This window comes from Ursus maritimus, unplaced genomic scaffold, assembly GCF_017311325.1.
Source record: "Ursus maritimus isolate PB19 unplaced genomic scaffold, ASM1731132v1 scaffold_19, whole genome shotgun sequence".
In the NCBI taxonomy this organism is placed as follows: Eukaryota; Metazoa; Chordata; class Mammalia; order Carnivora; family Ursidae; genus Ursus; species Ursus maritimus.
This window is the reverse complement of record NW_024424341.1, coordinates 49,831,061-49,963,043: the sequence shown is the minus strand read 5'-3', so window position 1 is coordinate 49,963,043 and position 131,983 is coordinate 49,831,061. Positions and strand designations below refer to the sequence as shown.

Sequence of the window (131,983 nt, the reverse complement as noted above, 5' to 3'; positions counted from 1 at the left end):
ATTTATTTATTTGACAGAGAGAGACAGCCAGCAAGAGAGGGAACACAAGCAGGGCGAGTGGGAGAGGAAGAAGCAGGCTCCCAGCGGAGGAGCCTGATGTGGGGCTCGATCCCAGAACGCCAGGATCACGCCCTGAGCCGAAGGCAGACGCTTAACAACTGAGCCACCCAGGCGCCCCCCCAAAACCCTTAATTAAAAAAAAAAGGGGATTAAGAGTACACATATCTAAGTACTGAGAAATGTATAGAATTGTTGAATCATTACGTTGTATACTTGAAACTAATATAACACTGTATGTTAATTATACTTGAATTTAAAAAAAAAAGTTCACACCAAAAACAAACAGAACAAAAACATCCCGGGTAGGAAAATATGCAAGGAATTATCAATAGTAATCTGAAAGAAGCAAATTAAAACAACACCGAGAGGGGTGTCTGGCTGGCTCAGTCAGTAGAATGGTGTGGTCAGTTCGAGCCCCATGTTGGGGGCAGAGATTACTTAAAAATAAAAATCTTAAAAAAATAAAAATAGAACAACAGTGAGATATCAGTTAACACTTATTCATGAGGCAAAAGTTAGAAAGCTGGATGATAACAAGTGTTGGCAGGAGTAGCAGTGGCATTGACCAACAGAAAGGACCAGAAAGCATGGATGAAGTATGTGGTAATGCATGGTAAGTGAACTGGATAAACTGGGTAGCCTAGGCCTGGGGAAATAGGGCCCCCATGCACCGCAGGTGGGAGTGGATCAGGGGCCAGGCTTCTGGAGAGTAATCCATTCATTCAGTCACAGAAATTTCTGAGCACCTGCTCTACGGCTGTCACTGTTCCAGGGACCAGGTTACATCAGGAGCTTAATCAGGGCAGAACAGGCAATAAACAATATCGTAAATAAGTGCATTATATATTAGAAGGTGATAAGGATAATGGGGAAATTTTTTTCAGATTTTTTTAAAGGATTTTTATTTTTAAGTAATCTCCACACCCAGCGTGGGGCTAGAACTCACAACCCCAAGATCAAGAGTCCCATGCTCTACTGACTGAGGCAGCCAGGCGCCCCAAGAATCATGGGAAAAATTAAACGGAGAAAAAATTAATCATAGCAAAGAGACTGGAAGTTCTAGGAAGGGGGAAGATTGCCATTTTCAATAGGGTACTGTGGTAGGCAGAAAAATGGCCCCCAAAATGTCTGTGTTCTAATCCCCAGAACCTGGGACTATGTTACCTTACATGGCAGAAGGGACTTTGCTAATGTGATTAAGTTAAGGGTCTTAAGGTGGGGAACACTCTGCTGGAGTGTCCAATGTAATTATAAGGGTCCTTATAAGAGAGAAGAAGAGAGGGCTCTTGGGTGGCTCAGTCAGTTGAGCAACTGCCTTCGGCTCAGGTCATGATCCCAGGGTCCTGGGATGGAGCCCCAAGTTGGGCTCCCTGCTCAGCGGGGAGGCTGCTTCTCCCTCTTCCTCTGCAGCTCCCCCTGCTTGTGTTCTCTCTCTCTCTCAAATGAATGAATAAAATCTTAAAAAAAAAATTTTTTAAAGAGAGAGAGAGAGGCAGAGGGAAATTTGACACAGACGACAAAGTGATGTGAAGACGAGCAGAGAAAGATTTGAAGATACCGGCCTTGAAGGCTGGAGAGTGGGCGGTCACAAGCCAAGGAAAGCGGTCAGCCACCAGATGCTGGGAAAGGTGCAGACCCGATGCTCTCCCAGCGCCTCCAGAAGGAGGGGGGCCCTATCCACACCTTGATTTCACCCCCAGTGATACTGATTTCAGACTTCTGGCCTCCAGGAGTGTAGGAGAAGACATTTCTGTCGTCTAAAGCTACTGAGTCTGTAGTCATCTGTCACAGTGGCCACGTTCTGTCACTTCTCATCCCCTCCTCACCCCTGCTCTGCCCCCTCCTTCCACTGGAGCCACCGTGCCCTCCCCATTCTCTGTGCTCCTGCCCCCCGAAACCGTGGGGATCTTTCTAGGACAGTGTTAGATCGTGCTTAGAATGTACCACTGGCTTCCTCACCCCAGGGTTTTAAGGTCCTACCTGATGTGGTCTGACCTTGTCCTCAGTCTCAGGATTGCTGTGAGGGTCACATGACTGGGCACCGGCAGGGGGAAGACTGCTCAGTGACCAGGACTCTCCCCCTAGCCAGCCCGTCCGGGCAGCACACAGGTTGCTTTGGGGTCGGCACCCAAGTTCAAGTCCAGGCTTTGGGATTTATTTGTGATCCCCCACCAGAGACCACCCCTCTGGGGGAGGGGGAGGGGATGGAATCATGCCCATCCCACTAGGCTGTTGGGATTATATATGTAAAACCACAGCCCGGGTGAGGTGCACGGTCAGTGTTCAGCCACAGGCATTTATGATGTAAGGATCACATTAACACGTGCTAAAGTGTGCCAGGCGCTGTTCTAAGTGCTTCACATGGACCCACAGCATCCTCCCCACACACCTGGGAAGTTGCAACTATTACACCTGTTTTGCAGATGAGAAAACAAAAGTTCCGGAAAGATGAAGGAGGTTCCTGCAGAGCTACAGGGAACACAGGACATTGGCCCACAGAGCCCACGCCATCCACTCTTGGCTGTGTGGCTTGTGATATGACCCCCGCTCCCCCACCCCACCGCACCCCAGTGCTTGGTAACTTTCCCTTCAACAGCATTTTGTTTCTTCTTTCTGTGTTTGTCCTCAAACACTAACCCAGTGGTTCTCATGCCTTGAGGTCATTAGAAAGATGTGGGGGCTTACTAAGGATAGATTCTGGGGTCTGTTTTCAGACACCCTGAATCTCTAGGACTGGGGTGTTTTGGGGGGGGTGGAATTTTCACAGAAGACCTGAGTGGATTCTGACCCGGGAAGTGAGTAAGCTCCCTCTCAGAGTAGCACAGGGTGGAAAGGCGAGGTTAGCTTCTCAGTCAGACCTGGGTTCAAATGCTAGCTCTCCCTGCCCTGATGGGGCTCTTGGTGAAGGTATTGTCCCTCTGAGCCTAAGTTGCTTGTCGTGCTGAGGACCAGTCCTGCCTCCTGAGGGTGGGCAGTATGATTCAGGGATATAGAACCTAAAAAGCCCAGTCCAGGTCCTGACACACAGGAAGAGCTAAACCACTGGTGTGACTCTTATTAATCATCATTGCTGTTGCCCTGGTGTTGCGTGATCCCCAACCTCACCCCCTTCGTACTTCAATATCCCCGTCTGGTCAGACTTCGGAAGGTCATGTGTGAACATCCCAAGGGAGGCTTAGGGGAGGGCTGTATACTCTGAAGATTAGTGGCGAAGAGAGGGATGTGGGGTGGGAGGTTAGCAAAGGTGTCTCCCTCAGAGGCCCAGGTGAAGCCCCCAGGGGTCTGGAACAGAGGATGTCCTAGCGATTCTACAGGGCTTCTGGGGTAGGGTGTCAAACACCAGTGACCAGGTGCCGGACAGGGTCTGAGGCCAGGGTGGGTGGACCAGTGTCTCCACTAGTGGCCCCACTGCCAGCAGGGAATCTGTCCAGGTCTGAGGATTCAGAACTGCCTGTGTGGACAAAGACTGGGGCCATAGCGCCCTCTACCGGCCATATCCTTGGGCTCCAGGGTTAGGAGAAGTGACCAAAGGCTGGGACTTCCAGGATCAGTGTTCGTTCCCAACACTTGCGTGACAGCAAGATCGGGCATCAGGCCCCCAAGATGTCAGAACAGACAATTGCCCCATGTCTAGAGAGGGCAAGGGGTCAGGACTCGAAAGGATTCCCGTGGAATCTCCTCCAAAAAGCCCCTCCCTGACTCACAGCCAGGGGCAGGAGCCTCCTCTGGGCTCCCACTGTTCCTGTGCTTCCCTGTCCCAGCCTTGGCCCCTCTGCTTGTGCTTCATCCACTCTTGGTTGTCATTGTGTGCGGATGGGTTTGTTATCCCACCGGGCTGTGCGCTTACGAGCCCAAGGCAGAGCCAGCACAACTGTGTCAAGCATGCCTGCACAGAGCTGGGGACCGTAATACTTGAGAAAGGAGTGAATGTGCCTGTGAACCTCTCCTTCTCTTTGTCTTTGGCTCCAGCCCTCTGCTGGGGTGGGGGGAGTCTCCTTAATACAGCATCCCCTTCAGGGTGTGCAAGTGTCTCTGTGTGGGAGGGCACAGTCTGGAGCCCACCTTACTCTCTGTTCTGCTGGTTGCATGGCTCAGAGCTAGACGGTGGGGAGAGACACGGAGCATAACGTCTGGTTGATCCACTCATTTGTTCAACAAATAATTACTGAGCACCTACCACTTTTCAGGCCCTGTTCTAGGCACTGGGAAGACAGCAGTGGACAGGGCAACAATGCCTGCCCTCACAGAGCTTATATTCTAATGGGTGGAAACAGACAATAAGTCAAACAACTAAATAGATCTATTACACGATAACAAACTGTGATACGTGTTGGAAGAAAAGGCATTTGAGAGGACAGGGTTATGGGGGATGCTATTTTAGCTGAGGCTGGATCTGAGGAGGTGACATTTAATCAGGAACCTGAATAAAGTGAGGGATGGAGCCATGTGGATATCTGGGGGAGGAACATTCTAGGCAAAGAGAAGAGTAAGTGCAAAGATCCTGTGGCTGACATGGGACTGGAATCTTGAACAGGGAGGAGGCCAGTGTGGCTGGAGCAAAGTCAGCCAAGGGAAGGAAAGAGGGAGATGAGTTCGGAAATCTGATGAGGGTTGGGGAGGGGATCAAGTAGGGCCTCGAGGGCTGAGGGAGGATTTTGCATTTTATTCCAATTGTGAAAGAAGCCACTGGAGGTTTTGAGCCAGAGAGCATTGTGATGCCATGTGTTTTCGATAGCCCACTCTGGAGGCTGTGGGCAGAACAGACCTGGAGCTGTCCAGGCAGGAGACAATGCGGACGGTACCAGGTAGAGGCTGTGAAGGGAGAAGACTAGATGCATCCTGGATCTGTTTTGTGAATGTAGAGATAATAGGATTTGCTGATGGGCTTGGTGTGTGTGTGTGTGTGTGTGTGTGTGTGTGTGTGTGTAAAAGAAGAGAGCCAATGATTGATTGCACTTAGAACAAAATCCATTTTCTTTCTAATGTCCTACAAGGCTCTACATGATCTGGGTCCTTGCTCTCTCCCCAACCTTGTCTCTCCCCTCACTCACTCTGCTCCAGTCATACCAGCTTTCTTGCTGATCTTTGCACTTGTCAAAGCTCGCTCCCTCTCCCCTCCTATTGCCTGGCTGGAACTTCTCAGGTCTCAGCTCAAATGCCACCTCCTCAGAGAAGCCACTTTGTAGCATTCATAATTCTCTAAAATGCTTTTGTCTATTTGCTTTCTTCTTTATCACCTATCAGCTTTTCTCCATGAAAAGGTCAGCTCCTTGAGGGCAGTGACTTTGTTGGTCTCTGCTGTATGCCACAGTATGTAGAAGAGTGCCTGGCACCTGGCAGGCACTGAATAAGTGAACAAAGGCAGTGATTAACCCCTGTGCTTGTTTACACGCTGGCTTACACAGAAGAGACACCCAGACCAGCAAGCATAGACAAGAATACACACAGATCCTGGGGTCATCCACATACCCTGGGGAGACCCAGAGGCCAGGGACCACCTGCTCCCACGCCCGCGGTTCCTGGAGGATGGAGAGCCCGAGATGGGAAAGGAGAACCCTCAGGGAGGAGGAAAGGATGCTCTGGGACGAGCCCAGCCCCGCCCTGTATCCTCAGCAGCCAATGGGCGCGTGGTCCTCCCGGCGCCCCCTGGGACGTGTAGTCCGGCCGGGGGCGCCCTCGGGCGCCGCCGCGCGCCCCTAGACTCCACGTCCCGTCGTGCGCCGGGAGGTGCGGGGATTGGCCGAGCCCCGCCCCCGGCCCGCCCCGCTCGGCTCGCGCCGCAGCCCCAAGAATGAATGAAATCGTAGCGCGCTGGGCGGCAGAGCGGGCGGCGCAGGCCGGGCTGGGCCCGCGCGCGGCGGCAGCAGCGCCCCGGGCCGGAGGCGGCCCAGCCGAGCGGGCCATGGCCACCGCCATTCAGAACCCGCTCAAGTCGTGAGTGTCCCCGCCGTCCACGTCCCTCCATCCCGCCCCCCACCCCCGGCCCTTCCCCCGCCCTCGCTGGGGAAGGGGATGCAGCGCGCGGAAGGTAGTTTAATGGGGGCCCCCAGAGCGCCCCCGCCATCCCTGGGGGACCCGCCGCCCCTTGTTGTTCCCTGGGGTTGGGGGCGGGAGCCCCTTCAGGGTCGCGGGGGCGTCTCTTCTTTGTCGCTGTCAGTGAAGGAATGTGGCGCGGGCTGGGGGGTGGCGGAGGCCGTTTCCCCACCCAGAGTGGGGGTAGGGGCTTCCCTCTCCTCCTCCTCCATCTCTCCTCCTCCGCGTCTCCGGGGGCGCCGGGCCTGCCCCGGCATAGAGCTGGGAGTACGGAAGCCTAAGTCCAGACCTCGGTCTCCGGGGTCTTCACCACCCTCTTTCCTCTCATCAGAACACCTTTCTCTTTCCCCTCTCTTTCTCCGGGGACCTCGGCCCGCGCGGCCGCAGGGTGGGAGCTGAGACGTCGGGGATCCTGTCTCCCCTTTTTCCTCCCCAGGTCTTCAGGACCTGGAAGCTCCGACGCCCAGGTCAGCTTAGACCGTGGGATCGCTCCCTCTCCCCGCCCATAGGCATCTATCGAGAGCATCTCTCATCCCCTTGGGGACCGGATGCCTCGGGAGAGGATGCTGGCAGCGCCCTCAATCTCGGGGGATTCCCTCCCTTTCTGCCTGTCCGCGTCCCTCCTCCGAGCGTTAGCTTCCTCCTGGGCCCGGTGGCTGGGAACCTGGACGCCTGGGTTCGAGCCCAGCCCTGTCCCATCCCTCCCCTCTCCTAGCCACCCCTCGCTCTGTCCACCTCTCTTCTTCTCTCTCTTTCCATCTCTCTCTCTCTCTCTCTCTCTCGCTCCCTCTTCGGGATCCCGGACTCCCGGGTCCCAGCGCTCCCCACCCCCTTTCCTCCAGCGGTGACAGCGGGCTCAGAGTGACAGGCGCGCGGCCGTTCCCGCCCTCCCTCCTAGGCTGGCGAGCGCGGCACTCCCCTCCCCCTCCTCCCGGGCCTGGGGGAGGAGGCGGAGGGCGAACGCCCGCGGCGCCGCACAAAGGGGCTGGGGCGACCTCCCCCCCAATCCCCCTTCCCCGAACCCCTTGCGCTCGCCGTCTTGACCTTGAGCAACCGGTGCTCGTGGGTGGGGAGGAGGAAGGGGCCGGGAGTGCCCCCCACCCTCCCAAGAGCTGTGTCTGTGGGCTGCACCCAAGGCCCCCAGTAGTTTCTGGTTTGGGCGAGGTGGCGGGGGCAGGCTGTTGGGAGAGGAGGGGGTCGGGGGTTAATAGGCACGCGCCTACACGTGTGGCTTTGCGGTGAGCCAGAGAGCTTACAGGGCGTGTGTGCCGAGCTGGGGTCAGTGTGAGGAGGTGTGTGATGGTGACACCCTTCTGCTTCCCTCCCACTCTGTCTTACACACAGACAGATGTGTCTCCTGGCTGGGACAGGGTTCCTATACAGGTTGGTGGTGTGTCTACTGGCATTCTGGCCCCCTCCCTCTGACCCTGGCCCAGACCTCGGAGGCCAGAGGCAGCGCTGGGGTGGGAGTGCCTGTGCCCTTATTTGCCCTTCTTAGCTCTCACTGTTGGAGAGGTCTGCAGGGTTGAGGGTTGAGGGTAGGAACTGGCTCCTGAAAGAATGTGAGAGCCAAATCCCCTTGGGAGTGGGAGAGTGGACTGAGCAGGCCTAGGGGTTCTGACTACCTGGTTTCAAACCTCACCTTGAGCAATTAATTCACACCCCCCATCCCCCTCCTCCAGAGCCTCAGTATTACCACCTGTGTAATGGGGAATCATAACAGTGCCTATGACCTCAAGAGGCTGTTGTAATCTTTGTAAAGCACTTGGTACAGAGCCTGACCCTCACTAAATGTACTAATTAGTAGTCATAGTATCAATATTGATTTCTCATGGGGCCCNGTAGGGAACTGCAGGGGCCTGAATAAGGTTGGGGTGGGAGTGCCGGTGTCCTTCTCTGCTCTCATCTTCTGAGGGTCTGCAGTGATGAGGCTAGGCAGTGAGGCTAGGAGGACTGCTTCGGCAGGGGAGTTCAGGTGTGGGAGAGGGATCTGTGAAGGCGACTAGGGGAGAGGGAAGGGAGGGAAGTGACAGCTTGTGTCTGCGGGTCAATCGTACTGCTGGACAAGGGCCTCCAGGGAGGTGATGGAGTATATTCTACACTCAGGCTCCAAACTGATCGAATTGCTGTAAGTGTTCTGGGGTGGGGCAGGAGTGAGCTGGGGTGTCTGAGGCTGGAGGTGTGGGGAGCAAGTGTAATGTGCTGGGGGACCTGTGAGGGTGGTGGGAGGTGTGAGAGGAAGGTGGCAAGGGCACTCTCAGAGCTGAGCGGATGGGCGGAGGGGCAGGGCTTTCTGCTGGTGAGGTATGGGGTGGCCAGTATAGGAGTGTGGACATGGGGGTACCGGCGTCCCTGACTTACTCCCCTTGCCACCTACTCTAGGCCAGATGTGAAGCCAAGACCCACTGTGTCCTGTTGAGAATGGGGGAGGGGTCAAGGCCTTACCTGGGGGAGATCAGGGAGAGTTTGTGGAAGGGGTCTAAGACTAGGAGTGAGTGAGTGAGTGTGTGTGTGTGTGTGTGTGTGTGTGTGTGTGTTTACAAGTGATAAGTATGGAAGACATTGAAGGTAGGTGGAGGCATCAAGTGACAAAAGAGGTGAAGCCTAGTCTGCTTCTCTGTCTGCTGGAGAGCCCCCTGGTGGACAAGGACATTTGTGGGCGTTTTTATCCATGCGGGGGCTCAAACTTGAACACAAACTTTGGAGGGGGTGTTCCAGGTGAGTGCTGGTGTGGCCTGGTGGGTCAGCTCGCTGTCTGTCTGGGGATCCCTTAGGGTACAGTATGTGTGGGTGACAGTGGGAGAAAGAAGGAGGTAAACCTCACTTGGGTACAGATACCTAGGTGAGTGGATAATCCTTAGTCCCACCTTCAAACAGTGGCCAGAGGGTGAGGGCATGTAATTTCACCTCCCTCTGTCACTGATTCCTTTTCTGGAAAATGGGGATAAAAATAGCATCGCCTCGGAGGGTCATTGTGAGGACTGTAGGAGTTAACTCCTGTCGAAGTACTTAGAACTTCTGGCACATGGCGGCCACTCAGTATGTTTATTTACTCATTCGGCAAAAACGGATTGAGCATCTATTATGTGCCAGGCATTATTCTTTCTAGTAATGGTTGGCTATCGCCATTTTACATCTTACTGCATATCAGATCCTCTTTGTGGAGTGAATTTACTGAACGTCTACTACCTGCCAGGTACCTTTTAAAAGGGTGCCTTTTACCTTTATGGGGGTGCCTCGGTGGCTGAGTCCCTTAAGCGTTGGATTCTTGATCTCAACTCAGGTCTGGATTTCACAGAGGGTGGGCTCCACGCTGGGCATGGGGGAAAAAAAATAAAAACACTTTATGCATATTTACTCATTTAGTCCTTACAACAATCCAGTGAGGTGTGATCCTCATTTTACAGATGAGGAAACTGAGGCCCAGAAAGTTAAGTCATTTGCCCAAGGCCACATGGCCAGCAAGTTGCAGAGCCAGGATTTGAACCCCCAAGGTGCGGCTCCTGCTCCTTGCCAGCATTGTGCTACCAGGCCTGCGGAAGGACGGGCTGGAGCAGGGCGGGGTCACTGTGAGAGTGACTGCCCTAGTGGGACAGCTAGGGTTCTCGGGAGCTGAGGGCTGGGGATGGGGGAGGGAGAGGTGTCAGCCTGTCAAGTGCAGGCACGCCGGTGGGGACGTTTGTGTGGGCACCTCTGAGGTATCTCTAAGTCTCATGGCATCGAAGTGTTTGTGTGAGTGTAAATGTATGTGAGTCTGTGAAGGTGTGGGAGGGAAGTGTGCGTGAGTCTGCGTGGGAGGCTGTGAGTATACGTGTGAATGTGTGTGTAAACTGCCGTACGGGGGTGTGTGCGAGTCCAGGTGTGCATATGTGAGTGGATGCCGGGGACACTGGATGCGCGTAAGAGCGGGCGCGTGTGAGTGACCGTGCGCGCTCCCTGGGCCGCACCTCTGCGCCCCCTTCCCCTCGGGGTCCCGCCGGCCCCCAGGCCCGGGACTACCACTCCCAGCATGGCCCGGGCGGGCCCGCCCTGCCGTCGTGATTGGCTGTGGCCCGGGTGCTCCCGCCCCGCGGGAATGAATGGATGGGCGGCCTCAGCGCCCGCCCGAGCGCTGGGAGGACCGACCCGGCGGGGACCTGCTGGGGGCAGGACCCGGGGAGCAAGATGGCCACGGTCATCCCCGGCCCCCTGAGGTGCTGCGGGCCAGCGGGAGGCGGGAGAGGGCGCGCGGGCGGGTCTGCGCGGGCGTGTGTGTGTGTGTGTGGCGGCCGGGGGTGGGGCCGATGGGGTGTCTGGGGGGCTGTCACCGTGGGCCGTGCTGCGCGGGGGTGCGAATGTGTGTGACTGTGGGTCTCTGGCAAGAACGGTGTCCGATGCGCTGCTCCTGGAGGAGCGGAGGGTGCGGGGAACTCGGAGTCCTCTTCGGGTCCTTTTCGGGGGAAGGGGGTCATGTCCCGCCCCGCGACCCCCTGGGTTGGGGAGAGAGTGAAATGGCCTGGGGGTGCGGGAGCCTTGGTAAACTTGAGTGAAGCCCACACTACCTTTGTCTTGGCATGTGGAGTGTGTGTCACTTGTTTGTTTGTTTGTTTGTTTTTAATGTGTGTGGATGTGTTTAATTTATTTTAGACTACGCTAGGTATCTTTGGATATTTGGGTCTTTGAGTGTGTGCACATGTCCTCTGAAACTGCATCATTTGTGTTCTGTGTTTGATTTGTAGGTATGGACGTATTTATGTGTAAAATTTTGTGTGACTATGGGTGGATTTGTCTGTTTCTATGTTGTCTGTGTGCATCTTTGTGTGAATATGTGGTGTTTTAGATGTTGGTTTCTATATTATGTATCTTTGTGATTGTGTGCGTGTGTGTCCTGTGTGAATCTGTGTGATTTCTTTGTATAGTGTGTCTGGATATTGTGTGTGCGCGTGTGTTTTGTTTGTGTTGTATCTTAGGGTATGTAAGTGCGTGTGTGGGTAGTTTAACATTCTTCTCATAATATTTGTGTATCTCTGTGTGTCTTTGGATGTGTGTGTGTGTGTGTGTGTGTGTGTGTATAGTGCTGTGTGTGTGATCTGTGCTCATGTTGTGTGTCTTTGTGCGGGTGCTTTGTTTATGTTGTGTGTCTTTGGATATGTGATGTGTATTGCATGGATATATGTATGATGTGTCTGTTCCTACACTAGGTGACCACGATGTTTGTGTTTTCTCAGTAGATACTTGTGTGTGCATATATGTGGGATTTGTCCGGTTTTCCTTTGTGAGTTTTGGGATATGTCTCTCTTTGTGCGAGAATCCTGTGTGGTTTGGTTGTGTTGTGTATTTTGATATGTGCATGTATGGATGGGTCCTGGAGCATTTTGGTCTGTTTCTATACTGTGTGTATCTTACTCGGTGGCTCCAGCCCTGCTTGGGCCCTCGGTTGGGGGCTCCCGAGTCCAGGAACGCCAGGAGGGGAGAGGTGAGGTTGGGGGAGTCGGCGCACCCATTCCTGAGGGGCGCGCTGAGGGAGGGGTGCTGGGCGAGCAGGCGCTCCTGCCCTTGCTGACAGCCACTCGCCCGCTCACTCGCCCCCTCGCAGCCTAGGCGAGGACTTCTACCGCGAGGCCATTGAGCACTGTCGCAGCTACAACGCGCGCCTGTGCGCCGAGCGCAGCCTGCGCCTGCCCTTCCTCGACTCGCAGACCGGCGTGGCTCAGAACAACTGCTACATCTGGATGGAAAAGACCCACCGCGGCCCTGGTACCGGCCGGGAGGACGGGGGCGGGGCGGCGGCTTTGCGGCCGTCTTCCGTGTTCTCACGGCCTTTTGCCCTTCTCACTCCAGGTTTGGCCCCCGGACAGATCTACACGTACCCCGCGCGCTGTTGGAGAAAGAAACGGAGACTCAACATCCTGGAGGACCCCAGACTCCGGCCCTGCGAGTACAAGATCGGTGGGTGGAGCTTCATCCTGTGCCTGGGGTGGCCCCGTCGGTGTCCCTAGCGCACGCTGATAAGCGTGTGATGACGCCAGTGTGGATCCGAGCGTTTGCCTTTATTTCCCTCCGAGCGAGTGTCTGCAGGTGTGTGTCTGGGTGTAGCTCAGACCTTCTGCGGTTTTCCCTGAGTGACTAGGCTTTGCACTTGGACTGGATCTTTTCCTACTTGGGCCCAGGTGTATCAGGGGCGCAGAGTGGTATCTGTTACGTGTGTTTAGGCGTATTTTCCCCGGTGAGCTGGGATGTGTCAGCGTCTGGCTGTATTTCTTCCTATGGGCGCCTGCATGTGTCTGGACGTGTCAGTGTCTTTCCATCTGTAGTGGAGTGTATCTAAGTGTCTGTGTCTCTTTCTAGGTGTTTCCAAGAGAACTTGAGGGTTTACTTAGTCTTGTGTGTGTCTGGTCAGAGTGTCCAGCTGTTGCTGAGTGTGTCTTGTGTCTGGGTGTATCAGGGTGTCTGGCTGTCTCTTCCTTTGAGTGTCCAGATGCCTTGGAACGGCTGGGAGAATCTCTTCCCCTAGTGGCTGGTGTATTAGGTGTATTTCTGCCCACGAGTGCTGGTGCAGCCAGAGCGTGGGGCTTCCTTACTTCTTGGATGTGACCAGGACTGTCAGAGTCACTGGCTCTTTCTCTTCCCCTGTCCAGGTGTATCCAAGGGTCTGTGTGGGTCCAGGTGTATTGAAGTGTCCATCTGGCTGTGTCTTTCTGGGTGTGTCTGTCTGCCTCAGAGGGACTGTGTGTCTCCCCTGTGTATGTCCACATGTATCCATTTGAGTGATCCTCTCTAGGAATGTCTGTCTCTCCCCGCTGTGCGTCCAGGTGTAGGGTAGGGTCTGGCTGTCTTCCTCATGGGGATCTAGGGACAGCTGATGGTTTAATGGCTCTTTCTGATTGTCTCCGGGTGTATCCAAGGGCTTGGATGTGTTTCCTCCACGCGTCTCGGTGTATCTCTTCCTTTGTGTGTCTGGCTGTCTCAAGATGATCGGTCTGTATCTCCCATGTGCATCCTGGTGGAGTATCTGTGCCTCTCCATCTGCACCCAGGTGTGAGTGAGGGTCTGGCCGTGTCTCCTTCTGCGTGGGTCTGAGCGGGTCTGAGGGTCTGGCTCGGTCTCTCCCAGGGTCTCAGCATTCTTCCCAGTATGTACGACTGCAGCTTTGGGTCTTGTTGCTGGTCGAGTGTGGGAAAGCCTCTTTCCTGAAGCGAAGGGCATGGTTCCCCGACTTGGGCTGTTTGAAGAATCCTCCAGGGGCAATTTCCCCACTTGACCCCACCATGGCCTTGTCCCCAGATTGTGAGGCACCCCTGAAGAAGGAGGGCGGCCTCCCGGAAGGGCCAGTCCTTGAGGCGCTACTGTGTGCTGAGACAGGGGAGAAGAAGATTGAGTTGAAGGAGGAGGAGACCATTATGGACTGCCAGGTGGGACCGCCCCTCAGGCCCCGGCTGCCTTCTCACCCCCAGCCACCTGCCCCGGCCCACCCTGGCCCTGCTCTGCAATCGCCCCTGGCACCCTAGGGCTTGGGCATCCTAAGTCTCCATCCTTCCACACCGCATCTCTTTTTGGAAGACCTCCTGACTTGTCCTGCTCCCCCCAGTCTCCAGCTGTGTCCACAACCCCCACAAAGCAGGACAGCGTTCCTCATTTTCTTGACCTCAATCTCCCTTCTCCTGGTCCCCAGAAACAGCAACTGCTGGAGTTTCCACATGATCTCGAGGTGGAAGACTTGGAGGATGACATTCCCAGGAGGAAGAACAGGGCTAAAGGAAAGGTATTAACCGCCCCTCCCGTTTTTCTCCATCACCCCGCTCTTCAGTGACAGATCCCGTGTACTGAGCATGCACAGTGGTCAGGCCTTGCCCCAGTTTGACCTCATTTAATCCCCAGAGCTGCCCAAGGTGTGTGTGTGTGTGTGTGTGTGTGTGTGTGTGTGTGTATGTGTGTGTGTAGGCTTGTATACCCATTTTACAGAGGAGCAAACTGAGGCCTGGATATTGTTAAGCCATTTGCAAAACAGAGGTTGTGCAGTGGGTTAGACCACCTTTATGCCCACGCTACAGATGAGGAAACAGAACCTCAGAAATGTCGGGGCTCATGGTTAGGAAGTGGTTCACCTTTCGGGCTCAAATGATGAAAGCTCTTTCAGTTCCCTCCCTTTCTTTGCCCCTGTCCCCAACTCTTCCCTCCAGGCATACGGCATCGGGGGTCTCCGGAAACGCCAGGACACCGCTTCCCTGGAGGACCGAGACAAGCCGTATGTCTGTGATAGTGAGTCCTTCTGAAGAGGGGGAAAGAGAGAGAGTGGGGCCTAGAGACCTCTCCCCTGCCGGCCCCCTCCCTCCCGTTCTAGAGCCCGGTGGGAGGGGATGCTTAGGCCTCTGGCAGAGGGGGGAGGCGTGATCCCCGAGGCCAGGGTGGAGGCCGCTTGGGCTGGGAGGGCTGACAGGCCCTCCCTGCTCGCTCTCCAGTCTGTGGGAAACGGTATAAGAACCGGCCAGGGCTCAGCTACCACTACACCCACACCCACCTGGCTGAGGAGGAGGGGGAGGAGAACGCCGAGCGCCACGCCCTGCCCTTCCACCGGAAAAACAACCATAAACGTGAGCAGGCAGGCGGGCTGTGGGGTAGTGAGGGACCCTGGGAGTGGGGGCTGAGGAGCCTGGGAGGGAGGGGGCACATTAGACATTTCTGGAAAATCTCCAGCTCAGCGGTCCCCTCCCCCCACCGACCATGGGGATGCTGGCTCTGGGGTTGCCATGGCAACCAACCATCTCTCCCTCGCTCCCGGCCGGGCATAATATTTCTGGGTCTGATTTATTGTTTCAATTAGAGCTTGGGGAGGGGGGTGATAGATGACTCCCCTCCCTCCCTGCCTCCCTTTCTCCCTTCTCCGCTAAGCTTTGGCTGAGGGGCAGGGTCTGTGGCCTGCAAGCCCTCGGCGCCCGCTCATGCCAATCCCATGCCAGCCCTGACAGCTGAGGGGTGGGGGAGGGCTCGGGGAAGCCTCTGCCAGTGGAGAGACTGTCTTCCCACCCATCTCCTGGTGGGAGAGGGCAGTCCCTTCATGCCGTCCCCACTCCACCCCAGGCACCTCTGTGTTCAGGATTTTTCTTGTGAATGTCCGTCAGTCTCCATGCCAGATCTTGGCCAGTGGTGTACCCACTTTTTATCTAGTTGGGGCTCAGGCAGCACTGGTTTGTCTGGTAGAACTGTGTGAATGGGGAAGCAGGGGGCTCTTCCGAAAGCTGATATTTGCACTTTTACCTAAGAAAGAGGATGCGTGAGTTGTCCTCAGAGAGTTCGGGGTTCCTGATGAGAACTGTTTGGGCCCCCGACTCTGTCCTGCTCCTGGCCACAGCTTGGGGGCAGCTACTCTCTCTCCTTACCTCCCCCATGCCTGGAAAAAGGGGTCCACCCCTGGGGCTGAGGCTGGGGGCAGGGTGGAGCCTTGCCTATGGTGAGAGCCCCTCTCTCTGTCCCCCCAACCCCAGAGTTTTACAAAGAATTGGCCTGGGTCCCTGAGGCACAGAGGAAACACACAGGTAGGGACGCCTCCCTCTGCCCCGACTTCCACAGCAGCCTTTGACTAGGTGCCCCTGCCTGTCTGCGTCAACCCCTGCCTGCTGCTGTCTTTCAGCCAAGAAGGCGCCTGACGGCACTGTCATCCCCAACGGCTACTGTGACTTCTGCCTGGGTGGCTCCAAGAAGACGGGGTGTCCCGAGGACCTCATCTCCTGTGCTGACTGTGGGCGATCAGGTGATACCCCTACCCGAGCTTGCTGGGGGCCGGGGTGGAGGGCACCCCAGGAATCCAGATCTGGAGGGTGGGAGGCAGAGAAATGTGGCTGGGGGTGGGGGGACAGGACTCAGAGCTGGTGGAGTGGACTCCATGGCTGAGGACTGTGGGAAACTGAGGGGGCCAGAGAGGCTCTGGGAATAACGGGAGGTGTTGGTCATGGCATTGCTAGTAGTGGTCTGTGCTTGTCATGGCACAAGGGGTAATGAAAGCTGGTCACCGAGGCATTGTGGGTAGTGGACTGTGATAGTGAGATGGATGGATGGATGGCCATCCAAGATGGATGGCCACTGTCTGGGTACTGTGGATAACCGACGGCACTGGCCATGGACTTGTGGTTCACAGAATGTGGTTTCCCAGGGTGGGCTTGTAGGTAATAGACTGTGGTTGCCTTAACACAGCGGGTAAAGACTTGGGGTTGTCATGGTATTACCGGGAGTGCGATACGGTTGTCATGGCGACTGGGTATACTGGGTATTGTGGCTTGTAAGTGTTGTGGCACCAGGGGTAGTGGCTGAGGGGGTCTCTGCACCAGGGCAGTGGGACGGCCAGTGGGCGGGCATCGCTAAGCAGTGTCAGAGAGAGTTTGGTTGCTGTGGTGTCCTGGGTAATGGGCTTGGGCTGCAGGGAACCCGGAGCGTGGGGACCCCACTGTGGCAGGCAGTTGCCATGGCACCGTGGCTGGGAGACTGTGGTTGCCACGTTACTGTGGTTCACAGAACCTGTTGGCCATTCTGCTGTGGGTAATGGAATGTGGCTGCCTCAGCACAGTGGTTAACAGAACGTGGCTGCCCGGGTGTTGTGGGTGGTAGAAAGTGGTTGCCACAGCACTGTGGGTAATGGAATGCGGTTGCCATGGTGTTCTGGGGAGCAGAATGTGGTTACCATGGTGGCTGGGTAGGAGCCTGGTGGCCACGGAAGCGGTAGCCTGTGGTCGCCCGGCACCGTGAGCGGGGCGGAGTCGGGGCAGTGCGCCTTCGGAGCCAAGGGGGGGGGGCGAGCCATCTCCTCCCCGGGGCTCAGCGGCCCCCAGGGGCATGATGGCCCCTAACCGCACCCCTGCCCCTCGGCCCCCAGGACACCCCTCATGTTTACAGTTTACGGTGAACATGACCGCGGCCGTGCGCACCTACCGCTGGCAGTGCATCGAGTGCAAGTCGTGCAGCCTGTGCGGCACCTCGGAGAACGACGTGAGTGCGCGCCGCCCCCGGCCGCGCCCCCAGGCGGCCCCCGACCCCGCGCCTCCGCCGCCTTTGCCAGCGGGGCCTAGAGCCTCTCCCCGGAGCCCCGCCCCGGGGAGCACTAGTAACCGGTACTATTGTTATTGGTAGTGTGCATTAACTGAGCCCGGCACTTAGCACTTATGCTCTTCAGCTCTCTGACTCCTCCCAACCACCCTCGGAGGTAGGTGCTCCTGCCCCCGCTTCACAGAGGACCCGAGCTCAGAGAGGGGAACTGACTTGCCCGAGGTCACCCAGCTAGGCAAATAGTAGAGCTGGGACCCGAGCCCACATGCGCGGCTTCCAGAGCCGGTATCAGACCATCTGGGTGTCCTTTTAAGTGTTCCACGGAATCTATAAAACCCAGACTAGGAGCTGCAAATGGGCAGACCACAGGGGTGTTCTGCTGGGCCAAGCTGGGTTCTTCAAAGACCTTCTCGGAGCCCCTTCTCGTGGGAGGGCTCACCTTCCCCAGCCCCTGGGACCTACCCCTGCCCCAGCCCCCCCACCCCGGTTTCTGGTGCCCGTGCCCCCAGGGTGCCAGCTGGGCGGGTCTCACCCCCCAGGACCAGCTGCTGTTTTGTGACGACTGCGATCGGGGTTACCACATGTACTGCCTGAGTCCCCCCATGGCGGAGCCCCCGGAAGGTGAGAGAAGAGGTGGGCACCGCATGGGGTGGGGTGGGGGGTGGGTTGAAAATTGTCCTCCTGCTGGTGAAGACCAAGGACTGTGGGACTGTATCTGCTGGTTGGGAGGGAGGTGGGCCAGCCCTTCTGGGACCTGGGCCTAACTCCCTGTCTCTATCCCCCCCCCGCCCCCAGGGAGCTGGAGTTGTCACCTCTGTCTTCGGCACCTGAAAGAGAAGGCCTCTGCCTACATCACCCTCACCTAGGCCTGGCTCTGGCGCACCTGGACCTCTGGGGTGGTGCTTCCCGAGCTCCTCCATGCTCTCCCCGCCCTCAGTGCTCCACAGTGGGAGGGGGAGAGGGGGAGCCCGAGAGCGGGCTGGGGCACCCCCTTCCCTCTGTGCAAGTGGAATATTTGCCCTGTGGGTTGGTGGGCCCAGCAGGGCCCCTCTCCCTTCCTCTCCTTCCCCATCCCTTGGCAAATGGGCACCAGGGGGTTCTGCTCCCCTCAAAGCCATACCCCGCCTCTGGGCGGGCATGAGGGGTGGTAGATGCCAGCCCGAGGCACGGACACAGCGTTTTTCTAAAGAAAAAGTCAAAAAGTAAAAAAAAAAAAAGAAGAAAAAAAAAAGAAAAAAGAAATTAATATATACAAAGAGTCCTATAAGGCCTGGCTGGGCGGAGGGGGCACTGCTGAGCACATCCACTGGGCACCAGTCTAAGCCAGCTTCCTGCCTAGCAGCCCCCCCACCCAGTTTCTGGAGTTGCAGCTGTCCCACCTCCTCACCCCAAGTGGGCACCATTCCCCCCTTGTGCCCAGGGCAGGTGGGTGTGGTGTCCACCCTCGCCCCCTCTTGGTGCCCACCGTGGATACTGCATGACGTGAACCATGGTTTTGAACTCCGCTCCTGCTCCCTCCCTGAGAGCCCCGCCCTGCCGCTCTGTGCCTGCCTTGGCTGGGGCCTGCCGTGGCTGGTGGGCATCGGCTGGGGGGGCCAGGCGGGCCCCTGCCCAGCGCCTGCTGGAATGAGAAGCACAGACTCTGCAACAGACTAGTTTTTCCTCCTTCCCCTGCTCCAGTTCCCCACCGGCCAGGCCGGGCTGCCCCCTGCCACCCTCGCTGGCCATTTTGGGGGTAGCGAGGGGGCGTGGTTGTTTCTTGTGGTTGTGTGTGTTTGTTGTTCGGGTTTTAAAAAAAAAGGGAAATTGAGACTGCAAGTGGGGGAGGTGGTGGGCTTGGGGGGGGTCTCCCCCAATCCAGGCATGCCCCCCCCTTGTAAACGAGTCTCCTTTATTGCCTGCCTCTGCTGTGAATTAACTTGTTCTGTGTATTAAACTGGGCCTGACCCCTCTGCCCACGACTGCCTTGTTCTCCGGGCTGGATTGGGGGGCAATCGCCATGAAGGGGAGATGAGGGCCTTGTTGAGGGAGAATTGACCGAGGTTAACAGCTGGAGCCAGCCCGACCTTCTTCTCCCTCCATCTCCCCCACCCCTGCACCCCGCCTTTCTCTGGCTTTGTCCCAGCTCCTCCCAGCCTCGCCGGAAAGGAGAGAGGGGGGATGGGGTGGAGGGGGCTCCCGCCCAGCCAGCTGTGGTTGCCCTGGCAACGGGCTGCTGCAGCTGCAGCGAGCAGCAGTGAGGGGGGAGGCGGGAGCTGGGGCCTGGGGGAAGGGATGGAAAGATGAAGAGGCTGCCTTTCTGGGCTAGGGTAGGGGGCAGGGGTGCCAGGAGCACCTCCTCCTAATCGCTTGACCTCACCTGGGGTTCCCCATCCCAGGGATGTTGGGAGGGAGGCAGATTTGGGTGAGGTGGGATGTGGAGAGAACCAGGACACCGACAGATCAGGAGGAAGACACAGAGCCACACATTTATAGAGAATGGGAACAAGAGCAGGAGAGGGAAGAAATAGATCTGGGGAGAGAGGTAGATGAGCGAGCCATAGGAGTGATGGGGGGGGAGAGAAGAGAAGAGAGATGGAGATTCAGTGGGAGAGGAAATAATAGTAAGAAAAAATAGCAGACACATCAGGGAGAGACAGAAGGAGGAAGTCGAGAGTGATCTGGAGAAGCAGGAGAGATTCTATGAGGGGAGGCAGAGAACCCGGGCACATAAATTAGGAGAGAGACAGAAGAATCAGAGAGAAGCACATGTGGGGAGAGAGACAGGATCCAGGGACAGGTAAAGTCCCAGGACAATGACACAGAGATGAGCCTTCAGGGGAGAGGACAAAGAATTTAGGGAACAATAAAATGTGGAGACAGCCAAAGGTATGAAGGGCTTCAGAAGTTGGCTGGGGACAGAGCCAGGGGTGACTGTGNAGTTGCGGGGCATTGGACGTTGGTGTGTGTCACAGGCGCCAGGAGAGGATGTGAGAACAGCCTGTTCCACCGTTCCCATGCTGGTGGGGGTAGGGCGGCACGGGGAGAGGATGGGGCCTCAAGGAGGGTGGAGACTGGGAGAGTGTCTGGAACACTCTAGAATTTTTAGGAGATGTGGAAATAGCTGGTCCACCTCCTCTGGAAAAAGGATATATACCCGTTTTGGAAAAAGATATTTTTTCGGGGGGGGGCAGGGGAGAGGCTGAGTCAGAGAAGCATCAGGTTTTAGCTCAGGGATGGAAAACTCAATGACAGGTAAGGGGGTGAGGCGGGTCAGGAAGACTTAGCCACCTGGCCAGTCCTGCCAGGAGGTTGGGCTGCTTCTCGGATCCGGACTTCCCACAAGAGGCCAGACCTTGGATTTTCACGTGGAATTCTGAGATTCAGAAAATCAGTTGGGCCCTGATCCCCAGGTCAAACTGCGAGTGTTTCATCAGGGCTGCTGCGTAGCCGGGCCAGGAGAGCCCCTGGAGGGAGGGGGTAATGGGACACCCCCGCTTCACTGTGTTCCCCCCTGGCCTGGAAGCAGGGGCTGATTTGCACCCGAAACCACCAACCAGACGACTGACAGTGGGAGGCCTACTCCCACCGATGAGGGCGGGGGCATGCAAATAAGCCAGCGCCGGGAGGGTGTGGCCTGGAGAGGCCGCAGCCAAAGGAGGCAGGGGCCCCTTGGCTCTGAGTCCCGCTGCAAAGGACAAATTTACCAGGCTGGAAATCCGGCTGTCTGTACAACCTCCAGATTTTTAAGTTTGACCACTAAATCTGAAACCGGCCCGCTCCGCTGGCTTTCTGGCCGATAGAAATGACTTCTTCGGTGCAATCTCTTCCTCTTTTCAACTTAAGGACTTTCTCACCTTCTGAGGGCTGGATTCCTGTCATTTGGGTTCCAAAGAAAGGAAATTAGCAAGGCTGGTGCTTAGGGAAGAGTGTGTGTGTGTGTGTGTGTGTGTGTGTGTGAGAGAGAGAGAGAGAGAGAGAGAGAGAGAGAGAGATGGCGTTTGGGACAAGGGGGACAGGAGGAGGGGGCTGACGCTGGACCACACCCTCATCAGTGACTCCAGGCAGCTGCCCAGCTAGTGAACACACAAGCCATTTCTATGAAACATTTATTTCCTTTGAAACTTCCAGAAACATGCCAAAAAATCTCAAGACAGGGATGGGGGGGGGGAGACAATAAAGAATAAAAAATCCAAATGAAACAAATCAACATAATGAAAAAAACCCCCTGCTATTTTCAAGCCTTCAGATAGAACACCAACCTCAAATTAAATAGATTTCTTTTTCAGAGATCCTTAAAAAATAACAGAAAACAAAACCAAAAAAATCATAATTTACACTTGTCAATGTACATGATTAGGTCCCCAAAATGATTTGAATGATCTGAAGAGATGAAGAGAACTTAAAAAAAGAGCGGGGGTGGGGGTGGGCAGCCTCCAGGTTAGGGTCTGAGGAAAGGGTGGTGGGGCGGTCCTGGAGAACCCTTCCAAAAACGGGGTGGGGAAGAGGGGCAGAGATATCACAGTAGTTGGCCAGGGCGGAGGACCAAGCTAGCCCCACACCTGCGGCCCTCCTCTCACTCCGAGGGCTTCTTCGGGACTGCAGCGCTGCTGGGGTCAGAGGTTGATCGCAGGGAGACAAGAGTGTCCTTTTCTGCTGCCCCTGCTGGCCCAGCCTGGCCCCTCCCCATCTCGCCTGGCACCTCTCTGAATGCCTGTGTCCCGTGTGGTCCCCACAGCCCCCTTCCCTGAGGTTTCTGGACCCAAAGAGAAAGCGGTGGGGTCTCTGGACCAGGGCTGGGCCACCTGGTGCTGGCTTCCAGCCCAGAGAGTGCTGCCTGGAGCGGGGCCAACTCCCCCTGCCTGGGGCCTCCCCAAATGGGAAAGCCCACCAGCCTGCTCCCCCGACTATATCCCTCGGGAGTCCTCCCACTGAGTCCCAGCCTGTGGGGGACACACCTTGATCCTCAGCTTGAGGTTGGGGGGAATCCACAGATTGTGGCCATACAGACTTGTTCTGGCGCAACTCTACATGAAAAAATAAATATATATATATATATATCTTTTTTGTTTTTAAAGGAAAAAAAAGAAACTCTGTTTCCTGGGTGAACAGCGTAGTACCGCTCTGGCTTGGCTGACTGGCAAGCTGCCCCTTATTGCCTTTAGAGAACCAGCATCCCGTGGGGGTTCACACAGCAAAGCACCCCCCCGGGGAGCACAGTGAGGGTGTCCGGATGTCGGCTTGTTCGCGAAGGGAAAACAAAACCAGAGAGGAGATGAAGACTGTTTTCTCATCAGCCCTGACCTGAGGGCTTCGTGGAGCCCCTCTTGGTGCCCGGAAGAGGCCCCGGCCGTGTGGTCAGAGCTGGTGGGGCTGGGGAGGAGAGATCGGGCTTTGCGGTCTGGGCAGAAGCTGGAAGGTGGCCTCTGGCGGTTGAGGGGCTGACCGAAAAAAGACTGTAGAAATGGTCCCAAGTGTGCAAATAGAGTTTCCCCTCAGAGAAGCTGACTCTGGATGCTGGGGCTTCCTCTCTCCAGCCTGCGGTCCCAAGAAAAGAATCGAAACTCTAAGAAAGTGCTCCGGGCGGCTTTTTGGAACAATACGGTTGGAAGGGGGTTATGTCCGTGCTTTCTGGAGTGAGCACACCAGTACTGAGAGCCCTGCCCAGTGTCCACACAGGCCCTCCTCTCTCTGGGGCCTGGGGGAGGCTTGGGCCAGTCTCACACTGATTTCTCATGCAGGGGGCTTGGCCCCACAAGCCCAAACTCTGTTGTACGCAGTGAAGAAACCTGGTTTGTGGACTCCTGGAGCTGTGGGGTTTGGAGACACACTCTGGCCCTCCCTTCTCCCCTTCCTACAGCTTCCGATGGCTTGGTCCTAGGAAGAGGCTAGGGCCCCCGGGGGCCAGGGTGGGCATGGTCCAGTGTCACGGACCAGAGCTGGGCAGTTCAGAGGAGGGGCCTGAGACCGGATCACCTTGTGGGACCGGAGGACCGCGAGCAGACAGCGGCCCAGCTCTGGTGAGGCCTACTGCCGTCCAGGGTCTCCATGTCCATGAGGAGGGTAGTGGGGCCCTGGCTGGGTCATCTCGGTCACACTCGCAACCGGGGAGCGAGCTGAGGGAGATGGGAGAGCGGGAGCCCACAGGTGGCCCGGCCAGGGGGCCTCGTCAGAGCTCCTTCTTCTCCCTGCAGAAGATCTCGGCGAACTTGCGCAGCTGCTCGCTGGCGGCCTGTGACTCCTCCTGCAAGCGCTGGTTGTTCTGTCGCAGGCTGGCCACCTCCGACTGCAGCACTGCCTTGTCCTGCTTCTCCTGTGGGGCGGAGCTGGCGTCAGCTGGTGGGAACAGCGGCGGCCTCCAGAGCGCCGGGCAGCCAGGGTTCAAATCCCAGCTGGGCTTGCTTGCTGGCTGCTAAGCGACCCTGGGCAAATCGCCTCATCTCTCTGGACCCGTCCCCCTCAACTCTTAGAACAGAGACCTCATGGCAATGATTATCACCTCAGTTTACCCTCACAGCCACCCACGGACTTGGGGGACTGCTGTTAGGCTCAGGTTCCCAGAAGAGGAAACCCAGCCTCGCACAGCAGGTGGGGAGCTGGGATGCGGACAAGGGCTGCCTGTACGGGCTCCGCTGGCCCTTCTGAGATGCCCTTCCAGTCTCTGTGACATCCCAAGGCAGCCGACTTGTCCAACGTCACACAGTATTACATGGTGGCATTGGAACCGGGGCCCCTAGGATTCCTGGGCTTGAGACTCGCACAATATATTCTGCCACCTTTTTGTCTTTTCCCCCAAAGTGTATAAAGCAACAAGCAGACGTTCTCTGCCCTTACTTCTCTCCCCCTGCTTCTACATCCTGGAGATAAGTATAACGAACAATTCGGAATGCTGCCTTCCAGATAACCCTCTGACCACGGACGTTACGCATTGTTTTTTCTTAAGTATGACGATGTTCTAGGCAATAGTTCTGTAGCTCGCTTAGTTCCTACTTGAGTGACTCGACTTCTTTTGTATGTCAGTAAATACACAGATTCCTGCTAGTGTTTTAACTGGCTGCAGAATATTCCACTGCTCGGGTGTCCTGTCCTTTATATAACCACGCTCCTGTGGAGGGACAGCTGCACTGGAGCCAAGTTTTTATTGCCAACGGAGCAGCAGTGAACAACCCTGCTCACGGATCTCTGTCCCCATGCTCGAAATTCTGCTGGACAAATGCCCACAAGCAGAACTGCGGGATCGACAAGATGCAGAATCCCATTTGTTTTTAAATAAATATTGTCCAACTGCCCTCTGAAAACGTGGGGCCAATTTGTTCTTCCTCTAGGAATTTAGTTTTCTCCATGTGCTTACCAAACTTCGGTGGTGTCACTTTCTACTCTTTGCTCATGACTGCATTCCTTCAAAGCTGGGTGGCGCCCCTAGGATGGGTGGGGTGGGGTGGGGACAGGTGCTTCAGCCTCGCGGCCCCCCGCCGCCCGAGCGTCGGGGAAACGAACAGGGCGGCGCACACCGCGAGGGCTGGCTGCCCGGCGGCCTTACCTTCTGGAGGTCTGTGTGTAGCTGCTTCAGCATCACCTCCAGCTGGTACACCTTGCCTGTCAGGTCCAGGGGAGGCTCCTCGCTGGAAACACAGGGGGCAGGGTGAGACTCAAGGCCCCCAGGCCCCGGGGAGGGTTCCAGACCCACGGGGCCCAGGACCCTCTTGTCCCTGAAGTTCTGGGGATCCCTATCCTTGCTGGGGTCCTGAGGGATGCCTGGAGGAGGGGCTCCGGGGGAAGCCTGAAGCCAGCCCTCCTCCCTGCTGCGCTCCACCCAGAGGGAGTATGTCTGTGGGTGTACGTGGGGGCTGTGGATCTGTGGATGTGGACGGGGCTTGCGGGTGCCTGTGGAAGGCTGGGTGTGTGCCTGCCCTGAAGAGTGCCCTCCCCCCAGGCACAGACCATGCCTGGACTTCAGGGAGAAACTCCTCCCAGGTGTGAGCACCTCACGTGGCACAATACAAAGAGACCGCCTGCGGACATCCACCGAGCACCCCGCAGACCTGGGCCCTGCGTCTGCAATGGGCAATGAACGGGAAGGCCTGCCCTTGGGGACTATAATAAAGGACACCGACAAAGATGATGGCAGCGTTGCCCTTCCAGAGAGCCTACCCTGTGCTGGGCACAGTCTCAGTTTAACACAGCTCCTGGCCCAACGTGGTCTGGGAGGGCACCGTGTCCTTATCCCCTAGAGAGGGCAACCCAGCCTATGGCTCCTCCTCTGTGCAGCCCAGCAGAGGAAGGAAATAATAAAGATTAAAGCAGAAATAAATGATATAGAAACTAAAACAAAACAAAGCAAAACAAAACAAAACAAAAGAAACAAAAGACAATAGAACAGATCAATGAGATCAGGAACTCATTCTTTTTTTTTAAAAAAGATTTTATTTATCTATTTTATTTAAGAAAGAGAGAAAGAGGAGTGTGAAGAAGAGTCAAAAAAAAAGAAGAGTCAGAAAAACCCAGAAGAGTCAAAATTTCCGTCGAAAATCCCTCCATTTGCCCATAAAGTGCAGCGCCCCGCTGATGTACACGTCAGCCTGCACGGCGAGGTGCGCCGGTGAGAGTGACGCGAACTCCTGAAATCCACGGACGTGCGAACATGCCCTTTCCACTCTGTCTCCCTCTTTTTAATTGTATTTCCGGCCAAGCGAGTGCAGTCAGATATGCTGCACTAGATGTGAGAAGACAGATGTGAGCGGTCTGTCTCCCCGTCCTCCTCCGTCCCTGCCGGGTCCATGGACAGCCCAGCTCCTGGGTCCATGGACAGTCCAGCTCGGGCTGCCAGGGGAGAGGTGACCGTCTGCATAATTCAGGCATGTATAGAGGGGACCCAGGAGCAGATGGAGGGGAAATGAAACGCAGGAAGGGACCAGGGTGGGGGGTACCATGGGGGGCACTCCTTAGCGCTTCACAACTTAGAAGTGAACTGACTGTACGGCTTATAGTGCTGTCTCCATCCATGGGGATGGGGCTAACCTGGACTCGGCCACCACTGGGTCCCCGTGCGTGGATTACTCCACAGTCTGTTGGGGAGAAGAGTAGATGTCTCCCCCAACTAGTGTGGAGGGGGTGGTGGGGGATGCCGAGCAGCAGCTGCCTCTCACCCCCCACCCCCGTGGCCCCTCTTTCACTGGCCGTGGATCTGGGTTGTAGGGACTCAGGCTGCCGGCCTCCAGGTGTTCCCAGGGAAACCTCACCTCATGGTTGGGGTGGTCCTGGGAGTGGGGGGCCCCCTCTCCAGGCTCAGGTGGCTGTGGACAGGACTGTGTGCAGGTGGGACCTCCGGGCTCAGAGCTGGGTCGTTGAGGGAGAAAAGCGAGACGGCTCTTTGCACTGCCCAGGAGAGAGAGGGGAGAGGGGTCAGCCGGGCTCCCCGTCCCTCCACCCCCCTGTACCTCTGCCCCACTGACTAACCACCTTTCCCGCACACCTCCCAGCCAAACCACCCCGACATTCCCAATCACTTTTGCTCGATAACACAGGCATTTAGGATGGGTTCCTGCCCCAAACCCAAACCAGGTGACACACAAAAATCCCATCCTGATTCTGAGCAAGATTCTGGACCCAATGAACGGTTTAAACAAAATTCAAGGGATAGAAACAAGTGAAATGACATTGTGAGAGTAACCACCCAAATTCGGCATAAATGACCTGGTTTCATCAACAAGGAATGATATGCAAAACATGGCCACAAGTGGATGAGGTTGAAGCTGGGTGAGGAGTTCATGGGGATTCATTTGCACTATGGTTTTGAGAATGTCTGTGAAATTTCAAAAGTGAAAAGAGAAGCAAGACAGAGAATACTATCCTACTGAAGAGAGAAAAGACATCCCATGGTGGTTAAGGCTCCGATTCCTAGGTCCCACCCTAGACTCACCCTGGGGACGGGGCCTGAGCACTTGCATTTTTAAACGGGGACCAGGAGATGATCTGTCAGGGTAAGAACTGGTGGCAGCCGGACCCTCTCAGAGCCACTAGGTCAGTGAGCCCCGGGGACAGCTGGACAGTGGAATATGTGGGCACAGAAAACCGGGGGGGGGGGAGTCCCTGCGTGCCCGTTGGGCACAGGTGCCACCAGGAGCTCAGGGGCACAAGCTGGCCACCCAGCTAAGGCAGGCCCCCGATTCAAGTTTTGACATTTTTAAAGAAGTTTTTATTTTGTTTTTGAAGATTTTTTATTTATTTGAGAGAGACTGAGAGAGCGAGAAAGAGCACGAGTGGAGGGAGAGGCAGAGGCAGAGGGAGAAGAAGGCTCCTCGCTGAGCAGGGAGCCCAACACAGGGCTCGATCCCAGGACTCTTGGATCATGACCTGAGCCAAAGGCGGACACTTAACCCAATGAGTCACCCAGGTGTCCCAGATGTTGATGTGTCTTGTTACCAGCAATGGTGACCTTGCTCCCTTGGTTAAAGGGCTGTCCACTGGCTCTCTCCATTGTGAAGTGACTACTGTTCCCTTCCAATAGCCACTGAGTTAGGAGTGAGATGCTGAGTCTGGCCCGCTCCCAACAGCGAAAGGAAACGAAGCCCCACCTCCTGGAGGGACGAGTATGAAAGCACTTGGGGACTACGCAATCGTTCATTAAATATTTTGGGGTAGATACTTTGAGGCTATGTAAACACTTTGCTTCTGCTGAAAGTCTCCCCACTAATTTTAGAAATCATCAATCACTACTGTGTTATTTTAATGATGACTTTCCATTTTCCTCATTCCTTCTAGATGAACGGGGATCCTCTTATAAGGAAGAGCTGTCACAGAGCCACCGTCTGTCTATTCAGTTACTACTTACATGAGCACGGACTCAGGGACATTTATTCTCTTCTTTGGGTTAGAATCCAATACCGCTCTTATTTATTTTGTTGTTCAACTGCTCCAACTTCGGCCACTGGCAGCTCTTCAGGATGACTCCCGTGTGCCCCTGACTGCTCCATTCCCCCCACCCCCCTTTGCTAAAGCATTTCCTTACTTTCTAGCACCCCAAGATGTGATCTCCTTTACTTTTTTTTCTGGAATATTTTGAAGCAAACCCCATATTATTTTTGTGGTTCACCCACAGAAGCTTCCCTATGCCATAGCTATCACGCCGTGAATATACCTACCGAAATTAACAATAATTCCTTTAGTCTTTTCCATCCGTCTGAATCACACAGGATAACGCACATACAACATCCCGGAAACAAACCAACCAAGCTCACAGCTCTGCTGCCGGCCCGCGCCCTGCTCCACAGGGAAGTAACTGCCACTGTGGCACTGGTGTGTTTCCTTCCAGGCCTTTCTGCTACACAGTCCCACATCACCCATTACCTAACCTTCTGTGGTGTTGCGGGGGTTCATTTATTAATTTCATAGAGAAGGAGGAGAAACCCCCCTGGGGGACTCTGATGTGCCACCAACCTGCTCCCCCAGCTTTCTCACAGGTGGTGCTGGCTCCTTAGGCAAGGTGGGGGGGTGGAGCAGTGTAAATGGGGTGGCTGCGGGGAGGTGGGGCTCTGGCTGCCCCAGTCTCTCCCAGAAGCCCACAGCGGGGGCTCAGTGTCTGGACAGCTCTGCCTTCTGAAGACAATACCACAGGTGCTGGTGGCATCTGGTCTTCAGGGAGCAGCTTGGAACCTCCCCGCTGCTTCCCACAGACCAGTGGTCTTGGCCCCGGGATGCCTGGACACCCATGGGAAGAGAGAGGTGGGGAGAGAGGAGGTGGCCCCGCTGCCTGGCACCCCTCCCGGGACATGCCCCCACACTCCCCATGCATCCCCTCAGATGAAGAGCCAGCTGCTTGGGGAACCCAGGGAGTGAGACCCCCTGGGGACCCTGTGGAGACTTGGAGAGTCCAATTGATAAAGGCCCTCAGATTCTCTCCCTGGATCCTGAATCTGGGGTTAAAATCCCAAACGGCCTCAGGGACGCACAGGTGCTACAAATGCTGACGCGCGTTCGTTTGTAAGCGCGGGAAGTCTACGTAAACCCATCAGTGCTTACAGACACCTTGCAGTAGGAATGTCACCTTGACTTTACAGATGAGCAAACTGAGGCAGCAGAAGCCAACCCCTTGTCACCCAGCTCATCAGTGGAGAAGCTGGGGTTCAAACCCAGGCTGGAGGCTCTGCTTTCCTTTTTAACCACGCCTGACCTTTCCTCCCTCAGGAGACAAGGATGCCTTCACTTGTCACATCCTGCGCTGGCCCCACTCCTTCCCCTCCCTCCCAAAGTCCTGGACCCAAGTAATGTTCAGCCTGACACTGCCCGTGACTTGTAGGGGGACGTGAAGTCCTTGGGGCCGGCAGCATCGAGTTTGTGGCATCAACGAATAAACGGATAAAAAAAATGAACTTTTTGTCCCCCAAGTCACCACCGCCTTCCCTCAGTGGCCATTCAGATCATGGGTAAGAGGTGAGGTCTGCCCAAGTCCACGCCAGGATGGACACACCACGGGGTGATGGTCAACTGGGCCACATTTAGAGGAAAGGCTTCCCTGTGCCAAGACTCCCGAGATTTGTGGGGAGAAAGGGCTTGTGCACTGTCCATCTGGCAGTGCCAGGGCCTGCATCCAGCTTACACCGCACCTGCCACACACGAGGGGCCCCCTTCCCCTGCTCACCCACGGGGTCCTCCACCTCCGTCTCTGCAGCTCGGAGAGGTGAAGAACTGTAGCTCAGTGAGTTACAACCCGAATTCATCTCAATGAGGAGAGCGCCTGAGCGTATGTACAAAAGTGTAAGAGCATCTGAGTTTCTTTTTCTATAAGTGGTCTGTTTCCTATGCCCATCTTTCTGGAGGATCTTTAGGCCTGGTTTCGAATCCTGACCCCGTGTGCCCGTGGCCAGGTGGGGGATGCTGGCAGCTGAGCCTCAGTTTCCTCATCTGTAAACAGGAATCCTAACACATCCCTGAGACCAGAGGTTAGAAGTGATGTCTGTAAGGTGATAAAGTGCTGGCTCTGTGGAGATGCCCTGTAATGTCATGGTGGCCGTGTCACCTCCTCCCAGAAGTGCCGTGGAGCAACCCTCTCCTCCGCTGTGTGTCAGAGCTCTGAGGGTCCAGTTTACCTGCAGTACTGGGCCCCTGCTAGCAGCCATTCCCCTGCCGGTGGTTCCTGAGCATAAGGCGGGGGTAGACCAGAGGCCCAGCCTGGTGTTCTCCGACCGCTTTCCCTCCCACCCTGCCCACCCCCGGAGGCCTGACTGTCTTCATCCTGTGATGGGAGAGGCTGCAAGGTAGGATGGAAGAGACCAAAGGAGCAGACAAGGAGGGAAGCTTTCTCCAGGCCATGTGCCAGATGTGGACTGACCCAAACATGGAAACAGGAAGGCCACGTACCCTATGGGTCTGGTTTAAGGGATCCTGCTCTGAGCCAGACCCATTCAGGGCATCCAGCAGTGACCAAGATGGTCCTGGGTCCTGCCCTCCCAGTCCAGCAGGGAAGACAGACCCACCACCGGATAGCAGTGGCCCTGAGTGGTCAGTGCTGGGCGAGCCCAGAGCAGGTGCCAAATCCAGACTACGGGATATCAGGGAGGGCTTCCTGAAGAAAGGACAGCAAAGCTATCATCTAAAAGATGAAAAAAAGAGCCAGAAGAATATGTTCATGTCTGTCAGGGGTCACCATAGGTATCATTTTACAGATGAGGAACTGATGCTTAGAAAGACAAAGCTGCTTGCCCAAGGTCACGTGGGAAGGAAATGGCAGAGTGCTAGCTGTCCCTCATTATCTGTTTTCCCTTTTTCCCTAAGAACAAATCCCAAATGTTCGCTGGGCACATGGCCTCATTCTGCAGGCAGCCTGTCCTGGAGCTATTAGGTACGGCTGTGTGTGACACTCCGGCCCATGGTAAGGAAGTGGAGGAGGAGTGTCAGGGGATGTGTCCTCTCTCCTGCTGCTCGGAGCTGGACACAGTGGCCTGCACTCTAGAAGCCATCTTGGACCGTGAGGGTGAGGCCCCCGGAAATGGCAGAGGGCACAAGGAGCCTGCACCCTAGTGCATTTTTTTTTAAAGATTTTATTTATTTATTTGCAGAGAGAGAGAGAGACAGCGGAGAGGGAATACAAGCAGGGGGAGTGGAAGAGGGAGAAGCAGGCTCCCCACTGAGCAGGGAACCTGATGCGGGGCTTGATCCCAGGACCCTGGGATCATGACCTGAGCCAAAGGCAGACGCCTAACAACTGAGCCACCCAGGCGCCCCGCCCTAATGCAATTTATGGAACTTCGGCTCCAGTCCCAGGCTACCCACTCCAGGAATTTTCACCTGCATAAGACCTTGCATGCTTAAGTCATTGTTACTTTGGGTTTTCTGCCGCTTGCAGCCAGAGCAAATCTAAATACAACTTGGAGGACTATAAGTTCGCCCTGTGACATGATACAAGGGACCGCCTGTTGAGGGCTCGTTCTGTGCCTGATGTGTTTCACACATGGTGTTTCATGCAATCCTCACTGCGGCCCCAGGCACGTTCCTGTTCTGTAGATCAGACAGGCAAATACACTTGCCCAGGACTGCACAGTGAGCCAGAGCCAGGGCAGGATGTGAACCTGCCTCCCCCTAATTCTGGATCCTGCGTGTGCCCTACTTCAAAGCCCTAAGGCCTTCTGCTGGTCCTTCTAGAGCAGAGCGGGGGGAGGGATGGGGCCAGGTGGGGTGGAAGGTGCCTACCTTCGTAGGCCTTGGCTGCGTTCACTAGACTGGACCATTCAAGGCCAGCAGCTGTGTCCGGCAGGGGCATCATCCCGGGGTCAAGGCGCCGCAGTGGCCGGTCCCGCCCATCGGTCAGCGAGAGCTCCGAGGCAGAGATGGTGGCTGGGTAGGAAGAGCGGGGGGTGGGGGTGAGGAGGATGACAACGTGAAGGAAACAAAGACGCTCATCCATTCTGTTTTACTTTCTGTGTAGCTCTATCTATTACGCTATATAATTGTTATAACAGCACATACGATCAAATAAATATGTTACCATCATTGGAAGATGCCAAATGCCAGCAGGTAAGAGGGTGGGAGTGTCAGGTGTTTATGTGGGTGGGGATGGGGTGAGAGGGACAGAACAGTGGGAGGTGAAGTCCGAGGTGACGGGGCTGGACCGAGTGGGGCCTCGTAGGTCAGGAGGACTCTGTCTTTTACTCTGAGTGGGATGGAGCCACAGGTGGGCTCTGAGCAGGGGGGGATGCGACCTGATGCAGGCGCTCACAGGCTCCCCCTGGCTGTGTGCGGAGGCAGGACCGTGTGGGGGTGGGGAGCAAGGAGGCAGTGAGGAGGCTGCTGGGGAGAGTGGACAGCACTGGGTGAGGTGGGGGGGGTGGTGTTTTTGTGGCAGGTCCTGGAATGATTTTGTACGTGAAACCAAACGGACTCCCAGAAGAGGGGAGGTGAGTGTGGGCCAGAGAGAAGTGTGTAGGGTGACCTCAGAATTCTGAAGCCAGCCCTGAGATGGGGAGGCCGGGGGTGGGCCACAAGTTTGTTTCTGGAGGTGTGGAGAGGGGGAGGCAGTGCTAGGCCACAAATATAAATCGGGGTCGTCAGTGTGTGGCCAGTGTCCGGTGGCGGCAGCGTCACCGTGGGGAGACCTGCTGGGTCCCTGTCCAGAAGGCAGGGCAGAGAGAGGCCCCTGGTGTCTCCGGGTTCGGAGTGACAGCAGCAGCAGCTGCATTTGCTGCAGCCATCGGCTGAGCCTCACGTGCCGGGCGGAGGCCCCGGGCCTCATCTTGCTGACCCCTCACAGCTGCCAAAGGGGAGGGGACAGAGGACGGCCATGGAGCACAGAGAGGTCAGGAGGTGACTCAGGCAGGAAAGGCAGGGCCCAACCATGCTGGGCGCGCTCTGGGGATCACCATCTCACAGCCTCACCTCCAATAGCTGGGAGGGAGGCGCTGTGATGACCCCCCGTGTTGTGGAGGGGGAAACCGAGGCTCAGAGTGAGATGCTTGGCTCGAGTTCACACTCGCTGGCAGTGGCACTTGACTTTGAACTGCATGGTCTGACGCTGACCCTGCTCGACACCCAACCCCACCAGGCTTTGGGGTTTAGAAGGTCCCTGTTAATACTCTGTCCTAACCCTGCTCTCCAGTCCCGAGGTACAAACCTGACTCACAGGGGGATTAAAATGCTTGCTCCAGACGGAAGAATACCAACATAATAATAAAGAGCTAGTGCTCTTCAGTGCTTACTGCACCTGTCAGGGACAGTACGCAGCATCTTCCACGTACTAACGTGTCTGAGTCTCGGTTTAATGCGGTGAGGGGTAGGCCGGCCTAGAGCTGAGACGGGGATGAGGACGGACAGGGAGCAGGCTTTGGGGAGGTCCACCTCAACGATATCCAGTCCTCAGCCCAAACTCCTGGGGTAGACACATCTCCGAAGTCAAGATCTGTCTGCCGCAGAGGGAGCTGCACAGGTGCTGCCGATTACACACCAGCCTCCGGAAAGGCTGGGCAGCACCCGTAGTCAGGGCCAGCGATCTGCAATTGAAGTCACGATTGCTCACACCACGTGGGGTAGAAAAGGGCAATAAACAAACAGCCCCGTGGCTGTCTGGGTTGGGTTTTGCTGCTCAATGAGCCTGGCCTGAACTTCTGCATCACCTCTCAGTTTTGGACCTTTGGGGTTGTGCATAAGGGATTAGAGGGGGGCTGGAGGCAGGGCCCGCCCTGCCGGTGCACGGGTTTTGATGGGGGCCATGTGCATTGTGACCCCTTTGTGGGGGATGCTGCGTAAGTAGTCGCTGGATGAGTAAAAGGATGGATGAGTCACCCCCTTACACCTCCTCCCTCCAAGAGTTGGCAGACTTGGGGCGAATCAGGTAAGTAAATAAACATTCACGAAACCATCTGCTTGCTGCTGGAACAGGGAGCTGGGGGAGCAGCTAACGGAAAGCCCGATCCTCAGGGCCTTCCTATCTGCAGCCGTGGGGGCTAAAACCCCCCTCTGGCATCAGATGACTCCAATCTTTGGGCAGTCCAGACTTCTAGCGAGGTGGTCCCCAGGAGACCCCGTGATGCTTGGCTAACAATCCCTTGTTCTGTCGGTGACACACAGTGCCCGACCAACAGTACCCCTCCCGAAGCTCCTACGTACCCCAGCTCCCCACCTCGCCTGACAACAACACTGATGACCTCCAGTGTAGACTGCCCCCAACTTCCCAACACTGGGGGAAACCCCCCACCAGCCCCGGTGCGCCCAGGCTCACATTTCTTCTCGGGGAAGCCATTGCCTGTTGCAGGGACAGTGCTGGGGCTGCTGCCGCCGGGTGGGTGGGGGTGCTGGTGCTGGCGGCGGGCGGGCAGCGTGCTGGAGGGGAAGGCGCAGGTGCTGGTGAATAGCACGTCACTGGGGAGGCCCGGCTCCAGGCTGGCAGGGTTGGCAAAGCTGGGCTCCCGCCGCCCGCTGCACAGACTCTCGTCAGACAGCGTCCGCTGCAGGCTCTTGTGTGGTGACTGTTGACGAGACAGGGACAGTCATGGGGCGCGGTCATGGCCTGGCTCCTGGTCATTGTCCTCACAGGTGTCTTCCCATCCCAGACAGCTGTGCGTCTTACCCACCCAGCATCTCTTTCTGCTCAAAGCACCTCAAGTTTCCCCTGGGGATACCTCCTCTCCTCCTCCCTCCCCTCCTGCTCCTGGCCCTCTCGAGGCCATCGCCACCCTCCTGCTCTTGGTAAGGTTAGGGAAGGTGGTGTGACCTAAGCTGGCCTTATGGGAGCCAGTCCTTGGTGGGGACCACTGGAGACAGCTTGGTCCCAGAAGAGTATGGCCAACCAGGAGTAGGCGGGGACAAGAATGAAGAGAAGCAGTGTCGAGGGATTAAGGGAGCCTTATGTTTCCCCTGCCTTTGGGTAACAAGAGCCTGAATTTCCCCAGGGAACCCCACCCCCACTCTTGGTCCACAAGGTTTGGGTGGGAGGAAGCTGCTTCCACTCTGGGCCCCAGGAGAGGGACATGAGAGCCAGTAAGAGCATCCCTTTCCAGTCACGTGAGCTACCCTAGAGAGGAATGAATCCTCTACATGCCTGCCAAGGCTGGCTTATGCTGTGATTTGGCCCCTAATTTGACGACCTGACTCCTGGCTATGAAGCCACATACACCAAAATGGGGCTGGCAGGTGCCGCAGGTGGAGGCCACAGGCAGGAAGCTCTGTCCTGCTCCTGCGCCCTCCTCCCGCGCACTCCCATGGCTACCGGCCCGCCCGATACTACATACTCCTGCATCTCTCTCCTGCTCGGGCACCAGGTTGTCCATGATGATGAGCTTTTTCAGGTCGTCCTCAATGGTGGATTTGTAGTTCTTCCGTGGGGAGCGGAGGTCTCGGAGGGATGCCCTCAGCCGTGGCTGCCCGAAGACGTTTTTCGTATTGGTGTCCACCTGCCTGGAATGAGAGGATTGGGGTCAGAGGGGCCTTGCAGAAGCTCATGCTGCTTCTCAAAGCGGTCCTGACCCAAGAAGGCTGGCTGCCCCCTTCACCCGCTGGAAGTGAGCCGGAAGAGGGATCACATTTATTCTCTCCATTCACTCATCCCACAAGATTTCCTGGGAACCTGCCCTGGGCTGTGCCTGTTCTAGGCGGGGGACACACAACAGTGAATATGGAGCTGACCTCCAGTCACGGAGATCCACAATGAATAAATGAACAGAAAGAGAGATCCCATAAGGTGGGGCAGAGGGAGGAGCTCTGAAGAAAAATAAAGCCAGGTAAACGGGTGGGGATCAGTGGGGATGGAGCATGGCTCTTCTAAGGGGGTGAGAGCAAAGAAGAACACTCCAGGTGGAAGGAAGCAGGTGCTGGGCTCTGAGGGGGTCAAGCCTGGTGAGTGAGGAGTGGAGGAGGCCCATGGGTTGGTGATGAGTGAGGGGACAGGGAAGGGATGAGTGGTGCAAGGTCAAGTCTGGGAGGGGACGGGACAGACCTCGCAGGAACTCATGAGCCACAGAGGACACCTGGGACTGCCTTTGGGATGGAAGCCTCTGAGATTCTGAGCGGGTGAGTGTGAGGTCCTGATCTGTGTTTTATTTTTTTTTAATTTTTTATTTATTTTTTAAAAGATTTTATTTATTTATTTGACAGAGATAGAGACAGCCAGCGAGAGAGGGAACACAAGCAGGGGGAGTGGGAGAGGAAGAAGCAGGCTCATAGCAGAAGAGCCTGATGTGGGGCTCGAGCCCATAACACCAGGATCACGCCCTGAGCCGAAGGCAGACGCTTAACGCCTGTGCCACCCAGGCGCCCCTGATCTGTGTTTTAGAAGGATCACTCTGGTGGCTGGACAGAACAGACACCCTCACAGAAGCGGGGCCAAGCATGGGGGGAGAGAGATTGTGAGAAAGTTCCTGCAGTTGTTCAGGTGGGATGAGGGTGGCCCAGACCAAGGTTTCCAATCGCAGAAGAGGGATGGGGTCTCGGGCTCTCATAGAGGGATAATCTCCTGGCAGTCAGGGCCCCATGGTGAATGTGGGGCCACAGACAGCAGACCTCTGGCCAAGTGCTCCAGGGTCTGTCGTCAGATGTCCCTAACTTCAGTTTCCTCATCTGTCACGTGGAAAAAGAGAGTTCACGAATCATGGGGTGGCTGGGAGGCTCAAAAGATGAGGCACCTGAACCCTGACCAGGGCCCCGGAGCCCCCTCACTGTCACCACCCCCGGGCTCCCGTTCCAGAAGCTGGTCTGTGAGCCGGGGTCACTCGGATCACCATCTTCTTCAGCACGCAAAGCTGACCCCATAATGCCTTCCAGAACATTCTGCCATCTAAAAGCCATCGAGGCACAGCCTTGGGTTAAAAGCAGGAGCCATGGAGGTGGACAGGCCTGGGTCTGAGTCCCAGCTCTGCCTGTTCCTGCTGTGGGACTGCAGACAGGTGGCCATCTCTCGGACCCTCTGGAGAATGTGCTGACCTCACAGCACTGTGGGGATTGCTGCAAAGTGCCCAGCTGGCACCTTACAGGGTGAACGCTTGGGAAATGGCGGGGGCGGGTGTGTGTGCTCTCGTTAACTGCTGACCCGAGCTGGCCCTGAGCTGCACACACTCCTCTGTCCCCTCTGCTGGCTCTGTGGTCTGTCATCCCCGGCTCCCTGGCCCTCTCCCAGCCACGGTTGGCTCTCCTGGGGCTCTGTGTCCTCCACTCCTGGGACTTCTCCTGAGGCCTCCTCTGGCCTTCTGATCCTGGCTCAGCCTTTAGGCTTAGGCCTTACTTCCCTGGTGAAGATTGGGTCCCTGACCTGAAGTGTCACCAGGAGAGAAATAATGACAGCTAACAGCCCTCACTGTGTACCGGGCCCTGTCCACCATCCAAGGGCTCTGTGTATGCCAACAGAGCCTTGATCTGCACAGCAGCCTTGATTACTATCACCCCCATTTTACAGACAGGAGAGTGAGGTACAAGGAGACTAAAAAACTATACAATAGGCGTCCAAGGTCACACAGCCTGTGGGAGTGGAGGAGTCAGGATTCCAGCCATGGCCACCAGGCTGCAGAGCCCACATGTGTCACCTCCATATCTGACTGCTGTGCTTGTATCACAGACATGGCATAAAAATGATGTACACAGGGCGCCTGGGGGGCTCAGTCAGTTGTGTCTGACTCCTGACTTCAGCTCAGGTCATGATCTCAGGGTCGTGGGATCGAGCCCCACGTTGGACTCCACGCTCAGAGAGGAGTCAAGTTTGAGATTCTCCCTCTCCCTCTGCTTCTACCCCAATCCCTCAAATAAATAATAAATAAATAAAATCTTAAAAAAAAAAAGATGTATAGTGTGTGGGGAGCATAATCACATTTGGTTTAGTAATACCCTTTTAAATGCAGAGGAAAAGTTCTGGGGAAATTATGAACAATGGTATGTGACCCCTGGGAGGTCAGGAGTCCCTTTAGTAAGTGGAAAGATGGGACTGTCACTTTTCATCTGATACCTTTCTTTCTTTTTTTTTTTTTTTTTAAGATTTTATTTATTTATTTGACAGAGAGAGACAGCCAGTGAACATAAGCAGGGGGAGTGGAAGAGGAAGAAGCAGGCTCATATAGCGGAGGAGCCTGACATGGGGCTCGATCCCAGAACTCCAGGATCACGCCCTGAGCCTAAGGCAGACGCTTAACGACTGAGCCACCCAGGCGCCCCTTCGTCTGATACCTTTCTGAACTGTCTCAATTTATTTTACCACAATCACGTGCCAGAACAGTCCTCATCATTTTAAAACCTAGTTTTTAAAAAAGGCAACACCTGGAATTTATCGATATTTTGTAACTCAAGAAAGAAAAAGTCTTTGGACCCAGGAAGAAAGACGATGTCTAGGGCTCCTGAGCATTTTGAAGTGTGCGTCCTTCTCATTTTTCTCAGCTGCCACCTTGGGGTTTTAACAAAAGAAGGAAGAGAGGCTGGCGAGTTTTTTCCTGTCAGGTCGTAGTCCTCCCCAAATTAGAATCCCAGGTCTAGGGTAATTCTGGCTTCATTACAGTGTTCTCTGAAGTGTGTTCTCTGGGCAAATGAAAAGCTTTAGAGCCCAAAGAGAGATATACACAGAGAAACAGAGGAAGAGCATACACCCCAATGTGTACATGGTTCCTCCCCTGGGAGCTGGAAAGGGGCTTAGCCCTCCCTCTTCCAAAGGGATTTCACAGTTTTCCAGAAACCCCTGCAAGGAGCTGGGTGGAGTGTGTGAGTCAGTGCAGGGCATGTCCCGTGCTGTGCCCACCTCCCCTGGAAAGGGAGCAGGCAGGGACTTCAGCTTATCTATGGCAAGAAAGGGACACTATTTATGAGGCTGGCCCTCCGGGAGGGGCGCAAAACCACCTGTGGAACACTTTCAGACGTGCACGCTCTTGACCCTCGGGGCTCTACTTCTGGGCGTGTGTCCTTCAGAAAGGCCCAGGTGAACCTACGTGTGCCAAGTATATGGCAACGTTTAATGGGGTCCTGTCTGTGAAGCAAACACAGAATTGGTCCGCAGGGGAAGGGTGAGGCCCCACAGAATCAGGCCATCTAGCTGTTAAACAGAAGTGGAGCCGATGCATGTGACACAGAAAGAGGTTCTCCCAGATATGTCACAGGAATAAAGAAGCAGTATGTACAGTGTGAAATCGTTTTTAGAGAACAAAGCTTACACATAGCTTAGTTTGATATATTAAAATTTACCAAACTCTCAGCTCCAAAAGATGGGTATGTTGGGGGATTCTTAAAAATGTGCCTCACCACAGCCCATGAAATCCTTGACAGTCTGCCCTGCCCTGCCGCTGCCCTCATCTCCTCCCACACAGGTCTCCCAATTCTCCTTTAGCATGCCAGGCACGGTCCTGCCCCAGGGCCTTTACACTGGCTGTTCTGTCTGCCTAGAGTTGCCCTCCCCAGCATTCCCCATGAATGGCAGCTTCTCTTCTACCCAGCTTATCTCAGATGTTGCCTCCTCAGGGAGGCCTCCCCTGACCACTCAAACTTCTGGTGTCCCCTCCCAGCTCGGGTGTGCTCGATCACGTAATCCCGTGTGCTGCTTCACTGTGTTCATCTCCTGGTGGCTTGTCACAGGCACTTGTGTGTTTGTGGTTCCACTCCCACCTCAACTGCAGCCTTCGGTTCTGTGTTGGGACAAGGCCCGCCACGTTGTGAGCAGTCCGAAGCAGCTGTTCAACGTGAGTCACACGGAATCAACCTTCCCTCCAACCAACCCACCAACCCACTTCCCTACCTACCTCCTTCCTTTCAACCTTCCTCTCTCCCTTTTAAAAAAAAATTTATTTAAGTAATCTCTACAGCCAATGTGGGACTCGAACTCACAACCCTGAGATCAAGAGTCTTATGGTCCTCTGACTGAGCCAGCCAGGTGTCCCTCTTCCTTCCTTTTACAAGAAGCTTCAATGACTTTAATAAAAGAGGAGAAAGGACAGAGATATTTTAAAAAGTTGAGCCAAAAGAACACAAGCATTTCTCCCCTCTCTGTTTAATTCTGTGTTCATTTGCTAAAATCGCCTTCCCAGCTCCCAGGACTTCCAGCATTCTAACGGGCCCTCGTGATTCTGCGGTCGAAGGCTGGCTTGCCAGAACACATCCGGCTGCAACGTCCTGCCCCCACCCTCAGTCCCGCACACATCCCCTCCACTGCAGGCCTGCCTCCCTCAGTGCGCCGCTGGGATGTGTCTGAAGGGGGAAAGTATGCTGGAATTCAGTTTGCAGTGTCAAATCGATTGTTTTTGCTCTTATTCTCTTTCTTCTGGAAGAACTTCCCGTTGTAGTTTCTAAATGGCAAATTCTAAGCAATAATGTAAAATGGCATTAACTCTAGGTTAACAAAACCAACCAGACTGGGCTTGTACATTCTGAATTCTGATCCGTTTCCTTTTTCTCAAGATCTCGGGTACCCCCATGATTGTGAAAACCTGATGACCCCTGAGGACAAAACAGACTGCTCTCGGACTGTTCAAAAGGATGAGCTCACCTTTCACCTTCTCTGTGCTAATATGGTAACTGTCCCCAAGATATGAGCAAGTGAAAAAGGCAGACGTTAGAGACAGGGAGCCACGCTGGCCAAGGGAATCCCATGGGCTTGTCATGGTTGGAACACTTCAGGATGGATGCGGAAGAAATGAAGGCCATGGTTGCGTCTGGGCGGGGGGAGGCTGGATGGCTGGGGGCCAGGGGAGGGAGAGAGGCTGGTTTTGCGCCGCAAATCCTCTGGGACTAGTTCGGTTTTTATCCTGGGCATGGTTTACCTTTCACAATGCAAATGAAGAGAACACCCGGAAGGATGTGCTTTCTCTCCGGGTTCTTACCAAGAGCACCGGACAGCATCTCTGATTTGCCCGTGTTGCCTGAACTTGGATTTGGCCCTGTTGTGGAATTACACCACTTACAGTAGAAAACAAAGGCAGACAACTTACAAAGAAGGCTCTGCAGTAAGGTCCCAGACTCCTTCTTCCTGTGACAGGAGGGCCAGAGGTGGACGGCGACCAATGGCTCCGACATGGCTGGGCCTGATTCCAGCTGACTCTGGGCTCTGGCCTCCAACTGGGGCGGCTCCCTTGGGGCCAAGTTAATTAAGCTAATTAGCACCACTGTCGGCCTGTCTGGGCTGGGGCTGTGCCGACGTGGCTGGTGAGGACATGCAGCAGGGCTGCACCTCAGGTGGCAGGCGGCTATTCCTGGAAGGACAGCTGGGAGAGGCCTGTAGGAGCAGGGGAGCTGAGTGGGGGCTGCCCTGCTATGAGGTGGGGACGTTGGGGAGAGGCCTTTCCTCGCTCCTTCCATGGCTGCACGGAGCTGGACCTAAGTCCAAGGAAGGAAGGAGCCCGAATGCCAGGTGCCAACCACGAGACAGCCGTGCCGTCAGCCCAGTCAACAGTGACTGGGTATTTCCCTATGACTCGCTGAAATCCTCACGTCACCTCTGGAATGTAGGGACTCCTGTCTTCCCCTTTTGAACCTGGGGAAACTGAGGCACAGTGGGTTGAGAACACTCAGAATCCATACGTGCTGGGTGCTCTGAGGCACCTCAAGATTCACTCCTAAGGGAAGTGGTGCTGGATGTGCACGGTTCGTGGTAGCAAGGGCTCCCAGTGACGTGGGCCCTTACCCCAGAGGCTGGTGTGTCTCGTGTGCGGCCACACTGTTTCCTCATGGCAGCCGTGAGACGCAGCTTCTACCATCACCTCAGCCCACAGGTGAAGGCTAGCGCTGCCGAGAGGTTCTGACACACAGTGCTGGTGGAGGTGGGATGCGAACCGAGTGGTGGGACTCAGGGACTGCTCTGGACTGCGGGTTTCGTAACAGCAGTGACAAAGCTCACGTCCCGAGTGCTCACTCGCTCCTGGGCCCCGGGCAGCCTTCACACACGTGATTTGCTTCACCCCCTCAGCGGTGCTGCATGAGGACGCTTGGGGCCTGGGTCCTCAGCTGTGACCTGGGGGCTGGCCCTCCCATCCACTACTCCACACTTAAAGGCTGGGCCCAGAGTCTGTGGGGCCAGGGGCCAGTGGGGCCTAACCATGTGTATCTCACAACAGCCCTACGTGGTGGGGCTGACTGGATTAACACTCAGAGAGAAGTATGGGGCCATTTTCTGGAAGAGCAGAGGCCTGTTCTTGGCTGTGCCTACCTTGTGAAGGAGGCTTCTCAGGGTGGCCCAGGGACTACTAGCCCATAGGGGCATCTCCAGCCCTGCAGTTGGGGCGAGACTGGCCCGTTGAGGAGGTGATGCCCAAGAGAGCTGAGGGCTGCTGGCTCCGCCTCCAACCCGCTGGGCTCCAGCCTGGCCCCTCCTGTCAGAAGGGAAACCTGTCGGCCCAGTCACACCTCACCTGCTAAGCCCTGTGCAGCTCCAACATAGCGCTGGGGCCTCGAATGGATTAACTCATTAAATCCTCACAACCCTGGAGCTAGGGACGACTGTCATCCCAGGTTAAAGAGAGGGAAGCTGAGAGGCTAGGGTGGGGGTAAACAGCCAATGGATTCCCATCCTGACCCTCAAGCTGTTCTGCCCTCTAATGGCAGGAAGAAGGCAGGCCAATGAATTAATGAGTCCTGGGACAAAGTGGCCAAAATGGGGCTGTCTGGCCATCCCTGAGGCAGAGGTGCTGGCCTGTCCCTCCCCAAGTGTTGACCAGGGCCTGCCGCAGAGAGGCCGAGCGTGGGAGACAGAGCACAGATTCTCCGTCCTTTACTAACTTACTCCGTTGTTTGGTCAACTACTGCATGCGCTCCGATACAGAGACTGTCCCCTCCAAGAAATCAGTCCTCGGGAAATAGGAGTCACTGCACTGGACAGGAGTCCTCCTTGGGTCTTTATATGATGAGATGCTCTGTTAGTTACCTAGCTGGGTGTGGATCCTAGTTCTGCCACTTCTGGCTGTGGACCTGGCTATGTACTTCTAACTGTGCCTCAGTTTCTCCATCTGGAAATGGGGATAAGAACGAGATTCCTCACTAGTGGGGTTGCCGGAGGGTCACTGGGGCCAGGTCTGTACAGCCCCAGCAGTGCAGCCGGGCTGGTCCCTGACTGAAATCAATGACACAGGAAGCAAAGAAAATAGATTTGGGACTTACTCCTGGTGGGGGTGGGGGATAAGCTCATAATATGTGGTGACCTTGTGGGGACAAATCACAAAACCAATAAGCATAGTATTTGCTGTGATTAACCTTACCTAACCGAGTGAATCGGGCAAGTGACGTAACCATTCCGTACCTCAATTTTTCTTATCTGGAAAATGGGATGCAAAGTACTTACATCTCCTTGTTCTACAGTGAGGATTAAATGAGTCAATTGTAGGCTTATGACAGTACTTGGTAAAGTAGGTATTAACATACGCAGGTAAATAAGTTATGCAAATGAGCTCCTGAGCCTTGGGATAAAATTTCAGTGACAGCTTCATATACGGGAAAAAAAAAGTATGTTTAACCTCAAATAATTTAGCTTGAAGATGATATTTTCTGGAAAACTAGGTTAGGTGACTCAGAAGGATCTTTTAACAATGAAAAAGACACTATCTCCAAAACGCTCAGAGAGAGTCTGAATAAAACAGCTTTATGAAATGGGAGTATGTGGACAAAAGCAGTTCTAAATTAACACATTACCTTCCACGTGTGATTTAGAAAATGTATCTGTAAGGGGCGCCTGGCTGGCTCAGTCTGTGGACAGTGTGATTCTTGATCTTGGGGCTGTGAGTTTGAACCCCATGTTGGGAGCAGAGATTACTTAAAAAAATACAATCTTCAAAAAAATGTACCTATAATTAAATATTATAAGAAGCCATGAAACTATTTTATGTGTGGTCCCAAATATTTTATATATTAATTTATATGTTAATATTAACTTATTATATATATTTATATATTTAGTTTACATATATTTATAAACACCTAGGGGCACCTTGGTGGCTCAGTCGGTTAAGCGTCTGCTTTTGGCTCAAGTCATGTTCCTGGGGTCTTGGGATTGAGCCCCGCACTGGGTTCCATGCTCAGTCTGCTTCTCCCTCTGCCTCTCCCCCTACTCACACACTCTCTCTCTCAAATAAATAAAATCTTTAAAATAAACAAACACATCTATAAAAAGTCTTGTTTGAATTTTATCATGGAGAAAAGGGGGTTTTTGTTTGTTTAGGGTTATTATACATCCAGGCATATTTTCTGAGTACCTACTATGTACTGGGCCCTGGATGGGGCTCACAGTATCTCTGCTTCCCCAGAATTCTCAGTCCACTGTGGGGGACAGAGAGGAGGCAAGCCACTAGGTCTGATGTGCCTGGGACAGGTGCCGGGGCAGGGAAGAAGCATGCGGTCAGTGGAAGGTGAACCCGGTGTGGGCTTGAACGAGCTTCCCCAAGGCTGGCGTGTCTGTGTTAAGACCTCAGAGGTGGTGTTATGGGTCCCTTCCAAAAAGACGTTGAAGTACGAACCCCAAGTATCTGAGTGTGACCTTATTTGGAAACAGAGTCTTTACAGTAACCAAAGCAAAATGAGGTCATTAGGATGGACCCTAATCCACGGACTGGTGTCCTTATCCACAGGGGAGATGCCAACACAGAGGCACACGTACAGGGAGGGTGCCGCGTGAAGATGAGGGCAGAGGACGGGGAGCCGCATCTACCGGCCAAGGAATCCCACACATGGCCCGCGATCACCAGCCGCTGGGAGAGCGGCCGGAACAGATCCCCTCACAGCCCTCAGAAGGAGCCAAGCCCGCCAACACCACGATCCTGGACGTCTGACCTCCAGAACTGTGACACAATTCATCTTTGGAGTCGAGCACGGGCCTGTGGCACTCGTGAGGGCCGCCCTAGCGCGCACGCGGGGGAAGGGCGGCTAGAGCAGCTGCCACACGGGAGAGCCTAATGGGGTCCGTGGGGCCTGCCCCTCTGGCCACCCTAAACAGTGGGGGCCTTGCAGTACCTCACGGGGTTGTGGTGAGATCAAAACGAGATGCGTGGCTCATGCGTTCACTGAAGAGCCACCCAGAACGCCAGGCTTATGACCGAGACAGTGGCACCTGCCTTCCAGGGGAACAGAGAAAAGTGACACGGTGGCAGCAGGGTACATACAGTCAGGAGGCCCCATCTGAGGAGGTGGCAACAGACCAAGCCCCCCAAGATGGACGCAAAATCTGGAGGAAGAACACTCCAGGCATTAGAGAACCCCTACAACGGCCCTGAGGTTGGCCTGGCCGTGGCAAGCAGGAGGAGAAGTGCAGTGCAGGCCGGTGGAGTAGAGAGAGCGAGGGGCAGAGCAGCAGGAGGGGAGGGCAGGGGGAAAGGAGGCCGATTGTGCAGGGTCTGGGCAAAGCACATGCCGCACCAATGCCTGGTACCATTGGTGTGCTTGGATCATCCGTCCCGGGAGTGGGGGAAGCTGCTGGAGGTTTTGCTCAGGAGAGCAGAGGCTCAGAGCCTGGGGCTGGCAGTGATGTCTGTGAACTGGATTCTTGGTGTGAGCTCCCCAGGCTTGCCTGCCGACGTTTGCAGGTACCCGTTTCTCTCTCCTGACACCTTTCTGCTTCTGAGCTCTGTGTCACCCACACATCTGAATGGACCATCCAGGTCATGAAAGACATTACAGAGAACCGGACGGAGGAGAGCAGAAGCTCCTCTCCCCTGGAACCAGCTCTATCCCTTACCAGCTGTTGTGACTCTGGGCCTCAGTTGCCATATCTGTGAAATGGGGTGAATAATAGATCCACCTCACGGAGCTGTTGTGAGGATTCAGGGAATTAATTCACATCTACGCGAGCTGAGAACCGAGACTTTTACACAGTGAGCACTAAGTAAATATGAGATACCGTATTCTTCTAACTTAAAACAGAAATCCTTCCCTAATGCATATTCCTCTCTTCTCTTTTGCTTTACAGCAAAATGCCTTAAATGAGCTGAGCACACAGTTTCCTCCAATTCTGCCCTACCCTTCTCTCCTGCACCCTTGAGGGACCTCCATGAGGCTCAAGGCGACGCCAGCTCACAGCCCATCACGCTTGGGGTCCCAGGACGCCGCACTCGCCCAGGCTCCTCCTTATACTCTCTGGACGGTGAGGGCTCTCTTGCCTTGTCCTGCACCTCCCCCTCCTCTCTACCCACACTCTCAGCCTTGGGTGTGCCTCCAGCCTTGTGCCTCTGTGCTGACGACACCCAACTGTCCTCCTGACCTCTCAGCTCCAGACTCCTGACCCGACCGCCTCCTTCATGTCTTCTGTGCCGCTCCCCCAACCAAGCCTGTTCCTCACTCAGTCCCCATCTCAGCTCAAGGCCAGTCTGCCCTTCTGGCTACGGGACCTGGGGTGTTCTTCAACCTCGCCCTTCCTCGCCCTTCCCCGCATTCAGTCTGCCAGCCAAGCCTGGCTGCTTCCCTTTAAGTGTATTCATCCTGAAGCCACCCCCTCTTCTTCCTCGGCCTCCATCCTGCTCTGCCTCCCCCAAACCCGGTCTCCTGCACAGAAGCTCCTTGAAGGCTGTGTCCCTCAGGCTGCCAAGGGATGCTGTGAACACCCAACTCAGGGACCTCTGTCCACAGCTGTACCCATGGCATCTTGCCGAATGAGCAAGTGAGGGGTCACCCTCCTCCCCGCCCAGAGACGCCTGGCTCGGCTCTTGCAGCACCTCACTGGGTGTCCAAGCACTTACTTCTTTGGGTCAGTGAAGGGGAGCGGCCGTGGCGGGGGCTCGTCTGTCCTCTTCCACCCCGTGGGGTGCTTATTGCGTACGGGCTGCTTGGAGAAGAAGGACTTGGGGACGGAGGCGGAGAGCTGGAAGGGGCTGGACTGGGTCAGCTGTGAAGGCCGAGGAGTCTCTGCGCTGGCAGTTTTGTAAACCTGAGCGGGGTAGCCAGCCCTTGAGCTCATGTCACTGCAGAGCAAAAACAAGAGAAATAAACAGTCGAATCCATTCCACATTTCCCAAAAGTGATCTGTTTAAATATACTCTTGGGATACAACAAAGTTCCTTCACACAAGAGAGATACAAATACACTGCTGCTGTGGAAAATTCCAGTATGGAAGTCTGAGCCGAGAGAAGGTGAAGTCGCCCACATGGCCCCTAGTTCCACCCAGGAATGCCCGCTGGCACACGTGTGTCTTTGTGGGAATCCACAAGTCACCACCTGTGGGTGGATGCACCCCGAGATTCCCTATCTCCTGGACACAGCCTACATTAGCTGAAGGTGGGGGTCCCACCTGCCCTAGAGGGATCCAGGGTTTACAATTTGCTCCCTCTCTCACTTGCCTCAACTTTCTCTCCCTTTTCCTATGCGTTACAAATATACACGTGAATACAATTAGGGAGGTAGGAATTTTTTGGGGGGATGAGAATTGCATTTTTATATAACTGGGATCACATTAATATATTGTTCTGTAACTTTTTAAACTTAAAATAGAGCTTGCCAAGGAGCCCTTTCATTCAAATATTTTTTGGAGTCCCTGCTATACATCAGACAATGTTCCCGCTAATCTAATCTAAAACCACAGCTCACCACCCCAAATGCTGGATTCCCACAGCATTCGTGCTGCAGCGAGCCTCACGCTGCTAACCAGAACCCAGCTGCTGGGGACCCGGCTGTTTACTCCCCTGAAACAAAGTGGCTTTCGAAACTTCTCAATAAAATTCCAATCTCACTTCAAGTCAGAGGCATTTAATGAGAAAATTAATGCCTTTGGGGTTAAGTCAACAAATGCTTTTTGAAGGTCAATTTAACAATATGAAAGGGGGGGTACTTTTGACTATGATCAAACAACGAGACCGGCAAATCCTCTCCCCTGAAGCACAAGATTGACAAAACCACCATTTCAGCACTCCGGCCATTGACCAAGGGCATACGACAATCTAAGAGTCATCTATGCTTGAAAAGCTGCTGCACGTCAGGTGAGAAAAGAGGGAATCTGTGGCATTTTGGCAGGGGCTCCTCCCACCCTCCCGCCCAGCTCAGTGCATAAGGACATACGCCGTACCAAAGTCTTTGGGACAGCATCAAGCGTTCGGACATGTGTGGACCCAGAGTTTTGGAAGGAGAAGAGAGAAAAGGGCAGAAGAGCGATTTAAAGAAGTAATGGCTGAAAACTCCCCACATTTGATGCAAAAAATTCACCTACACATAAGAAGCTCCACAAGCCCTAAGCATGGTAAATACAAAGACATTCATATCCAGAAAAAAGCTCGAAGTCAAACAGCGAGATACAAACCTTGAAAACATCAAGAGAAAAAGGATTCATCACATACAAAGAAGCATCAATATGATTAACTGTTGACTTCTTATTTGAAGCAATGGTATGGAATATTTTCAAAGTGCAGAAAGAAAGAAACCACCAGCCAAGAATTCTGTATCTAGCAAAACTACCCTTCACATGTGAAGGCAAAATAAAAATATTCCCTAATAAACAGACTGAGAAATTGATTGCCAACTCATCTGCCTGGTAAGTTAATAAAAGAAGTCCTCAGGCTGAAAGATAATGACTCCAGGGGTGCCGGCTGGCTCAGTCCACGGAGGGTGCGACTCTTGATCTCAGGTTGCAGGTTCAAGCCCCCACATTGGGTGTAGAGATTACTTTTTAAAATATTTACTACTCCTTTAAATTTTTTAAAAAAGATTTTATTTACTTGAGAGAGCAAGCTAAAGAGAGAGCATCAGACAGAGGGAAGGGGGAGAGGGAATTGGAGAGGGAGAAGCAGACTCCCTGACGAGCAGGGAACCGGGACCCTGAGATCATGACCTGAGCTGAAGGCAGCCGCTTAACTGACTGAGCCATCCAGGCGCCCCTAAAAATAAAATCTTAAAAAAAAAGAAGAAAAAGACTCCAGATGGTGACCTGAATCCATACGGAAAAATGAAAGGTCCAAGATGGTAAATTTGTGGGTTAGAATAAGACTATAGATTTATGTTTTCTTATTTCTTCTCTAATTTCCTCAAAGCCATAAGATTGTAAAGGGCAATAAGAATAGCACTATATTGTTGGGCTTATAACATATATGGATGTAATAAAATGACAATAATAGCACAAAGGACAGGGAAGCGAATGTGGCTACACTGGAGAGAAGCTTCTTTCTTTAAAATTGAAAAAAAAATTTTTTTTTTTTGAGAGGTGGGGATGGGGCAGAGGGAGAAAGAGAATCCCAAGCAGGCTCCACGCTGAGGATGACACAGAGCTTGATCTCACGACCCTGAAGATTATGACCTGAGATGAAATCAAGAGTTGGTGCTTAACCAGCTGAGCCCCCCAGGCACCCCTGGAGAAAAGTTTCTATATTTTATTGGAATTAAGTTACTAGATCTGAATTACACTGTTAAGATGCATATTATAATAACAAAAAAAAAAAGTAAAAAAATCAAGAGGAATCCAAACGGTACACTAAAATAAAATTATTTAACACAAAAGGTGGCAGTAAAGGAAGAGCAGAGTGGGGCCTGGGTGGCTTAGTTGGTTAAGCGTCTGATTCTTGATTTGGCTCAGGTCATGATCTCAGGGTCGTGAGATGGAGCCTTGTGTCATGCATGCTCAGTATGGAGTCTGATTGAGATTCTCTCTCCCTCTGACCCTTCCTCTGGTCTCACTCTCTCTCTCTCTCTCAAATAAAATCTTAAAAAAAAAAAAAAAAAGGAAGAAAAGCAAGAAAGACAGTAACCATATAGAAAACAGCAAAATGGGGAATGTAAATCCAATTATTATCAACGATTTCTCTAAATGTGAATGTTTCAACACCCGAATCCAAAGACAGAGATTGTCAGACTGGATTAAAAGAAGCGAGCTCTGATCAGATATGCTTTCTAAGATTTAGCAACATCTATTAATGGGACCACAGGTACAAACTGGTGGGGGGATGCCCAGGGAGCCATGGAATGGACATCAGGGTGGTCAGGCGGCCTCCCCAGAGAGCCAGCGGCACCTGAGCTGAGAACTCAAGGATGAGTAGTGTCAGTCTAACATCTGACCTCCCAGAAATTCGTGCCACAGAAAAGCTTGCACAAATACTTGTGGGCACATACGAGGATGGTCACTGTAGTGCTGTGTGTAATTGAGAAAGTCAGGGGCACCTGGCTGGCTTGGTAGAAGGGGTATGTGACTCCTAATCACAGGGCTGAGGGTTCGAGCCCCACACTGGGTGTAGAAATTACTTAAGACAATAAATAAAAACTTAGAAAGAAAGAAAGAAACAAAGAAAGAAAGAAAGAAAGCAAGCTAGTTAAACCTGGCCTGGATGTCTTCTAACGGGATTAATAGATGTTCCAAGCACACCCTGATGATCAAAAACAATGTAGCCAGTTCGGGGCGCGTGGGGGGCTCAGTCAGCTGAGTGTCTGTCTTCAGTTCAGGTCATGATCCCGGGGTCCTGGGATTGAGCCCTAAGCCCCTCTGTCAGGCTCCGTGCAGTGCTCAGTGGGGAGTTTGCTTCTCCCTCTCCCTCAGCCCCTCCCCTGCTCATGTGCTCTCTTTCTCACTCTCTCTCGATTAAATAAAATCTTCAAAAAAAAAAAAAAACAAAAAAACAAAAAAACAAAACCCAAAAACGAAACGTAAAACAAAACAAAAAATGATGCAGCCAGTCCAAAGAATGAGGCAGGTTTGTTTATGAACAAGGACAGGTATCTGAGCTGGAACAGGCAGGGAAACAAGGCATGACTCTGCTCTTTCTTTTTATATATGCACAGAGTGTAGGATTATAGGGTTTTTTGTTTTGTCTTTTTTATAAAAAGGAACCATACAGTTTTTTTACCCTCAACTGTGGGTCATTAAATCATTTTACTGGCTCTGGACCATTAATATTAAGGGGGGAAAATACCCCAAACCAGACAGATAGGAATAAAAAACATCGGTGTACAGTATGTGAGGTAAGGAAGGGTAAGTGTTTTGTGAGACTTCATTCTGGATGTCCGTGCGGGGTTGTAACGTAAGTTGTAACGTAAAGTGCTTCCCCCATTTTGGGCAGTGGTCAAAAATGTTTGAAAGAACTGGGCTGGTTCAGGTCTGGAGAAAAATCTCCAGGGGAGTGTGTATGAGCTGGTTATCTCTGAAGGGAGTCATGATGGGCAACATGGGTAGAATTCAAGTCAAATGAAACCACACAGGTGGCGCAGGGTAAAAAGGCAGGGTGACCTGACACCTCGGTCTCCCTGCATGAGGTAACCGAGACCCACCCTTCTTCCTCAGCAGAGAGCCGGGGCACACGCAAGCGTACGTGTGCGAGAGGGAGTGTGTATTGTTTCTGCTTTCTTTTTTTCTTTTTTAGATTTTATTTATTTGAGAGAGAGAGAGAGAGAGAGAGCACGAGCAGGGGGAGCGGCAGGCAGAGGGAGAAGCAAACTCGCCGCGGAGCAGGGAGCCCGACTGCGGGCTCGATCCCAGACCCCTGGGATCATGACCTGAGCCAAAGGCAGACGCTTTACTGACTGAGCCACCCAGGTGCCCCTCCCATCTTTCTTTGTAAAATAAATGGCAGCAGACGATAAGCTTGCTGCGCACCTTGCTTTCACCTTAACAATATATTCTGTAGATCTGTCCGTGTCGGTCCATATAAGCCCTGCCCTTCGGTGGCCACAGGGGGTCCACTCTGTGAATCTACTGCTAGTGATTTTAACCTTTTTACTTTCCATGGTACGTCTCTCTACCTGGCCATCAGGCATGTTCATTCAGCTTTTGTGAGCTGAAAAAACCAGAGATGATTAAAGAAGGAGGGGGAAAAGACAAACACCCTTTGCCTCTGTCTACCAGCCGGCTCCATCCACTGCCTCTTTCGAGATGGGCTTGACCCTCCTCAGGCCCTGCCACTGACCGACACCGTGTCGGCCTAATCCCCCCATAACCTGTAAACTGAGGCTGATTTTACTCATCCCTTGCTTGAGGAAGGTGACCTGACACCACCCAGCTCAAAGGGCAAGTCCTGACTGGGTGACGCCACTTGTCTGGGAGGGGTATGGTTAAGTCTGTAACCTATTCCTGGCTGATGAGACATCAGGGAGTGCGTCTATGGGTTGTCTGCTGGGTGATTTCTGGGGAAGATTTCTTCTCTAAAAAACAAACAAAAAAACATTTGCAGAAAACATCTCCTTCTCCACCATTGGACACCGTGACTACCTGGATGAAGGACAGCCACCTTGAGACGGAGCGGAGCCAGCCTGTAGGCCTCCCTAACTTGGCACTTTGTTCTGTGAGATAACAGACTTCCTTCAGCTGAGCTGGGGTTTTCGGTTACTTGTAACCAAAGGCATGCCCATGACTGTGTCCCTGTCTTCAGCGTCTCCAAGACTCAGGGAGTAGCTGGTGCTTCACACACAGTATGGCCTCAACACAGAACGATCCCCCGGAATATGCTGTGTATCTTGACCCAGCCCCGAGGTGGGTGCCCTTCCCACACATCCGTGGACCATAAGCCAGGTGCCCAGTCAGGGGTGGAGTTCTTACCCCACCTACCAATCCCTTTCTGAAGCACCAACATGGGCAGGTGTCTTCCCTGGGCCTCAGCCAGGACTTGAAAAACGAGGCAGCACCGTGTAGTGGACGAGAACTTGGGCTGCAACGCTCACCTCACCTGGGTTCCAACCCCAGCTCCGAGCGACACCCTGCAGCCTTAGCTCGGGTCCCTTTACCTCAGCCAGCCCATTCCCTCCTCTGAGGGAATAGCAGCACCACCGCCTGATGCCATGTGTCCAAAGTTGTGAAGATGTGTTGTGCCCGGGGGCGAAAAGCCGGGACTCTGGGCTTGGCCAGGACTGCGGCAGGGGCGATGCGCGTTTATCTGTGTTATGTCTCAGGGGAGCACTTCAGATTTTGTGGGAGGAAAAGGTTTTGTGGCTTACGAAAAAAGCTGAAAACACTGGCCTGGCTGGAGAAGCCAGAGCTGCGCGCGCGCGCGCACACACACACACACACACGCACGCACGCACAAACGCTCTAGTCTTGGTGGGTGGCCCGGGGTGGGCGACAAGCTTTCAGGAGGCAGGGACAGTGCTGGCTGTGTGGAGCCTGTGAGCACGGCCAGACCCTGCTCTAAGAATCTCACAGGCATGGAGCGGGGAAACTGAGGCCCAGAGAGACGAAATAACTTGCCCCGAATGATGCAGCTGGTAGGGGATGGAGGCAGGATGCAAACCCCATCTGGCTCAAGAGACCCTGCTTTCAACATGAGCCTGTACTTTCAAGGACAACGGCAGTCATGATAAATACGCGATAAGTGCAAATGAAACCTAGCAGCAGGGGGATATTTTTGGACCCAGCGACGTCTCAGGCCCCGCGCGCGCGAAGTACTTTAAATGCATGATGTCGGTTCATTCTGGCAGCCAGAGACCACAGATCCTATTATTAACCCCATCTTACAGATGAGAAAATTGAGCCTCGGAGAAACTAAGGAGCCTTGATGGAGATCACAGTGTTGGGTCAGCTGTGGAGCCGTGATCTGGACACTGGCAGTCCAAGGCCGGAGCCTGGGAAATAACACTGCTCACCCACGTACCCCTTGCTGCTTGGCCTTAACTGCTGGACCAACCTGGCCGTCTTGGCCTGCTGTTTGGCATGGCCTTGAGAGTTTGAATCAGTCTCTGCCTGTGGCTGGAGTTATGCTCCAGGGTAGGATATGGGGTCAAATTGATATAGAATCCAATTAATGCTCATAACCTCCACCCGACGCCCCCCATCACTGCAACAGCCTCCTCCTGCACCTCCCCCCCGCCCCTGCCCCACTGAACCAAACAGCCAGAGGGAGCCTGTAAACACCGGAATCAGATCACAGCCCTCTTCTGCCCAGGACTGTCTGTGGCTCCGCCTTACTCACAGTAGAGTCAGAGTCCCCCACTCTGCCCACAAGGCCCCACACCACCTGGCCTGCCCCCTTTGCCCTCAGCTCCTCCCACTCACCAGGCTCCAGCACGTGGAAGCTCTTCCTAGCCAGAAACATTCTGGCCTCAGGGCCTTTGCCTTGCTCCCAGCTTTCCTTTAGAGGGCTCGGGCTCCTCGCCCAGGCTGACTGTGACTCTGCAAGTAGGTCTCTGTCATGCGTGACCCCAGTGGATCCCGAGGCCCTCGAATTACCTTTAAGGGTTGTGTTCCCAGAAAGGATATCCCAGAGGCTCCTTCCTGGGCCAGCCTGAGGAAGCAAAGCCACCAGCTTCCTGTGGAGCTGAGAGCCTCTGAGTGCCCCTTCACAGCTCTGACAAATTGTTCTGGAAACCCAAGAAGCTTTGGAGCGTGTGCTGCCTTGGGAGAGGGCTGGGGGCCAGGTGGCTGCCCGCCTGGGATCACTCGGCCCACTGCGGTGCCCACAGCGGGCGCTGGCGCCTGGCAGTGCGCCTGGAAGCTGGGCTCCCATGACGAACGTCTGGGGAGAGCGTCTGCGAAGTCCCTGAAATCATCGACGGGCACAAGCTGCTGCAGGCCCCTGCAGCTTCCATGGCAGGGCTGGAGCACGGGGAGGGAGCACACGGTGTCTCCCTGTTCAGGCACGGTAGGGCCCACCCCTCTCCTGGCAGTCCTCGATTTTTGTGGGCAAACTCAATTCCTTCCACCCTTCGAATAGTCCAGAGTAACCTTTTTAAAACTTAAGTCAGATTATGCATTCGCAGACCTCCCATGGCTCCCACATCTCTCAGAACCAAATCACAGCAGCTGACCATGGTCAGTAAGAGTGCGAGAACCGGGGTCTGGCCTACCCTGCAAAACTGACGTCCTCCCACTCTCCCCCCTTGGCCCTGTCTGCTCCTCCCTCTCTGGCCAGCTGACCATTTCTTAAGCACTGCAAATGAGTTCACCTACAGGGTCTTGGCATTTGCTGTTTCCTCTGCCTGGGTCAATCCCTTACTTCCTACAAAATACCAACTCCTCAAAAGACCTTCCCGGCTCTCCGTCCTGTTGGGTTTTTCTCCCCAGGCCTCATCAGCCCCCTCCCCCCAAGCCCAGTGAGATCACGTGGTTGCTCAGTTTTCAGTCTGTCTTGCTCTCTCTCCAGGAGAATGTCAGCTCCACAAGAGAAAACCCTGACTTGGTTTCCTGCCACATCACCATGTTTGGAACAGTCCCTGGCACACAGTGGGTGCTTTAGTGGTAAGAATAACATTTTTGGGCTGGGCCTGCCTGGCTCTTGTTTCCAGAACCTCACCACTCCCTGTCTGCAGCAGCCTGCCGACTCTCAGCTTGCTGGCACAGTCCTGGACCTGTGTCTCCCTCCCTCCTTATGTCCTAGCAAAGCCACTTGCCGACACAGACACAGCTGCTCTGTCCCCTGGTCTGGGCCCCTTCCTTCTTACTCACATCTCAGCCTCAGCCCTGTCCCTGAGGCTCTGCTTCCAGTCCCATCTCCAGCACCGTCTTTCAAACCATTAATCTGCCTCTCAGCACAGGATGGAATCCGAACTCTGTAATGTGGCTGACAGGACCTTGCATGGTCTGGCTCCTGATGACCTCCCAAAAAACCTTCCATCAGCTACTCCCTTCAGTTTCTTCCCGTGAGCCAAGGAGCCTGTGGTTCTGTGACCTAATGGCATCTACCCTCCTTTCTACCTCAGGGCCTTTGCACGTGCTACTCCCTTTCATAGGGACACCCTCTCCACACTCCATCTTTTTTCTCTCTTTTTTGAAGATTTATTTATTATTTTAGAGACGGGAAAGGGGCAGAGGGAGAGGATCTCATGCAGACTCCCCACTGAGCACAGAGCCCGATGTAGGGCTCGATCTCATACCCTGAGATCATGACTCGAGCTGAAATCAACAAGAGTCAGATGCTTAACTGACAGAGCCACCCAGGGTCCCCTCTCTCTTAAAAAAAAAAAAAAAGTAACATAATATCTCACATATAGCAAAGTGTACAACGCATATGTATGACTTAAGAAATAGTCACAAAGCAGACACCATGTAACTGCATCCTAGGTTAAAAATATATCATCAGCCCCTCAAAAACCACTCACCTGCTCCCTCCTCCTTGTTGCTTTTATCGTTGGCAGAAATGACCCCTCTTCATGGAAACTACCTTTGCTTTTCAGGCTACAGATGAGACATGCCCTCCAGCCCTGCCCCACATCCACCCAGTGGGGTGGATGAGATCCCAGTGGGTCTTCTCTCCCCAGACTTTCCCCTAGCACAATGCAGTCATTACTTTTATTATTCTTTGCCTGCTGTCTCCCTGGTACCTGGTCTGTCAGGACAGAAGGCCCCTCCCCATGGGGCAGCACCCAGCAGGGGGCCAGGCACATGCCAGGCGCTTGCTGTGCAAATAAACACGGGGGCTCCGCTACAAAGTACTGGGGAAGCAGAGCCAAGGGCAGCTATGGAGTGCACATGCCTGCCCCAAGGAGCTGAGGCTGGGCTGCAGGCTGTCACTGCAGCTTCGTGCAAGGAAGCAGATTAATAACAGCCGATGCACAAGGCTGATGGGCGGCCTGGGGCCAGGGGCAGTGCGGCCGGGGGCAGGTGGAGGTGCGTGTGGGCTTCCAGGGCACAGGTGTCCAACGACCATCTGGGAACTTGGTTCCCCAGACGAGATGGTAAGGTTGTGGGAGGGCCAGCAGAGTGGGGCCTACAGTGGGACGTGCACATCTTCTCTGGGACACTCCACTCTCTTAGTCCTCCCTGTTCTAGGAAAGCCCCTTCCACAATTGGGTCTGGCCCCTCCTTCGGGCTCCCACATCCCAGGTGCTTCCCTCACCTGGGCATTGACCACTATGGGCTGCCACTGTCTGGGGATGGGTTTGTCTCTCCCCTGCTGGACTTTGAGCCCCGAGAGGGCAGGCCTGGAGCTGTCTTAAGTCACTGTGGTGTCCCCAGCACTGCAATAGGCATGGCCCAGGAGTAACATTCTGATTTAGTTTTAGAACAATCCCCTGTGATTTCAATGACAGCAGGCTCAAGGTCTACTACCCAGTACCGTTCCAAGCGCCCTACAAACATCAGCTCATTCAGTCTTCACCATATCCCCAGGAGGTCAGTATGTGATTTAGCCCCCATTTTACAGACGAGGAAACGGGGGCCCAGAGAAGTTCAGTCATTTGCCCAAGGCCACAGAGCCAAGGCAAGGCAGAGGGAGGGCCTGAACCCTGGTGGAGGTCCATTCTCTCATCTACCATGCAGATGTTTCTTTAAATCCACTCATTTAATTTTCCTTAACTTGTCCAAGACAATATCTGTAAAAGCAGGGAATGGGCAGGGAACACTTTCCTAATACTCATTAAAGCAAACATATACCCATTTAAAAAAACACATTTTCCTCCTGTACCACCCAAATCACCTCGAGCACCCCATTTTGGGAAATGCTGTTCCACACCAGAGGCTGGTTGCCTAGGAGAAAACTTCGGGAAGCAGCTTAATGAGTAGATAAGAATGATTTGCAATTAGCATCAATTGTCTGTATGCAAATTAAAGCTCCCAACCGCAGGGCCCTCTTTTGTAGTGGGCTCCTCTCCTATTTTATTCCCTTCATTTCTGGGTTCAGCAAATCCTTCTCTCAGACACAGGGTAATTTTATACCCACCCCTGGCTTCAGCCAGTCTACTCCCCAGTGCTGCTGCCTTTAGAACACAGATTTCAAAACCCTACAGTTGCTCAGATTTACTAACACGGTCCCACGCCCAGCACGGGGGCTAGGAGAGCCGGGACTTGGGACCCCTGCGGCACCCAGGACTCTCCTGGTACAGAGTCCTTCTCGGTGGGCACACTTTGACATTTGTCTCAGTGATGGCCTGATTGGCATCTGTCTCCCTCAACAGATAGGGCGGGGAGAGGGGCTGGGGGTCTGCATTTGCTCAATATTTCTCCCCAGCTCCCACCCCAGCGTCTGTGATGATCTCTAAGAAATAGTTGTGCATGAAATGAACTGATAAATAAATGGATGAAGGAGCTGGGCAAAAGTCTGAGAGTTCAGATGATTGAGAACTACCTGTGTGGGGAGGAGGGCTGAGCCAGAGGCTAAACTCACTGGGACTCGAGCTCTCTCCCTCTCCATCTTCACCCTTCGGGGCCTGTGTCTCGGGGAGGTCAGGGACCAGGGCGAGGCGGGGCAGGGGGTACCCACAATGCGGGCACTCTCAAACACAGTTTCCAAATCTGTCAGAGAACCACTGCTAAGTCATGAGATCATTTAAGGAGGTATCGAGATGTATTCACATTCTCAACAGACGAGACTACATCAGAGTGCTTCACACACAGGCTAAGTGCTATTTGGGGCATTTTTGCTTTGCCTTTTTAAAAACACAGCTATTCCTGCAGAGACACAGAAGAAGTCCACTGTAGGTTGTGGTCAAGGCCTGAGGCCACTGCCTGGGTGCAGGAGTCCTGTGTGGAGAGAGGCCGTAGGTCTGAGGGCTGGCAAAGGCATTAGAAACCAAAGGAGAGGAGGACCCCCCCCCCCATTATCAGGGTCCTGGGCTGGCCCCTGCTCAGGTATAGTCAGGGAAGGGAAGGAATGCTGGGGCCTCTGGAGTCTGCACTGGGGGCCGCAGACCTCGAGGGGACACACATACCAGAACCACGTGAGCCCTGTGGGAGCAGAACCGTTTTCTCACCTCTGTGCATTCCTCTGGGAGATAGTTCAGGGTTTTAATCTGATGCTCAAAGCATATGCAGTCCAGGCCTCAGACTGATGGCTCATTAACGCCAGTTCCTTCTCACTTACTCCGCTGCCTGCCTCGCGACCAGTGGTTCTCAAAGTGTGGTTCCTGGACCAACAGCATCACCATCTACCAGGAACTTAACAAAATGCATATTCTCAGGCCCCGCTCTGACCTACTGAATCAGAAACTCCGAGTGGGGTCCTGCAGTCTGTGCCTGATGGCCTTCCAGGGGCTGGAGGGCTAAAGCGCGATCTCTCAGACCTTCTCAGGACATGCTTGCTCAAAGGGCTCTGGGAAAGCTCTTACTTTCTCGAGAAAAAGGGAGCTACAAGAAGTGATCTTCCTCTGTTCTCTGGCCCCATGCCCCCCACGGGCACCACGGCCACATCAGACGAGGAAGCTGTAGACAGTATGATAAGAATGGTGGAAAAGGAAGGCCCAGGGTTCAGGCCTTGAGGCCCTTCCTGAGCTGCTGTACTAGTCTGGCTTTGCCGTCTGTGGATTTCCCATCAGGGGACTGTGAAACCTCTATTTGTTTAAGCCACTGTGGGTCAGATGTCCTGTTACCTCCAGCCAAATGCACGCCTAACACATACAGTTACCCTCAGAAAGCATAAAACCACTGGTCTCAAGCAAAGAGAGAAGGCAAGAGAGACAGAGGGTCAGAGTGAATCAGAGACAGATGAAGCAGACAGCTAGGGGTTTCTTTCCCCCCACCCAGGGTACCTGAAGGCTAAATGATGGGCACGAGCAGGTGGTCCACGAGCCTCCTGACTTTGGAAGCAAACTAGTGTGTAAGCACATCCGTCTGCGAGCCTGTGTGTAGGGAGGGGAACCCCACTGTCGGGACTGTGGGGGAAGCAGACAGTCGTCAGGACCCCCTGAAGGACTGGGGTCAGGAGCAATGCCTTACCTAGACTGCCTGGGTGGGTCACGGCTCCCCCCTGCCAGGCCCGTCGGGGTGCTGGAGCCTGAGGAGTACAACTTCGGGCGGTAGCCCTTGGTCTGGCCAGCAACTGCAGGGGCCGGTGAGACCTCCCGCCGTCTGTCTGCATGGTGGGACCGCCCAGCGGCCTCCCGTCCGCCCCCACAGAGGCCCATGGTTCCAGGAGGCTTGTGCGGCTTGGCCTGCCGAGGCACCTTGGCCAGGGACATGCAGCTGGGGCTGGAGGTGTAGAGGGTGGTGTCAATGCCGCTGTCGCTGGAGCCACCCTTGGAGAGGGGGTCTTGCTCTGGCTCCAAGGGGTCCAGGGGGTCCAACCAGCGGTCGTCGCTGTGGCTGCTGGATGCGTTGCTGGAGAGCGTGTTGCTGCTGGAGTGACTGGAGTACGGAGGCTCCCCCTGGAAGGCGAGAGAAGCCTGTCATCCCAGACTCCACAGCCAGGGCGCGGACCTCACCTCCTGGCGTCCTCCCCACACCTAAGCTCTGGATCCCTCACTTCTTGGCCATGGTACCTTGGGTGAGTGACATAGCTCTTCCATGCTTCAGTTTCCACATGTGTAAAGCTGGGTGGTTGATAACCCTGCCTTACAGGTCTGCTCAGAGGGATACACATTATGAGTGCAAGGTGCCCCCATAGTGTAAGCTCAGCACACACAGAGCTGTGCTCCTGGCCTTCCCTCCCGGATCCGCCTCGTCTCTACCTCAGTAAAGGCACCTCCATCCTGTCAGCCGCCCCACGCAAGAGCCTTACAGTCACTCCGGACCCTGCTTCTGCTCTACACCCATGTCCAGCCCCACAGTAGATCCTGTGGCCTGCACCTTCAAAGAGGACCCAGGATCCGCCACTTCTGGTCCTCCACGGCTCTACCCTGGGCCTGTCCACCACCACCCCCCACTGCACCAGGCTCCTCCCTGGTCCTCTGGCACCCAGTTTGTTTCCTGCATGCAGCCAGAGGGAGGCTGTGAACACCCGCACTGTCTCATGTCCCTTCCTTGCTTAGAACCTTCCTGTGGCTCCATTTCACTCACAGGAAAAGCCAGATTCTTCCCTGAGGCCCTGCAAGGTCTGGCCCCACATTCTGGCCTCTAACTTCATCTGCCCCCTCCTGCCTGATCACTTTGCTCCAGCCAAACAGGCCTCCTCACTGTTCTTGGCGAGAGTCAGGCATACCCCCCACCTCAGGGCCTTGGCACTTGCTGCTCCTTCTGTTTGGAATGCTCTTCCCTCAGGTGTGCTCATGGACGGCCCCGTACTTCACTCAAGGCTTCAGTCACTTCCCCAGAGGCCCTCACTGACCACCTCACCCTAAAGCAGCAGTGCCTGATGCTCTCTTTTCCCTCAACTGGGCTTTGTTTTTCTTCCATAGCAAAGACCAGTTTCTGGTGTTCCAGAACATGTGTGTTCATCTACTTCCTGCTCATTGTCCCCATTTGGATGTCAGCTTTGTGAGCACAGGGGCCCATCTGTCCCCTCCATCACTGTGGTCCCAGGGCCCGGCATGTGGTTAAGTGCCCATCAAACTTCCACTGAATGAAGGGAAGCAGAGAGACTGCCGAGTGCCCACCAAAACCACCTCCTTTTCCCAGGCACACAGGACTATGCTTCCCAGCCTCCCCTGTGCTGTGGTGTGGCCACGTGATGGTTTTCTTATGTAACGGCCAATGCAATAGAAGTGGAAATGATTTATGCCATTTCCAGGCCTGGGCCATAGAGACTTCCCACCTGATCCTCTCTTCCTCCCACCCTAATCTGCTGGAAAGAGGCGGGGACCCAGCAGAGGGCTCTGAGGGCCTGAGGGACAGCGAGCCTAGGTTCCAGAATCACCATGTGGAAAGAGGCTCACTGAATACCACACTGACTTGTTGTATGGGAGGGAAACAAACTACTGTGCGAGATCACTGAGATTTGGGGACTGTCTGTTACCTCAGTTAACTTACTGCCACAGCCTGAATGTCTGTGGCCTCCTAGTGTGATGGCATTAGCAGGGAGGGCCTTTGGGAGGTGATTAGGTCATGAGGGTAGAGCCCTCATAAGGAGGGTTATAAAATCCCTATATTTATTTCCCTCTGTATATTTATACATTCCTCATGAGTGGGATTATTAAATCCATATACATACACTTATATCCTTATACAGGAGACCCCAGAGAGCTCCCTCGTCCCTTCTACCACATGAAGTGAGAAGGAGGCCATCTATGAACCAGGAAGTGGGTCTTCACCACTCACTGAATCTGCCTGAGCCTTGATCTTGGGACTTCCCAGCCTCCAGAACTGTGAGAAATAAATTTCTGTTGTAGTTCATCTAGTCTGTGGTATGTTCCAGCAGCCTGAGCTGGTGAGAACACTGACCATGACCAGTGTAATAACAGGGTAACTGGCACAAGGAGACGAGGGGATTTGTTCACGATGACCTGGTTGGTGAGGGCTGGAGCCTGGCTGTGCATCCGGCTGGTACTAGACCAAGCAGTTATAGCCTGTCTGCTAGAGCAGAGGAGGCAAAGGTGGAGGATGTGCTCACGTGTGGCGCTCAGAGGCCCACACCCCGGTGAAACCACCCAACCCACAGTGGTCAGGGAGGCGAAGCAGCCAACTCCTGCAGCCCCGGCTCCCCAGGATTAGGCAGGTGGGGCCCAGACTCACTTTGGAATGCCTGTTGGGGGAATCTTTGCCTGCTGGGTCCTGCCTGGAGGCGTGCTTGCTCCCGCTGCTTCCAGCCATGGCTGAGAGCCGGGCCTGGGCAGGCACATGCCACAAAGGCTCTGCAGGAAGACAGGAGACACATCAATGGTTAGAGGTGACTCAGGCCCTAACCCGAGTCTACCTGAGGAATCTGGCCCTAATAATGGTCCCACCCCTCTGCCAGCTTGTCTGCTCAGCTCACACAGGACCATGGCTCCGTCAACTTATGTCTTGGGGTATAACAACACTCAGTAATGAAATATTTACCAAGCGCTTAGTATGTGCCAGACACTATCCTAGTGCTTTACATGGGTTAATTCATGAAAGCCTTAGGACCATCGTCCATCGTCCAGAGAAGGTTGAGCACATTTTCATCCTTACTGGCCATTTGAATTTTCTTTTCCTTTCTTTTTTTTTTTAAAGATTTTATTTATTTATTTGACAGAGAGAGACAGCCCGCGAGAGAGGGAACACAAGCAGGGGGAGTGGGAGAGGAAGAAGCAGGCTCCCAGCGGAGAAGCCTGACGTGGGGCTCGATCCCAGGACTCCGGGATCACGCCCCGAGCCCAAGGCAGACGCTTAACGTCTGAGCCACCCAGGCGCCCCAGGCCATTTGAATTTTCTATTTTGTAAATTACCTGTTAATTTCCTTTTCCAATTTTCCATGGGATTGATATCTTTTATTTTATTGCCAAGTAGTGTTCTTTATATACGCAAGGTAGCAATCCTTTGCTGGTTAAATATGCATAACTTATTTTGTTAAACAAAAATGGGATCACACACTAGGCCTTGTCCTACAATGTGACTTTTTACTTTACGTTACATTTACACTTGCTTCTCACTTTATAGCCTCATAATACACCTTCACGTACCTGAACATCAAGTTACCTTGTTTTTAAAGGCTGTAGAGCATTCCATCATGTGAATGGACATCACTTTTTAAACCAGTTTCCTACCGATGGACACTTAGCTTATTTTTAATTCTTCCTTATGACAATGTTTGGGTGTCTTTCCCTCTACATGCAGCCTTGAGCAAGTGTGGGATTGTGCTGGGACCGAACTCCACAAGTGGAGTTGCTGGTTCCACGGTAAAATAGGTTTAAAATTGGGACAGCTAATGTAGGTGTGAATGAGTCTACACTTCCAGGTTCTCAATGTGCCTCAACTCAGCAACTGACCTTAAAAAAAAAAAAAAAAAAAAAAAGTACAACTTCAGTGGAGGACTAGTTAGTATCTACCAAACACAAATGCACTAACAGAGGAAAGAGGCCTGGAACCCTGGTGGTCTAACCTCAGGGCCCACACTTTTGATCACTGCTGCATTGAAAATAATGATAATAAAGATGACTGTTAAGCACATGACCTGTGTTAGGTATTAAGAACTGCTTTGCACACACTACTTTGCTAAGTCCTCCCAGTAATACTGTAAGGTGGATATTACACCACTTCCAAAAGATAAAGAACATCAAGACTCAGAGAGGTTAAGTACCCGGCCCATGGTCACACAGAAAGGGCCTCAGACTTGTGCTGCCCACCTCTGCACCCTTTCTCTGTTTCCCCAACAAGGACAACACTGGCAACGATGGAAAATACGTGCTTGCAAGACGGAAATCATCATTCTCTTAATGACGGGCTGGGGCCTGTGCTGAGAGAGCTGGGCAGGGGTGATCTCACTGGACCTTCAAACCATGCAGGAAGGAGAGACTGTTAGGATGTCCACCACAGAGGAGGGACCTGAAGCTGGGACAGATGAGGTCACCACCAAGGTCACATGGCTGACCCTGAACTTCCCACAGGGCCTGTTGGAGCCTGAGTTCACAACCACATGCTGCTGCCTCCAGGGCAGCCCCGGTGCACTGTGGGTCCATGTTCTTGCTGTGGAAGGTTCCTGCTCGAGTGCACTGGGTGGGGCACTCAGGGCCAACGCAGAGAACAGCCTGGTTGGCATAGTAAAGGGTGTCCTATTGGTGTGGTGGCTGGGAGGCTACCCATTGCGTCCATCTACTGTCTACCTCCGGAGACAGTTTTCCTCGGTGGAGCATTGCACGGGCCCACTGGTTTCCTGGGAGGTGGCCCCACCATGCTGGAGACCACGTTTCTACAGAGAGCCACGCCTGTAGCTGCTGCATCCAGCCCCAACTACCACCTATAACACTGGTGACTTCCATTTCCATCTCTGGCCCCAGACCTCTCCTGACCTCAGACTTGTATATATGGCTGCCTCCCAATGCCTCCTGCTGAACACGGGCAAAGCCAATTCCTTTTCTTCCCCCAAATCTGCATCACTCACTGTCTTTCCCGCTCAGTCCACATGGCTCCACGGTATCACCCTTGAATCCCGTCTCTCAAATCCACGTAGAGGATCAGGAAATTCTGTCAACTCTACCTTCCCACGACCGAATCTAGAAGCTGCCCATCTCCCTCACCCCCATCCCCACCCTACAAGAATCTGCAGCCTGAAGGACCCTGTGAACACCTGAGTTAGATCCCATTCCTTGAAGGACAAAGTCCTCCCCACAAGCTCTGGCCCCGTCACCTCCCTGACCTCAGCCTCCGTCACCTCTCCAGCTACACGGCCTCCCTACTGTTCCTCCTACACTCACTGCTACCTCAGGGTCTCTGTTTTCCCTGGAAGGTTCTCCTCCCAGGGGACTCCTTTGAATTTTTCCAGCCTTGCCTGAAATGTGATTTGCTCAGAGATTCCCCCAAACCCTGTCCATCTCTCTCAGCACTGTGTTATAGTTTCCCCTTGTTACTCAGCATTTATCAGTGTGTGCCTGTCTGTTGTCCATCTCTCCACCAGCCTGTCAGTCCAAGAAGGCAGGGAACGTGCCTGTCTGGCACACACTGTGCATCCCTGGTGCCCAGTCTGGTGTTTATCATTAGCGACATGTCAAATGAATGGAGGGAATCCCTCCTGGGCTGCCCCAGGGTCCTCAGCTCTGCCCTAAGCAATCCCTGATACTGAGCCCTTCACTGGTTCTCTGGACCAGCCCCCTGTGACCTCCTGGCTCTCCTGCTGCAATGATCTCCCTTGTCACTCTGGGCACATGACAGATGTGAATTTGGCAGACTTGGGGCAGCTGGTGACTCAGGAACTACCTTCCCAACCTGGGTGCTCTGAAGCTTGAGAAATCCTCACACCCGGCAGGTGAGGGGCTGTGGGTGCTGTCTATGGACAGTGGGGGCTGAGGGGTTCTAGCACCCAACAGGTCTTGGTTTCATCTCAATTATGCCCCTCACCAGCAGGGACCTCGGCCCAGTGACAAACTTCCAGGGCCTCATCTTCCTCATTTCTAAAATGGGGCCGTAAAAAGTGCCCACTCTGTCATGGTCCTGAGATGATTAAATAAGAGGGCACAGGGAGTACTTAGTACAGCACCGGGCATCTAACAAGCATGCAGAATCATAGTGCACTGTTCCTATGATTACGATCATCTGATCTGGGCGATTCCCCACATCTGTCATGGTGCCTGATTCTCCCCATCCTGAACTACCTTGTCTCTGTGTCTTGAGCACATTCTAGGCTTCATGAGGATTTCTAAACACCGACTGCCCTGATTTCTGTGTGTGGGGGGAGGCAGGGTGGTGGTGTTAAGTCAACTTGTAACAAAGTCCCAAGCTCTAGGAGAGAAGAAAGAAGGGAAGGACAATGGGGAGTTTCCATGACACCCTATTTGGGTGAACATTGGAAAAACGTGCTCCCCATGTTATACTTTGGTGTAATGAGATCGCCAAGCAACACTTTTTCTGAACGGGCAGGGAGAAAGAGATGTAGATCTCTGTGTGTTGCAGCAGAGAGCACAGAACGGCGGGCGGTGGCAGGCAGGGTCAGGTGTGCTGAGGAGGGAAGCAAGCCATGTCCACAGGTCCCGGAGGCAGCAGAAGGTAGAGCGAGGTTGGAAGGCTGACCTCCTTGAATGAAGTTCAACCATTTTCCCTGGTTTAAGGGAACTACGGGGGTTGGAGTGCCAAGGAATTCCCAGGCCACCAATCCTGGGACACACAAGCTCTTCCCTGCCCTCCCCAACCCCGCCCCGTACCTGAAGGAGCCAGTGATGTGCTGACGTGGTCATCCCCTGGAGCTGCCTGGAAATTCTCGAACATCTCTCTAAGAGGACAGCTCCATCTCCCTCCTCCAACACCAACGCTCTTTGACACTTCATTTCTTTTCTTTGTTTTGAACCCACCCATTCATCTAATAGCGCTCAGGCTTTGGAGGGGTTCCAAGTTTGTCGCGTGAAATTATGTGTCGAATATTCATCTACGTGTACACGCTCACGATTAATCATCATACAGAGGAGCACACACAGATGAGAAGATGCTCAGTCTCGTCAGGCACCAGAAAGATGCATGTTAAAGCCACAACGTGATGCCGCTATGTGCTCACTAGAATGGCCCAAATGAAAAGGTGGGTGGGGACATGGGACAATTAAGCGCTCCTCTGTCGCTGGTGGGAGTGTGACGTAGTTTGTCACTCTGGGAAAAGTGTGGCAGTCTCTTAAAAAGTTCAGTGTGCAACCCAGCCATTCTACTTCCGGGCATACACCCAACTGAAGGGTGAGCGTGTGCTCAGCACAGGCAGGTACGAGAATATTCCCAATAGCACTATTCTAAGCCATCCCCAACTGGAAACGACCCCAATGTCCATCAACGCCAGAACGGAGTAATAAACTGTGGGTCGTTCACACGATGGAATACGCCTCGGAAACTGCACTGCTCCGTGCAGCCATGTGGCCGGCACTCAAGAACACGACACTGCGCGACAGGAGCCAGACACGCACACACGATGCATCGAATCAGCAGGAGTCGGCCTCATATACACAAAATGCAGAATGAGGCAGAACTAAGTTTGGCTGTGAGAAGCAGGGCAGGGGTGGCCTGTAAGGGGCACTGAGTGGGAGGGGCCCAGGGGGCTTCAGAGGCTGGCCGTGTTCAGCCTCTCATCTGGGGTGTGGGGTGCTCACTAAGTGACAGGTTATCACGCTGGACACCAGGATCTGGGCTCTGGTCTCGGCATCTGCCGTACAGCTCCAGCAGTGGGAAGGGAGGGCAGGAGGGTTTATGTAAGGGAAAGCCTCAGAACGCAGTCGGCACTGCTTTTAGTCCATTTTCAGCTGTTTCCCCGGGAGGTCGCCACCCCCGCCTCGCACATCTGCGCGCTGGCTCCCGCGTGAGCACCACCTGCGGATGCCCTGTCTGGAGGGCCGAGGGGCAGGCTCACCGGTCCCTGCTGTTCTCTTGCAAGACCTCCCTGATCTCACATGTGGCTCCAACAGCTTCCTTTTGTGCGTCGCTAACAGGAGGAGGGGTGTCACCTGGTGGATTAGAAGAGGCCCTGCTGGGCACAGCCGGCCTGGGGAGGCCCTACCTGGCTTCTGACGCTCCATGGTGCTCTCCTGGCTGGTCAGGCCGCCCGAGGAGGAGTCGCCGCTGGACATCCCATCGTGGCTGAAGTGGGGATCAAAAGATAGCAGTGGGTGTGGGGCGGCTGCATACCTGCAGGGGAGTGAGAGGCAAGCACAGGGTGAAGGGCTGGTGGGACAAAAACCACCTGAGCCGGAGACTTGCTCACTGGTGGGTTTTAAATACACTGGAGGCTCCGCGTGGAGGGGAGGCTAGATGAGTAATCCTGGAAACGTGCTATTAGCGGAGGGTCAGGAATGAGTCTCGCCTGGGAAGCATGCCAGGGAGTGCAGGGCGATGCAGGGTCCTCCAGGGAGGGAGGGGCTAGGGCGGAGGCCCTACCCGTAGGTTCCTCAGGGGGTCTTGCTTCTTGGCAGAGAAATGGGGTGAGCTATTGTTAGCAGCCCCGCCTCCCAGGCCTGTCTCAGGGCTAAAGCATCTGTAGGTACAGGAGGCCTGGCCTCTTTCTCAGCCAGGGACAGTCCCTTCCTAGCCCTGAGCTGCAGTTTCCCTCAGTTGTCAAGAGGAGATCGCAATAGGCTTTTCCTCAGAAGACCGATGCTTGGCCTGAGACTGACGCACACACAGCCGTGACAACTGGCCAAAGGCCAGAACTCTGTGCCTGTGCCCCTGTTGGAGGAAGAAGCCACGTGCTCGGGCTCCAGAATGAGGCAGAGCGGGGCTCAAACCCCAATGCCACCCCTGACTAGCTATGTGACCTTGGTCAGGCGAGCGCTCGTTAGCCTGAACTGGTCTCCCTATCTGAAAAATGGGATAATGACATTTTCTACTTCACAGGCTTGCAGGGTGGATGAAATACCAAAGTTATCTCCTAGACAGAGATTCTCCCGGAGGCTGGTTCTGTACACCGCAGGGAGGGCTGAGATCTGGGGGAAGAAACAGCAGAAGGCTTTCCCTGTGGTCTCATGTCCCAGCAGCATTGGTTCTACGCCCTGGAGTGAATCCTAAGGGTGCCTCCAACGTCCATTCCACCTCAGATCAGAACCAGTCATGACTGAACCCTTCTCCCTGCCTGGGGTTGGTTCAGGCATAGGACACAATTGTGGCTAATGTGACATGAGAGGATGTGAGACTTATAAAGACTCTCAGAAAACATGTCCTGCCCTCCCCCTGGCAAGCACGCGGCAGGACCGCACTTCCTGGGCCCTGGAGACGGGCTGGGAGGGGTCTGGGCCTGGTCTTGTCAATGAGCTGTGAGGGAAGTGACTTGGCGGCGGTGGCTGCCCCGGCAGCCTGGGTCCCAAGGGGTCCCCTGCCAACCAGCAGTGGAGCCGCAGTGTGGGTGTGAGATACACCTTTGCTGATTTAAGTCACTGCTGTTTTCAGGTGATTGTGACTGACACGGGGGAGGTGTGCTGGGGAGGGCTTCCGGGAAGAGTCTCCCGGTTCCTCAGACAGATGACGAGGAAGGATGGCTGTTCTTCTTCACCAATTATGGCTGGGTCCGGATAGAACACCGCGAGCTGCCACCGCCCTCCTGCTACCAGCCTGAGGATGAGGTTGCTGCTGAGGGTAGAAGACAAAAGGTGGGATGGACGAGGCCTTGACACAGCTGCCAAAACGCTGGCTCCACCCTCCCCGGAGACTGACCTACTTCTGAGACTCCTTTTCTGTGAGAGCACACATTCCTACAGTGACCCAGCCAGCCAAATTTCAGTTACTTGCAGCCAGAAGCACCCCGCTGACACAGGCCTTGTACTTCGGAAGATTATTGAGTCTCCATTAATAGAGCTGATTTTGTGATTTCCCCATTTGGTTCCTTTTGTCTATCCTTGCAACTTGGGATCGTCTCCAGGGTCGTCCTGCCAGCCAGGACTGTTTCCGCAAAGACTAACTCTGAATCCCTAGGATTCGCCACCTCCTGGACAGCAGAGTGCTCTGGAGGAAAACTCTGTTTCTACCCACCTGCCAGGAAAATACGTATTCTCCCCACCTGCCCAAACCCTGACCTCTAGTTCCTCCAGAGAAGGAAGGCTAAACCGAAATAAGACAAAGTACAGCAATCTACAATACTGACTTATCAGTCAGCCAACTGCCTGCTATAATGCGTCTCCACCACGGCAGGAAGTTGAAGTGTTGACGAGTTTATTCCATTTTCTCAAGATGTTTGTATCAAATCCCGAGGACTGAAGGAAAACGTCAGTGGCCGCTGGGGTCAGCCAAGAGGAAAGTGGAAGGTCTGAGTGGAGGCTCCCCCGTCTCTATTCTCTGCTTCTTTCTTGGTAACAGAACCCCGACCGTATCCGGGGCTGCAATGTAACTGGTTAGCAGACTACATTTCCAGGCTCTCTTGCAGTTCTGGCCAATGAGATAAAAGTGTCGCATGTGACTTCCAGGAAATGTCTGGGTATGCTGTGCGCGCCTTTGCCCCATCACCTCCTTAAGACCAGGAGGCAAAAGCCAAGGACGGCAGAGCACCAGTGAGGGGGAGCCTGGGTCTCTGACAACATGGGAGAAAGAAAGAAACTGTCTTGTCTGAGTCATTGTTTTCTCTCTTAGGCAGCTAAACCTAATCCTGACTGACAGACTGTAGTTGGAAGTGTTTTACCAGGCTTCAGCACTCGGCTACTGTCCTCCATGAAGACAACCTGTATTTTGTGCAATCACGTAATTCTCGAACGAATTATGAGAGCCCGATGTAAACTGACTGGCTTATGCTGCCCATTCTCCGGGGGTGCAGATATGGCCCCATATGGGGCCATTTTGATCACGGCCAAGTCCCAGTCAAACCGACTGGAAATCTGGACCTGCTGGTATCTTACCATGCACGGCTCTGGGCAAAAATCCCCGGAAGAAGAGAAGTCCAGAGCTGTCCTCAAGCTCATCTGAGAAATGTTAACGTCCTGTATCTTTTCTCGGAAGATGACATCACTTTAGAGATAAAGGGTTTGGGTTCTGGTGAGAAACTAACTCACTGAAATTTCAAGCATCGTCAGGCAGAAGCTGTTGTGCTGACTGACCCTGGGAGGCAGGTGGGCTGGGTGTGGGATGGCTTTCGGGTCAGCAGGGTCGGGCCTCTATGGCCACAAAGGAAAGTACCAAGACAGATGTGAACATGGGCAAGAGCCTCTCCGGAGGGGAGGGCTCCAGCCTGCTCTGCTAGTCTCCTACACAGACCGATGGGACATCACACGGGTGAAATCCCAGATGACCGGTTGATGTAGCCATGAGTGGCCGCCACACCAACAACCATCAACCTTCTTGGTCTCTGCTGGTGAAGCCCAGGTTTCCCTGTGGAGGCCATCCCTCAGCCATGTGACTTGAGTAAATCTTGACAGTTTAAGACAGTCGTGCGGGTCCAATGTGACCTGCCAGCGGCTGGTTCAGGGGTAGGCAAAATGACCCAGCTCCTTTACTCTTAAAAACTCTTCCCTCCTTTTCTACAGGGCACTGATTCTGCCTGGGGCCCCAAGAGCCATCATGGATCACTAACGGAGCCAGGTCCCTGAGGAATTCCCTGAAGAATTCGCCAGTCCTATAGCTACCCTACCTGTGGACCTACTATGTGATGATACATCCTCTTAGTGCCTCATGATTTTTTGAGTTAGGTTTTCTGTCACTTGCAGTCAAATGCCTCCTCACCAATGTACCACTCTTTATGGAGCTGACAGAGAAAAACAGGAGAGAAGAAAAGCCAGCCAAGTGGTCTGGTGAGCAAATGTCTAGGGTCCAGTCCAACCCTGCAGGCTTGCTGAGCCGGGCACACTATTCTGTTCTAACACTCCGTACGAGGTTTGGTGGTTTCCTCAATTTGCCAACAAGGGTGGCCACTCCTGAGGACAGGGACAGCATCTGCCAGCCTCTGTCCCCCAGCTGCCAGCACAGGCGCTGCACCGGGCAGTAAATAACAGTCATCAACATTAAGGAGCACTTACTATGTGCCAAGCACAGTTCTGAGTGCCCTAGAGGACTTTCCTCCATGAAGACTCTCAGTGCTGCTCAGGGACAGACATTTTACATGGAGCAAACTTGAGGTGCAGAGAGGTGAAGTCACTTGCCCACACTCACAGGGCTGATAAAGGGGTGGGCCATCTTACCACCTTGTCTCCCAGTGATTCTAAGATGGCCCTGGGACAGATTCTGTGCATATGGGCCTCCACAATCCTAAAAGCTTGATGAATTCGGCAAGTAGCAGGCCCGCTGGAGACAGCAGGAGACAGAGGAGTCCTGAGTGGGGGATGTCCAGAGTTGGGCAGGAATGTCTGGCTGGGCTCACATGGGTTCCAGGGTGTCAGAGGGCGGCTGTGCGGAGGGGAAAGGGGAAAGGAGCTGAGGCTAAAGGCCACTGGAGTAGCCCTGGCCGGCTCCCAGGTCTCGTACCACAGGCTGGTGACCGGCCCTGAAAGACAATTCTGAGGTTTTAGGGGATGCACTGTGCTGGCACCCTTTCGCCAAACTTGGAACCCAGATGTTGACAGAAATGAAGTGTCACTGTGGGACGGGGACTATATAGGTGGGACCACGTATTTTACCCTGATTTGGAGGGAAAGCTCAGAGTCCTTTGGCAGGACAGGTCTCACTCGGGTCAATTTCCGCCCTCCAGAATCACGTGGGCCTGGGTTCCTGTCCCAACTCTGACACTTCCTGGAAGAATGACCCTGACCAAGGGGATGCACTGAGCCTGTTTCCCCTCTGTAAAATGGGATAATTAAGTACCCACCTGTGGAGCACTCACTGAGATCATGCATACAGCTCAGGGGAGCCAGAAACAGATCCACACAAATGTGCCCAACTGAGCTCCCCTTCCAATGATCTTTTGTTTTAAGGAGCAAGAGCAATGCAATGGAAGAGGGAGAGCCTTTTCCAGAAACGGTGCTGGAGCAAACTGGACATCAGCAGGCCAAAAAAGTAACATCAACCTAAACTTCTCACCTTATGCAAAAATGAACTCAAAATGGATCATGGACTTCAATGTGAAATATAAAAACATAAAACATCTTGGGGCACCTGGTTGGCTGAGCCTGTGGCGCATCCGACTTTTGATCTCAGGGTTGTGAGTTCAAGCCCCACACTGGGTGTAGAGCCTACTTTAAAAAAAAATAAATAAAACTTCTAGAAAAAAACGAGAACATCTTCAGGACCCAGGTCTAGGCAAGGAGTTCTTAGATTTCACACGAAAAACGTGAACTATAAGAGGGGGACAATGTAACTTGGACCTGATTAAAATTGAGAACTTTTGTTCTGCTATAGACCCTATTAAGGAGAAGAAAGGACCAAAAAAAAAAATATATATATATATACAAAAGGACAAATAAAAAACTGGGAGAAAATATTTGCAAATCACACAGCTGACAAAGGACTCGTGTCTAGTATATACAAAGAACTCTCCAAAGCTGAAAAATGTTGAATCCAATTAGAAAATGGGCAAAAGACATGCACAGACACTTCCCTAAAGAGATATACACAGTTGGCAAATAAGCACACGGAGAGATGTTCAACATCATCAGCCATTAGAGAAATGCAAATAAAAACCACAATGAGATCTCCTTACACGCCTATCAGAATAGTTAAAATGAAAACCAGTGAGGACACCCAGAGCTGGGGAGGACGTGGAGAAGACAGATCACTCATACACCGCTGGTTGGGGGGGGGGGTGTAAAATGGTACAGGCACTCGGGAAAAGAGTTTGGCAGTTTCTTTTAAAACTAAAAAAGGACTTACCACACGGTAAGCAATTGTACTTTTTCTCCCCTCTAAGTGCTTCTGTCTGTGCAATGCAGAACAGTCAGCACACCCATTCACTCAAGTAACACTGTCCTCCATGCACTGAGCAAGTAGCACTCTTAGAGGCACTGCTCCCTCCCCCCGGCCTTACTGGGGCACAGCCGACAAATAAAACTGTAATCGGTTTCAAGTGTACGACGCAATGATTTGATGTACGTACATACACAGTGCGAAATGAGCACACCTCTCATGGCACAGAGGTACCTTGTTTTGGGGGACAATGCTGAAGGTCTACTCTCTTGGCAGACTTCAAATGTATGGTGCAGAATTATTAACTCTAGGCACTAAGCCTACACATACATTAGATCCTCTGAACTTACTCATCTTATAACTGCAACTTTGTACCCTCTGGCCCAAATCCCCCATTTCCCCCATCCCAGCCAACCACCACTCTACTCCGTCTTTTCTAGGAGTTCAGCTTTTTGATTCTCTGTATAAGTGACACCATCCAGTATCTGTCTTATTCTGTCTGATTTATTTCACTTAGCGTAATAACCTCCAGGTTCATCCATGTTGTCACAAATGGCAGGACTTCCTTCCTTTACGGCTGGATAATATTCCATTGCGTGTATCTACATCACATCTTCTTTATCCATTCATCTGTCAACGGACGCTTAGGTTGTTTCGCTATCTTGGCAAGCAGTTGTTTACTTGGGCATTTGTTCCAGGGAAAGAAGAATTTATTTTCATGCCTGTTCAGAGGATGAATGTTTGTAATAGCCCAAGCCCAGAAACCACCCAAATATCCTTTGATGGGCGAATGGTTGGTTATACATACGAGGCTGGTTCCATACCATGGAAACAGCTCAGCAATAAGGAACTGACTACTGATACCCACAACGGTTTGAATGAACCTCAAGGAAATTATGCTGGGTGAAAAAGAATCTCCAAAAGATATATACTGTATGATTCCTTTTATATAACAGTTATAAAATAGCAAGAGTTAGAGATGCAGAACAGATTAATGGTTGCCAGAGATTAAGGATGGGGGAAGGGATGGGTGCAGCTTTAAAGGGGTAGCAGGCGGGAGCTCTGTGGTGATGGTACAGTTGAGTGTGTAAATTGTGGTGGTGGTTACACAACAGCACACATGTGACAAAACTGCACAGAGCCACACACACTCACTGCACACACACACGTGTACACGTGTAATTGGTGTTCTATGGATTGTACCAATGTCAACGCCTTGCTTTGTTATTTGCATGGGGAGGCTGGGTGAAGGGTTCATGGAGCTCCCTGCACATTTCTTTGCAACTTCCTGTGAACCTGTAATTATTTCAGAAAGTTTAAAAATAATAATAAAGGGGTGGGACTCCAAGCCTTTGAAAAAAAAAATGTTCCCTGGATTTAATACAGTGACATCATTCCCACCACCTCTGTTCTTGGACAATCACTGGGTACCAGCTGCCATTTCTAGGCTCAGCCGCTGCTGCTGCCCAAGTGCCCCCACACCCCAGACTCCTCTCCATTCCTTCTGTATTCCACACCATTCCACTTGCTCCTATCTGTGGCCTCTGCTTTGTCTAGAAAGACTTTCTTCCTCTTCTCTGTGGCAAACTCCTACTGACCTCTCAAAGCCCTATCCAAACGCTGCCTCCTTCAGGCAGCCAGCCTAGACCTCTGGGGCTGCACTGGGCTTCCTTTACCACAGCCTAAGTCTATCACAGTGCTCGTCGGGGTGCGCATGGTTTCCAGGGTGCTCCCTCCACTGCAGCCAGCGGCACTGACCACAGGAACCCCTGGTAAATGAGTATCTCAAATAGCTCTCTGTGGGCCTGGCACACAGACTGTGCCTGAGACCCTCTGCTGAATGAAGGCTGAACCGTGGTGGCCGGAAATGGAAGAGAAGTCTGTTTTCCCTGATTTTACAGCAGAGGCTGAGATCCGACAATGGTTTAGCTCAGTGGCTCTCACCCTGGACCAGCAGCGTCAGCCTCCAGCGTTCTATACCTACCAAGTCGGAGCCTCAGGGGGGAGGTCCAGCAAATGTTTGTTTCCAGGCCCCCTTCTGGGTGATCCTGAGGCACGCTGGCTGGAGATCAGTGGACTGATCCCTGTTCTGACAGCAGGGGGTCTCACTTAAATGAACTCACGCACTCACCCTGTCCTTTGACCCAACAGATACTGAGGATCTAGCAGGGGTCAGCCTCTGTGCTGCATGATGGTCACACAAAGACGCACTGGGAGGGTCCCCGATCTTGAGGATGCACGCGCACACATGTGTGCACACACACTCTTGAGCTGGCTGACGGAATGGAGACAGCCCAAGGACACGGTCAGGAAATACACAGGGAACTGAGGGGCACAGTGGCAGCACCTCATCTAGTGCTGGGGGAGGTTCGGGGAAGGCTTCCCAGAGGAGGAGTATCAGTGCTCAAGCTGGCAGGACGGGGGAGTGTGGGGTGAAGTGTGTGAAGAATCTGTAGGCAGAGGGAGAACACAGAGGCGGGCTCTGAAATTCAGACAGCCTACCCGGGGAAGCGAAAGCAGCCAGCGAGGCTGAGGCTGAGGTGTGGCGCTCCAGGCTGGAGAGGCGGGGCGGGGCCTAGTGGCCACACGGAGGTGCTGAGGCTGTGCCCTGAGGGCTGTGGGACACACGGGAGGGTCTGAAGCAGGGGACAGACATGGCCAGACATAGAAAGATCCCCCTGGCCGCTAAGTGGAGGGTGGACCACAGGAGGTGGAACGGAGGCTGGGGGCTCAGGGAGGTGGCCAGGGTGGGGCACTGGGAGGAGGAGGAGAGGGTGGGGGGCAGAGCTGCTCAGGAGGCCGAATGGATGGTCTGCAGTAGAGGGGAGGAGTTAGGGAGACATCCAGGAGGAAGCCCAGAGCTCTGGCCTTAGGACAGGGGAGTGCTGGGGCTGGCCCTTACTGAGACAGGGATCCTGGAGGACCAAGGGCACAGGGCACTAGGGAGCCATGGAGGAGTTGGGAGGATCACTGAGTGGCCATGCTAGGAGGCAAATGGTCTTACTTCGGCAAGTGATACAGGTGTCAAGAACACGCCAGCAGAAATCCTGCCATGAAGAAGGCCGGCAGTGAGTTGTGCCCAAGGCAGCTCAGCCCTAATTCACAACAAACAACCAATCCTTCCAGAGGTCCTCTGATGACCTTCAGGGATCTAGAAACCCCATCAAATGGCAAATAAACTTGTAAGGTCTGTGCATTTCCTGGGGAAGAAAGATCCCCAGCTCTCATCAGATTCCTTAATTTGGAAAGAGTGAAGAGATTCTGACCTTTCTGGAGATGGCTTGTATCTCGTGTAGGTGGCCGAGCCGGGGGTGGAGAAACTCCCAGAAGGCTGTCGGTAGGGAGGGACTTTGTCGGCCCCTGCTGGTGATGCTGTGTAAGGGGTTTCCGGGAAGCTGACAGGTCTGCAACAGAAACAGGAGGGAGGGCGGAGGGCAGGGTGAGTTGAGGATACCCCTGCCCTCAGAGGACAGAAGACAGACCTTTCCCTCAGGCCCAGGCACATCCCATCTGCTTCGTCTGCCATGCTCCCGTCAGAATCAAAGGACGGGGGAGTGTGGGGTGAGCAAAGGGTGGTGTCCGGGAGCCCAGATACCCCTTGCCCTCCCTCTCCTGTTACAGCTGTGCCTGCCCCTCAGCTTCTGAGGCCTGACCGGGGTCACTGAAGCAAGATGAACCTCTGCAAGTTGGATCCCTTCATTTCTTAGAGATTTTTCTTTATTTTTAAGCATGTACTGCCTTCAAGAGAATTTACCTGTGAGCTACACCCCGTCATAATAAAACAAACTCCCAAAGCTACCACCCAACCCAAGAACTAGAATGGCAGCACCTCTACATGTTTACCTGTGGGCTTTCCCCCTTCCCTGCTCTCCCCCCCCACCCCGAGTAATCACTAACCTGAAGTTTGTGCTTATCAGTCCCTGGAGCTTTCAAAAAATATATAGCTTTAATCATACATGGTATGGTGGCTATCCAGCCTCAGACACCGAGCTCCCCAGCCCTGGGCCCTCACACAAGAGGCTCGTAATGAAAATTTAAAGGAAGGAAGGGAGGGAGGGAGGCATAAGGATGAGGAGGGGGAGGAGAAAGAGCAGAGGAAGAGACTGGACAAAAGGGGAGGAGGGAGAAAAGGGCAAAGCAGGGATGCAGACCGGAGGAACATGGGGTGGCACCCCTCATCAGTCCTTACCTCTTGCTGTGCAGGGGCTGGGGCTCCCGGAAGGGGACCATGGGGGTCTGCTTTGGGGGCCGGCTCAGGGACTGGGCGTGGCCAGGAGTGCTGGGGTTGGCCCACTTGGAGGCTGGTAGAGAGTTGTGGGAGGCAGGCCCGCTCCACTGCCAGGGAGCATTGCTGCGGTAGGGGGGCCGGCCCCCAGGGGGCATGTTCTCCGGCTCCGTCTTGGGCTCCGAGGTATTCATGTCATAGGTCTCCAGCCACCCCCTGGGAAGAAAAACTTCGTCACTCAGAAGGGTCCCAGCCCACCAGCACACATGCCTGCTGCCCAGGAGAGACCGCTGCCTTGTCACACTGGGCTGGGTTTCCCGGCCAAATCTGAACCAAGAGAGCCTATTGTACAGGCTGAGTAGGTACCTTTTAAATTGCCTGAAACTTAGCAGCTCAGAAAAGTCAGTCGGGACAGGGCTCAACCCAGAGGCTCTGACCGCTTGGCCCTCTCTCCCTTACCTCCTCTCTGCTCCTCACTCTCTCTTCGTCTTCCCTTCCTCTCCCTTCTCCCTGACCCAGGCTTCAAGTGGACCAGTGTCCTCTATGGAATGGCTCAGCAACCCCCTCCCCACCCCTGCAGCGGTCCTCGGGGCCAGAAAGGTGGATGCCCTCAGAATCAAAGGATAGTATCTGCCTTGTTCCAAAGAACCTCAAAGGCAGCTGGAAGAGGAGCAAGTGACCTACTTTGCAGGGTGGTTTAAAAAAAAAAAAAAAAAAAGCCACAAAATCCAGAACCTTGAAATAGATGCAGAAGGGCCTGTGACTCCCCCCAGACCAGGCTGGCACACATGCTGCAGGGTTCCTGGCTCGAGGTGGGGTGATCCACATGCTGGGCTGGTATCCTCCCCGCTGCCGCGGTGCAGCATGGGAGGGGGCTCCAAGCCCAGGGAGGGGGCCAGGCTCATGAAATCCACCTCCCAGCAGGAGGAGTTTGGAGCTGAGTTTGGAGCCCTCGGCCTGGAAGCTCTCATGCCCTCGACTGAGCTGAGCCTCTGTGGCTCTCCTGGGTCCTCTGGAGCCCAGGGAACTTTCAGGACTGGCAAAAGATGTGGTGGATTTGGTGGCTGGGGGCTCAGGACACGGCTGCTGAGGAATCTTCAGAAGGCGACCGGAGGAAGTGCTCTGGCATCTGGACCCAACACGCTGTGCCCTTCAGCAACATTAGGGTCAGAGCTCCTTCTGGCAATCCCTTGGGTTGGGAGGTGCCAATGCCTCACCAGGTACATGAGGAATGACAACAACAGAAATGTCTAACAGAACCCACAGATAGGCCAGGCCCAGGCGGAGATGGACGAGGGGGCCATCATGGCACCACTGCTTCTGCCTGCTCAGCTCCTACACCCCTTCACCTGGGAACAGGTCTGTGTGCTCTGCAGGGCTGACCCCGCTTCTTGGCTCCGGGTACGAGAATGTCACCCAGGCCTGGCTAACCAGAAACCCCTCCTCCTCCCCCTTCCCCGGAAACAATGATTGGCCCAGGATTGTCACATGCCTGATGTGCAGCCATGCAGAGACAGCATCAACTCTGGAATTGTTTCTGGAACTAATGGGGGAAAGATCTGGTTCACTAGGGCTGCTGTGCTGGAGAGTCCCAAGCTGAAACTGTGAAGAAGGGTGGGTCATCTTTGTCCCATGAGAATGACAGCAGTGCAGAAAAGGAGACAGGTGATAAAGATTCCTGGTGAGGCCATCTGGGTCCCTGCATCTGGCCATGTCTAAACCTTGCTCTGCCTCCTAGTTTGTCAGGGACAGAAGCCAGGACAGTCTGTCTTTTGTTTCACCAAGCTTGAGCTGGTTCTGTTGTCGGGAACCAGAATCCTGATCACTACAGCCGTGCTTTCAAGAGAAGTAAACTGAGGCACAGAGAAGCTAAGTAACCTGTCCAAGGTCATGCAGCCAGTAAGAGGTGGAAACTGGATTTAAATACAGGAAGTTGGCTCCAAAGGCCACAACTTTAACCACCATGCACATGGGCCACTGAAGAGTGGTTTGGGAGCCAGTGAGATTTCTTGGGTCCCGGACTTCTCTTCCAGTTACTGACAGAGTGGCCTTTGGCCAGGAGCCCTTGGGCATGATCTCAAAGAGGGCAAGATTATCCAGTCCTCTTGAAGGCAGCACAGGGTGGTGGAGAGCCAGGGCTTCTGGGCCACATGGTCAGTTCACACCCCAGCCTGCATGGCCCTGGGTGAAGGATTTCCTTCCAGAACCTGTTTCCTCATCTGTAGGACGGTGGTGGCTGCAGGCGTTCTAGAGCACTAGGAGAAAGTCTGGTGCTTGCCAAGTGCTTAATAAACAGGGCTTGGCACTGTCACCTTCTCCAGACGATTCTGTGGCCAAACCACCTGCTGTTCCCACATGCTCAGAGGTCGAGTCTCCCTTCCACCTTCTGAAGTCCAGCCACACCCTGCGGGGGCTCTGGAACAAATCCTTCCCCATCGGTCTGAGAACCAGCAGCACCCACACCACCCTGAGAACTCAGCAGAGGAATGCAGATACCTGGGTCTCATCTCAGCCCACTGGAGTCAGAGTCCTCCTTGAGCTGGGGGCCCAGGAATCTGCATTTTACCAAGCTGCTGGAGATGGCTTCAACACAAGACAAAGTTTGAGAAAGTGGGACAAAAATGGCATCCCTGTCCCCTGGTTTCACCCACCAGAAAGACATCACAGCTTCCATTTCTTATATGTTCTTTCAAAAGTATCCTATGCAGGTATTTCTATGCAGATATCCTACACAAATATTATTTAAAACAGAAATAAAAAGGACAGCACACTTAGCTCCAAATACCATCTTGCTTCCCCCTTCTTGCTCCCCAACTAACAATATTTCTTACCAGGCCCTCTCGGTACAAACAAATTCACTTTATTTCCTTTAAATAATCAAATACTATCCCATCCCACAGATGACCAGGGATTTACTCAGCCTGGGTCCTCTACGGTTGGATATTTAGGTTGCTTCTAGTCTCAGCCAACAACGCTGCGCTCGTGGGTGTGCTCGTCTCAGCCATGTGCCGGAGACGTCTGAGAGGATGCCCCTGGGCTCACAGACCTCTTTTCCTCACTGCCCCCTTGTCCTCAATTCCTGACAGCTGAGTTTCTGGGGGCCATGAGGACTCCTTTCTTACCCCATCTGCTCACTCACTTGCGGGGTTTCGATTTTCCTTCTCAGAGAGAAGTTTCCAACCCCCTTGACCAGAGCTCCTGAGTCCAACTGAAGGTGACAAAAGCATCCCAGATGGCCTCCTCTATCCGGAAGCGACAGAGAAAGTCAGATGAGAGCATTCCTCCTGGGCCTGTGCAAGCAGCCGACGTCACGATGACCATCCCATCAGGCTGGGGGACGTTTTCCCAGCTACCCGGCCCAGCTCAGCTTTGGCCAGTGGTGCAGTGCTCAATCGAGAACCCCCGTCTGATGGCCTGGGAGTGTGCGGATGATCCACTCTGCTATTCAGTGTCTGAAGAGTGGGGTCCCGATGCACACCATGCAGAGCCTGGCTAGTGAGAGGGAGAGCATCTCTGCCCATCCCCATGTGTCTCTTGTCAGGGCTTATTTTGACATCTGAGCCAGGAGGCCAGGGCTGCAGCAGGAGGCTGGAGAGACCCCAGAAGTGGGGTGACCAGCTCTGCAAATGAAGTCAGCCAGACCCCTCTGCATTTGAAGAACAACAAAAACCATACAAGTCCCAACACACACATGCCCTTGCAAACAGGAGATCCTGTTTCAGTGGCTGCCCCGTCAAGGGAGTAGGATGATAGCTTTTCTCCTAATGAGGGCAAGCAACAGGGCTTGTCTGTCTGGTCACACCCTCCCTGCCTGGTCTCCCCAAAGTCTCCCCAAAGCTGGAGAAGGGAGCCTGCAGACTTTTACTGTTGCTTCCGCTGGTCCCTTCCTGCAGGTCCAAGGATGTCTTTGCCGCCTCTGGTGCGCAGAAAGTTGTCTGACAGGCGGACTGGCTTATCGTGTGCACGCGCGTGGGTGTGAGGGTGTGTGCAGAGCAAGGCAGAGGGGGGTCTGCTGGGGAGCTTGCCTGTGGAGTTACTTCGGCTTGACTTGCCCCTGCAGAGCCTGGAGCGGGTGTGGCTGGGCCGTGGTGCCATGAGAAGGCTGAGAGAAGGGGACGCCTGGGGCTTGACTGGAGTCCCGAGGAGAGACTGGGGAGGTGGGTGAGGGGAGGCCCAGCCCTTGGTTGCAGGGTTTAGGCGTGCCCTGAACTGCCCTCTACCAAGTTCAGAGCAGGCAGGAAGGGGCGGGAGGAGCAAGCACAGCTGGGCATGCACACAGCTCTCAGCAGCCTTCCCAGGCGGCAGAGGACCGTGCAGCTGGGAAACCTGGATTGAGGTTAGTAGCTGTACAACTCTGCACAACTGACGGGTCCCCTCGGGGCCTCAGTTTTTCATCTGTAAAGTGAGGGTCACACCAGCCCTGTGAGGTCACGTGTCACCTCATGTCAGCCTTCCCCTTGGCTCACTCTGCTCCAGACCCCCTTGGAGGTCTGGCAACAAGCCAAGGGCCTTTGTCCTCACTTCCCTAATGGCCACGCCCTCCCTGCAAGGTCCTTCTTCCGGCTCCTTCTCACCTTCAGGCCTTCCCTGACCACCTGGTCTGAAGTCAGGCTATATGCTTTTTATTTCCCTCACACCCAGTATCTCACAGGTGGTGTCTCTAGGGTGCCCCCTCCAGGACGAGTGCTGTTCTATATGCTTTATTTACAAAGCTTTTCTCCAGCCTCACCGCCATCTTTGGAAAAAGATCTATTACGGCCCTCGTTTTATAAATGAAGAAACTGAGGCGCAGGGTATGAGGCCACTGGCCCAGGGCCATGGTTTACTATGAGGGAGAGCTAAGATTCAAACCTAAGTAATCTCACTGCAGAGCCCGCCTTCCCATGATGCTCAATTGCCTCCCGCTTTTGCTATGTGAAATCATCTTATTCCCTTGTTAACTGTTTACCTCCCCTGACCCATTCAGTAGCTCCACGAGGGCCAAGGCCTGACTGCCCTCTGTGCAGCTGTGTGTCCAGCACTTGGGATGTAGTGCTTCTCTCTCTGTTTCCGGCCACCTGTGGAGGTTGCTGAGGCACCAAGTCACCATTCTCAAAGCTGCATTTACCCTGCCTTCCCCATAAGATCAATTCTACCTCAGAGTAACCAAACAGTTACTGAAGGAACGTTCTTTTTAGAAGAATTTCAGCCAATAAATGAAGAAGGAATGATGGAATTGAGAGCAGTACTTGCTACTCTGTGACCCATGATGACATAACTGATGGAGGCAATAATGACACATGGCTGTTGAGGGGGACAACGTATGAAGACGGGTCAGGTGCCACCACATGAACCCTCTGCTCTTTGGATCACTCACAGAGGGCAACACACACAACCGGGAAGTGTTGTTACCAGAAGAAACCTAACCAGAATTGGATCAAGCTTCTACATCAAACTCCAGTGTACAGGAAATTCATGTGCTAGAGGAACAGGGTAAGGGACACCAGGGGGATGGCAAGCAGCTAAATGCAGGAAATGCATCACTCCAAAGGGCCAGTGACCTGGGTTTCTTCCCCAAATAAATCTCAAGGGGAAAAAAAAAGTGGGATGGAAAGCTTATAGATTGAAAGAGCCTGAAGCGACCCAACAACCAAATACAACAGGAGGAGCCTGATTAACAGAACGATTCTTTTTTAACGAAGATCTCTCTGATATACCAGGAAGGTAAACACAGATGGGAAGCTGATACTGACTTACTGGTAAAATTTTTCAATACAGTCATAATTTTTTAGAGGTTCTTATTGCGTAGAGATACATTCTAATCACTGGAACTGCTTCAAATAATCCAAGGGAGGGAGGGAGGGAGGTACAGAGCTTGAAAAAAAACTAAACAACAAAAAGTTGACTGCGTATTGGTTAAGTGTTAAAATGGGGCTCGGTACACTTTTGATATGTTTGAAATGTTTCATTAAAAAAACAAGACAAACTCTCTATTGTCTTCCCATTGTATGTGGAATAAAACCCAAGTCCGTCACTGTGTCCGTAAGCTCCCCTGAAGGTTGCCCCTGTTCCAGTCACACTGGTGTCTGCTGCACAGATGGACGTGCCACACACATTCACACTTCGGAGCCTCTGTGCAGACTCCGTCCAGGACCCCCTGGCCCAGACAAGACCACGTGGCTGCCTCCACCCAAGAGCCTTCCCTGACCCGTGCGCAGCTCTCCCACCATGCTGCAGGCCCTGTAGCCACCATGCTTTAATTTTCTTCTTAAACCTCATTACTGCCTGGTCCTGCATTATATCTAATTACTGCCTGTCCCTGCCTCTAGAACACAAACTCCAAGGGAGCAGGCGCTCGCTCCATTTCGTCCCCGCTGTCTCCCCAGCACTTCAGATGGAGCTCGCACCTCGTTAGAGGCACAATAAATGTGTGTTGAAGCAGTGGATCAAGTGCAGCGCGCGCTCGGGGCAGGTTAGTTTAATGCCGTGTGCATCATCTAGAAGATGGGACCGATGAGGGTGCCCACCTTGTGCGGCTGTCACGGACATGAAGTGGGACAGTGCGCGTTTGGAGAGCTTCAACCGTTAAGTAGCACGCGGTAGGCGTTCGACAGATGTTGGCTCCCCCTGTCACCATTAGTGCTCTTCCTGCTGAGGAAGGGCCTCGGGTGACAGTGCTCTGGAAGCTGCCACCCCCCACCCGGCTCCCACCTTGCAGGGCAGATGCCCTTACCTCCGGGGAGTGCCGTCGTCGAAAGGCGGGATGATGACCACCTTGACAGTGACAGAGGTGCGCAGGAGGTCGATCATCTGATCGTGGGTCAGCGTGACCACGGCCACCTTGCAGATCTCCACCAGTCGGCTACCTTGCCGGAGGCCAGCCTGCCAGGCAAACCCATAGTCCTCCACCTCGGCCACCGTCCCGTCATACTTCACGTGGAAGCCCAGCTGCCCGAGTCCGTTCCGCCGCAGGGTCATGTCCACCGTCTCCCAGCCATTGGTCATGACCTGTAGGCAACAGGCAGGATCTAGCCTGAGAAGCTGTTTGGGGCCAGCTCTGGATGACCCCTGCACAGATTTCCCCCCTTCAGGGCCAAAGACCCTGCTGACCTCCATCCCTTCCAGGTGATGCCAGGATACAGGAGCACAAACACCCACCTAGTCCCAGCCTCAGCTCTTGACTTCTGAAGAAAGTGGATAGGCAAACATGTGGCTTATTAGCTGGCAGAGACCGTGGCAGTCATGAGCCGTGTTCTCCAAATGCCCCTGGCCTCCCCCCTTCCCAGCTATAGGGGGATTATACTTCTTGGCCCCCTTGTGGTGGGTGGGCTCTGGGACTTGTTTTGGTCAGTGAGTTGTGAGTGGAACTGTCATGTCATGTCATCTAGACTGGGGCATTTAGTTGCCAGTGCAAGACCCTCCGGAGGCCTTTCCCCTCTGCCACAGCTACTGGGATTGTTCCAGAGAGTGTCTGTTTGTGGTCAGCTGGGGTCCCAGGGTGAGAACACTGTGGAGCAGAGACCCCTGCTGAACCTAAGCTTGGACATGTAGTGTGAGCAACAGATAAATCTTCGTTGTTTTAACCCACTAATATTTTATCCTGACCCAATGACTCTAACCAAAGTAGGTTGGAGAAGCAGCAGACCAGAGATCCTGGGATCTTTGCTGGCTGGAAGCTTGCGCCGTATTCTTTACTTCATGGTATCCTTCTTAGAGGCACAACCCCCTCCCCAATCTCTTCCTCAGACTGTCCTGCAACCTGGAGCTGACCAAACCACACAAGGCCTTGCTTCCGATTCACTCCCTGCTTCATCTGTGTGTGACTGTCGCCACGATCACATATTACTATAGATAAGAGGACCCACCGAAGAGAACCCCAGTCTCTCAGTGTGTTCTTAGGAATTCCCTCCTCTTCTTGGGAGAAAAGGATTAATTTAACAAGCCACAGCTACGGCTACTGAACAAGTTACATCGAGATCGGTCTGCGCTCTCCAGAAACTGCATTAAGGAAACAGAACATGTAACAGTTCAAATTGCTGGTGGAAAGCCATCCCGTGGCTAGAAATGATGCCACCTGACATACCTATGACAGCAGGGGCTTTCGCCCTTCTCTGACCGCTATGCTCCATGAGGAAATTTTAGGTCACAAATCACTCTATGCATTCACACGACCATCTACACACACATATTCCTTGCAACCCAAATCAACCACATTGGTGAGCGTAGGCATCCGGAAATGAGAACGTGGATGGTGAAGCACTCACCTGAGGACATAACCACATCTGATTTAGACGGTGAGAGTCTGCACAGTGAGGGGCACATGTGGGACCCGGCACCGCTCCCCAGAACGGTACTTATCCTTACTCACTGGGACGGGCTGTGACACTCTGTATCCTTTCCTCCAAAATTCTGGATTGAGACCCAGCAATTGATTTCATAGCCCAACTTGTTCACATGCCAGTGAAGAATTACTGTGACTGCTTCGTGTATGATAATGACAAAACAGTTGTTTTTTGAACAGTCTTTATGTTTTCGAGATAAATATTGAAATGTGTATAGATGAAATGATAGGCTATCCCGGATTTGTTTCCAAATAATCGGGGGCGGGGGAAGAGAAGGGAGGGAAGGAAGAAACAAGACTGGCCACAGGCTGGCTGAGAGCTGAGGGAACCAGTGATGGCCTGGGAGTTTGCTAGGTTGAATCCTTCTGCTTTTGTGGCTGTTTGATGTTTTCCATAATTAAAAAGTTTAAACTGGTTGGAAAGGATAGTGTTTAGTGCACTGAGAGAGAAACTTGTGTGTGACTGGCTCCATCCTAGCCCGTTACTTCTGCTCTGGGAGTCCAAATTCTCCTCCCTGAAGCGGTCACCCTTGTGTCCAAAGAATCTGGCTATGGGTGACAGAGAAACGTCCCGTGTGTCTGAGCCCATGACCAATGAGGCCACACCAGCCCTGGGGGGGGGCTGCGTGGGGAGGCCCCGACCATCCCTGGAGGCTGCAGCGGGCCTGCTGGCTGCTGTCCATCTTCCATCCTTCCCTTCCTGCTTTTGGTAATAAGACCTCCCACAGCACAACAGACTTGGATGGGCGCGCGGCCACCCAGCAGAGGCCCGCGTTTCTCAGCTTCTCTCACAGCTGGCTGTGGACATATGACTTGCTTGGGGCCAGCAGGATAGATGTGAAGGCATTTCTTCTTTGTGTTCTTCCAAATAGTACTGCGTGCCCTCCACACTCATGCCTTCTCCCTTCCCGCTCACAGGGACATGGATATGGAGCGATACCAACCAATACGGAAGGAAAAGGAGGTGCCACAAGATGGAAGGGACTTGAGTCCTTGGGCTGTCCCTTGCCACCGTGACCAGCCTGGGCATTAGCCCCAAGAGAAATAAATCCCATCTTGTTTCAGCTCCTGGATCTCTGAGTCTCTCTCGGCAGCCCGGTCTGTAACCACCCACTACAGCTGCTCTGGACCATTTCAGATAGGGAAGGGAGGGGTGGTCGGGGATCTCTGCGGCTTCTCTCTTAAATGTCCTGCCACTTCCGTCCCTTTTGCTTTTCTAATGAACCAAAGGAAGCCCCACCTGAAGAACAGAAGCATTCCTGATGTTTACAAGATTCCAGAAGGGCCCCGTGCCACAGGGAACACCGTAGGAGACCGAATGCCTATCAGCTGAGAGGAACCTGTGCCATGACATGTGGCCACACTGCCCCAGGCCCCCCCTTAAAGTTAATCTTCCTGGGGACTGATCTTTGTGTGCCAGGCACCGATGAAGCCCTTCCTAGGCCTAATTTCACCAATATCTCACTGGGGAGACAGGTACAACTAAATTGCTTATCTTACAGTTGTAAAACTTGTACAGACCTGACTTTTTAACTCTTGCTTTTAGCCTCCATGCTATATTCCCCGCTGCCCCCTTTGTTTCCTTCCCCCTCATTCTGCACCAGGATGATTCCAACTTCTTGCTCTTGTCTCAGTTTAAAAGTTGTTTCCTCAGGGACCCCCTGGCCCGGGCTCACAAGGTGGGGTACTTGGTGGGTATTGTAAGGGAGAAGCAAGCTGGTGGAACTGTGGCCAAACAGTACACCCTATCACCCTGCTTCAGCTGCCCACCGCCCTGTGCAAACATATGCCCAGTGTAGCCAGAGCCCCCGGGGAGCTACACTCTTGTGAAATCTTCTGAAGGTCAAGATTTGGTAATTAACTGAACAGGTCTTGGAGCTGCATCCGACCTGTGGCTTCAAGACCTCTCCCCACGATAGGTTCCCCTGGCGTGCTCAATACTCCCTCTTTAACCTTTTGGCACTTGTAACTTTTTGTTCAATTTCTGCCTCAGAGGGGAGCCCCAGGAGGGCGGCCAGGGCCCATCATGGTCACTGCTGTGTCCCAGCACTGCCTGACTCAGAGAGAAGCACACAGTAATACTTGCTGACTTAACACAAAGGATGTCTGAATCCCAACTATGTTGGGGAGGGCGTGGACTCCTTCCCCTGGAGGACTCTGCAAAGCCGACTTGCTGTCACGAGTCGTGTATGACAGGCTTGTCCCTTCACAAAAGATGGCTTACATCATCACTTCCTGGCCACCCGGATCCTCAGTGGGCTCTGGGGCACTGAGACTGTGAGGGGGGCTGTGGTAACGGGCTGTAAAATGCTGCACTGACAATCGGGTCGGGGGTGGGCGTGGGACGGAGCAGCCCAGAGAGGACGTGGGTAAAACATGTCACCTGGCACGGTGCCCGGCATGGTCACTGCTCAAGAAAAGTGAGCTGCTGTCAGGATTCTGGGAGGAAGAATACTCTTCAGTGGGGATGAGAAAGGTATCTCCTTCACTGGGCTTTGGGGAGGAAAAAACGCAAAGTCGTGCAAGGTGCTGGGCAGGGTCTGACAGCCCTACGTAGACGTTCGCTTTTGCTATTACTACAGGGCAGTATGCAACCGGGCGTTCAGAATGAGTTCGCCAAGTGTGTGCTGCATTCCAACCTCAGTGCTGAGGACACAGTGGCGAACAACAAATACATAAATATGCTTCATATGGTGTAAGTGCTTTGGGGAAAATTAAAGCAGGGTAAGTGGGTGGAATATGCTCAGGGCCAAGCTGGGGGGGGTTTGCAATTTTACATAATGAGGCCTTCCTGACAAGGTGACATGTAACTTAAGGAGAGGAGGAAGTGAGTCACAGGGGGATCGGGAAAAGTACTCCAGCGAGAGGGCACGGGGCAGGGCAAAGGCCCTGAGGCCGGATGCCTGCCTGGCACACTCGGGAAGCAGCACAGGTCTGTGTACCCAGAGCAGAGACAGCGACAGGGAGCCGGGTCACACTGGGTCTCAGAGGCCACTGCAAGGACTCTGGCTTCCATCTAGAGAGGGCAGGGAGTTTTGGGCAGAGCAGTGATGGGATCGGATCCCTCGGGTTGCCTTACTGAGGACAGACCATAAGGAGGCAAGGGTGGAGGCGAGGGAGACCAGCGAGGAGGTGACTACAGAGTCCAGGAGAGGCCGGGGGAGGCTGTGGAAGGGGAGAAGTGGCTGGAGTCTGCCCACCGGAGGTGGTGCTGCCAGACGGGGTGTGGGAGTGACAGAACAGCGGGGCTGATGCTGAGGCTTCTGACCTCAACAAATGGAGTGACGGACGTGCCCTTTCTGGAGACAGGAAAATTCTGTGGGGCAGGAGAGGAAAACCAGGAGTCTGCTCTCGGACATGTTGTTTCGGGGGCTTAGAGACCCCAGGTGAAGATGCCAAGTGAGCAATGAGCTACCAGTCTCGAGTGTAGGCACAAATGGGTTTCAGAGTCAGGAAAACCTGGATTCAGACCCCAGTCTGCCACCTGCTGGCTGCGTGACCTTCTGTGAGAGTGTACCTCTCAGAGCCTCAATCTCCTCATCCTGTCAAGTAGGGTAAGAACAATACCTACGCTCCGTGGGGCGGACGGCTGTGATCTCGCGTGTGAACGCTGCTTATCAGCGTGCAGTCAGGGTCCAATTAAACTCATTCAACTAATCAATTGATCTGCACTTACTGAACACCTACTAGTGCCAGCCCTGATCTATGCAGACGACATGAGCACGTAAACAAAACAGACGGAGGCCCTGGTTCTCATAGCTCACATCCATGTTGCTATCTAACGCTGAGCATGAATTTTGGGGTCAGAGAAGCTGAGAGCAGGACTCCATCAATCCAACTTGAACTTAATGAGAGGGGGCAAAGGCCCGGAAGGGTGAACGCACTGGCATCTGGAGGTCACAGCCCATTGAGTCAGGCAAGCTTCTCTGGGAAACGTAACCCATCCAATCCTTAAAACTTGCCCATGATGTAGGGTAATTTTTGTTCCCATTTTTCAAGTGGGGACATCTGAAAAATGTCAGTCACACGGCAGTTAAGAACTTGGCTCAAGGTCACACAGCTGGCTAGCGGCAGGGCCAGGACCTGAAGCCAGGCCTTGTGACTCTAGAACCTGTGTCTGTGTTAGGCTCCCTTCCCCATTTCACACATATGACATGGCCTTCTGTGAAACGCACCGGGAGCCCATCGCCAACAACAGCATTCCTTCCCGCGAGGCTCCCATGTGGCCTGAGGCTTCTCAGCACCATGATTCAGGCCACCATCTACGAAGCTGTCACCTGAAACCAATCTGCCACTCTTGGTTTGGCCAACAGTCTGAGCCTGAGCTGCCTATCAGGAGCTTACGGTAAGAATTTACCCAGACTGTGAATCTTTGTCTTTTAATAGAGGAAGTTAAACCATTCACATTTATTGTGATTACAGATACGGAATTACTCCTGCTATATAACTGTTTGTTTTTTTAAGAATGCTTTCTTATATTCCACCACCCCCTGCCCTGTCCCATTTATGCCCTATCCTTCGATGGCTCAGAAGCTTTTCATTCTATTTTAATTCTTCCAGGAAGTACCCTTACATTTTGAACATAAGCATGCACGTATATTTTCCATCAAGATTCTAGAGTGAATAAATCTATCTTTTGTCTTCCCAAGGTGATGGCATGGGCATGGTCCAAACTGTCTCCAGAAAGAACCCAGGCTGCAGGGCCCATGAGACCCCCTAGTATGTAAATGGCAATTCTGACTCCCTTGGAGCCAATTAGTGTCCTGGCCTGACGGGCTGGGGGCAGAGGGGGTTCCCTAAGGCCTTGGCCAAAGCACAGAAGTGCTGCACCATTGCGGAGCTCTCTCCCTTACCTTCAGTCTCTGGACGATTTCCCTTATGTCCTCCACAGAGCCTTCTGTGGCCTGCAGGAAGATGTGGTCCCCTCTCCCGTAGAAGATTTTGAGTGTTGAGGAGTCTGGGGTCCAGCCAATGACGTCCCCGCAGTAGCAGTTGAACACCACCTCCTTGGTGCGCAGGTCCAAGAGCACCACAAACTCGTTGGAAATCCCCAAGATGCAGTCGATTTCTACCCCCTGGGCATAGTCCTGAGCCGCCACCCTCCAGGCGATGGCCCCTGCGCTGTGCTGCTCAGCGCCTGCCCGCGCTTTTGTCTTCTCCTTTTTCTTGGAGGTCAGGGAGATGAGGTTGAACTTGCCAGTGGAGTCAATGGGTGTGTTAGAGACACAGTTTTCTGCCAGGTCCTTGAGGTACTCCTGGCGGGTCCTGGTGGCCATGGTGTGGAATTTGTCCGACTTGTGTGCAGCATTCTCGGCATTAATGACCTTGGCCAGCAAGAAGTCTCTGAAGACATCAGACTTGCGGAATGTGGCTCCACTAGGGATCGGGGGACCGAAAGGAGGAGCATCTTTGGATCGGGTCACAGCCATACTGAGGAGGGAGAAATAGGTGGTAGAGAGAAAAGCACTTGAGATTCCCTTTAGAAAGTAAATATGCGATCAGAAATAGGAGTTTGCTTTTTAAGAATTGAAATCTACATCTAACTAGTAAGTTGCTGGCCAACTAGACTGGAAATGAGACAGTCTTAGGGCACATACATGCGTTTTTACTTCCTGACAGATGTTAGAACATCCATTGGCGTTCCAAGAATAATTCTCCCAGCACTGTTCCATTTCAGTTACTCTCATACCACATACATATAAACTATGTGGTAGATTCCAGTTTGGCAAATCTTGAGCTACGCTGTTTTTGTGATGATGATTAAAACCGGAAGGAGTCACTGTCAATGAGTGAGCAATCAGCTTCCTAAGATTTTCTTAAAGAGCATTGTATTCACCCTCCACAAAAACTTCACTGTGTGAGCACGGCATTAGGAGAGATTTCCTAATGCTTCTCTCCCAACTGTAGAATAATTTTTAAATAATGAGATTCCCGACTAAAACATATGCCATGAAACCCAAACACAGTGTAAAGTCTTGTTCGGGTTTTGACTCCTAGCATCCCCACCCTGGCCCCCACGTGACAAGTGGGACAGTGTAACATTTCTGCCTCTGTGTGACAAGCATTTCTGGGATGCCCTCTCTTGGGCATTGGGGGTACAGTAGTCCCTGACGCCAGAGCTTTTAATCCAGGAGGAGATGCATACCAAACACATACACTTACAAATTAACTTATAAAGACAAAGAAAGGAACGGGGTACAGACTGAACAACAGATGGACAGGATATAGATGGGGGGGCTACGGGGGGAATCCGGGAGGGCCTCTCTGAGGAAGTGATAATTATGCTGGGATCTGAGGCTGAGTGGGAGGCAGAGGAAGAGCTGAGGGTAGAGCCCTGTATGCAGTGGACACGGCACGTACAAGGCCTGACTGGGAAAGATGAGGCTGGGGTGGTTTGAGCCCAGTGAGGAGCGGGATGGGAGCCAGGCCTCTCAGGGCCTTCATGGTATGTTAGCACTTTTCATCTTGATCGTGAGAGCAAGCCATCCTTTGACCATCTGGACTCACTATTCACTCTCTGAACCCCCAGATCTGGTCTCTGCCATTTTCTGCCCTGCTCAGTGCCCTGGAAGGTGAGTTTCTGCATGCTTTCACCTTCACCTGGCTTCTAGTGAATCCTGCCATTATGAAGCGGCAGCAGGCGACAGGAGGGGACAGGAGAGAAAGGCTGGCGGATTGCTTTCTCTTTATGGCCTTTTTGCTGGGCGGGGGTGGTGGCAGTGGCTGCCGTCCCTGATCCTTCAACTCACAGCCGCAGCTCCTGTCTGGTGGCCCCTCTTCCAAAGCCTAGCTCTCTCTAGCTTCCAGAAACTTCTCCCATCCTCTCCACCCTCATCAAGCCAAAGCGGTGGGTATGTCTCCCTGCTGCTGCGGCTGGTCCCTGGATGCCTCACTCTTCTGTACTGGTTCCCTTAACGTAGGCCTGCCTGTGAGTAGCCTGTTCATTCATCTTCGGTTAAAACCCAAGTGGGGCATCTGCCTCTTGAGGGTCCATGATGGACACAGGTGCTAGCAAGTGACCAACAGACTACCGATCTGCAAGAATCAGCATGGCTGCCCCACAAAGAAAGGACTGGAAGGGATCAGAGACCATCGAGGGAGCTCCTGCACACCCCAGGTGGGTCAGGCCAGATCCCTCGCTCACCACCTCCACTGTTCAGGTCCAGCGACCCTTCCCCAGTTCTGGAGTGCCACGTGGGCAGGTCCCACCTGGAGCTTAGCTGATCCCCCAGCACCAGCACAGGTGTTCACTACTGATTAAAATACTGACTTAGGGGCACCTGGGCGGCTCAGTTGGTTAAGCGTCTGCCTTTGGCTCAGGTCATGATCCCAGGGTCCTGGGATCAAGTTCCACATCTGGCTCCTTGCTCAGCGGGGAGCCTGCTTCTCCCTCTCCCTCTCCCTCTGCTGCTCCCCGTTTGTGCTCTTTCTCAAATAAAATCTTTAAAAAAAAATAATGACTTGAACAGACCAAGAAGAAACAGATTTCTACCAATGCACAGGAGGTTTTCTGTAGGTTTGACAGAAAAAGGCATTTCCCACGGGTGAGGTTCTTCGAAGGCCACACAAACCAGGCAGGTTTTCTTCTGTGCAAAGCCATGTGGGTAAGGCCTTGCCTACAGCCTGGGGGAGGGATGAGATAACTTGGCCAGTCTTTCTAAATCACAGTGTGTCCACACTGTACTGTACAGATGTGAACAGCTTTGCAACTTCTCCAGTCAGCACCTCGCTGCTTAGAATGACAGACTTTGGGATTTCCCATAATCCTGATTCATGATTTTAAGAATCATGAAATTACAAGGTGCTGAAGGTTTCTGGACAAGCAGAACAGCTGGTCCCTTATGTCCCAACAGGCGGGACTGGGTTTTCACAGCACACAGGCTGCAGGGACGCCGGTGTGCCCCTCAGAAACAGCACACTTGGAACCAGAAAGGATGGCACCTCGCTACACAACCAGGAGACGGAAATATTTCCAGAATACTCAGTTATTCCTTAAACAAATATTTCCTCAGGGCCTATGATGTTTGGGCCAGGCATCTGTCTGGCCAGCAAAAATGTCTTTAGGGCCCACTAGATGGCAGGCCCCGTGCCATGACAGATACACAGAGGGGGATGTGACATGGGGTTACCTTCAAGGGAGGCTAGGGCCATGCCAAGAAGTCGTTTTTACAGCATGATGGGTGCTGTGATGGAAATGTGTTTGGGGACATGATGGGGGTACAAGGGTGGGGGCAGGGTGTGGTCTCTCGGGGATCAGCTGCCTACGGGGACGGAGGGCAGGCAGCTTTGGTTGTGTCTTTAACATTTTCTTTCTTTAAAAATAAAGAAAAGAGAGCTGAAGCAAATATGGCAAAATGTTAACATCTGTTAAATCTGATGGTGGGCACATGGGTGTCTGTTATATTATTTTCTGTGCTTTTCAGAATGTTTAAAATATTGCATAATAAAAATATTTTAAATTAAACTGTAAAAAAACAAAGGGTTTAGGGATGCCTGGGGGGTACAGTCTGCTGAGTGGCCGAGTCTTGATTTTGGCTCAGGTCATGATCTCAGGTTGTGAGACCGAGCCCTGCAATGGGCTCTGCACTCCACTGGGAATCTGCTTGAGACTCTCTCTCTCCCTCTCCCTCTGTCCCTCCCCCTGCTCACGTGGGGCGTGTGCTCTTTCCCTGTCTCAAATAAATAAATAAATCTTTAAAACAAAACAAAACAACACAGAACAAAAAAACCAGGGTTTGTAAATCAGAAAAAAGCCAGCATCCTGGAGGCCATGGAAAGGCTGGCCTGGACAGGTGGGGGGGTCGGCCGTGGGTTGCTGTGACAGCCCAGGCAGGAGAGGGGAACGGGGGAAGGGGAAGGGCTCACCCCACATCCCCAGCTCAAGCCTTGCCTCTGATGCGCTGGGAGAAGGTGGCCTTCTCCTCTGGGTTGTGTGTGTATGTGAACAACTCCATCTTCCCTCACCACGGCTAACTTCCAGCTCCCGAGGAACGTGGGACATCATGCGAGTGTGGCTACTGCTCCATGTCCCAGGAACAAAACGAGCAAGGAGAGAGGGGGCCTCGGGCCTGCTGACGCCTGGAGGCCCTGCCGTGCAGTGTGCTGGCTCCTGGCAGCCACCCGGGCAGCACATTCAGCACGGCCCTCCTAACCGCACTCACTGCACGGTGGTGGAACCCTCCTCCCGTCTCTCCTTCACCTCACCAACAGAAGAAAATAGTAGGTTCTGGCAAATCCGCCAGGACCACCAGTGCACCTACTGCACATATCCTTTGACTCCGTAGCCGTGTTTTTAGGAATTTTCCTAGCTGTCTACTTGGACGCATGTGCAATGAGAGCAGAAACAAGATTATTCATGCAGGACGGAGTGGACAGTGGGTGACAAGAAACAACCCACATGCCCATCGAAGGGGGAAGATTCTCGTGCATCCACACGATGGCAAGTCACGCGGTCCTAAGGAATTTGAAAAAGCACTTTATGTACTGGTTTGGAGAGATCTTAAGGATCAGTGAGCAGAACAACAAAGGCTGCAGGATGGTGTGTGTGACGCGCACCGCGTGTATTAACAAGGGGAAAACGAATACTTAGAAGTAGTTGCCTGCATATGTATGAAACAGTCGGATGCACAAGAAACTGCTAACAGGGCGAGTGGGTGGGGGCAGGGGTGGGAGGGGGACTGTGACTTTGCTTTACTTTTTATATCTTTTGAATTTCAAACCGTTTTCAAAAAAATGGAAAATAGCGAGTTCCCCAGAGTCTGCAGTGCTACTCCAGGAACATGTGCGCCCTTGGCACATGGTCATCGGTCAGGTGGCGTCCAAGGACTATAGTTCTATCCTCACCCCACACCCAGAGAGCTTTTCGCTTGGCCTCTGGCTGCTGGCCGCTCCCCGGGGTGAGAGCCGGCCCTTGGGGAGGATGCCGAATGGGTCTGAGGCCTGTGCTGCCTGCTGATCTGTGAACGAAACCTCAGTTCCATATCCAGAGTGGCGCGTGTGTGCGTGGGTGTCTGCCCTGCCCCCATCCTTCCATCTTCTGATTTTCCTTTGGGCCATCACTCCTGTGTCTCAGCCCCTGTGCCCGCCCCGCCCGGGTACGGCGATGGCTTTGCTCTACGATGGGCTCCTCACCCCCCAAGCAGGTCAGCGAGCCTCAATTCTGGAGCTTCTTTTCCCGGGAAGTGAAGCTCTCTTTTGGCTGGATCTGCAGCTGGGAGGATGTTAAGCTTCGATCTGCCAGCAAATGAAGCAGCGTACAGGAAAGAGGAGAAGGTCGAGCTACGCCTGAACCTGTCATTTCGGAGAGCCAATATATACAAATGCCTGTCTTAAGCCAGATCGAGGAGGGGTTCTTGTCACTTGCATCCGAAAGATTCCAGGCAAATATGAATCCCTAATGGTCTCCTTATCAAAACTGGGGTGCCATACCCCTTTTTGACTGAGGATCGCTCTCTAGAAGGTGTGGGGATGTGAGGACATGTGGGGAGTGGGGACGTGAAGCACACACAGGCGGCCAACTGCTGGCTGTCTCTCTGCATGCTGCCCGGGGATGGAAATCCACTGCTGTGACTTCCTGTGGGTGCAGGGGAGGGGGCAGGGCTGGGGGGCCATCCCCGGGCTGCTCCCCGGAGCCCGTGCAGGGGTGCGTACCTGTAGCAGACATTATCAGTGCAGGGGTTGTGAGCTCGGATGATGATGAAGACGTGCTGAAAGTGTGAGCGGATGTTCTTGGGGGTGAAAGGCAGCGCCCCTGGCTCCTGGAAGATGATCGTCACAATGTCGTTTCCTATGTGCCTCTTTCTTAGTAGCTGGTAAATGGAAATGGGGGAGAGGAGGGCGTTACAGGTTGGCTTGAAGGCCCTGCCAGGACCCTCACAGCAGCGTCCCCACCACCTCGTGGTTCTCACTCCTCCCCGGTCTGGTCCCCACAGGCAGCCAGAGGGAGCCATGGACCTGGGTTGGATCATGTCTCTCCCTGCTCAGAGCCCTCTGGTGGCTCCGCCTCACTCAGGGTAGAAGAGTCCCCACATGGCCCAGGGGGCCCCCAACACCATCTGCCCCCCTCCCACTTCTCTGGTATCTCCTCCCACGCTCCCCCTCGCTCACTCTGTTCCCACCACACTGGCTTCCTGCTGCTCCTCAATTGCACCAGAAACACTTCCTCCTCAAGGCCTCTGCCATGGCTGTTCCCCCTGCCTGGAACATTCCTCCCACAGGGACCCACGGGGCTCCCTCCTTCAGGTCTTTGCTCTAACACCTCCCTCCCACAGAGGCCTTTGTTGACTGCTGGGTCCCTGTGACAGCCCCTATCTCTACTCTCCTGCTGCCTCACTCAACAGTTACTGACACTGAGCACATGGTGGCTTTTCCCTCTTCCTTTTGTTTCTTGTCTGCTCCTTCCCACTGACACTTGTCTGTTTTGTTCGTTGCCTACTGCTGTGTGCTTAGTGCTGACAGCAGAGTCAGCACACAGTAGGTGCTCAATAAACATCTACCGTAGGTAGGCATGGGCTGGCAGACGCTGACTTGCTCTGGGCCTGGCTCACAGCCCACTGTGGCACGCGGGACACCGCCGGCAGGGCCGATCCCAGGCCACCACCGCCCCTGCCCCGGATACTAGGGTTGGGAGGGTTGGGGCAGCTGTGGCTTCGGACTGGCCCACGGGAGCCCAGTCCTCTCTGTTTCTCAAAGTCTCTAACAAAGAGACTGTTACCTTTATAGGTGATGACGTATTGACGGTGTTTTACTTAATTGCTGACATTACAGTGTTCCTATTTACACGAGTTGAGCCTTTGCGGGACTGCCATGGTCAGGAATCCACGATGGAAACGTGAGGTCCACAGATGGGCGTCCCGTGTAGCTTGACACGAAATGGCCCAGAATGTGGAATCCAGACACACTTACACTGAGTGGCACAACTCGCACTACGGAACTATTCTCTATGTGTGCTTTAAACCGGTGACATTGCTAGGTAAAGTACCCATTTGCTGTGGCCAGCCCCGGGCGAGGCATCTCACCACTGGGTCTCCAAGAGGCCAGCTCATCTTATCACAACAATCCTGTGAGGCATGAACTCATCCTACCCTTTTACTGATAAGAACACTGAGGCTCCCAGTGGTTAAGTGACTTGCCTTCAGTTTCAGTCATGGGGAGAAAAAGCCAGGATTTGAATCCACTTCTGCTTGACTCTGCAAGCCAAGCTTTCCCCACCTACCAAATACCCAGCATGAGGGACTGCTTCCTACGCCCCTCCTGGATGTTAGGCTCTGCCTCATGCAGGGACCTTTCCCAAGACATGGGTGCTATCATTCTGCCCATTTTACAGAGGAGGGACCCAAGGTTCGGAGAGGCAGGATCACACAGCTAAGAAGTGGCAAAGAAAGAACTCAAACTCAGGGCTAACTCTGAGACCAACGCTCTTACAGAACGTTACCAGGTTAACCTTATGAGATCACTCCGATCTGACCATTTTTGGTCTATAAAATCTACAATGTCATCTGTACCAATGGAAAAAAAAAGGCATTTCCTAAACCACAGGTCTGTGGGGTTTCTGTTCTTTAGAAACTAGGAAGAGTTGTCTCAGGACAGCATCTGGATGGCATGTCTAGGAGAGGAGCCTCATGAAGTGGGCGTTAGCTGCTCTTGCCCACCTAGTACCTCTTCCTTCTTCTGGCAGCCATGTCCATCCCTTTTGGGAAAGCACCTCCCTGATCCCTGTCAACGTTTCACATTGAGCTGACCCCATTTTCCCTCCCTAGGGGTGGACACGTGCTTCAGGCTTGGCCAGTCAGCTAGTTCCATCCCCGCCCCAGGCCCAGGGACTGGCAAGTGAATGGTCAACAAGAGTCAGGCCTGAAATGTTTCTGGGACGCCAGGGAGGCACAGCTCTCTCTCCCTGGGGTGGCTCTGCTGGTGGGATGTGAGCAGAGGGCATCTTTGCCACTACTTGGGAAGACCTGTGAAGAAGGCCACGATGAAGAAAAGCAGAAGGGAGAAATGAAAAGGATTCCTAACATTGTTGAGCCCCTGGATCCAGCCATACCTAAAGTCAACCCTATCCTGGCACTTGAGAGTTACACCACACAGTAAGACTCATTTTTTGCTTATGCCAGTTTGGTTTGTGTTTTTGTTACTTCTGGTCGAAATAATGTTTACTGATTCACTCTTCTTTTTCACAGGACCCCTGATGACACAACAGACTGTTGAGTTGGGTAGCTAGATGATAGCAGGGTGGCCAAGGAACAGCTAGAAAAACACTGGTATCAAACGACACATGACCTAGCCTCCATCCCCTAGGTGACAGGACCGTGGTGTGGAGGGTCTCCAAGGCCATAGGCCCCCATCTGCTGCACGGGATGGTAGCAGGAGAGCCAATGCCCGCCAGGCAGCCAGCTACCAGCCACAGGGAGGGAGAGTGAGTTGGAGTTCAGTTGTGCATCCACTGGAAATCATGCGGGGCCCCCCCGCCCTGGGCCCCACTGACCTGCTGCCTGTTGTTGGGGGTGTAAGGGAGCAGGGTGGAGACATGGAACATGATCTCGTAGTCCTGGTATGTCGTGTAGAGGGAGTGGGTGCCCGTGGAGTCAGCTGCAACAGAAACACCAGTTAGCACCACGTTTCTCCAACCTCTGGGTTTGTGCCACGTCCCACAGGCCATCTGCATTCATTTTCAGCTTGATGTTTGCACTTAACTCCACTCTTTAAAATTAAATAAATTTAGGTAAAAAGGAAACCTGTTACACACCCAACACGTTGGTAAAAATTTCAAAGTCTGACTGTAGCAGGGGCAGGTGGGGATATAGAGCCACCGGATCCCCTTCTGTGGCTTGTTAGGCGTGTAAATTGGTACAACCACTTTGGAAAACTTCTTAGTAATAGCTAGTGATTAAGCCTGAAGATCGGCTTAACTGACGGCCCAGCACTTCGTCTCCTAGGATCATAACCTAGAGAAATCGCATACACGTGCCCTGCGGTATAGGTAACGAGTGCCTTCGAATGTCAGTCAGACAGATGAATAAACAAACTGGTATCCTCAAACTGTGGAAAAATACAAAGCCTTGAAATGAGCCGTAGTCACCACATGGGTGAATCCACATATATAATGCTGAATGAAAGATGCCAGACACAAAAGGAGCACATACTGTAGGATTCCATTCACATTATGTTCAAAACAAAGCCAAACAAGTTACATTCAGAGATGCATCTATAGGTAGCAAAACTATGAATGACAGTCATGAGAGTCAGGATACTAGTTGCCCCCAATGGGAGGGGGTTGTGACCAGGGAGCACATCTGATTATTGGCTCCAGGTTTCCGAGGGGGAACGGAAGCACAGGGAGGGAATGACTTGCCTGAGGTCACACTGCAAGGCACAGTGGAGTCTGGACTGGAACTCAGGCTGACTCCACAGTGTTTTCTTAACAGTACTCGGTGCTGCTCTTAAGGGTTTCACATTCCTCATAGGAAGCATCCACATCCCTAAACTTGTGTCCTGAGGGCCCTGCAAAGTGGGTCCTGCCTGCCTTCCTCATTCCATCCTCCACATTAATTCCCTGCACGACAGCCTTTAGACCTCACGGCTTTTGCATGTGCTGTTCCTTTCTCCTGGAATGCTTTTCCTGCTCCCTCTTTGCCTCTTATAGTCCATCTCACCCCTCTCAGGCCACAGGCCATGTTCTCCAGGGCCCCTTCCCCACTCGGACCTAAGATCAGGTTCCCCATGCATGTTCCTCTCATCTTGAATGGCTCCTTCCTGCCCAGGGAGAAAGGCTGGGAGGTTTTTGTTGAACAAAGGAGCAAACCCACGAACTATGCTGCCAGGATCTCCAGGGTGTCACGTTCACCCCAGGAGGCCCATTCGTTGGCCCTTTCAGGCATTCAGGGCCACCAAGCTTTAGTTAACCACAGGTGCTGGGGAGACAGTGGTAGAACAGCCCGAGAGTGGCCTTACATTGTGGGGAGAAGCTGGGACCGGTGAGGGCACTGAAGCAACCACTAGCCAGCGCTAGAGCCAGGTCCGGGGCCAGGTGACCTTTAGGGGGCTGCAAGCCCAGGGCATCCTTATCTGGTAGCTGGGGACACTGGCAGCAGCTGGCGCCTGCGTTAGGAGTCTCTGTAAGGTGCTGCGCTGGCGTCTGATCCTCAGAGCAAGTCAGGGAAGGGGGGCAAGAGGACGGCCGCCACGTTGGGCAGGACGCTGAGCCCCAGGAGCAGGCATCTGTCTGAGAAGGGGGATAACAAGTCTGTTCCTTTTTCTTAGGGCACCGGCCCTTCAGCGGTGAAGGAATCACCTGAAGGAAGGAGCAACAGAACCACAGTCCTAGCGCTCACGCTTGCCACTGGCTTCCTGGGCGCCGGGTGTGGAGTGGATGCGGCAGCTCGGGGAGGCCGGGCAGGCCCAGGGTCCCGCACGGGGTGAGGGCTGGGTCTGGTAGCTTCACCACTGTGCTCCTGAGGTAAGTGCCACCATCAGCCTCACTGGACAGATGAGGAAGCTGAGGCAGAAGGAGGCAAAGCCACCGGTCCAGGATCCCTAAACCAGCGATGGCACAATGATCTTATTCCTCCCACTGCCTCCTTCGATGGACGCAGGACAGACGCAGGCCCCAGCGAAGGCTCCAGTCATCGTGCCCAACTTGGTTTCCTCACCTGGGCCTCCGTCTTCCCCATGAGGAAGCCGAAGCCAGCAAGGTGAGGAGAAGAGCCGGTGATCAGGCCAGGGCCCCATCACAGGGCTTTCCGACTCCGCCAGAGCAACTAACCCGGCAAAGGCGCCCCTCTAAGGACGCTGGGCAGTCAGGCCTCTCCCCAGGGAGCTGTGATGTGAGTCCACAACATCGCTCTTCCATCCCCCCAAACTGCCATGAAATACTTCCATCCTATTCGTCCTATGTACACATACTATGTACATACGTGCATATGGATGCATGGAAACGCTGGAAGGAACATGTTGTCTCTTGCATCTGCCTTATAGGAAGCCGACCACCACCAATTCTCCATGATAACGTACATTTTCTATTATATCCACCCTCTCCCTGGAGGCGGCCACCACCCTGAACGTCGTCGTGTCCATCACTGCCTCGCTTGTCTTTAGAGTTCTACTGTGCAAGAGTAACCCCCTGAGACCATACACTGTTGAGTGTGCTTTAAAAATAACAGTTGTGTAAAAGGCATCACTCAGTACCCGCTCTTGTGAGGTCACTGTCCATGCTCACCGACAAGCATGCCGCCCTTGTCCAGGATGACGCCTGCGACTCCTGTCATTGCTGTCACTGTCACACAGCACTGTGCTGTACGAAACACAATTCTGCCCGTGCGCGCTGGGCCCCTTGGGTCATGAATCCTCATCTCCCAGCGCACGTGTGCGTGAGTTCTCAGAGGATGCATCTGGGAGCGTGACTGCTGACCCCTGGAGGTGCTGTATCTACAAACTTTACTAGAATATGCCCTACTGTTTTCCAGAGTGGTCACACTATCCACGTCCCCGTCAGTGGAGGCTGAGAGCTCCCACTGCCCTGCGTCCTTACCCAGGTACCACCGGGCCCTGTGACTTTGCCCCCGGGGTGGGCATGCGGTGGTGGCCCCCCGTGATCTAACCGCCCCCTCTCAATGTGAGGCCACCTCGTCACTTACTCTTGACATCCAGCTGGGCGGCATACTTGGTGAAGCCCTTCAGGCAGACCTTCTCCCCGATCAGGGAGAGGAACTCCTCGAAGGCGGGGCCGGCCTCCTCGTTGTTGTACATCTCCTCCTCGGAGCTCTGGCCAGCCTTGCAGTAGAGGATGCCCACTTTGTGCTTCCGGCACAGCTGCAGAGGCGAGAGCAGCTCTGTGAAGCGGGCCCCGCGAGCGGGGATGTCAGAAGGAGCGGAACAAAGGGGCTTTCTCAGGCATGGCATCCAGGGAGCTGCTGGGGTCCCACAGCCATTCAGCGCCGCAGCCAGAGAGGAAGGAGAAAGGCACGGGGGCATGTCCCCATTGTCCCTCTCCCTCCTTCCCATTCCAGAGAAGCACAACAAGGTGTCCGTGCAGCCAGCTCCTGTTCTCTCTGTAGAGGGCCGTGCCACTCTCCCAAGAGTAAGACACCGTGGCCTTGGCTGGCTGGCCACAGTAGGTGGCCTGGAACTGGCTAAGATTCTGCAAAAGGAAATTCTCATGGGCTCGGGGCTCAGTACAGTCAACACTGTTTTCAGGGGGTGGGCCTACAATCACCATGTTTGATCTGTGTCTCGCTCATTCCCCTGGTCACTGGTGACTGGACCGTGGACAGACAGCTGGCTTAAGCGTGGGCCAGTCAGAGGCTCTCCCGGGACTGAGAGTCAGCCAACTGGGGTCTGCAGGTAGCTGTCATTCTCATAGACACTCTAAGAACTGTGGGGGGACAGAGCAGAGGAAGCCAGTGTGCAGAGAGGGGGAGGGAACACACGAACACACACACGCACGCCCAGTGGCTGTCTCATCCTCAGATCATTTTTCTCCTGAGGCCCTGTCACATCCCTGCTCTTGGCACCCTTGGAATTTGATAATAGATCCCTCCTTTTACTTAAAGTAGCTTAGGTGGGTCTCTATTCTGAAAAAAGAAAAAAAAAAAAAAAAGACCAAGACAGAAAGAGGTACCAGGATGGGGTTGCAGTGGCCCCCCCTCTGGCCCCCAGCTCACCCCTTGCTCGTCGAGCTTCAGCAGCTGCTCGGTCACCTTGGGAGTGTTGAGAGCCAGCCGCAGGCAGTGGATGTTGAGCTCGGGGATGACGTACTCCAGGGCGTCCTTCAGGGGGAGGCCCCGCCCTGTCCCATGCTTCGTGGCGGTGGGGGTGGCGTCCTCCAGGATAGAGCCCCGCAGGGTGATGAGCTGTTTGAGGAAGGGAAGGTCAGGTCAGGAAGCTCTCAGGACCCAGGAAGGGAACAGCATCCTGTTCTCAGAGCAAAGTGTGCGATGGTCAGAAGCTTGGGGCCCAGGGCCAGCCCTGGGTTTGGACCAGGATTTGAACTTGCTGCTTCCTCCGTGTGATCTCGAGCAGCCACCTTCAAATCTCTGGGCCTCAGCTTCTCTTTCATGAAATGAGTATAGTGACGGCATCACAGTCCTGAAGGGTGCTGAGAGGACTAAGCTGGTTAAGATTTTGAGACAAAGGATGGAGCACACCTTTGTCCGTCAACAAATACCAACTGAGTGCCCCCGAAGTACAGCCCTGTTCTGGGTGCAGTGAACGAAACAAAGACCCCTGCCCACACCCAACTGGCATTTAAATGGGGAGCAGATTATGTCAGGTTAGTAAGAAGTATAATGAATAAAACAGGCTCCATAAGGAGAGTACCCAATGAGCACTCTGGCTTTGTTACAGTATGTGCACATGTTATCGTGATAACATGGTTCGTCTGAGGTGGGGCCCAGGGATGTATGCACACGTGCATGTATGCATTCAGATTTATATAGGTGGATACTTAATGCACGTGTGCACGCACACACACAGTCTTTTCAATCACTCAGGTGATTCTGATGCGTAGCCAGGCTTGAAAACCTTGAGTCAAGCCAATCACGGCCATCTCATTGCCCTTTCCCAGATGGTGCTTTCCAAGTTTTTCCTATAGCTGGCCACATGACTAGCTCCAGGTAATGACACGTGAGGGGAATTCAGCTTGGGAAGGACTTCTGGGCACATGTGCTTCCCTTAGTTAGAGGAAAGCCTTTCCACCTGCCTATTTCTTCTTGTTGAGGACATTGGTGTGAGGATAAGAGGTTTGGGGCTGTGGCAGCCATCTCGTGATCACGAGGAAAGAGACAAGAAAACCATGGAGAAGTTAATCTCTGCAGTTGCCTACCTCCAGAACTCTCATTAGAGAATTAAAACAACCCTCTATTTGTTTTAGCTATGGTTAGTCAGATTTTTCAGATTTACAGACAAAGCAGTTTCTAACTGATACACCTTTATAACAAAGTCACATTTGTGAAGGTGCAACTGACTATGTTATATTCCAGGTACAAGAGTAATTATCTAACTAAATGTATAGGTTTGTTCAGGGGAGGTTTTGTCATCTCCATTTTACAGATAAGAAAACTGCAGCTCTGGGACACCTGGGTGGCTCAGTCGGTTGAGTGCCTGACTACTGATTTTAGCTCAGATCATGATCTCTGGGTCATGGGATCAAGCCCCGAACTGGGTTCCACACTCCGCAGGGAGTCTGCTGGAAATTCTCTCCCTCTGCCCCACCTCTGTGCACGCATGTACACACACGCTTTCTTTCAAGAGATAAATAAATAAAACCTTAAAAAAAAAAAAGAAAACTGAAGCAATGAGAGGTTAGGTGTCTTCTCTAAGGCCACCATAATTAAGTGACAGAACCAGGATTCCAATGCAGCCCTGACTTTTCCAAAACTCATGATTTTTTTCTTTGAAGGTTTTTAATTTTTTTTTTTTACTGTGAAGCATTATCCACATACAGAAAAGTACACAACATATGTAAGCATAGCTAAAGGAATTATCACCCAGCAAACACCTAGGTAATCACCACCAAATCAAAAAATAAATATTTTCAGCCCCCTGAAACCTCTTCCCTCCTCCCCAAAGCCAACTCTACCCCAACTTCTAACTCCATAATTTATTTCTGCCTGTTTTTGAGCTTCATGCAGTTTGTATTCTTTTATATCTGGATTTTTTCTCTCAAGGCCATGGATATGAGATTCGACCACGTTGCTGTGAGAAGCTGATGTTTTGCCACGATGGATCCAATCCATTCTACTGTGGAGCACAGAAACTGCTTCCAGTGGTGGACAACTACGAGCGCTGCTGTTAGGAACACTCACAGAAGCACCTCTTGGTGCACACGAACACATTTTCTTTTGCGTTTATACCTAGGAGAGCAACTGCTGAGTCACCGGGCATGTTAATCTTTAATTTTACTGAAGTTTTCCAAGTGGTTGTACCAATTTACACCCCGCTAGCCCTGATACCTCCCGCTGCTTCATGTCCCCGTTACACCAGCTCTGGCTTCTATTCACAATGTGAGCTGGCCATCAGGTGATGCCATGGGCAGGGCCAGGCCCTGCAGCTCCAGTCCCCCAAAACAGCACAACGGGGGGTCTGCAGCAATACCAGGAAAAACATCCTCCTTGAGGGGACTGCTACAAGCACCCAGAACACACTTGAGACTATGGTTTAAAGACTAAGGAGGATCAGTGTTAACTGGAAAACATGCTGGCCCTAAGTCAACATGTTGACACAGAGGTGGCAAAAACAATGTGTCATGACATTGCCTCTAAGCATACAGCCCACCCTTTCCAAACAGGACCTGGGCAAGAGGCGTACACAGAAGGAACGGAATGATCTCGTGTTTGGGAGTTCCCAGTTCTGGCCCCAGTAATTAATAGACAAGTCTCTCTTATCATGATCTTGAAAAAAGATCATGAAAAGCAATGATGACGGTGCTTTGCCCTGCTGGTCTGGGTGGCCCTGCTGGTCTGGGCCGCCCTGGGACTGTAGATTTTAATGAATGCACCAACAGGATCAGTGTTTTTATATCCTGCTGACGCTGGCCCGCAGCGCCCTCTGCTGGGCCCAAGGGGAAGCGTGGTCCTGCACCTCATTCTTTCTCCCGCACTAGAGACAGGTGGCCTCCCGTTATATTCTGGCTCTGAAGACTGGACCAAAAGCCACGACCTGAAAAGCTCCCAACTTCTCCTTTTCTGCTGGGGATAATAAGTAGGGCACTGGCAGGATGCAAGGAGGGGCCAGCCATCTCTAACCTCCACCTGGTCCTGTCCACCATCATCACCTACCTGGCCTGTGATAACAGCCCTCCTCCTGGTCCCCCTGCTGCCCCCCCGCCACCACCCGATCCATTCTTCCCGCAGCAGCTTGAGTCAGACCACGCCTCTCCTCTGCGCAGAATGGGCTAGTGGCTTCCCATCTCTCTCCAAATAAAATCTATATACCCTGCTCAGCCTGCAAGGTCCTGTGTGATCTCACCCTCAATGACACCTGTCATCATTTCACAGAGGATAACCAGTCAAGTGAGCCGCAAGAAGGTCTCAAGGCCATGTAAGCCAGGAGATTTCGATTTGCACAAGTTGTTCAATGTTGGCTTCTGACTCAGATGCATCCCCTTCTCTGCTGAGCGGTGGGTGCACCTGTCAGGAATGTTTGCTGGGAGGTTACTGAGGAGTCTGTCTGCCTGGGTTCAAATCCTGACTCTACCCCTTCCCTGGCTGTGTGACCCTGGGCAAGTTGCTTAATTTCTCTGTGCCTGTTTCCTCATCTATAAAATGGGGATAAAGCACCTACCTCCAAGAGTTGTAAAGATTCAATAAGATAGTCCATGTGCAGCACTCCGCATTGTGTCTGGCATACAGGGAGCGCTCAATACGTGTGTTAGCCATTATTATGTATACGCACATGTCAAATGTGTTTGTACAAAGCCATATGCATAGTTTTAACCTTTAACAGGAAAATACAGTTGGCTTTTCTCCCCATTTAACAATATGCTTTGGAGATTATTTCCAGAAACACACACAATCAGAGGTACCCACTGAACACAAATGAGGTCCTAGTCAATACGCTGTTGCTCCTTGCTTTTTTCACTTAATAGAGGAGACTCTCCCTTTTCTACTTTGTGTCCTTATGTACTTAAATTCTTTTTTAAAAAAGATTTTACTTATTTACTTGGCAGAGAGAGAGCAAGCACAAGCAGGGGGAGCAGCAGAGGGAGAGGGAGAGGCAGACTCACCGCTGAGCAGGGAGCCTGATGTGGGACTCAATCCCAGGACCCTGGGATCATGACCTGAGCTGAAGGCAGATGCTTAACTGACTGAGCCACCCAGGCGCCCCTTCAGGGGGAGGCCCTGCCCTGTCCCATGCTTTGTGGACATTCATCAAATTCTTAATGAGTGACTGTTACTTTTTAAATTAAAAAGAAAAGACAAGTCCAAACCTCTAACCCTAACGAAACCAAAGCCTATCAAAAACTCATGCTTTCTGGGCTAAGGGGAACCTGCTGGGTCAGGAGGCTAGACCATCCCTGGCTGGCTGGGGTTCCCTGTGTCCTGAGAGAGAGAGGCCAGCAATGGGCTCGGGACAGGGCAGCCTTGGCCCAGGGTTCATCCTGTCTGGGCTGGGGTGGGGGCAGGGGCTGACGGTCAGGCGTGTGGTGCCAAGGCCCAGCTCCAAGTCTGTTCCTGTCCTGGCGGGAAGCTCAGTGCTTCCCATCTGCTGGGAGATGGGGGCCCACTTGACTGTCTGCTTGGCGGCCGGGGGTGGCCATCTGGGGCGGGCCGGCCTGCTGGCTTGGAAAACAGTCTGAGCCCTTCACTCTGGACCCCACACCTTGGTTTACGGGAGCCTGAGGTCTGTGCATGTGGAAGGAGGACAGCACTCTGCCTGTAAGCTCAACCCTCGCTCCCCAGCATGGCCCTCGGACCTCGTGGGGGACAGTGACAGCCAGGGCACTCACTGCCCTGCAGCCTTGTACGCCGGTCCAAGAGAACCTTCTGCCGTTCCTGGAGACGGGGAGCAAACAGCACAAAGCCTATTTACAGATGAAGAAACTGAGGAGCCCAGAGGCAAAGCCATCTGTCCAAGGTCACATGGCCAGTGAGTGGCAGAGCTGGATCGAACCCAGGGCTGTCTACTCCCAGAGCCAGAATTCAAATTCAACCCAACAGGCAGGGTGCCGAGTGGTTAAGAGCATGGGCTTGGGCCCTGGGCAGCCTGGGTCCACAAGCCGGCTCTGCCACTGGGGACCCTGACAAATGATTCTCTCTCTGGGCCTCAACCTCCCATCCTCATCTGCACAATGGGAACAATGGGAAGCACATCATGAGACTGATGCAACACTTAGGACAGTGTCCAGCAAGAACACGTGCTGAGAGTGTTAGCTATTATTGCTGCTGACTGTGGGACCGTCCTCCCTGCCGCTGCCACAGGAAGGGCTCGAGGAAGAGGCAAGGCAAACCTTGCTGGCTGCTGCCCTCCTTCAACCCCAGATGAGGAGGTCCTCGGGCCCAAGTGCCCAGCAGGGCAGCTCCACAAGGAGTAGGGCTCAAGGCTGAGTCGGTGGGTGGCCTGCATGCATGTAGGGAAAGAAAAAGGCCCTGCCTCGAATGTGACGAGGGGACAGGAGATGGAGACACCCTGCCAACTAACTTCACTCGGCTCTCCTGAGTGCTGGCACTGCCTGTATGTGTAACCTCGCAGGGTCCACACCACAGTCCTGTGAGACTGGGATTCGCAAGGGGGAAACGGAGGCTCTGAGAGGAGAAGCCAGGTACCCATGTTCACAGCTGGTGAGTGGCCAAAATAGGAATCCATACCAGGTCTCCAATGTGCCAGACATGGTCCTGCCTCTGGACCTTTGCACTGGCTGTTCCCTTTGCCCAGAATGCTCTTGTTCCAGATGTCCACATGGCTCCTTCTCTCATCTCCTTCAGGTCATTACTCAAAAGTTATCCTCCCAGTGAGACCTCCCTTGACCATTCTGCCTAAAAATCAAACCACCCCTCACACTTCCTAGCTCTTCCTTTACTTTCTACCTTGTCACCACCTGCCACATTGTATAATTTACTGAAGTATGTGTGTACTGTCTACCTCCCCCACAAGACTGCGGTCCCACAAACATCTCTGCTGCCTTATTCACCATGTGTCCTCAGTGCCCAGCACAGGGCTGGCAGACAGTGGTCCCGAGAGAACCTCTGCGGAGTGGATGAATCCCAGACCTGTGGCCCTAAGCCTCACGAGCCTCGTGCCCACCCTGGGGAGGACTGGAGGCTAGTTTTGTGGGTGTTGGGGCTCGGAAGTGGACGGAAGCAGGTGCAAGGCGGCACAGCCCTAAGCTGGTTCAAACTTCTTGAATAGGAAACACAGCAAAAATATTATATCTCAACCCAGCATCCCTTCACCCAAGTCTCAGGAGCCCTGGTATGCGCAATGCAGGCTGGTTTTTAAAAAATTCATTCTACATATTCCACTTTTATTAATAAAAAACACCACCACCAAAGCGCTGGCACTGAGGTGAGTTTGTAACTCAGCAATGGGTCTGCCGGGCAGTCTGAGCCAAGTCAGTGGAATCCCAGAGGCAGCTGAGCTGGGGCTAGAGAACAGGCGGACTCTTTGCCCTGCCGCCTACCGGAGGCTGCTTTGGGCAAGTCCCTTAACCTCTCTGAGCCTATTTCGTCTTCCGGAAATGAGGCTAACGGTGCCTTCATGGAACTGTCATGACATTTAAGTGCATGAATATACATAAAGGGTAAAGCTAATACGTGACACAATGTTAAGGAGATCGGCAACATAACAGTAATTGTAATATTATTTGTGTTTGATTGTTGTCATTTCACCCAGCAGTTCCCTGGATGTCATGACACAATCTGATGCAATGTGAGCTGTCACCTCACATTCTGCCTGATGCTCATCTGGCCATAAAGGTGAGGAGAGGGGGAGGAGGCTGGGAGATAGAGGGGCTGGTGACCACCTGTGGTCTGGGGCATGAGGTTTGGGGGCTGCCTCCTCTAAGCTGCCACAAAGCCTCTGTGTCATCCCATTCCTCCTCAGTGAGAGGGTCTTACTGAGGGGATGGGGCCCTCGGTACAGCATCTGTCAGTCTGGATGACGTCCAGGCTCGGCTGGCCCCACACCCAAAGCCCCTGGCGGCGGCAGCCTGCTGGGTCCCCATGTCTGGGCAAAGGCCAAGAACAAGGGGGATGGGGCAATGCAGGGCTGCGGGAGACCCATTTTCGGGGCCTGTCCAGCTGACTTCCACCCCCTTTTTGGAAAGGTTGTCCTCACTTGGGTCTTTTGGAAGTCTCTAGTGTTTTTGCAGGCCTAGCTCCCCTCTTTTGGCAGAAGAACTCCCCGGCTGCCTTCTCCAGGTGGCTCTGATGGAACTGTCATCACAGTGTCCTGCCCTGCCCCCAGACCCAGCGGAGCACATATGATCCAAGCAGAGCCAATCACAGTCCTCCCCACCGATCTGGCAGCAAGTGTCTCTTCCCTGTGGAGGAGAACGTATAAAGATGCAGAAGAGCTGAGCCGCCAGTCTCATTTTCCCATGACATGGAGAGAGCTTGCTGGTGGCAGAAGAGAAGAAAATGACATTCACAATGCAGAAAAGAAACAGAGCTTAGAGGAGCAGAGCGGTTAAGGGGCAGAATTCTGGTGACAACATTTGAGTGCCTGGATCCAGCTATGCCTGAAGCCAGTCCTACTCTGGATTTGCAGTTATATGAACCAAAGAATTCTATTTCTGGCTTAAACCAGTTAGAAACAGATTTCTGTCAATTACAATTCAGAGTCCTAATTGAGTAGGGTGCCCCCAGCAGGCCTCATTCCCTAGCCACAGCTGATATTTAATCTAGGTGAAGACCTGTGACCAAACCAGGACAACGGGTTTCTCTACTCAGACTGGAAATCACTGGGAGTGTTTTGAGCTGAACGGTGTCGACAGCAGTGCCTGCTATGGCTGAGATTCCCCAATTCCTGTCTTGCCCGAGGCTTGCTGCCTTAATTCTTTCCATTCTGAGGATATCTCATGATCCTGAAAGAATCCCTTATAGCTCTCCCTTTGTTTCTTATGCTAACCAGAGTGAATCTCTTGCACAGGTAACAATCTTGGGCTCTCCAAGATTCCAATCCTGGCCTGGCTCCTTATTCACTGATCCCATACAAGTCACTGAATTTCTCTGAGTCTTAGTTTTCTCTTCTGTAAAATGGAGGGACTACCAGAACTGCCCTCAGGAGGTTACTGGGAGGCTTAAGTGAGATGTAGCTGGGGAAGCACTTGCCCGCAAAACCCGGTGCAGACTAACAACAGTGACAAGACCTACCTCGCGGGTCCGGAAGATGATTCTGTACTGGTACTGAGGCCCGTGGTCCTTGTGGTCCTCCAACTTCTCCCGCTTGATGCTCACCGCCACTGGCCCCAACTTCTCGTCCACACCAAAGTAATTGGCATGTTCTGAGAGAGAAGAGAGGAGGAGTTCAGAGTAAGCTCTCTGGGAAGGAGGGGTGATGTGCCATGCCTGGGGCAGGTTCTTAGGTGACCCGTGGGATCCTGCTCACACCAACCTGCCTGGTCACGGCCACGCTTGATAGACGGACCTCAAGACCTGACTGTGCCACGTCTGCCAAGTCACAGAACTCTTCCGAGCCTCAGTTCCCTCATCTGAGCAATGGGGGGCTCTGATGCTACCCACTGATGTAACTCATTGAGTGGATGTGAGGGTGAAATGAAGCTATAAATATTAAATGCTTAGCACCGTGTCTGGCATGTAAAAACCCAGCCTTGTTATGATTATCCCAGATTTGCAAATGTTCGTTGTTGGCTTAGCTACCGATTAGCCCCGTGAAGTGGTTAAGATTCTATTCTGGAGAGCCGCTCGCTGGGCTCAAATCCGGGGTCTGCCACTAGGTTAGACGAATGGCCCAGCTCAAAGTGCTCCACAGCGTTCTTGTGAGCAAAACGGGATCAGTAAGGATGGACCCACCTCCCGGCATGGTTGTCAAGATTAAATAGGTTATTAAGCGTGAAGCACTTAGCACAGGGCTGGGGACACAGTAAGCACGAAAGAAATGCTATTATCATCCCAGGGCATGATGTTTGTCAGAGAAAAGGGACCATGATTCAAGCCCCTAAGCATCACCTTTATCCAGCCATGTTTCTATAACACCTAGGACACTTAAACTACTCTTTCCTTACAGTGATAGAACCTTTGAATCACAGAGCAAGTCTCTTCTTCTCTTCCCTAAATAACAGCTGTCTCCCCCTTTCTCTAAACATGCTGCTATTTTATAATCCCTCCAGGCAAACAGTTTTTCCCCGATGTATAACCCAAGTATTTCCTGCTTGTGGCAGATATCCACCAGCAGTCTGCCTTAACTCAAGTCCACGAGGTCAACATCTAACCATCGCCAGGAATTCCTTCCCATCCCAATGCTCTGAATGTTTAACTGATGGTTCCTGTTCTCACGAAGTGCTCTTAGTGAATCAAAGGCTTACCTAAGGCCCAAATAATGTGTGTTAATTAATGGCACCCAGTTAAACCATCTCTGCAGCTGGTCAGAGAACAGCAGGATTATCTGCTCCACACATAGCGGTTCATTCCTGAAACAGCTGTACGGGTTTGTTTTATTTTCCACCAATGCATACCCAGCACCTTGCAGCCCTGGCATACCACAGGCACTCAATAAACAATGACCAATGAGTAATTTATTTATAAGCTTCTAGGGCTCCAAAGAAGTCCACTTTTGAAAGGAAACGCCTTTTTTTTTTTTGAAGCTCCATGACAAGTACTTACTACCGCACGATGAAGAACTGTTTTAATGTACAATCTTATATGATCCTCAGCACAGTCTTTCATGTAGGTATTTTCATGTGTGAATTGAAAAGAACATGTTCTCTGTTGCTTAGGTACAAAATTAATAATTAATTATATATCTATAACAAAACATATATAATTAATAACCCAATCAAAACCTGATCTACATTTATATATAATATATATATAATATAGTATAATATGATATAATAATAATATATATATAAATGTGATTATTTGGGTTATTCAAATCCTCTTCAGCCTTATTTTTTTGACTACTAAATCTGTCACTTTCAGAGAGACCCTGTCAGCGTCTCCCACTGATTGTGGATTTGTTTACTTCTCCCTGTAACCTTGTCAGTTTTTAATTTATTTATCCCCTAACTCAGGGTGCCAGGTGCACAAAGGTTCATAACTATTCGAGTTTCTTTTCTCCAGGTTAGCAACTGCCTGGAACTTTCCGCCCCATCCTCCTATTTTCAATTTCTGTGTCTTTCTGTTTTGGGGCATATGATGCTTCTACAATTGTCCCAACATTCCTAACATGAGGATACAGAGCCCAGTGAGTGAAACGTGTCACCCAGCTAATAAGCTATGACACAGACACCCCAAACCCAGGGCTGTCTGACTCGAAACACTGGAGCTCCAGACAGTGCGCACACTCTGAGTCCCACGGAATGACTTAGTTCATGTTTTGTTAGGTTTGACTAGGAAACTGGTTTAAAAAGATTTTTTTAACTAGCTGCTGTGGAGTACTAGCTGCCTACCCATTCTATTCTTCCCTTTCTCCTTTTCAAGAAAAACCCTCTACTCTTAGGGGAGGAAAAGAGAGGAGATTTGTCTAGCTAAAAACCTGTATTTCCCAGCCTGCCTTGTAGACAGAAGTGGTCAATAAGCAGCTGTGGTTGGATGGGGCTTATGAGAAAGCTCTTTAAAGGGGGCTGACTTGACAGGAGATCTGTCTTTTTGCCCTTACCCTTTCCTCTTTTTCTTTGCCTGGAAACATGGATGCAACAGCTGGAGCTGCAACAGCCATCTTGGACCAGGAGACTACTCTGGGGGCTGGAGGCCACGCGCTAAGGTTGGCACTCCTCTGATGCTGAGGAGAAACCATACCAGCCCTGGGCTGCTGACCTCCAGACTTCTTTATATCAGAGAAATAAACATCTATGTAGTTAAAGTCTGTCACTGATAGTTATAAGCAATTCCAAATCAATACAGCTGTCAGCATTTAAAATTAGGAGCATCCATTTAAAAAAAAGAGGAACAAAATTTAATTTCAGGAGAATCTGCAAAAATCGGAAAGGCTGGCAACACTGGGCTTGCCTGCATTTCCTGCATGCCTACAGTGAGATGGAGCTGAGCAGGAGCTGCCCTTTGCTCAGTCCCTGCCTGGCCCCTAATGTAGCTGCCGGGCTTTGTGGTCTCTGCACTAGGCTATGCTGCCTCCTGCAATTGTCCCACTGGCACCGACAAACCTAGAGATGTAGGAAGCCCATCTCTCCCTGGTGTTAACACCTTTGCAACATCAACAGCTCCACCTTCAAAGGGGATCCAGAACCTGCCAGCTTTTCCCCCATGCATGGGCTCCCAACCTAGACTTGTCCATCATCATCTCCTGCCTGAATAGTGCAGCAGCCTCCCCCCTGGTTTCCCTGCTTCCCAATCCCCCCACGTCTGTCCCCCAGAGGGAGGTTGTGAACATCTGAGTCAGATGAGGGCCCTCGACTGCTCAGAACTCTCTCGTGGCTCCATCTCACTCAGGGTACAGGTGAGAGTCCTCACCATGGCCCACAAAGTCCCACACAATTTGTCCCTGTCACCTCTCTGCCAGCTCCTTCCACTCTCCCTCAGTCACTCTGTCCCAGCAACACTGGCCTCCTTCCTCCTCCTTTAGTGTTTCAAAACTATTGTCTTGATCTTCCCTGCGCCGGAACACTGTTCCCAATCTCCACACAGCTCCCTCCTTCAGCCCAGTACTCAAATGACACCTACGTAGGAGGCCCTCCCAGGCCATTCCCTATTGAAAATGCAGCCTCTGACCTGGACGCTATTTCCCTCTCCCTGCTTTACTTTTCTCCACAGCACTTGCCACCCTAGGACACCTTATATATTTTACACACTAATTTAGTTTTACTGTCTTACCCCTGCTTAAGTGCTAGGAAGACAAGATCTTAGTTTTAAGCTGCTCAGTACCATATCCCCAGGCTCTAGAAAGTGCCTGGCACATAGCTGAATGGAGCACAGTGTTACTAAATAAATGCCTATCGTCTCCTGTGGCTCTAGGCTTTGGCGAGTTTGGCCCTAGCTAAGTGCCGGATGGGGCCCCGCTCACTGCATCCTCAACCCCCTCCAGGTGCTGCATCCTCGGGGCCTGGGAGGCAGGGACCCGGCACACAGGGAAGGCACACGCAGCGGGAGCCCCGGGGACAAGCTGCGGCCCGTCACCTCTGCCTACGAAGTGGTCCTGGTAGTAGCGGGCGCCCAGGTCCACGTGCTCGATGCTGTACTGCCGCGGGCGGCTCTGCGTCCTCTGCTGCTCCTTGGGCACCTCCAGCACCGAGATGCTGGCGTTGGTGCGGTGGGCGCTGAGCGCGGGCTCGGCTGACCGGCCCTCGCCGCCGCCGCCCGGGGAGCCCACGGCCGCCCGCGAGAAGCTCACGTTGCGCTCGCACTCGCCGCCGATCTCGTTGCGGAAGTGCGGGCAGCTGAGCAGCAGGTCGTTGCTGTTGTCGTCGCCCAGGTCCTGCTCCAGGTTCTCCTTGCAGTTCAGGTCCTCCGTGCTGGGGAAGGCGGCGTCCAGGCCGCCCAGGCCGTGCGCCCGCGACGCCGAGAGGGCCGCCGTGGCGGAGGCGGCCGAGGCGCCCGTGGTGGTGTTGCGCCGCTGCGCCGGGGCCACCCTGTTGGCGGCCGCCTCGTTGAGGTCGAACAGCATGCTCTGCACGTCGAAGTGGGCGAAGCTCTTCTGGCAGACCCACGGGCGGCCGGCCTCCGGGGGGCTCCGGCCCTCCTCGGCCTCCCCCAGCGCGCGGCCCATCTCGCCGTCCGCCTTCCCGCTCCTCAGCTTCCGGAAGATGGACGAGTCCGTGGCGTCCCCGCCACCCAGGCCGCGCGCCGGCTTCTTGCGGGCTTTCTCCTTCTCCTTGGCGGGCTGGGGCCCCAGGAGGCTGTCCTTGGCGGGCTGGCCGTTGCGGGGGTCCCCCTTGGCTCCGCCGCCGCCCCCCGGGACGTGGGGGCTGGCGTCGGTCTGGAGCAGCTCGCTGAGGTGCTGGGGGCCCGTGGCCTCCGGCTGTTCGCTGCGAAACTCGTTGAGAATGTCAAAGAAGCTCTGCTCGGGCACGCCCTGCACATCGATGGAGGACGTGCTCCCGTACTCCCGGAACAGGGGCAGGACCCCCGAGTGCCGGGGCCCCCGAGGCTCCCCTGTGTCCTCCACGTCACACTCGCTGAGGGTGATCTCGCTGCTGCTGCGGTGCCGCAGAGGGAGGAAGGCCCTGCCAGGGGACCGGGGCCACCCGTCCTGGAATTCCACATCTTTAGACCTTCTCCTGGAGAGTCGGTGGAAGGCTTTGGGCCCTGAGGAAGCCGGGGTGCTAACAGCGGTCTGTCCGTTCTGTATGCTCCTCATGGAATGGGCCACCTTTGTGGCCTTCGTGCCATCTGTGTCCTGGGAGGGGCTTGGGTTGTTCTGCTCTCTCAGGGCCTCCCGCTTGGGCGGCCAGTCGGCCACTCTTGCACGCACACCCATCTTGGGCACTGCGGGGGTGGTGGGACTGGGGCGGGTGGTGGCGCTGACTGGGCTCTCACCAATGGGCTGGGGCATGCTGCCGTTCTGGACCCAGAATCCCATGGGAGCATAGTCCCCTGTGTGCGGCCCTGGGAGGACATCGGCCCCCCTGGCCCCACAACTGGCTGCCAGGTCCACACCATCATTGGGAATGGGCCGATAGGTGGTCATAGTCCACGGGCACTGGAGTGCTTCTGGCCACTGTGAGCTGTGGAGTGACTTTATGGGGTCCCCTGGCCCTCAGCCATTGTTCAGGGCCGCCAGTCCCAGGATGAAGGATGCTGGCCCCTGAAGCCTGATGGGAAGGTTGTGAGCCTGTGGAGTCCAGTTCTCCACCATCGCTGTGGACAACTGAGCCAGGACAACCTCAGGAGGCAGGTGCTGTCCTGGGGTCTCCAGTCTGGCTCAGCAGGACAGAGCAGGCAGCAGACGTGGGTGAGGGCTGGCAGGCTGTAGGGCTGTCTTCCCCGCCATGCTGAAAAAGGAGAGAAGGCAAAGGTGAGATACGATGTTACTGTTCCCAGAGAAAGACTTTTTCTGTGTGTGGCAGCTTTATACTCATTTAAAGAACTTGCTTATTATGGAAATTTTCAAACATACTCCAAGTAGAGAAGAGCATGATGAGCGCCCCAGCAGCTTCAACAACCGGTAACTATTCCCCATTCCTGTTTCATCTACTCCCCCACTCCTACACTTTTGACAGAATATTTTAGAATATATCCCAGGTATCAGCTCATTTCACCTGTAAAAACTTAAGCTTATATATCCAGCAGTTAAGGTCTTTAAAAATTAACCACGATACCTTTTATCACACCCATATAGATCAACAAGTGTTTTTTTCCTTAACAAGAATTCTTTAATATTATGTAATACCCCATATCTGCATTACATTTCCCCCATTGTCTCAAAGGTGTCTTTTAGAGTTGGTCTGTTCAAATCAGGATCCAAACAAGATCCCTACTCTACTTTGGCAGATACATTTCATAAGTCTCTTCTATAATGTCTCCCTTACGCCCATCACCTTCATTGTGATGCTGCTCACTTGTGGAAGGAATGAGGTCACTCATCCCATGGCGTTTTCCACTTTCAGGATCTGGCTGCCTTTTCCCTTGTGGTGTCATTAAACACGTTCCTCTGCCCCCTGAGTCCTGTAGGTAGAGGCTGGACTGCTGTCTATCTGTCCTGCAGTCTGCCTGGCCAGCCACCCCGTCAGAAAGGAAGTAAAAATGACAGATGAGTCACCATGAATACTGGTAGATTTGGGGGAGGGGATGATTCTAGAATTCTATGTGATTAATAGATACCATGAGCCAGTAAGTCAGCTCCTGTCACTTCCTTGCTGAGATCTCCCCAGTGGCTCCTTACTGCATTAGAATAAAACCCAAATTCTTCTGCTGGCCCACAAGCCCCACAAGCTCTGGCCCCTGCCAGTCTCCCTGATGCCTCTCTTCATCCCATCACACTGGCCCTTTTTTTCTGTTCTGCTGACATACCAAACCCCACTAGGATATCGGGATATGCTTCCTTTGGTTCTTCACTAGGCTGGCTCCCTTGCATGATGTCAATTCTTCAGTGAAGCCTTCCCTATAAAGAGAAGCCCACCAAGGACTAATGGTGCTTCCCGATGAAGGGGAAGGCAGTGGGTGCATGTGTGTGTGTGTGTGTGCGCGCGCGTGTGTGTGTGCATGCGCGTGCGCGTAGGGAACATTTCCTAACTCATGTCCATAGGTACGGAACAAGCTGGCAGAGAGAGAACCAGGGGGCAACATGAAGCAGATTCATGGAAGCAAAACAGTGAGGCAAGCCTATAACATCTGAGAAAGTAAGAATCAGAAGTCAGGGAAAGGGAGGAGTGGGGAGCAAGAGTACACACCTCTTCCTAGTTCTCAAGGGAGCACCCTCGAAGCTGTAGCAGAGAGGCACACAGGGGAGGAAGCAGAGAAGGGGGAGGGAAGTAGAAAGCTCCCAGGGCTGGGTTGGTTAAGGGAGACAGAAGCAAGGCCAGGTGAGGCTGGGTGAGCAAGACAGCAGAGGCATTTCTTTCTTTTTCTTTCTTTCTTTTTTTAAAAGATTTTATTTACTTATTTGAGAGAAAGCACGAGCAGGGGTCAGGGGCAGAGGGAGAAGCACACGCCCTGCTGAGCAGAGAGCCTGATGTGGGGCTCGATCCCAGAACCCTTAATCGACTGAGCCACCCAGGCGTCCCAGCAGAGGCATTTCTACAGAGGCAGGTGGGCCTCAGCTCCGGAGACCAAGCTTTGTGGGAATGTGAATGCCAGATCATTAGATTTTTAAATAGAAATCAGAAATCTTGAATTGTATGCAACTTTTCCCAGTTTGAAAAACAAAAGTAACAGCAGCAATGACAACCAACTACCATGCAGAGAAGAGAGCTACAAGGATTTTCAAGAAACTGCTAACAGTTGTTGCCTCTGGGAAGGGGAACTACGTCTCTTTCCCCCACATCCAGCCCTCTCTCTTGCTGCACTCTGTTCCTTAGTACTTCTGAATATACTCATTTATTTATTCCTGATCCCCCACCCCATGAGGAGGTGAGATACTGCTGTGTCTTGAAAGTAGGGGAGGAAGGAGCCTTTCTTTTCATCGTACACCACTGGCGACCTTCGGAATTACCTGCGTGTACTTCTAGTCAATAAATAAATACTCAAGAACGTTACCAACAAAAACCAAGTAAGGGTCAACAAAATAAGAATGTGGGCCAAATTTGGGCAGGGGATGCTGGTCTGTGATCTCAGGTGACTGGCCCAACCAGCAGCTTCGCCAGAGAAGAGTGCCCAAGGCCTGCCCTACACTCTGCTGGGCCCTGGGTCCAAGGCCAAACTGGGGTGTGCAGCTTGGCCAGGGGCACCCTTGGGAGTGCCAGCCTGGGAGAGCATGGAGGGTTAGCTCTCTGAGGCCCCACTGGGGCTGGATGGGAAAACCAGTGGCCCAGATGTGACCCTGGCTTGCTTATGCAAGCACCTCCCGACAGATGGGCTTTGCTGATGGCATTTTGTTTCCAGCTCAGTCAGAAACCCCCCATCTGTTTTGCTCTCTTCTGTGAAAACACACAGATGTTCCTGAGGCCCTGGTGTCTTTCCACAGATCCCTTCCCGGAGCAGGTGTAGCCAAATCTCCCCGTGATGCTCAGAGGCTGAGTGATACCCACAGCCTGTGGGATTCGGGGACTGCTGCACACTGGTCCCTTTCCAGCTGCCTGCTGTCCAGCTCCCTGCTCCGAAGAGCACCCCCATCTTCCCGATGGGGAAGCCCCCATTCTGAGGGCCAGCCTGCCTGGGTTCAGATCCTAGTACGCCACAGGCTGTACTAAAACTGTGACTCAGTTTCAATCTGTAAAATGGGGAGAATACTGCTTATCTCCTGGCCACGCCTATCATTTAGGTTCCTTCCTTCATGTATCTTCTCCCTCCCCCCAATTACAGAAGCATGGCGGCTGAGTGTTCGCTGCTTGATCTCTCTGCACAAGTGTCTTCTCTTCAGTGTTCCTTGGCTCCTGCCTGTTCTCTACGCCTGTTCCTCTGGCCTCCTGGTGATCTGTCAGGCTCTGATAAATTCTGCTTCTGCCCAAGACCGTCAAGCGTGGCTTCTGCTGCTGGCACCGGAGGACCCCGACGAATGCACAGTGCCGCGTACAAGGAAGGCAGCTGGGGATGGTGGACGGGGAAATGTGGGGGCCGGCAGCACGAGAAGCGAGTGGCAGTGGGAGAGTCAGGTGGGAGGCATGTGGCTGTAAGTAAGAGAATCCCATCTACTGGAGGCTTGGGCAATGAAGACATCTCATTACCCTGTGTCACGAGGAGGCCAGATACGGTGACTCCACTCTTGATCCACTGGAATGATGTCAGGCACTTTCTCTCTCCCAACCCCATCATCTTCTGCTTCCCTCAGTGTGCTGCCGGCCTACATCTTTGGATTTTGGCCTCAGAGCAGCAAGCTGGCGGCCACAGCCATGCTTCTCACTGAACCATGGGCAGGGGGGAAAGAAAGGGATGACATAAGGCTGTTCTTACTTCTTACCCATCTGACCCTAGTCAGGAAGTAGAATGTTTGCCAGAACATTCCCCCCACACCTCGACAGACTTTCTTTGATGCCTCACTGGCCAGAATGGGGTCACATATGGCCATTCCAGGTGCAGGGAAAGCTGGGAAAGCCAAGAATCTGGATTATCCTGACTGCCCTTAGGCCAGTGAAGACTTACCTCTTGGGCTGGCCACACTGGCTCCCTAAAAATGTCAGGGTCTGTTAGAGGAGCAGGTACCCAATAGTGTATCTGTGTAAATGCTCCCAGACTATCACTTGTGAAGAAGGTGGGGAAGTCTGAGCTGAGAGGGTGCTGCCTTATCAGGCCCCCAAAGCCTGGAGGCTGGAACAGCAGACATGCAGGTGAGTGCCACAGCCGCAATGTTCTGACTCCAAAGGGCCTTGCTCTTCTGTGAAGGAGCCACGATGTCTGCCAGAATCTCCCAGGGCAGAGCAGAAGGGAAAAACGTAAGCCTTCCAGTGGTAGACACTTGTGGTTTGCTTCCCTGGCCTCTATGACTCTTTTTTCCAAAAACAGCCCAGATTTCCCTTTGGGAACCTGCTTTCTCTGACTCCCACCCAGTGGGCTAGAGGAGGAGCTCCTTCTTGAGCTCAGGAACTAACCATGTAACCTGCTCAGAACCAGTGAGACCCAGTGACATCATTGCCAAGAGTCCTAGGGCTGAAGGCTATGCTTTTCCCTCTTACCGTGAGTCTGAAAAGATGTGAGGGATGGAATCACTGTGGCCATCTTGTGACCATGAGGGAAGAACCATTTGTGAAAGGGGCTGAAATAGGGGGGATCTGGGGGCTGTAGTCATCACTTTAGTCTGAGTCAAGGTGGGTCTGAAGCCACCACTATTCATTCTACTTCCCGCCACTAGATGTTTTAATTATATAACAAAACAACACCTATAAGAGCAGCTACCACCAATGTGATCCTTCTATGGTCCAGGTCCTTCTCTAAGCACTTTACATCTATTATCTCTCTTAATTTCACAGTAACTCTGTGAAGTAGATATTGTCTCCATTTTAACATACGGAAATTGAAGCGGGCAGATGAGGTAACGTGCCTAAGGCCAGATGGCCACGAGGTGGCAGAGTTGGGAATGATCCAGAAGCTTCATTCCTGAAGTCCGGCGGTCCCGAGTTCAAGCACGAGCGCTCCCAGTTGCTCAGCGGGCAAAGTCCCAGACCTCCGATTCTCCTTTTTCTCACTGGTGACACACCGTAAAATATCTCCAGATCCAGCTGGTCCTGTGGGTTCTAGGCCATCTACTTACTTGACATCACCACGTATGTATGTCAACAGGCACTGCAAACTAACCATTCCCACCCCGAACTCCTGATCTCTCCCCATCCACGAAACTCGTTCCTTCTCAGAAATTGTCAGGGTGGGCCACAGTAACAGAGGGCCCCAAATACCAGGGGCTTACACAACAAAGGTTTCTTGGTCATTCTTCATGTCCAACACGGGTGGGCCAAGGGCCTTCTGCCCGCTCTACTCCCAGCCGACAGAACCGTCCTTCCATGAGACTCAGACGATTTCACAGGTAAGGGAGATGGCTAAACCACATAACAGCCTCCCTGTTCCCTCTGTTTCTGCTTCCCTAAATGCCCTCTTCCAAGCAGTAGAATTCATATTCACATTTGAATCTTAGTATAAATTCAAATCTTAGGATAAAACTCAAAATCCTCACCTCACCCCTCAAGGCTCCTTTCCACTTCTTCTTGTTCTGGGAGCCCGGGGCACAATGTCCATCTTTCAGTTCCACTTACTGCTTATCCTCCCTGTTGTCTCAGGCCTTTGCACAGGCCATTCCCATTGCCCTTGCCCTTACCTAGATAGTTCTTTCTCCACATGCCTTTCCCTTCTCACGAACCTTGTTCAGTCCCCAACCTGAGCTCTTAGAGCACTCTCGGAGCATATCTCTTTTGGGGTTACCTGCATCAACGTATGTATGTAATTTACCATGTAATGAACTATTAGCCATATGGAAGGTTTGTGAGGCACTGGAGTCTATTACTGCCTGCATCTCCAGCACAGGCCTGACACACAGTAGGCCATTAATAAATATCTGCTAAATGAATGAGTGGAGGGATGACAACCTCACTCAGATCAGGAAGAGCACTGGCTCAGTCAGGGTCTGTGATGGGTAGGTGGCACTTGCTTGGTGAGACCCAGTGTGTCTGCCCCTGGGAAGAAGCATGCTCAGGAAGCTGAAAGTAATGCGTGGAGTGTGTGTGTGTGTGCACGTACGTGCGCACAAGCTGCCCCTTCACAGGCCTCTGAATGAGGGAGCGGGTAGGTATCTAAAGCTTCCTTCCTAGGCAGCCTTCTGTGTCCAAGGGTGCCCCCATCTGCTTCATGGAAATGTGATCCAGTCACTGCAATGGGGACTCCGTGGGACCTAAGAACTCTGGTCAGTTCAGGGTTGTGGCACCGAGTCTGAGGGCTACTCTCTGAGGCCCAGGGGGAATGATGACCCCACTGCATGCACTTGGCAATCCAGCAGTTTCTGGGCACATACAAGTCATTCATTTGTCCAGTAAGAACTAGTCCTTCCAGCTTATTCGTTCATACAACAGACACCTATCACATTCTTAGAAATCATTTGGCCCAAAGAATTCATTCAGTCAAAAGAACACTAAAACCTTATTCTTTTAGTGAACATTGACCAGCATACAGCTCATTCATTTCACAAACACCAAGCACCTAAACACCGCACACTTATTCAATAGATTTCTCAAGCACCTACTACAGCTATTGTAGGCGCTAAAGATACAGCCCCAAGCAGGACAAACACTCCCCCTCTCATGACCTTACTTCCAGTAGAGGGAAGCCACAGAAATAAGTCAACCGAGACAGAAAACAAGGTAACTTCAAATGGTGATGAGCAGTTAAAAGGACTAAAATGCTGACGGGGGCGCTGAGGGCTGCTCTCAATGGGGGGGTGGCGGTCGGGAGGGCTGGTTGTGGGATGCCATCTGATCCGGACAGAGGGCGCCTGCCACGCACCAGGTATGCTGATGTACCAGGCTGACATGCACGGGCAGGAAAGCTGGGAGTGGCCAGTGCACAAGGCCCTGTGGGCTCATCCAAGGCGGTAGTTGTCTCCCCCACTGTCCATTAGAGGCACCGGGGGAGCTTTGTAAAAATATAGGTGTTCACATTCCACCCCTGGAGAGTCTGAATCAGCTGGTCTGGGGTGGGGACCAGGCCTGAGAGCCTTTTAAAAGCTCTGCAGCTGATTCTAATGTGCAGCCAGGGCTGCGCACAGAGGAAGAGAGAGAGCAAAGAAAGGAGGGCCTGACACCAAGCCCTGATTTGCTGCAAATGCAAGAGGGGGCAGGCATGTTAGCCAGAGCAGGCCCGTGCAGAGGGGCAGGAGAGCAGATGTCCCCGAGGCCCCGGCAGTGGCTGTGGTCTGGGGAGGAGCAGGTCCGCAGGGTTGGAGGCTGCTGAGAGGGTCATATCTGATGACAATTATCGGTCTGAAGGTCACTGGGGACCATGGCAGGAGGTATTTCAGGGGACTGCTGCTCTGGGATGCCTTGTCCACACCTCTTGTCCCCCTCCCCATCACCCCCAGTGTGGCTGGCCTACCCCGTCTTCTCCTTCCTAACTTCCTACCATGCCCCAGACACAACAGCTCCCATCCTCCCTTTGCTGAGCTCCCAGGGGTCTGCACATGCTCTGTGCTACAAGAGATAGCTCACTCGATTTTCAAGCCTCTAGTAGCTTTGGTCCTCCTTGGGCTTTGAGCAGCTCCCAGTGTGCAGGGCACTAGGGCCTACCACATGTGTTCTTGCCACACAGCCAGGGCAGAGGGGGCGACGTACTGGTGATGGTAATATACATACTTGGCATGTATAAACACGTGCTGTAATAACCTTATAAAGCAGGGACTTCTGGCACGCCCAGTTTACAGATGAGGCAAAGGTCACGTGGCCAAGTCACACAGCGGGCAGGTAGGTGGAGCAGCTAGGACCCAGATCTCGTCAGTTTGGCTCCCACACCTTGACACTACACTCTAAATAAGAGGTGGAAGCCCAAATGAGCGTGTTGTGTGAATACGCAAATGATGCAACTATCTTCAAAAAGTCAATTCATAAGGACAAAACTCTGGAAAAGTCAGCAGCAGCTCAGCAGATTTCAGGTTAAGGATCTGTTTTCTAGGGATGTCTGGGTGGCTCAGTCAGTTAAGTGTCTGCCTTCGGCTCAGGTCATGATCCCAGGGTCCTCCTGCTCCCTCTCAGTGGGGAGTCTGCTTCTCCTCTCCCTCTGCCGCTCCCCCTGCTTGTGCTCACTCCCTCTCTCTCTGACAAATAAATAAAATCTTATTTAAAAAAAAAAGACTGTTTCTCCCTTCTATGTCTTCCTCCACTTTACTGGAAATTCAAGCATACACTGGACACTCTAGGGCTCCCCCAGGAAACAAAATGGGTGGAACTTCCGGACATCTCATTAGGGAGCCCCAAGGCAGAGACTGCTCCACCAGCCCAAAACACGAGGAACAGGGCCCTAATCCTGGCCACCCGGCTGCCTCCTGCTCCGATCTGTTCTTTATTCTGAATGCCTCTGATGCCAGATGTGTGGGTTTTCCACCCCAAGCAGTTCTCCAGTTCTCTCCAGACACCGCCGGGGTGTCCCACAATTTAATTCAATCCCAACACTAACTACCTGGAGTCAGCGTAGACGCCACACGGGTTAAGGGCCCAGTTCCACCCGACAGCCCCCAACTTCAGATGCTAATCCCAAGTGGTGGGTCCCCAGGTTACCCATACGGCTGTCTGCCTTGGCTACAAACTGGGGTTCCCACCACCCCCTCCTCAGGCTCAGTAATTGGCTGTAACAGCTCACAGAACTGAGAGAGATACTTTACCTACTATTACTGGTTTCTTATAAAAGATACAAACCAACAGTCAGATGAAGGGATACTCAAGATGAAGTCCAGAAGGGTCTAGAGTCCCATAGAATTGGGGATGCACCACCCTCCCAGCACGTGGATACACTCACCAACCTAGAAGCTCTCTGAACTCTGTCCTTTCGGGGGTTTTATGGAGGCTGCATTACGTGGGTATGACTGACTAAATCACTGGCCATTGGCGACTCCTGCAAGCTCCAGCGCCCCCGCCTCTCCAGAGGTCAGGAGGGTGGGGCTGAAAGTTCCAACCCTCTAATCACGAGGCTGGTTTCCCTGGCAACCAGCCCCTCTCCCGAAGCTATCTAGGAGTCCACCAAGAATCACCTCATTAGCATAAACTCAGGTACGGTCCAAAGGGGGCTTATTCTAAAGAACAAAAGAGGCTCCTATCACTCACATCACTCGGGAAATTCCAAGGGTTTTAGAAGCTCTTGGGCCAGAAACTGGGGACGAAGACCAAATATATATATATATATATATATTTTTTTTATTTTATTTGCACTTTCCTATTTCAGGTCAAAGAACTTAGAGAATGGGTGCTTCCGATTGAAATCTTACAGCCATTACACTTAAACCGGCAAGGGTCCCAGGAGTCTGAGTTCCTGAGAGAGGCCCGTTCTCTTTGAAGTGTGTATATCAGTAGAGCTTCTTCCCCTTTCTTAGGGGGGAAAGAACTGTAACGATGCGCTGAAATAGGAGGTGTGCACGCTACTTTATTTTAATTCAGCAGTTTCATTTCCAGGCATCTGTCCCTCAGCTACTCACACCAGTGCATGTGGAAACACAGGGGGCATTCACACCGCCACACTGTTGTAATATGGAAGTGGTGGGAAGAGCCGAGAAGCCCGTAGGCAGAGGATGGACTAAATGTGTCTGGGTGCCTCTACTCCAGGGATACAATGCAGCGGCAATAAACAGCGAGGGAGAGGTAAAGCCATGTGTCCTGCGTGTAGGAGGCCCACATGGCCTGAGGTGAATGAGTATAGCCCATACTTAGGAGGGCTCGGGCTGTGTACTAGGCTGAAGTGCTTTACACACATTAACTCATTTCATCCTTATGAAACCCTGTGAGGGAGTGGCGATCACCCGCCTCATTGTAAAGCCAACGCAACGGAGTCCAGAGAGGCCAAGTAACTTGCCCAAGGTCACCCAGCGGAAGACCGGTGGCACTGGGATTTGAACCCAGGCAATCCAGCTCCAGAGTTTCTCCAGTTTTACTCTATGGTGCTACTTGTGAAAGGACAGAGGCAAACCGCAGAATCAAAACAAAAAACAAAATCATTTGGCTCAAACAAAAGGGGAAGGATTTCATTAGACAGAAAGAGATCAAGAGAGAACATAAATGTCTGTAAAGAAAGGGCCTAGGAGGACACCCACCCAAAGGTTAACAGTGGTTACATTCTAAGGAGTAAAACCGGGGATGGAGATAAAAGGACACTTTTTTTTTTTTTAAATTCTACGTGTCTGTGCTTGAATTCTTACAAACATGTAAGTTCAAGGGCCTCCTCGGGCCCCCTATGAGGCCTGCCCTGAATCCACATCCTGGGGAGGAGCCCTATGAACAGGTTTGCACGCTTTCTTCCAGACCTTTCTCTGTCTATAAGGAAATACAACTGCACAGGGTAGGGGCGTCTCGGGCTTTAAGTTTTCGGTTTTGAAAGTGAGCATGGAGGGGAAGCATGGGCAGAGGGAAAGCCGCCCCTGGAAAGTCCTGACTGTCCAGAATGCAGAGTCAGAACAGACCAGCCGCACCACCTCCCCCGCTGAGCGCCAGTCCCAGCATCAGCGAGGCCCGGGGAGTCTGAAAACTCCCCATCTTTCCAAGTGGAGATTCCTCCGTGGCCTGGCAAACTGCCCGCACTCAGACCCACCGAGGGAAGGAAGGGGCATCCCATCTTGTGTCCACATGCACCTCGGGGGAACAGAGGCTGTACTTAAATGCTTCAAAAGCAATCTGGCCTTCTTTGTTTTAGTCTGTGAGCCAGTACGGTCCAAGTTATGTGGGTTAAATGCTTGTATAATTACATGCTTATATAGAGAGATGAATTTAAAAATAATAAACAGCCTTCCTGGTTACTCTTCTTACTTATTATCAGATCTTGGAGATTTCCTGCTGCAGCAGCTGTCGCACCGGGGTTAGAAGCCAAGAAGACTCAGGTTCAATTCCCAGCTCTGCCACTTAATTACCTGGACCTTGGGCAGGTCACTTAGCCTCCCTATATCTTGGTTTTCCCATCTGTAAAACGAGATAACAATAGTACTTAACTCCTAGGGTTGCTGTGAGGTAATGACTGTAGAGACTTCGAATATCCCTGTCATGCAGGGATACACAAGTATTAGCTATTAACGTTTTACTTATATAATAATAAAAACGAAACCTCAAGCAAACAAACAGAACCAAATGTGGCCTTGGCATGAACTCTGGTTGCTCTGGGCTCAGGACCCGGGTCACCCAGGGTGGCCTGCTTTGAACCAGAAGCTGGTCCAGCCCCTCCTTCCCGGCGGCCCAGAGCCAGGGCCACAGGGAGGTGCCCCTTCTGAGTCCCTGTGGGTCGGGAGGGTGAGACGAGAGTGTTGCTACCTCCCCCGAAGTGCATGTGGATGAAGCATCTTGTTTCAATTCTGGGCATAGTCCAACTCACTTCAAATGAGACTTTGAAATGCAAAATTACAAAAGGATGCCTCCTGGAGTATGGGCACGCGCGCCAGGCCCACCCAGGAGCTGCAGCCAAGCTTGTGCACTCGGATGATGTGACCGAGCGGCGCTGGCTGAAGGCTGGATGAGGGGTCTGTGGTTGGGGAAGCCCCTTCTGGGGAGACGTCATCAGCACCACAACCACTGCTCCAAGCAGCCAGACGTCCCTAGAGGGATCTCCCCGGCTCTAGCCAGGCCCACAGTCAAGCCACTGGGGTAGCCCTGACATTTATTTTGATACTGAAACTCTTTGATAAACAGCTGCTGCCTGGAACCCCGAGAGCCCCCACTATCCCTGCGTGGGGCAACACTTCAGGGTCTGCTCCCATGGTTGCTGCTGCTCAGGCTGGAGTGCTGGTTAAATGTTTAGCGTGTCCCCCAATGGGCTCGCTCCTGTGACCAGGCCAAGCCTCCTTCAGGAGATGGTGTCTTGTCAGCATGGAGCCTGACTTGCAAACTAATCCCAGCTAATTGCCACCGAAACCTGCTAAGATCACATCTGTTGGGCTCGGAGATTAAATCAATATTTGACAATCTTGATTAAATAGAGTCAGGGAATCCTTGTCAAAGAACATCTGTTAAAGCTCTGTTCTTTCCATCCTTTTCTGGGGGGCCAGCTGGGGGCATCTCTGGCTCTGCTTCTCCTTACCTGAGGAGCTTTGTGGAGGGATGGGGGTGGTGGGGGGTACAGGACACAGAAACAGAAAGGCTCCCTGTGGTGGGAGGGGAGGGGAGTAAACCTTGTTATCCTGGGGGGCACCATCTGCCAGCAGTAATCACCATACCTGCCCCTGACCCCCGGGGCTGCTGAGGGCCAGGCCCAGCTGGGGTGGAGCGCCTGCCACAGAACCTGTCTGCTAATGGTCCACTGAGGCAGTGTTCCCGTCACCTCCATTACAAAATGGGGAAACTGAGCTTCTCAGAGGGGACAATGCTTGCCCAAGGTCAAAGAGAGGATGAGAAGAGGAATGGGGGTCTAGACCTGGCTCTGGCTGACTCCAGGGTCTGCCCTGTGACCAACTTGAGACAAGCTGTCAAAAGTAAGAGCAAAAACTGGCATTTAATGCCACCAGGAGCCCAGACTGGAGGCCTGCTCCAACGGTCCGGTTCCCAAAGTTATACATAATAATGGCGGCCCCACTGAGAAACACTGGCCTCATACTTGGCCCTCTTCAGCCCATGCAGCATCCCGGGGCAAGGGCCCTACTATTCTCCTCCATTGACATACGGGAACACAGAGACTCAGAGGGACAAGCTTCCCATGAGGTAAAAGGCAGAGGGAGGACTGGAACCAGGTGGTGACTCTATGACCACCAGAGCTGCTGTCATCTCTAAAAAGTCGGGACAGAGCTGTGAACATGATGGGCCTCGATAAATGCCCACTCTCCATCCCTCGGTGATTTGAGACAGAAATCAGGCTCATGCTGGGGTCCTGGGATCACATAATGACCCCAACACAGACCAGAGCAGGCAGCAGTGCCACCTTGTCGCACTGCTAGAGGAGCCCAAGATGATCCCCCTAAGATACCACTCCCCACGGTAAGGGCACAGAAGAAGCACGTATACATCCTTACTCAGGATCTGAGAAACAACGAGAACAACTCGACGGCTGCACTCACAGCACTCTCACGGGGGGAGGGGCAGGGAGCAGTGGTCAGACACCCAAATGTCCGCAGCCACTGTTCACCACTCTTTGCCCAGGTCCAAAGCAGTGCTGAGATCAGGGGAGTGCTCCATTAGTCTCTGCTGAGTCCATTAAAAAAAAAAGAGAGAAAGAAAAGAAAAGAAAAGAAAAGAAAAGAAAAGAAAAGAAAAGAAAAGAAAAGAAAAAGAGAAACAAGCCAGTCAGCCACTTGGCCAGATAACCAACTAGCCAGCCAACCAGATAACCAACTAACCAACCAATCATCCAGTTAATCAACCAACTAGCCAGCCAGGCAACTGGCCTACTTCTACGTCCCTATCAATTTCCACCTCGACCCAATCTCTCTGCATCGCTATCCCATGTTTCTAGGTCTCTGTTCACACCTGTCCGTGTCTCCCTGTGTGTTCGTCTCTCTCACATATGTGCACACACAAATGGACATAGCTCTGCTTATTTCTGGCCCCTGAGTCACAATCTCATGTTAACTTATCACTGAGGATGTGTCCCAGGCCAGGCAGTCTCTGCCTGGTACCTCCTAACTCTCTCCCATATTCTAAGTTCCCAGCATCTGCAGGAAAGGAGAGAGGCTAAGGAATTGGCCAAATTATTAAAAAAAAAAAAAAATTCAGGAGGCAGATCCTAAACTACTGAGTAAAAGAACCACTGGCACGTGGGCATTGTTTGGGCCTCTAATTTCTCATATTCCAGGAAGGATTTATGCCTGTCTTGTCCAGTCTCACCCCCACCCTGATGCGGAATCTTACAAGGAAATTGGCTGCTTTAATCAGAGAATAAACTCAGAAACGCCTAGAAGAATGTATTCACAAGTAGTTAAGAAGAATGTCATACTCTCTCTTACAATTAAAAAAAAATCAGTATTAAAAAAATCTCCATGCTACATATTTTATATCTATATAACCACCTAGATCAATCCAGAGCACCTACAGCAAAGATCTGGAAGGCCAACCTCTACCTCTAAGTGGTTACCCCAGGAAGGGGAGCGACAGTGTGTGTGAGCATGTGATTGTCCAATCCTCAGCTCTGAAGCTCCGAAACTTCCCAAAGTCACCCACCTCCACTTTGGTACCATCACAGACCACCTGTACTAGTATTTCCTTAAGATAATCCTTTCAACCAACTCACTTCCTAAAACCTTAATAATCACACTAGTATTGGATTCATTATATTTTTTTTTTGTAATTTTTATTTTGTTATATTAGTTACCATACAGTACATCCCCAGTTTTTGATGCAATGTTCCATGATTCATTAGTTGTGTATAACACCCAGTGCACCATGCAATATGTGCCCTCCTTAATACCCATCACCGGCCTATCCCAATCCCCTACCCCCCTCCCCCATTATATTTTTTCTAATACTCCTCGAACAGAATGCACGAATATGAACATTTGTAAAGCTTGTCTGTGTGTCCATGGAAATGAGCTTTGGTCCCAGAAATGTGCCGATGTCAAAATCAGAATGCAGCTTTCAGACATGATTCTGAGCAAAAGAGGCAGACACGGAGCACCATGTATCACTTATGATTTCATTTATGTAAAATTCAAAAATAGGCAGAATGAAACGATGTTACTTAGCGTTACTCTCCTAGGCAAACAAATCTTCAAAAGCATGGAAGTCTGGAGAGTAGAGGCCTCTGGGGGAGAGAGAGGGTTTGGATGCCAGGGGTACACAGAGGGTTCTGGGGTACTGGCAAGATTCTCTTTCTTGATGTGGGGG

General features: G+C 53.1%; 2 protein-coding genes across 3 annotated transcripts; one reads left to right on the top strand and one right to left on the bottom strand.

Moving 5' to 3' along the window:
• Positions 1-11,672: 11,672 nt before the first annotated feature.
• Positions 11,673-19,205, top strand: DPF1 (double PHD fingers 1). Of its 2 annotated transcripts, none has more exons than XM_040633911.1 (11): positions 11,673-11,829; positions 11,914-12,021; positions 13,357-13,484; positions 13,745-13,834; positions 14,253-14,331; positions 14,532-14,663; positions 15,555-15,605; positions 15,701-15,820; positions 16,937-17,049; positions 17,646-17,727; positions 17,902-19,205. In XM_040633911.1, exons 1-11 carry the CDS (start codon positions 11,805-11,807, stop codon positions 17,970-17,972), a joined length of 999 nt encoding a protein of 332 aa, XP_040489845.1. In that variant the 5' UTR covers positions 11,673-11,804; the 3' UTR covers positions 17,973-19,205. The 2 variants fall into 2 exon arrangements, with proteins under 2 accessions (XP_040489845.1, XP_040489844.1); XM_040633910.1 differs by having other exon boundaries at positions 17,616-17,727.
• A 1,979-nt stretch (positions 19,206-21,184) lies between these two features.
• SIPA1L3 (signal induced proliferation associated 1 like 3) lies at positions 21,185-117,353 on the bottom strand. Its single transcript, XM_040633909.1, has 20 exons — positions 115,599-117,353; positions 111,660-111,790; positions 103,512-103,700; positions 102,486-102,660; positions 99,338-99,441; positions 96,505-96,662; positions 90,708-91,284; positions 84,247-84,521; positions 77,499-77,750; positions 76,576-76,713; positions 67,560-67,687; positions 62,150-62,268; positions 59,480-59,907; positions 46,677-46,898; positions 35,301-35,466; positions 34,292-34,538; positions 31,771-31,914; positions 26,325-26,460; positions 24,626-24,707; positions 21,185-23,398 (listed from the first exon to the last, which is right to left on the bottom strand). The coding sequence occupies exons 1-20, from the start codon at positions 117,106-117,108 to the stop codon at positions 23,255-23,257; spliced, it is 5,325 nt and encodes a 1,774-aa protein (XP_040489843.1). The 5' UTR covers positions 117,109-117,353; the 3' UTR covers positions 21,185-23,254.
• Positions 117,354-131,983: the final 14,630 nt, after the last annotated feature.

Coding starts and splice junctions, on each gene's coding strand:
- DPF1 (XM_040633910.1), top strand. CDS start 11,805: ATGGAAAAGACCCACCGCGGCCCTG. Junction 13,835..14,252: donor AGAACAGGGCTAAAGGAAAG/GTATTAACCGCC, acceptor TCTTCCCTCCAG/GCATACGGCATCGGGGGTCT. Junction 15,821..16,936: donor TGCTGACTGTGGGCGATCAG/GTGATACCCCTA, acceptor CTCGGCCCCCAG/GACACCCCTCATGTTTACAG.
- SIPA1L3 (XM_040633909.1), bottom strand. CDS start 117,108: ATGACCACCTATCGGCCCATTCCCAATGATGGTGTGGACCTGGCAGCC. Junction 84,522..90,707: donor AAATCGTCCAGAGACTGAAG/GTAAGGGAGAGA, acceptor TGTTGCCTACAG/GTCATGACCAATGGCTGGGA. Junction 24,708..26,324: donor AGGACCACCCCAACCATGAG/GTGAGGTTTCCC, acceptor CTGTGTTTCCAG/CGAGGAGCCTCCCCTGGACC.